The following is a 139097-nucleotide window of genomic DNA, read 5'->3' on the forward strand; positions in this document are numbered from 1 at the left end:
AACATTATTCTTTTCTTAAGCTTTTGCCTATGACATCACTAGGTTATTTTGTCTCCCGGTCTGCAATGGTACGGGTTACAAATTTATATTAAGAAGTAATGTATACTAACATTAATGGCTAAATTGCCATCTTTGAGTAGTTCATATATATAGTGCAACTTGTAGCTAAAATTGGGGTGCAATTTGTAATTTTAGGATTGAGAGTGTGCTAATAGGGAAAAATGGAAAATAAGTTTGAGGCAATTTATTGCATGCCCGTAAATTCATGACGAGGGTGAAGCATTATATTTTCCTTTATTTATTATTTTGTATTTCCACGTCAGCTCGGTTTCACAATAATTATCTTTCCAAATTCACAGTGCATTGCATGAAAAAAGAGAGAGTGCAATTGGCCTTCCATATTTTTGGGGCATAACTGGCAAGCTTCCATATGAGGAATCGAAAATAAAATTGAACAGTAATTATCGTATTTGGTAAGGAAAAAAAACTTTAAAAAAAAACAATTTCCAAGGAAAAAACTCGATATTTCAAAATAAAAAATACTCGTCTTAATGAAAACCAGCTTGCATCATTAATTCTCGAGGAAGTATTAAAATGTTAATTTATCATAATAATTTGATGAGAACAAACCAAGTAAATTCTTTCACTATATACCATTAAAAAAAAGGAACAAAAATCTTCAGCAAATTATAAAATTGGTCTTGGCAGGACAGTGAGCTGGGCTCCTCAGGCCTGGGCAAGACCTCTCAGGCCCAGTGGAGTTAATCTGCGCCCGTAGCCTCACAGCAGCCGAACCTTGACATATATAGATTGGATGCGAGGCCGGGCAAGGCCAGCCCGCAGATAGTCTCTTCGTGTTCGTCTTCAATCTATAACGCAATCCTCAATCTATAACGCGATCGGCTTTGAGAAAGAATTTGTTGATTCAAATGCTATTATCTTTCATTACATATGCGAAATCCCCTGGTGTTAATCAAGAAAAGAACCATGCATTGTTAGTTTTTCAACTCAAGCCGAGATTATCATATAGAAGGCTTTCTTTTTGGGCCAATTCTGGTTACTACTACTACTACGTAAGATCCTCCTACCAAGAACCAGAACAATCTCAAATTTGAATATCGAACTTCATTCAACACGACTGGCTTACCTAGAAATTCCGTCCATTTCCTTCATAAAATTCTCAAGTAGAACAATCACAAGTTTGAGCATAGATCATAGAATAGTTCAAAGAAACTTACAACATTGAAATCTAAATGGAAACATCAGCCCATTGCTATCCACTGTGAACCATTCTCAAGCAAAAACATAGGTCAAGACTCTCAAACACACTGCCCCTTTTCTTGGCTAGTAACAGAAGTGCTAAACAAAGGCCAGAGAAATGGATGGAGATGTCTCATTGTGCTCTGGTGATCGGCAATCCTCCAACCTCAGACTGCCATTAGATCTCCGTATTCTCGCATCAGGAGTATCGACCCTGCAAACAACCCAGCAGCCCGAAGCAGCTTCTGCAAGAAAGGATCAAAAAAGAAATTAACATTAGTTTTCCCAGTGGACTCTGAAAAAATCCCGGGGCATGAGCTTATACACTGTCTCTTCAGAAACTTGATTACACCACATTGAACAATCTGATGGTAAGAGTAGAACCTCCCTTCCCTCTCGAAGATTGGAATAGCAAAAGACTAACTAGTGAAACGTGCAAACAAAAGCAACTCATTTGCCGCATTTTAAGAACAGATTGTTGATTCCATAAGATTGACAACAATGCAGAGCACCTGACCAAATGGATATCAACAAATCGTGATTACAAATCGAGGTAAAGCAATAAACTCATCAGAAACCGATGCTCTCATTAATCTAAAAAAGGATCCCGAATCATTTTTTCCAACAGGTCACAAAGCTACACCTCACATACGCCTGATGTGCAACCCGAGGATATAAACATAGTTCCAACTTTACGACTGGGAATGGATCACAGACCAAAAGAGAAAGCTCTCAACCAACATATCATAAGCAACTGGCCATCAGGCATCAGCTACGGCTCGAAGTTGAACTCAGATTTCCACTAACCACTGTTAGCCTCCAAAGCAGCTATGCCCTTTTGTTCCAACATAAATTGCTCTACCAATGCGATCATAACGGAAAAATTTGAATTATGAGCGAATACCTATCGTGAATTTCAATTGACCACCATTTCTTCTTCAGGCTATAAAATAACTTCACTACAACGGAGACAATGGTGAATATATAAATAAAAAGGAAAAAGAAACGAAGCTATCGACGAGTTGGTAACATCTCAGGCGCTAGCTCAATCTGCAGCAATACAACTGATCAATCCATCGTCAAATACCTAATCTCCGTTTCCTGGAAGAATCTAAAATGTTTTCAGCAGAAAAATCAAATTCGTTCTCTTTCATGGAATTCCATCGCACAAAGAACATAGATTTTCATTTCCACAAGCATACACAGGACAGTGTGAAGCTTCAGAGAGAGAGAGAGAGAGAGAGACCATGTTGAATGCCCAGTTGTTCTCATCGTGGACCTGGGAGTGCCAGATTGCCTTGACCTTGTCGAGAGAAATCACGGGATCCGCCATTGATGAGCTCGGAGGAAGACAGGCACAGAGCTGGAAGGATCGAGCTAGGGTTTTAGGTACAGAGACGATTGAGAAGCCCTGTCGAGATTTTGGTCTTTTGGGGTTTAATGCGCTTCCGCTACGGTCGACGGCTTGTGCCACGGCTTGTGCCCAATGGACAATTATGCCCTCAGGTCTCCCCAGACAACCTGCTTTTAGGGGAGGGTAAAGATGTGAAGCCGCAATAAAATTTAGGAGGCGTTTGGATCGGGGATAAATTTCGCAGATAAGAGTTTTGCTAAATCCTTCTAAGTCGTAAATGTTCTTGATGCTATCAACTTTATTAATACCATTGATATTTAATGCGTTTAGACGATCACGACTAATAATATGCTATAGTTAATCCATTGAATAATTAGCGATCGACCGATCAGATAGTTACTTTTAAATTAAACACATGGTCCTTTTCTGCTTTTTCATTACATGACTATATAACATCCATCCAAGGACTCGTTTTTAACTGTTGACTAGAATCTAAAATCGATATGAGGTATCGCAATGTATAATTTTCAGAAAGATCTATGGTGCAATAAGTTTGAAATGATAGCATCATAAAATCAACATAAATTACTTTGATTTGTAAATGAAAAAAAAGCTTATGTTTCTACTAAATTACAAACAAATAGAACGTATATTTCGAAGTAAATTATACAACTGTTGATAACTAAGTAAATTTCAAAATAATTTTCACAATTTTGATAAATGAGATTTCTCGACGTAAATTTTCTCTAATCACAAGAATTGAGTCCACCTCGTTTAGGAGAACAATTTCTCAATTAAGAGAACAAGTGTCTATTGTTGAATCAATTGGACCTATCAAAGTTGATGATTTTCACTTAAATTTTAATAAATTACGTTGTTATGGAACGATAATATCTCTTCTAATTTACTTTAGGGTTTGAGTTTAGTTTCTCATATGGGTCCATCTAACATGACAATGATACCTTATCACGCTAAAACGTTTGATACTTTTAGTTGGATTAACCTTGTCACTTTTAGATTAAACGCAGGCTTAACATGTTCAATCCAGCCTTTTCATTTCATGACTATAACATCCACTTAGAGACCTGTTTTTTAAACTGTTGACTAGAACTTAAAATGAGGCATCGGCATTTATAATTTTGAAATAAGTTCAAGTTTCAAATGATTTCATCATAAAATGATGAGGTATCGGAATGTATAATTTTTGGAAATATCTATAGTACAATAAGTTTAAAATGATTTCATCATAAAATCAACGTAAATTACTTTAATTTGTGAAAAGGAAAAAAAAAACCTTAAGTTTCATTTAAATTACAAACAAATAAGGTAAATTACATATTTTTTGAAGTAAATTACACAAGTGCTTATAACTATGCAAATTTCATATGTCCCTCTGATAAAGAGTTCTGTTGGAATTTCCTATGCATGAAAAAAAAATGCATATCATTTTCCTACCCGGAAAAAAAGAACATATCATTTATCCCATCAGCAAATCATGAGGTGCCACGTGGATGCGCAATCACTGGGGAACACTTCTTCTTCCATGGCTATCGTTCATCTTCATCCCCTCCGCTCAGGTGAGGTGAGTGTGATGCTTCCTGCTTGAGACCCACATTTCTTCACAGGCCCAAAAGATCTATGGACGGCGCAGCGATTTCCAGCGGCAGGGCAGCTCCATTGATCAGCTCCAGCTCCAGCTCCGGTGGCAGGGGCCGAGGAGGAGGAAGGAGAACAGAGTGCTCTGCCTCCTCCTCACCTCTTCTGCTTCAGGTCCGGTCCATGGCGACCCAGAGGCCTCTGCCCTCTGCTACCAAAATTGTCAGCTCCCGAAAGGTGAGTTCTCGTTCGAAAGATGGGAACTTTTCTTTTACCTTCACTGGAACTTAGATTTTCTTGCTGTTGAGAATTCTATTTGGGTCCAAGAACTGGCCTACAGTGACATGTGGTCGGGTTGGGTGGGGGGGAGGGTTGGGGTGAGTCCGCCGGGTTTGTTTCCGTATTGTGCTTTGTGTTCTAATTCGTGTCGAAGCTTTGATTTGAAAGGGCTGTCCATGGCAATGTTGGCTTATTCATGTTCTAGCCTGTTGGAGACTTCGAGTTTCTTATAATGTTTCCCCATCGTATCAAAAACTATGATGCCTGTTAGAGAAATCCTCCGGTGAAATATGATCATAGGAACCGGAGACTGTCGGTTGATTCTCATGTTGTGCTTCGTGTTCTAATTCCTGCTTGTGTTTCGATATCGGATGGCTTTCTTTGTTAAGACAAAGAAGTGTTAATGACAATGTTGGCGTATTAGATTCATGTCCTTACCCCTTTGAGTTACGTTTGATGTTTCCGTACCTTGCCTGAGAGAAATCCTCGATTGAAATGCGAGTCTTGATCCCATTACCGGTTTTTTCATTGCCTTGCATTTGTGACATAGGGCTCGACCGTGTTCCCGCTGGGGGAACCAGGCCCCAGGCCGGGTACAACGTCGGGTGGGGTGCCAGTCAAGCTGCTCACGAGGGTGGAGCAGCTCAAGCTCCTGACCAAGGCGGAGAAAGCCGGCCTCCTCTCAGCGGCTGAGAAGTTCGGGCTCTCACTCTCATCCATCGAGAAGCTCGGCCTCCTCTCCAAGGCCGAGGAGCTTGGAGTCCTATCGGCAGCCACCGACCCAGGGACCCCAAGCGCTCTCTTCACGCTCAGCCTCGGGCTGCTCCTCCTAGGCCCTGCCTGTGTCTACATCGTGCCTGAGGACTATCCATGGGAAGTGGCTGTTCAGGCAGCCGTGGCCCTGGTCTGCATCGTCGGTGGATCCGCCGCCTTTGCAGCTTCGAATTTGGTCTCAAATTTGCAGAAGTTGAGATGATTCTGTCCTTGAGTAGATATATTAACGTTCCTCTAATAGCTGCATTTTCATTCCATGAGAAAGATCAGTTGTCATGATGTCGATCCGATTGTTGGCCACACTCAAAACTCTGAAAAGTCTGTCATCACTTTGTTACGAGGTGTTTGGTTTGCTCATCCGGGACAATACGATGATCAAATTATGATTTACTTAGTCGATGTACCTGTCTCACGTACCAATAATGCAGTGATCTTCATTTTGCGCGTAAATCCATCATGCATATGTGAGGCCCATGAAAATCTGTGAGCAGCTAACATCATATGGGCAGGAAGATGCAATCAATTGTTTCAGCCCAATAGACATAACAACCTCTACTGATTTCTAAGGGCTCATTATTGACAAATCAATATATATAGGTCGAACAGAAGGGCCAGGCTGGCTACCCAAAGCCTAAATCTAAAATTGCAGCGAGGCGACCGAGATGGATTGGGTTCAACATCTCTATATTTTACGTAAGGTGTTCGGTTCAAGTATTGTGAATGGATAAAATTTATAATTTAAAAAGTCATACTCATCAAAAACTCATCAAAAAGAAAGAGTTTACTCTTTAGTAAGCCGATCTAACTCAAATTTAGTCAATCCGAGCTCATTGAATTTTCGAATATTAAGTGGTGCACACTAAAAAAAAAAAAGCAGCAAGACCCTTATTGCCCCATCAGACATCATTCAATATGTAGTCTGTAGATAAGCCAAATTTTTGCTATATATTCTATTAAAAAAATTAAAAAAGAAGGAAGAGAAAATCTACAGTACCGTCCGGTTTTTCCGACTTCTACCATCACAGGCTGATTTTTCTATATGAATATACATATGGCCATGAGAATGATGCAATGATATCGATATGGGTGCCGGTTTCCAATCATCTCTTAGATCATGAAATGAGGTTCTTGTTTTCAACTAGGAATCGATCGAGCTGATCAGGAGTTAAATAATAGAACAAAATCTGTTCATCATGATTATGGGTGGCCGTGAGGAAAAGGGGAAAGAAATTGTCCCTGTCCCCTGACCTGAGCATCGTATGCAGCAAGGCAGGACAGGCACTTTAATGCCTCTTCAGTAAGCACAGAGAGAGAGAGAGAGAGAGAGAGAGAGAGAGAGAGGAGAGAGATATTGGCAGAGAAGAACTTCAGTTTTTCCTGTTAATTTCTTCAATGCAGTACTGACTGATAATCTGATAAGTCTTTTTTTTTTCTACACTTGTCTATATATATATTTTTTCTTCTGAAGCTAAAAGCTGGAAGGAAAGGACTCATGCCAAATGGAATATAGAGAGTAAGAATGCAGGTGCAGTCCATATATATATATACATATATACATAGGGCTCTATGTATGTTCTTCTGGGAATTATAACCAATATATGAAAAAATTATGGATACAATGATAAATCAGTGTAGCAAATACAATATATCATTCACCAATCATTTTATGCACTGACATGTATGAATATATGTGTGCAGTTCATAGAAACGGTATAGCCTGAGATCTGATAGAGATATCAGTCAAAAACTTAAAGCAGAAAGAAAGAAGGAAGAAGATAATATTCTTGGATTCTCTTTGAAAATAACGAGCGGTATAGATTTTATATGCTCAATTCCCATCTTTTTTCTACTTTTGTATTCAACTATCTATGCTTACTCATATGCTACAAATAAAAAATGAAGGAATTGTTAGATAGTCCAAAGAATTGGGAAAAATGATATTATTCCATCTATCTGTAATTGTAAATACAGCTGCCAAGACACACACACACACACCACACACACACATATGCATAGATTCCGAGGATGTTTGATCGCTCATCCTTGTTGTTCTCGAGTAAGAATTTTTGTTGCACTTGCACGGAATATTTTCGACAGGTTGAGATCTCAGTGCACTTATTCGTATGATGATCTGCATCTCAAGTCATGAAGAACTGATAAAAGAAAAACCAATAGAACCTATCTGTTTATGTATCTATGTGGATCGATAAGCTTATATTTATGCCTTCCACAACCAACTTAATTATTAGGATATGTGTGTGCGCGTCGTCTTCTTCTTCCTCTTCTCTCTGTCTTCCAACTGAGCTGATCTGATGTAATATATGATTAATGCTGAGATCAGAGTTGTCGATGATGATGGTGATAGTAAATAATTGGCATGCAGGGATGCACCTTTTTGACCGAATGGTCCACTTTGTGATATATATTGCACTCTATTAGTTAGGAGATCCTATCCATGATCGATGTCGGTACCAAATTAACTATCATTTCTAATTTTTGTAAGTGTTTCTTCTCATTCTTGAATTCTATGATCAAAGTTGATATCGATCTAATTACGTTACTTACTATGTTCTTAATGCCGTTCATGTTGTTTGCGACAATTGTGCAACAATTGAAACCATATTTAATTTTAAGAGCTAGAGATAATTAACCACGGCGAGAAAATCATATGATCCCGGCGAGATTAGGAAATACCAATATATATATATATATAATGTGCAGCTTATTGTTTGATACCTATTGATGCAGGGAAATTGTGGATGGACTGTTGATTAAAACTCCCCTGGCCCTAACGTTAGTCCTAATAAGAGAACCCTCATCTATATCTATATATTATATAATTCGGAGTATTCTAATGAGAATTTCCAGTTCGTGCAAGGAGAAACTGCTGCTAAAATTTTTTGTGCGATCAGAAACTTTCAAGCATGCTACTTATCATATTAAATTTATTCTCTGCCATTAAATTATTTTTGACTCTCCTCTTCCCTGAACTCTTCTCCCGTTAATTCTTTTCGATTCCTGAAAGTTCTTATTCACATTTTTTTCCCCATTTCTTCTCCCACTAATTCTTGAAGGTTCTTTTCGAGTAGACTATATTTCAATACAATTCCGCGGGCTATGCGACTAATTTCGTTTTAATTCTGAGTAGATATGCTACACTTATATAAGTACGTATTTACAGAACTTTCACCCTCCTATATAATAAAAAATATTAACTATGAATTTATATATACAATTAATTAAGTCAAGTTGGATAAATATATATGTGGATCAAAAGGTGTGCTGCAATGCGGAACCTTTTCTCTGTGGGGATTTCTCAAATCCACTGGTGCTGCTTGCAGCTTCTTCCAAAAAGCTGCAAGTGGGCAGGTCTTTAGGGTTTTTGTAGGGCTCAAACTGTAATGAGAATTAGGGTTTTCTTTTCTCTGTATAAGAACCGGCAAAATTATGCAGAGACAGAGATCAGACAGAGAGCTTCTCAACTTTTTTGACTGCAACTGCAACTGCCACAACTCTCTTATTTAGTTATTATTACCCCTTTTCAATAATTCCGGTACAATGCATGCAGCAGAGCAGATTCCTTTTTTTTTTTTTTAACTCTTTCAAGATTATTAAGGTAAGCCCTCAAAAACAAATTACCCAAAAGAGAAACACAATAAAGTTTAAACAGATTATGGGACAACTACATGTAATTGATTGAGCTCCACCCGCATCGTATTTTGAGAGATGGGATTAGTCTGATTTATTGGACGGATATACACCAATGCAATACATGTTGAGTAATAGGATATAGGTCCCTTCTTTTCTGATGTCTTGTATAATTTCTTTGTTGCACTGTGCCCCTATAATGTCGAAATTAAGATCTTGATGGCTCTCTAACATTTGTGGGATATCACTTTAATTTGCTGAAGAGTACTTCAATATATATATATATATATATATATAAAATTATAATACTGCCTTTTTTTTGGGGTAGGATAATACTGCCAGTTTTGGGATACCTAGCTCTATCTATCTATATATATATATATATATATATGTACATGAAAGATATAATTCAAGGTAAAAGAATTAGAATTTCCTACAGAAAAAAATTATTACCAAAATAAGAAAGGAAAATTACGCCATATATCATATGGTTTCACTATTTTTTAAAATATATCTTATACTTTTAAAATTATCAAAAATATCACATGGTTTATATTTTTTTTCTAAATCTATTCTGCCATTATATCTTCCTTCAATATTTAACGATCTTGCCACTACGGCCCTTTACTCGGGATAGATTTGAGAAAAAAATTAAAACTATAGGATAGATTTGAGAAAAAAATTAAAACCATGAGATAGATTTGGAGTCTACTTACGTTTCATTAACAGAAAATATAACACCGGGATAGATTTGAAAAAAAAAATATAAACTATGAGATATTTTTGATAATTTTAAAAGTATAGAAAAAATTTGAAAAAATGGTGAAATCATGAGATATATGAGGTAAAAATTCCAAAAAAGAAAAAGAATTGTTTTAGAACTTGTTGGAGAATATTAATTATTACTTTATTAAGGAAATACACGAGCTATTGAAGTTGTGTGGACCGAACGATAATTACCGAAAATCACAAAGGCGTCGTGGTGTGTGGTCCATGTATGTGGTTTTCACACTGTGAGTGGATGCTTTAAAGAACCTTCATCCTTTTGGTCCCTCAACTAGAATTACAAGTGCAGTAGCTGCGCTATACTCTCACTCAATAAACGTATATATATAGTTATACGTATGTTGCTATATGTTGAGAGAGAGAGATTGAGAGATAGAGAGAGATTGAGAGATAGAGAGAGAAAGAGAGATGTATGTGTATGCAAAAATGCCATCCCAATCTAAACTTGTTGATCAAACTCCCAGTTGCCTCTCCCTTTTACCACTACTTTGAGAAGCCACAATTCTATATAACTATGACACTTTGTGGTTTTATTTTTGTTTTTGTTTACTAATAATAACTGGTTTTATTTTCTCTTGTACTAAGCTTTGGATGCATAAATTTTACCAAGAGGATATATTTTGTTCCAATTGGTAGTACTAAATACCCATGTAATTATAGAGCCAAAGGTTTTTGTTAGAGATGACCTTAAAAAAATTATTGTCTCGACAAAGACTGAAAAACATAACTTTCACTTGTAAACGTAGATCTTGAATGGACCATTCACCATCCTTTTTGTAGAAATATCCTTCTTAATTTCATTGAGAAATCTTATTAATGTAATAGTCTTTGCATAATAAGATGAACTAATCGTACCATATGGTACTCATTCTAGTCTCCAAGTAGTTATCCTTAAATTCGCATCACAACTCAATGGAATAATATATTTTGTGCAAGCTGGCTACTAGCTAGGCATTTGATTTGAATTATTAGACTAATTAACCGATTATTTATATATATATTTATATATGCGTGTGTGTTATAGTTATATTACGTGAAAAAATCTTCGAGAATATGTAATTTGGCATCATCAGGGTTTTCGAGAAAAGGAGTTCTCGTTTCATTTTCAGTGGTAGATGATAAGCTAGCTAGCAAGCATGCGTTTCATCGATACCTCTTGTGCAAATGGTAAAGCTATTCTGGTTTTTGAATAAAGTGCGCAAGCCCTAACTTTTCTTTTTCTCTCAATAATATATGCTATAGCTTTCCATGGTCCCCCTTCTTGGCTTCAAAATTCATAACCTAACCCTAGCTCACAACTATTCTCGCCACATAAATACAGAAATTAAATAATAAACTTTATCTAGAATATATGAACTTAACGCTAAGTTGACGTGTCGACTTTTTGACAAACCAAACAGTAAGTTGACGTGTCGATTTTTTGACAAACCAAACAGACTCCAATATGCTGTTCCTTTCCTGTAGCATTCCCATGCGACATGGGCATCTAATTTTCCCCACTTAGCTACAAAAATAAGTATTTTTTCCTTTTATTATATCTTTTTGTGATTCGACAAAAATAAAATTTGAAATTAATATCTTAATCAGAAAAAAGTATAATATTTACATTCACATTCACCTTCATTTTCGACTCTTCGCTCTCTTTCTCTAGACCCCTTATTCCTCAGCTCCCTCCTCATCCTCATCCTCGTCCTCGTCGTCTTCATCTTCCTCCTCAGTAGTCCATGCGATTGGCAATCGGGAAAGCCGATCAAGAGCTGGTGTCGCTGATTTGCTAGAAGGTTCGCCTGAGCTTCTCTCTTCTCGAAGTAAGTTGATTAATTCAAATTAAAAAACACAGCTTCAGCAAGCAGTAAACCGAACACAGATGAAGTTCTCAGATGGTTTTACTGTTAAATGTTCTCTTTCTTTTTAGTCCGAACAGAATTCGTTTGGAATGCAAAACTATTGGTTTGGTAATTAAATGAAGTTTTCTCCAATATTTTTCCCTAATTTTATCGATTTTGGACGCGTAACTGGTTTAGTGATGATGATCAGATCAAAATTAAGAGGACATGAATGAAGCAAAGTTGTGGATCTTCTTGATCATCAAATGGTATAAGAAAATTTTCAAGAGAGAAAGACTCTTCGGTTAGCGATCTGCTTCATACAGTGGAATGTAGTCATTAGATGATGTCTTTTGAATTCCAGAAATTTTTAAGGAATCATAAGAATTATATATGATCCATGTCTTTAATTTGATGTTTATCTCATTTATTTCTTAGTAGGGTGTGCTTCATCTGAACAAACTACACAACTGCTTTCTTTGTATCCCAAATGATGAGAGGAGTAAGATGATCACAAATTCAACGGATGAGGCTGGCCTCCAAGCAAAACTAGAGGAGCAGAAGAATGACGGCAGGATCAATTCCCAGGCGGTGCCTTCTAGTTCGAGGCAGTGGTCGAGTTTCAGGAACCCTCGAATTGTGCGTGTGTCGCGTTCATTTGGAGGTAAGGATAGGCACAGCAAGGTGTGCACCATTAGGGGTTTGAGGGACAGGAGAATCAGACTCTCAGTGCCGACCGCAATTCAGCTTTACGATCTTCAAGACAAACTCGGGCTTAGCCAGCCCAGCAAGGTCATTGATTGGCTACTTGATGCAACAAAGCAAGACATCGACAACCTCCCACCCTTACAAATGCCTCAGGGGTGCGGACAGTTCCACCAGCAAATGTTCGGTGACAATTCCGGATCGAGAAATCTTGGCAATCTACTGCTTCCCCACGAGCCTAGCACCTCTCAGTTGTCGCTCTCTCCCTTCTTTCCTATGAGTAATTCGACGTTTCTAAGCAAGCATGGAATCAAGATCAATGACAATGTTGATGGAGATGGTGACACCACAGCTAGGGTTAAGTCATCAAAGTATTGGGATATCGATTTGGGATTGACATCGAAAGATAAGGAAGTACTCCAGACGGAGCCTCTTGGTGATGAGAAAGGGAAATCTATCGAGATGAATGAGTTGCAGAAGCATGTTGGATTCAGTGGTCATTATGCACAACCATCAGCTCAGAACTTCTTTCCGGTAGTTGGATATTCTTCTCTACCATCGGGTTTGACGAATAATGCTATGCCGTATTCGTACAACCAATGGGAGCCATCAAACTTATCTCTATCTCACGTCGGCGGATTTCAACATCAAATGGAGAATTTTCTCCACTCGAATTCGGTATCATCACTGCCTTCTTCTTCCTCTTTATTGGCTAATTTGTCGTCCAGATCTCAATTATATTTTTGTCCCCAAACGGTGGCGCCGTCTCTCTTTCCTACGTACCCTCCATACCTTGCAGCCTCATCAACCGAGAATGATTCGAGACAGATAAATCACTTCCAATTGCTGAGCTCGAGTTCTTACCAACCTGTTGTGCCATCGCACCATCTAAGCAACCCGCAGATGAAATCGTTTCAGACAAACACTAATACCAAGTTTCTTCATTCTCAAGACGATACTCAAAGCCAAGATGATGAGGAAGCAGACTAGCTTTCAAACCGTAGAGATTTGTCATGGTTATTGATATTCCTTGTGCTATATTTTATCTATATAGGACACAAATTGTATAATGCTCGCAATTTTTCAAATAACTCAGCAGCACTCTCAGTCTTTCCTTATTCATATATACATGTCGATGCCTTGTTCATTGAGTTTGACACGAGCTAGCCATCTCATCACCGGATATATAGGGTTGCGCTGCGATATTTACCGTATCAAACTGGTAAGTTGTACAATATTATAATGAGTTGATCCGCAATTCATATGATGATCTTTTAACCCCTTTTTGTATGGCTTCTCAATTTCTTCAATTATTTAATACAAGTACTTAGATTAAGAAAAAAAAAAAGGAAAAATATTTTCTTTCCATATAAATTAATGCTTCTCTATCCTTCTCTAATTCGTTAACGTTTTTCACCTCTTTGCGGGATATTATATATGCGCGCATGTATATATATATATATATATACCTTGCCCCTATTTTAAAACATATGTACTTTGAGTGTGTTTTTATGTTCGTATTTATATCATGTGGAAGGATTCCTTTTTTTATTTTTATTTTTGTGGTGGGGTGTGGCGGGAGAGTTGTTAGTTCAAATGAAGGATTTTTATTTTGTATAAGCATTAGCATTATATTCTGTTTTAAAAGCTTTTTTTTTGTTATAAGGGAGATCCAATACCTAATACAATGTAATAGAAATAATAAAATAACTAATAACAAGGCACGAGTAGTGTTGATAAAGCTGTAGTGTTGCAACTTTAATTTATAAGTACGTGTTGTATCACTAAAATATATCGACTTAAAAATGTACCATGGAGTAAAACTATAGTATTTTTTCACTTCGTGTGGTTGTACAAATATGGAGTCCATATATATATATATAAAAGTAACATCTGTGATTTGTATTTAGGCCTCAACGAGCTATTTCTCACGGGATTAGAATTCGCTACCTATTTGACGACCCACTCATTTCCTGCTTATTTGGATCACGGATTAGCAAGGCTATAAAAATGAGTTAAGAAGGACTATTATACAACTTTGTATAATTACTCTCCATATCTCTCAAGGCTCGACGAACTATTTAGTATAGTGACAGACCATTTAGATAAGAATCGTAGTACTACTTAAAATAAAATTGCCCAACCAATGTAGGTTCAAACGGTTCGGCGCTTATTCCGCTTAAGTAATGTCTCGAGTTTGAGTCCTTGCGAATACAAAAAAATTCATGCAGTGCCCATAGTAGGTCAACTCGGCTTGAGTGAATTAATTGGGGCCCAATTGAGTTTCATGATACCAGAGTTCACACCAGGAAAAAAAGATTGCCACAGTTCCCTACGTATTAAGAGACCATACACGGCTTGTACTTGTAGCAACCCTAGATGGGATTAAAGAGGTCCGAATTGTCAATTGTGACATGTACATAACTATGTGCCCATCAGTCGTACATAGATAAATATAATTTCCTAGTCTTATTCAGGTTATATACTTATGTTCATGATACATATTATGCATGTACCATCTTTGTGTGTGTGGTGTTATTTGATCATAAGGAGCATATCGATGTACATTTTATGAGAGATCATTATATATATATATATATATATATATTCATGAAAATGTAGATTGGAGAATTAGCTTGTGGTCATGTGTACGTAGTTTTGAGAACTTGATATATATCTCAAAGTACCTAAATAAGAATCTTGTGTTACACATAGAGTGTGTATATATGTATTCAATAAATATATTGATTTATTATACACCATATAGCTGATACCAACCCCTATAGAAGAATCGTGGGTAATAATCAAACATATATGCTTATTGTAGTTGTGGATCTTCATAATAGCAATAATAATATGATAATAATGATGATATCATCAGCATCATAATCATTATTATTATTACTAGCCTTAAAAGTTAAAACAGTCTCTATTTTATTATACTAGATGCATGAAATCTCCTAACTTGAATTTTAGGGTGCTACTATTTCTAGATCAGCTTGTCTAATGAAATTATATATAGTCATAATTTAGATGTGATACAGTGCATAAGTAGGGAGAGGGATTATTTTATGGGCCATATGACTTTTAATGTATTTCTGCCCAAATTAAATAATTAGTTGGATCTCAACCTATAATTTGGTGTAGGCCATGGTGTATAGTTAATGCAAAAAAACTAGTTAAAAGTACCCAATTTCAGTAATTTATAGTTCATGGACAGGACCACATCCTTTAATTGGCAGAAGAACCACTCTACCAAACGCTAGATTAATCATATATTGCAAACTTTATAATGCATATGTACTTAACTACATGACGATCGCATTATTAAAAACGCAAAAAAATCAACCCCGGTTGGTAAATTTTCTCGTTATAATTAGGACTGTGATTAATTCTACCACTTTGGTCGTACGTCGTCGATCTTAGAGGGTATTGTTCACCTCTTCTGATGAAAGTAAAGTTCGAGAGTGGATGAAAGTGAAAAGAGAAGAAAGTAAAAGTTCGACCGGAATTGATGAAAGTGAAGGAAGAGAATTAGAGACGAGTCCGAGTTAGATAGCAGAGACGATCGAGGGAGTGGTACTGACTACTGCGTCGGGTCAGGTCAGGGCTTCACTTGATCCAAGACGTACCATTTCAATCAATTAAAGCCAAAGTCTTTAAATTTTGGAATCAAATCAAACTAAAGGTGGGCTCGCTCTCTTATGAGTGTATGTGGTCCTAACCTAAAAAGAGCTTAAAAAGAGTACCACAAACATTATCCATATCATACATCAGTACAAACATATACATGTGCACGCGTGCTCGATCGTATACTCACACGCTAGCTACTATATGCGCGCCGCCCGTGACATATGTCATACGATATTCATGAGTATATAGCATTTTGTAAATGTCAAATTAATTCCATCTCTACATGTAACATCCACGAAAGAGAAGTATCATATATCATTATGTGTTGAGAATATAAAGTCAACTGGGAAAAATTAATCCCACATAAAAAAACTAAAAAGAAAATATAATGGTTTATATGTGATTGGACCTCATAACTTATCAACTCGAGCTTTAAAGTTGAAAGTTGAGTCAAAGCCCATGTAAACCCGATAAAATTTAAGATGGTATCAAAGCCCATGGTAATGATCTTGGGGACGCGTATGTGCAGGAGCCCACATCACGCCGGTGAAGTCTGAGACCGGAAGTAGAAGCCCGGCTCGTAGTAGTTGATCCCCCCTCGCCCGAGTGTGGAAGAAGTAGCCCACCTCGAGGCAGTTAAGGCCCGAGTCCGGAAGAGATGAGAGACCGGCTCAAGGTAAGTTGTTGAGGGCGGGACGGTTGAGGTTCACGTGGCTCATGTAGGCAAATCATGAGAAAAACCACACGGTACCACGTGAGGGCGAGTGTTAAGAATATAAAGTCAATTGGGAAAAATTAATCCCACATCAAAAAACTAAAAAGAAAATAGAATGGTTTATATGTGATTGGATCTCACAACTTATCAGCTCGAACTTTTAAGTTGAAAGTTAAGTCCAAACCCATGTAAGCCCGGTAAAATTTAAGATTATGCATTCAATTATCTATTTATTTGCGTTTAGATTGGCACTGATATTACAGGATCTTATTAAGGTAGAGCGTTTGCGCCAGGGCAAGGTCCGCGTGATTGGGCGGTTGGCCTATGCCGCGATCTATCTATCAAGATATATACTCAATTCACCATGTGTGCATCGCAGCAAAGGAATCGCTCGGGTCACTGTCGATCTCCAATGCGGTTTTAGTACTTGTTCTTCGATGAGAGGAGGTCCTTTATTCAGTGTCGAATCAGTTCCGGAAATTCTCAATGCAGAGTTTCATCATGGGCCGCAAAAAAGGGGGGAAAAGAATAACTGAAGAAGGAAACGTAAATTTTCGTCCATTGCATGCTTAGGTTTTGGGCTCGAGGCCCAGGCCCATATCATGCAGTAGCGGAGTTAAAAAGGGAAAAAAGCCCCCGGCGAGGATCGAACTCGCGACCTTTCGCTTACGAAGCGAACGCACTACCACTATGCTACGGAGGCGTTTAGCGCTTGCTTTTTGACAGACTATTTACTTAAAGATAACTGTATCAAATCTTTAGCACCTCTTTTTCATCAATCTAAAGTCCATGCACGACCACGTTTGTGATCCATTCACCCTTGACACCAATCCAGTTCGAGGTCTGGACTCATAGCCGAGACCCGGATTTTTGGGAACTTGGTTGATGGCTCTGTTGTCTATGCTTACTGATTTAGCATTAGCATTCATCCCACTAAATTATTTCCTGCGCTTAGTGCAATCTATATTTGTCATTTGTGAAATTTAAGAGCTCTGTATTTGCTCCATGCGATGCGACCGGAAAGATCGTTACTTCGAGAGTATATAGTTTTCTTTTCTCACCCATCCGAGATAGCATCTGTCCATCCGAGAGGATATAGAGGTGTAGTGTTTTTTTTTTTTTGATGAATTTTTTTCCTGAATATTTGTAGAGGTGTAGTGTTGGTCTCTCCTTTGGATGAACGTGAAATATCGTTAGGACAAGAGAAGCAAAAGGAAAATTGTATTCTAAGTATCACATTCATTACCAATTAATCTGAGATGAGATGATCATAAACTTCACGGTCCAATGGCAGGGAAAAAAAAAAAAGGTCCTCTATGATCAAAGGTTATTTCGATTCAGCGAAAAAAAATTATATATATGCAAAATAAGAAATACCGGAAGGTCGTAGATCTAAGTGAAAACAACTGAATTACGACAAGCTCTGAGTATCCGACTTGAAACCGAGAGTACCGAAACATAGTTTCACTACTTGGAAAACAACTGCCTGCGCCTGCCTGGCCTCGCTCTCATTCCCCTGCTCTCCCCGATCAGGACCTCGTTCACCAGGTCTTTGAATATCGACCTCTCAATGTCCAAGACTATTCCCGAAGTCTCGGCGTGAAAGTCGTTCCAACCATCTGATCGGTCCATCACATCTTCCCACAGTATCCCCTTCAAAGGGTCATCCTTGTCCGGTACTAGTGCACATTCGGGTTGTTTATTCTCGAGCTCTTCAATCTCATGACAGAGTTCCTTCAGGAGCTTCTGTGCTGTCAGTGTCTTCCTCGCAAGCTTCTTGGGTCCTGGCCTGGGCTCAGAGATGACTCCCGAAATGCTCAGTTTTTGAACCAAAATCTCATTCACAGAATCAAATATGAGCCTTCTCCGAGCTTTCTCGGGGTCAGGTTCTGGACAGGGGACCATTACTGCTCCTGTCTTGGTCTGTTCAAGCACGAAGAACAGCTCTGGATTTATCGGGTGGCCTGAAGGGTGGAGTTGGAACTGGGCCGAGTTCGGGCTGAGGTCTCGGAGGAGGAGTCCCGAGGCTACAAGTATCTCCGAGATGTATCGATGGTCGGGATTTGTGTTCTCACAGAGTGACGCAATATAATCTGTTCTTTCTTCATCGTAGGTAGAGTTTAGTCTCCTCAGCTTCTGCACTAACTGGTCGATGTTCTGTAGCTTCTTGCGGTTGATCTCCGAGACGGGGCCGGGGCTCGAGCTATCTTCGGGAATAGAATTTCCTACACCTTCATCTGTTTAATGGATAAGCATCCTCAGTGAGACCTACTGAATAAAAGAAGCTGAAAGACTAGCAACGATATGGAACAACGTGTACCTTTAAAAGAGTTTGACTCCTCTTTTAAAGGAGAAGCAGCACCGTCCGTATATCCCGACACATCAAGAACCGATACAGGACTTTGGTGCTCGGCAGCTCCAGAAGCGAGCTCAGCTAATGGTTCATCTTCTTCACCCAACCTCAAAATTGACTTATTTGGCGACAATAAGAAAAAGAGAGAGAAAATCACACAATCAGAATTGCCGGTCAATGGGAAAATTTCAAGAAGAAAGCTTCCAAAACTTTTGGAACAGACCAGCAAAAAGAAGATATAGTTTCTACCTTCTGCATTGGATCACAGTCCGATGCATTGTTTCCATCAGAATGAACAGATAAGTCGTCTCCTTGACAGCTCAATGTTCTGGACTCATTGCTGACTTCGCTTAACTGGTCATCACTTGGACGCTGGTTCAGGTATTTGGGCCTGCGCCTGCCACCTGGAGAAGTGAATTCGGACATGGCCTGAGAGGGCTGCTTTCTCGACCTGTTTCGATCTGGAGGAGTGGGAGGCCGGGAACATCTCTCTAACTCGAGCTTCTTCTGCTGTAGCCTTGGGCTGACGGAACCAGACCCCTTTATTGAACTTGATGAGCTCTCTTTCGGGGTCTTATGAGGCTTCGACGAAGGTTGAGAAGATCTCATGATCCTGCCGCTGGTTTTCTTATCACTGCATTCAGTTTTTGGAGTCTGATCTTTAGTTTTTCGGGTCTTCGGTGCAACCTTTTTAGCATCTGTGGGAAATGAATTCTCTGAAACCACGGAATTATTAAGGCCATATTTCTCAACAAGCTTTGCGGGTTTCATAATCACGATGGGAGACTCAAAAGCCCTCGAACTACTGCCTCTCCGGGGATTTTTCTGGTTTTCCAACCTTAGGTTCTTGCTAGGAGTCGTGCCTCTCTGCTCATAATCTTTGTGCATCCCGAAGTTTGAGGGCTGCTCTTCTTTTCGGGTCTCGAGCAGTCCCTTTGCCTGTATTGCTTCTAGTATCTGCTTCAGAGCTCTGAGATCCTTTCCTGATTGCTTAAACTCAATATCTTTCAGTCTCCTCTCGATCTCGCCATAAACCGAATGAGAGGAACTGGCTGACTTTTCTGGAACTTTGATAGGCTTAGGAACCGCCTTTTGAAGGTTTCGGTTCCCATCCATCTGCTTCCACGGAGCCGGTTCATTTGGAGACCTTGAGATGGGTTTCATGACTTTTTCATGACTCTTCCATCGCGGAGATGTAGGCTCTTTCATCGCACCTCTAGGGGACTTGTTAAAACCTCTAATGGGTAGCATTAGTTCCTTTGTCTTCAGCGGTCGAATGAAAGGATCGGACTCTCCGATGGAACCACTTTTCATGGAAGCAAGTTGAGAACTGGTCGATGTGGCGGAATCAGGCAAAGCCTCCAAGCCCATCAGCTTTGCCACAACACTCGTGGGGCGTGACTGAGTTCCTGATGATTGTGGAAGATTCTCAACCTTCTCGCCCATGTCCCTGTTGTTTCTCAGTATTGAACCTTCCCTACTGTCCAGTGAAAGTCTCCGGAACTCTTTGAGCTTCAGGCTTGATTTGATGGTCTCCCGAGATTCAAATGATAACCTGTTCACCTCCCTTCCATCACAGGAAAACCGAGGACCGGGAACTTCCCTTGCATCGTGAAAATGCCAAGGAGCTTCCTGGAGCTTAGCAAGAACCCTCAAAGACTCCTTTAAATCAGTCTGCACGGTTTGATTCTTATCAAGAGGCAGAGGCCTCGGAGAGTCTTTGCGCTTCGAAGCCGATGCTATTGCTTCCTCTTTCGAAGAAGTTTTAACAGAGAGCCCCCGAGCTTCTCTGTTCATGGAGTCCTTGACCACGTCCTTAAGGTCTGTGGAATGTCGGAACAGGTGTGTGGAGGTGGTGCTGGATTGGTTAATCATGGGATCCCTCGAGGGGGTTTCTGGGAATATGATCCGGTCAAATGAAGATGGCTCGGGCTGAGCTGCTTTGCTGCATTCCAAAGAGGACATGGAAGACGAGCACGAGGACGAAAAGGAAGCTCTCGAAGATTCCGTGGAAACTCGCTGCTTCTCGTTCACAGACTTGTGGAAGTTTATGTCCTGCATTATAAGAAGTACGTGACATCATTTATCGATAGGGCTGCTTATCGGGAATGAATATGGGCACACACTACATACACGTAGAAGTTAATAGAGCGAGATCATGAATTTAGATCACTCACATCAGCTGCTTGCCGAATATAGACATTGGGAAGATTCCTTTCTACATTGATTTTGTTGAACTGGGATGTACCTGCCGAGAAGAAGATTTGACGAATATGTACATCAGTGCTCGACGCATAAGGTTCCAATTCAAGGCTTTCTCAACTAGGCGAAGACATGGAATCAAGATTTTCACGATACATCTGTGATGGACTATGTTGTGGTTTTATATACAACCACCGATCTCCCGAGAGTTTACATACAAAGCAGCAGATTCATCTGCGAGTAACTGACTGCGGAAAATGTGGTATTATCGACAAAGGAACAGCACGGCATTAGGCATATACACAAAAGTAGCTAACAGAATTGCACCAGTGAAGGGACAGACTAATAATTAGCATGAAGTTAAGCAAGTCGAGGTGCCGGGAGTTACCCGGAGGAGGAAGCATCTTCTGGTTCATTCTCCGGCTGGCAATCATATGAGGCCGATCGAAGAGCTGAAGGATACCCGTCATGCAGCCAATCTGTTTCTGCAAATCGGAATTCTCATCTGCCAGAGAATGCAGAAGTTTTGCAGCCATTTCCACTCCCTTGTTCAACTCCACAGCAATTCAGAGACACAATCGACTGACACTAACTGTCTCAAAACCCTAAAATCTGAGAAATTTTCAGAGCAAATCCACAGAACTAAAATCCCAAAGACAAGGACAAAATCTCCAGTTCAGCCTTAAGGAACAGAGGACTTTCCATGCTAATGCAGCTCCAAACAATGGGTTTCCAGAAATGGAAACTGTTGCAAAAAGTCACTGTTTTTCCAGCTAATTTACAGCTCAAATGCAGGCGCCCATGAAGCTGTCTGTTTGTCTCTTCTAACCCAACTTGCGAAAGAAAAAATTTGCCCAACAGACTATAGCAAAGGTTCAAACTCTAGCAGCAACCAAGAAACACCCCCAACCCATATGAATCTACCCAAGTGGAAGTCCAACGGAGTGTTCTTTCTTAGGGAACTCCTCTGCAGATCCAAGAACGGAGGATTTGAGTGTGTGGCAGAGGAGAAGAAAACAGATGGGGATGATGGTGAATGGATGAATGGGAATGGTGGAAAGGGAAGTGAGAGTCAATGATGAGGGGAGGGGAGTTAGCAGAGGAAATGTTTGTTTAAGGTGGGACGAGAGAGGGAGAGGCTGTGTTTGCAGCTAAGAACATCCATGTGGGATGAGTATTTGGGTGGGTCTGGTTGTGTCTCCATGGACATGTGACCTTGCCAGTATAATACAACAGAGAGAGAGAGAGAGAGAGAGAGAGAGGATTTATGTAGTGGAGAAGGTGAGCAGGCAGAGGAGCATATGGCCATTAAGCTGCAAGGTCAAGCTCATCTCTTGACCCAAATAAAAGATTTCATTTAATTCATTTTTTCTTCGTTTTCATTTTTCAGTTTCCTTTCACACATAAATAATTGACCCTTTGGAATCACAAGTCCATGAAATGAAATCATGAGAGGAAAGGATTATCGAACAAGAAATCTGAGCACCGTATTGTGTCAAAAATTATAGCTGATCATATGAGATGTGAGATGGGGAAATCAATAGTGGAGAGGAGCTTGCCCGCTTTAGGTTAAACTAATTGTGTTTTTATGATGCAAATGCAATTCATTGAGCGATTAATAATGTTGAATAATGTTTATTTTAAACTTTAAAACAAATTATTTATTTATTTGCATGAGTCCAATATCTTTAGCCATAAAAGCTTAGAGTTACATGAGAGAGGTGAACATTGAGAGGAAGAAAAAAAGGGAAGATCTCTTGATTTGGTGGTTGATACCATTTGCCCTCTTTAAAAAGCCAACTTGCAAAAGAGGAGACCTTAAATCGAAAGGATTAAAAATTAAAGATAGAAACCAAGGAATCTATTTATATATGTATGTCCTTTATTCTTATTATTTTTATTTGGCAAATGCAAATCGATCCAAACTCAAGGAAGGAGTCCTAGTATAATAACACAAATTCGAAATCGAGATGTTCTACGTTTAAGTCTCATCAATGGACTATTTCGCTTTATTTTTTTATCCTTATACTGGCATGTGAAAACCGAAAAAATATATCCATTGAAACTTGACTAATCTGTAAGCCAGCATGTCACCCATTTATCACTTATACCGATCAAAGGAGGTCAATGATATATTTCTCCTTCATTGAAAGTCTCGTGCACGCACATTTCTCGGCACGTATCATAATTTCCGATTTATTCGATCGTACCTTGATAGTCAGTTTGGGATTTGAAACTTACTTAAATAGGTAAAGTGAAAAGGGCAGAATAATGGCCGACGTGAACAAGTTGTATTAGTCGTTTTCTTTAATGTATTTTCCTACTTGGTCAAAATTCGACACTTCATAGGTATTATTATTATAATAATTATAATAGTTATTTATTTACCATGATTATTTGTTAATTGCAATTAGTGATGCCTAATTAAATGCAGCCCTACATGAAGGCCATTATCCCCTAAGACCTATGACTTCCAAAGAAGATATTGACAATCGAATTCATTATTTTTACAATAATATTTATATTTTCCCAATTTATTTTAAAATGAGGATATGGTCAGGTTTACTTTATAGGTCGTATATTTTCAGAAAAATAAAGATATAATAATAGAAAGAATATCGAAAAAAATATAATAACAAAAAAGAAAAATTGAAGTTTTTGTATTATCTGAAACTTGAGAATTTGCTTTTCCAGATTCCTTAGGCACATGGCTTCTCTTGTCTTAACACTTCCATCTTGCGATTCTCTCCAACCCCCCACATAAAGATCAGGCACAACAATTAATCAATTAAAATTTCAAATAATTTTGGATATCATAATTCTAAAAAATTTCCTGCCTGCGATAATAGCACTGTCGACGATAATCGGAATACAATGTTCCATTTTATACGGCAAATGCTTTCATCTGGGTTAATTAGATATGAAATGACGATGAAGGTTCTCCTGGAGACCTGATGTTTCCAAAAGAACACGAGCCTCAACCGGTTTTTCTCGGAATTTTGTGGAATGATAATTAGTTTAGTAATTTAAAAATTAATGTAGATCTACTTCTAATTCTTACAATCTTCAATTTAGTTAAAAAAATAAAACAAGATTATTAAAATATTAATTTGTTTCCTCTCTTTCTGATTAGACCTTTCTTGATTGGCATATCATTGCCCTAAACTTTCCTTGAACCCCACAAGAAATCATTGCTTTGCATGGGACACATCAAAATCTGCTTTTAATATAACTGTTCAACAGCTAATGTGATTCTGGGTATCAAGCCATATGCTGCAATCCATAGCGTTATCCAATCAATTATTATTCGGTTATTACGGTATGAGAGAGATCAAGTCACATCGAGAAAAACATGTTATTTCGAGAAATATCAGTGACAGCAATCAGTTCCGTGAAACATCGATGGTGTTCAGCTACAGTTCACCTGCAGATCCGAAAGCTTTTGGTGAAAGCGGCTCCGATTTTGACCATCGAATCCTCAGCTTGGACTCCAAGAAAAGTTACCAGCCAACTAAAATTTCAGATCCCTTGGAGCAGAATTTTCATCGCGGATAAAAGAAATATCAAGTCACCCTATGAGCTAATCGAACAATAACAGAAGAGACCTGTGTCCACGAGCACTTGCACCAAGAAATGTCGGGAACAAAGAACGAAGTTTCAAGTGCAATAGCACAACTTTTATGGCCTATAAAGAGACGCGTCAAACTGATCCAGTACAGGTCTCACAACTGACTCATTAATCGTTGCATTAAGACCTTAAACTGGAGTCTCAGCTTCTCGAAGGCAAGTTCATATCAATGCAACTATTCAACCATGGCATTTCAATTAATCACCTTGTACATCTTGTTCCTCTAAGACTTAAGAGGGCCCGCTTATTGCCTGGCTATAGCCAAGGAGGAGGACGGTGGAGCCCGCCGAGGGGTCTACAGGCCAGCTTTGTACCCTTTTGTGGATCTGCTCTGCATAATGGGCCACAGAAAATTTAAGAGGGTAGCTGAGAACAATTAGTGGTGACAACTCCTTTCAAAGCAATTATCAACAATATTAATATACATATAAAATATTCAATTATTTTTATAACACAGTTGACTGAAACCTTTGTATCATTTCATAAAGCATTTTCCTGTAACTGACCCGATCCATCACCCATTTGAAGTGAATCCGAGATTTTCCAGCCTCATTCTATCGATTATTGTGACAGACAAGAGCTTTAAGAAGGAATGAGCATTTGCCCATCCGTACTTTCAGTATATGAAATCGTGAAAACGTGTTACTACCTACACAAATCAGCCAATTCCCAAACAAGGGATCATGGAGAATGATGTGAATATACCCTTGGAGAGGGGTTGTATGCTAAGAAGGGCTCATGGCCTTTTTAAGTCTCAGATGCTGCTCAATAGATATAAATTGACAGGTCATCTCAGGAATCTTAGCACATCTATCGCACGTGCCAAGCTGATAATACAACCTAGCCAACTAATTCGATTTCATGGAAGTTTATGCATTACGGAGATCAATGGACCGGAAATTTAATTAAGGAGAATTTCTGCAGCTCCTTACCTGTCTTTTCGGCCCAAACACTTGCGGGGACGGGGATGGCCCCATGGATAAGTTATGCCAGTGGGGCTGAGGTTGCAGGTCCACAAGCCTGCACATTTCAAGGCAATGATCAAAGACACGAATTAACTGTTCTTGACGAAAAGGGCTAAAGCACATGAAAGCTGATAAGGTTGGTGCCTAAATCTGTGCTTTTTGGCATAGAGAGACAAGAAGAGCATATGAGATCTTTACCTAAAGTGGCTTTATAGCAACGGTGGTTGGGAAGAGAGGAGAAATTGCGGAACAGTCAAGAAGACCAACTAACTTCATTAAATAGAAGATGGCGACAGTGACGAGGGTCTGCTTACAACTGCAGGTTTCAGAATCGGAGCCCCGGAGCTTTTCTTCAGCTTGCAGCGAGTTCTTAGCGGGAAAAGAAGACATTATTGCAGCGAGTCTAACTGGCGCAGATCAGTTAATGAAAATAGATACAATTATGTTCTTGCAGGCCTTTATGATGGAGAAAGGCAGCAAAGCTCCATCAAGCTATGAGTTCCTACCATCTTTCATGTGTCAAAGTGAGAGTGAAAATAAGCACCAGTGTTGCCCTTTTGAAAACGACGCCAATAAAATCTCGAAAGGCTGTTTTTGGTTCCGGAAAGCGATTCCAAACAGGCCCCCGCAAGAATTTTAAGCCATCAGTCCAAGAATTTTTTTAAGAACTTTCATCATCTATATCACTACAATCTCATTCTTTTCCTTCTATAGAGAGTAGGCAAAAGATATAAATGAGAGTCACTGATGGGAACTCATTTCTATTTTACCAGCAGCATATAATTGAGATGATATGGCAGCTTCCAGTGTAACAACCAGATCTCCTCACCATACATACTGCTGGATCAGTAAGTACGTTGTTAAAACAGAGAAAGGTGGAAAAGCAAGGAACTTACTGAACCAAAAACTTCCTCAAACCTGAATCAACTTCAATCAGTTCTTCCTTCTTTCGATGGTGAGAGATTGTTGAATGGGCCCATACCACATTCTTACACTTCCTCAATTCATCAGCTCCAAACCTGTTTATCTCCCAACAAATCGCAGTATATTCGTCTTCTTAACTTAATCAGAATTAGCAAAGTACTAGCCTAAAATGCAAATTCATTGATCTCCAGACAGGTGACATTTGATTGGCAACACAATTTTTGGATTTTTTTCAACTATTCCTCTTCAGCAAAGGCTTTAAATCCCTCATTACTAGATATTACACTGCATATCACATGAGACAAGACTAGGTTCTCCAAGAAAACATAACAGGCGATTTAGATCTGATGCGGAGCATATACAAACTGCTGTCATCGACTCATTCTAACCTGCAAAGTCAAATGGTTCCATTGACCCCATTATCATACTTCTGCCCATAGTCAAACCCTACCTCCTCTCCATTCTAGGCCTATACACAAGTTTAGTATTGAAGGATTTGTCTTTTACGTCATAAATCGTGTAGAAACTTATGACAGAAGCGATAGCTTATTGTCATCCACAATTATTCCAACATCTATAGTAGTACTCCCAAAGAAAAGAATAGTTCAAGGAAAATGGAGATACCATTACTATAAACATATCAGCATTTACAAAAAACCCAAATACCCCAAAATACTACAAGGAGCAAAGCAGAATACGTACATATATTCAATAACCCCCCTCAAAAACCTCTTCTAAGGTTACAAAGCAAAGTGCTCTGCAGTTTGTTCACATTAGAATCAATGACATCTCTGTTTGACGAGATACCCACCTCTGATGCACAAGAAAATTTCTATTATTCAGGCCCATAATCCAATTTCTCCAGACGTAACTTTTCAGGGATTATGTCAAATTTGGGAACAGCAAGCATGCTGAATGTTGATTCTACACTTTGACAAACTTATCGACATACCCCTGCAGTAAAAGAAACGTGGCTTCATTAGGTAAATACAAATCTCATAATAACAGGTAAAATAAATGAATTATGGGAAAATTAATTTCAGAATCACGATTAAATCAACCCTTCAACCAAACTCTATTAAATCAAGCCATGCAGTCTCGACAACAATAATTAGTTCTAATAGGCCTTTACCATCACGAGTTTTGTCAGTTTCTGCTGAGAAGAGTTGATGTAGTGATTTATCTTCGATTGAGACTTGGGTATATGGTGGCTCTTCATAACGCCAGTCACTTTGTCAACTGTTTTCTTGACAATAGTCTTAAATGCCTCCTTGCTCATATTACCCTGTCGCCATGATGGACTTAGAACTTCCTTTACAAAATCAGCAAGAGCCACTTTGAAGAGCTTCATTGACCTAGACTCCTTATGCCTCTTGCTCTTTCCTGGGGACTTAACCTGATCAATTTCAACCTCACCAACCATATCATTTGCCTCATCAATAGGAATACTTAGGCTTAGATTCTCAACATCGCCCACTTCTGCATCTGCTGTCTCACCAAATCCATCATCATCTGGCGAAGTGGACGTGATAAAAGCTTCAATCTCTTTCTTTTTGTTGTTTTCTTCCACGTCCATTGGCTTGTTTGAACCGCTCATGCTCAACATGATATCACTGTCATAGATGGATCCCTGATTCTGGATATGATCAACTTTCTTAACTGAATTCGAAGAAGTTTCAAAACTGTCAAAAAGTGGATCATATTGATCTCCCTTAGACTGAGCAACTGTCTGCTGAACCCCTGCCGCAGATTTCACAGGGGAACTCGTTTTTACTGATCCACAATTCGGGACGCATTGTAGAGTATTATATCGGCTATTATAGTCTTGTGGAAGAGTATCAGCACCGAACCTGGATACCAGAGGCTGCTCAAAAGTTGATCCATAAGGATTATAATGAGATGTAACCCTTGATCCTCCAAAATCAGGTGCAGCTGAACTTTGATTTGTGTCCTGAAGTTCTAGTGGATACACAGGCGTAGTTATCTTTCTTGGCACATCAAGACCACTGGTATTTCCTGTGTTTTGCAGAGAAGAATGACCCTGAGCAGACTTTGAAAGTTCAGTAGGTGGGATGTTACCAGTGGGAAAGGGATTCATGTTGTTAGAATTTAAGGCTTCCTTGGTAAGACTGTGACCGACCAAATGTTCATTAGGTGGGGTGCCTGCAGCCGAAGTCCCAAGTCTCTGATCTTCTGGTTGCATGAGAGATGGATAAGGCTTCAAAAATGCCTGTGAACCAAGGTTGGTACTGTGAGGCATATGACTATGTGGATAATGTGTATATCCACCATGAGTGGCATTCCCGCCATCATCATGCGTTACAGCAGTTCCTCTCACATCAGCAGCTGGCATGGATTTCAGAGTGCAGTTTGGTGGTCCAGAGAAAAGATGTGGTTGAGTGTTGGATAGCAATGCAGAAGGAAGACCTTCCTGAGAAGCAGATTGAAAAGGATAGGATGCCCCTGAAGCTACATTCTGATCTTTGGCAAAATTCCAAGTATTCATACCACCATAGGAAGTAACTGCGGAACAATTTAATAAAAGAGTTCCTTAGTAATCAGAGATTAAGATAGAGCTTAGTGTAATAATATGGTTTGCTAGCAAAATCCACAAGAAGGTTCAAATTGATTCTGCTTAAAGACAATTAAATCATCAGTTCGCATAAACTAACCTGAGGAGGATGTGAAGTTTTCATCTGATGAAAGCTTCAAGACTGAAGAGCTATTAACTGGATGAGACAGGAGCTTAGCACTCACTGCTGCATCAGCATTCACTCGAGATGGCTCTACAGAATTCTTCATTGGAGAATGCATATCCAAAGTTTTGCTGTGGGTCTTCATAGCATCAGCACCACTAATAGGTTGGTGATGAAAATCAACTGAAAGTGACCTGTGAATATCCTCTTCTTGCTTGAAACTTGCAGTGCAAGGAATTCCCGTGGAAAAATCTTTTATCTCATCGTTAAGTGTGCTTTTTTGCCATCGATCAGCTTCCCTGTTTCCAACATTATCTAAATCAGTTCTTTCGTCCCTTTTTTGACCTCGCATCCCGTCAAAGCTTCCATCTGGCATACTTGAAAAATATTGCAATCCTTGTTTCATGACTTCATCATCCACTCGCTTTAATGCTCCTACTGACTTATCATCTGTTTCCTGGATAATATCAGTACGGCCAACACCTGATGGTTTTTCAGCATTCTGTGGTTTCCTTCTCTTGTGTGATCCATCTATTTCAACATCATGATGCAAATAGCGACATGAGGCTCCTCGGTAGCACCTTCCTCGAAGGAAGTCAAAGCACTCTTGCTTACGGCCTCTGTCCCGTCTAATGCTGCCATCCCTGAACTCATTTACACGCCTGAAAGGTGATCTGCTCCTGCTTCTGCGTCTCCTTGGTGATCTGCTTCTGCTTCTCCATCTCCTAGGAGACCTGCTCCTGCTTCTCCATCTCCTAGGAGACCGGCTCCTGCTTCTTCGTCTCCTGGGAGACCAGCTGAAAAAGAAAATATGGCATTAGCCAAATCAGGCATCTATGGTCTTGAGAAACTAACATTAGAAATATATGTTCAATACTTTAAATAGCGCTCTATAAATGATTTACAAACAACAATTTTGTGAGACAATCAAGAAAGCATATACCTCCTAGAGCAGCTTCGCTTTTCCCTCTTATGTCCACTGCTTCCTATCTTCCTTCTAGACCCAGGAGACAGACTCCTGCTACGATTTCTCCCTCCTCTGTTATGCTGGCCAGCATGGTGGGAATCATCAGAATCACTGTCACTAACACCTTTGCGGACCAATCTGCCAAATTCATCCACTTTCACTGAAGTTGGAGCTGCCTCAAAGTTACGATCTTTATTTTCCTTTGAAATCTCTGGACTGTCATTCTTATACTCAGCAGCATTTCTGAAACTACCTTTTTGATTAAAAGGTTCTAAAGAGGGAACAGCCTGAACGGATCCTTTATCAAGGCTCTCATCAGAAATTTCATTGGTTGCCCCTCCAATGGAAGATGTTGCAGTTTCCTTCAGCTTGCTCTCAGAATGCAAGGAATTAATTGAAGCACTGTCTGTCCTAGTAGATTCAAACAGTTGCCCAGCGGCCTTTTCAACCTTGCTTGGTATTTCAGGTCTTATATATACCTCAATATTTTCAGATACTTTCGCAGAATCACCCTCGGCAGCCGACTGTGTGACCATCTCAACGTGTTTTCCATGATGGCTGGCCTTGTCATTATTTTCCAAGCTGGCATTAGAAGGATAGTCTTCTTGCAGAAGTCTGAATGAGCTTTTCACATCCTTAGCTGAAGTATTGTCTAAACTGACATGTTCAACAACTGATGATGACGTTAAATCAGCATCAGGGAACACTGTAGATTTGCCTAAACTGCCACCTAGAGGCAATTCAGAAGAATAAGGTAAATCAATGTCTCGGTGAACTTCAGCCAGTGTATTTCTTGGGATCAACTGATTCTGATGAGTCGGAATAATCAAACCTGAGTTTTATGAGATAGAAAGTCCTGTCAATTGCACATTTGCAAAGAGATCCAACCATTTCTTTATGCATTTCAGCAAACAATATCTTAATTAACATCTGAAACCAAATATAATTCCAGATGCATCATGAACGCAACCAAACCAATTTTTACACCGCATAATCACCATCAAGTCTAACCAGCAAGTACCTTGAAAAATAACTCGAGAAAACTTAAGAAACTAACTCAATTGTTCTAAGACATCAACAAAGGCTAAGGCAATGATTTCCCCATTATCAACAACGGTTATCCAGGCATTACAACCTTAGTTCTGAAGGTTGTGGTCGATTTTTCTTTTTGGTTGTATGAGCAAATAGTAACTGATTTACGAGGACATCAAAATGCTCACAAATCACTAGAATGTCAGTGATCATCATATGCTGCTTGAATCAGATTCTGCTAAAAATTATATTAAAATAAGGCAAAATCCAGAGTTTGAGACTCTAAAGGAAATGTTAGGGGTACCTTTTCCTTGATCATTTAGAATTGCATCTCCAGGACAAGGAAACTTGTCAGATTGAACGTTCTCAGGAGCAGCATCATTTACAGTATCCTGTACCACATGCGATTGCTCTTTTGTGTCCATCTTCACTTGAACCAAACCAGCACCACAGCTTAAGTCCTGAACCGACCAACTTGTCTCTTCATCCTCATGTGGCTGTGTCATATCATCTTGCAAAGACAGGGAAAGATAAAACGTTAGTAATGAAATAATATGACTAATTCAACCATAAATGCTCATACAAATCCTGTGTATAATGACACGCTGCACAATCGTCTTTAGGTCAAAACATTATGGTCTGGAGATTAACCAGATGAAATGTACAATAAATCATAGCGAATTGGCAAGCAACGACAAGTACTTTTGCTTAATTTTTAGTTTGCAAATCCTTTAGGTGTATAGGGAGAGTTATTAATATTGTTGCAAAAATTGGTCATCTATCACAAGAAACTACATCTAGTTCTCCCCCATCAACAATGACAGCATTCTAATGTGACAACAGATGAAATGGGATGTGTATATAAAGATAGCACAGAACTTCCTAAGTCCATAATACACTACATGCGAACAAGGAAACACCTCGAATATATTAGCCTCATCGCTCGCAAGGCCAATTCTTTTCTGGTTGAAAAAGTTGCAAAACAGGATTAGAAAAACACTCGTAGACCAACTCAGCTATACTAACCTTCCATCTCCATGTCGGAATCAACACGTGTATCAGAGGTAGCAGCAACCGTCAAGCTATCAGGATGCCTTGGGGAATGAATTTCTAAATGCCTGGATGGTGAGTGATTCCGCTTCTCAGGCAATCTGCCCATTGAACAATATTTCTTCTTCAGCCACTGAAAATAATTATGTGCAATGGCAGCTTCACTCCCCGGCTGACCGCCAAACAGAAATTCAAATTCTGGATTACTAGACTCCCTTTTTCGTGCCATATCTTCAAAACTAGGGCCGTTTCTTGCAATAAACTGGCATAAAATTTCAATCTTCTGAATAACTTTTTCTTCTGTTGGCTTTGGTGGAGCCTGAGGACAATCGAGTGCTAGACTACCATCCGCCGTGGAACCAGATCCCACTACAGAGCTGACCTGACAGCCACTTCCCTCATCCATTGTGTTACTCTCATCTACTACCAGCGCATCACTTCTCACTCCCGTTGGACCCAACATGTCATTGGATGACTCCAAACCTGTCACTCCAAAACCATGAGATTTGTTGGTCCTCTCTTCAGATTTGCACTGTTGCTGCAACTTTGAAAAAGCATGGGGCATGGAAGATGATGGCTGTGAAATAGAAGGCAGAGATGGAAGTGGCAGCGACGATACAGAAGAGGATGGTGGTGGTAGCACCGGGGAAGCAACGGAAGAAACATGGTTTTCTCGTGGGATTGAATGAACAAGAGAACCAGATGAACTAGGGAGAGAGTGCACGACACCTTGAGCAGCACCACGCAGCATGGTCTGGGGGTTGACTGGTGGCCAGTATGTAGTTTGCCCTCGAATGGGAGGAGGTGGTAATCTCTGGGGAGGTAGATTTCGGGATAAATCTGGCCAAGGTGGACCAGCAGGAGGAGCTAAACTTGGGTGAGCTATCTGGTTCCCCATATGTGAAGGATGTTGTGAACTCTGTTGAGCATTCAAATGGGTGCTTGACATTGGCATGCTTCCAGGCATTAGTGGCCGTTGGAGTGGATTTACAAAAGATTGACTTGTAGGGATTGCACTTGACAATGTACGTAATGGAGCTTGAAGAGGTGGCAAATGATGTGCAGTAGGAGGTGGGTGCATGCGGTGCTCATACATTGGAGGAGCTGACTGACCAGCATGAGAGGAAGTAGCGGGAGCTTGACTTACAGCAGAGGGTGGGGCTGCTGGAGGCTGAGCGGGAGTTCGAGGTGGAAATGAACCAGGCACATGCCACTGATATGGAGGCTGTAACGATGCCTGAACCCGATCAGACTGCGAGGCGAAGTTCCCTTGACCATGCATCCTAACTTATTCCGAATTAATTACACAGATCGGACAGCCAGTCTCCAGTCCAAATAACTGATACCACCTGCTCGATGCAATTACCCACTTGTCAAGTTACCATCCACTACTTGAAATCTCGAACTTTACCCGAAAGAACGCAACTTTGCACATTTGAATCCTGTGTAGAAAACAAAGGCAGCTCAAAAGATAGCAATGGGAGGGAAGAATCACTAACATCTGCTCAACAACAGTGAACCCGAAAGCTTTCAAAGTTCAGCTCGCACAAACACCCGAGCTAAAAAGGCACAAGAGTCCATAATCTGAGCATAAACATGCATACAAGACAACGACGTTGAAGCAACCCAGCAAGAAAATCCCAAAAAATACTCGAAATAATTGACCTTTGTCGCTTTTACCTCCTTTAATTCAGTTTGTCAAATGAATCAACAGTGTACTGAAGGACAAACAAACAGATTCAATATCAGCAAACACATCGATGATCTCGGGCATCTATTGGCCGCTTACCGGGGCAGCTAGTGAGACAATCTGACAAAGAGAAGCATCAACGTGGAAGAACCTGCATGCAAGGGCGACAATGGAACCCTAGCTAGCGATTGGGAGCTGGAATTTCACCGTCGATGAAGGAGGAGTTCTTCCTCTTCAGTGATAGTTGAACTTGAAGCAGAACTTAAAACCTAACCAGCCTTTCTTCAATCTCTTCGCAAGCTGGAGATTCCTCTGTTGTATTGTATTCGTGTCTGTATTTTGTTCAAGTTTTTGCGTGGATTTTCCAGCAATGAACAAGAAAAAAAAATTAAATAAAATTTCAAGAAGAATATTTTTTTTCTTTTTGGCCAAGAAAATTCAGTCTGAAAGGGCATAAGTTCTCTCTTTTTCCTTTCCTAGTCTTTGTGAATTTGAAACGAATAAACACAAATTCTCCTGATCTTTTATCTGCTGTAAACCACTTTTTGTACTAGTAAAAATTTAATATTATCAGATTGGATCCGACCTATGGTGAAATTTACTCATCTTGTTCGATTAAAAAAAAAAAAAGAACGGGACATGGTGAGGTAAAATGTGATAAGAAAATGGAAAATAGAAATTTCATGAAGTATATCATCCGAAAATGGAGTGGCTATAGCTATTTTATCACCAGCGGTACTTGGTTTGGTTTTGATTTCGAAATAAAGTTATTACATAGCGTTTGATGACGAAATTAAATTTGATTTAGTTTGATTTGAGGAGACCACGATAAAAGTAATTGAGAAAAGTACGAATAAGAATTTGAAGATGCAGGTAAAAAAAATAATTATTGTTTTATTAAATTGAAGAAAAAGTATTGAAATTGAGAAAAAAAATTGAAGAGTTAAGTGAATGTAGTATTAAAAAATTAATTTATATAATATATGAGAAAAAAATATGAGAGAGAATTTGAAAAAAATGATAAAAAAAAGTAATGATTGTGTTGTTAAATTGTTTAAAAATTTAAGTTAAGTATTACTTGAACATGATTTGTTACCAAATCAAACTTCGTTTCTTTAATATTTATTGCTTTTTTGCATGTTTAGAAGTTGTAATCCACCTTTGGCTTCTTAAATAGCACATATGTTTGAAGATGATAAAGATTTTATCATGAACAAATATAATTTCAAATTTTGAGGACACATAAATCATATCAAATCTATAATAAATTTGACTGTAAAATTAATAATTGTGTTTTTAAATCGGGGAAAAAATGTTAAAATTGAGAAAAAAAGAGTTGAATAATTGAGTGCATATAGTATAAAAAAAATTAATTTAGATAATATATAAGAAAAAGTATGAGAGATAATTTGAATAAAATGATAAAAAAGTAATGATTGTATTTGTTGATTTTAATGAATAGTTAAGTGTTGCTTGAACATGATCTATGACCAAATCAAACTTCGTTTCATTAATATTATGGCATGTTTGCGTGTTTGGAAGTTGTAATCCACCTTTGGCTTCCTAAATAGCTCATATGTTTGAAGATGATAAAGATCTTATCATGAACAAATATAATTTCAAATTTTGAGAACACATAAATCACATCAAATCTATAATAAATTTGACCGTGAAATTATATATATATATATATATATATATCTATTAGCAACTACAAGAAGTAAATTATATAGCATCATAAATCAATATGTTAATATTTCATTGATTTCAAAACCGGTAATTTTATATCATCTTTCTAACAAGGGGTAAAACTTTTCAAATTCGGGCTTTCTTTGATTTTCAAATTGCAATTCTACCACAATCCATTCCACTCTATTATTCGTTTAATTCAACAACACAATCATTACTTTTTTATTTTTTTCTCCAATTTAATAATAAATTCCATCACATATATTTTTTTAATCATTATTATAATTAATTTTTAATACTAAATTCCATCAATTATTCATTACTCTTTTTTGTCTTTTTCTCCAATTTTATAATAAATTCTCTCACATATTTTTTTCTTAATAATTATTGCAAGTAATTTTTTAATAATAAGTGACGTTTAGTAATAAAGTGAGGTTGTAATAATGGTTAAAAAAAGTACATGTGAGTGTACTCGAAAAAAATACGTGTGATAATTTATTATTAAATTGAGGAATAAGATAAAATAATAATGATTGTATTGTTGAATTATAGGGAAAATGATGAATAGTTGAGAGAATTTAGTATTAAAAATTAATTGTAATGACGGTTAAAAAAAGGTACGTGAGAGAATTTGTTACTATATTGAAAAAATAAAAAAAGTAATGACTTTTTTATTAAATCGAAGAAAAAGTAAAATAGAGTAAATGGAGTTAATTGTTGTAAATTATACTCCATAAACGAACAATATGAATCATATAAGTTGATCGCATTCAATTCAAAATTTTGGCGGAAAATTTTGAAAAGTATGCCCAAAAATTTTTGGCAAATGAAGGGAAAAAAAAATGATATAAGGAAATGGGCCCCCGCAGCCATCAACTTCACTTCACTGCCGGGCGACGTGAGGTTCCGCGAGCAGATTTAAAGCGAGAGGGTCCCCTCTCCTCTTCTGTCTTCACTTCACTTCTTCTCCGTCATCAGATCTGAGAAGATCACCCACCCCAGCCGAAGGGCAACAGGGAGAAGAAGGAGGAGGAGGTGAGGTCCATCCACCGTTTCCCTTCTCTCTTCCTCGATATATTTTGCAGACATTCTCCGCTCGCATTGGCTGGTCCATGTCTTTGTTGTGTGCCCGTTCCGCATCTTCTTTTTATTTACTTATTTATTTATTTATTTTTTGTTTGCGTGTCGGTGTTTGTTCGTGTTCGTCTCGGATGGGAAGGACCATTGGGGTGAATTTGGGTTGTCATTGTCGTTTCATTGTCCACGCGCAGCCACTCTTGTAGCCGATAATGGGTGGTTTTACGGGGAAGCTGCCTCCTTTTTTTTTTTTCCGATATACTAATCTGCAGCTTCAGGTTGATGTTTCGGGGCTGAGATTGGCTGATAATGACGTCCATTGGTCTCCTTTTTTAGATTTTATAAATCAAGTTCGGGTAAAAGAAATTTGCTATAATTCACTTTTAGAGGTGATTTTAGAGCTTTCGGGAATCCTGAATAATCAAGCAATCGGGTTCATAGTTCTGTTACTTTGGTCCATATAGCTCACAATTGCTCGTGTCACCGTTGATTCCCCGTCTCCTGTGCCGTGTGTTCTGTTTGATTCAGGTCAAGATCCTCTACTCACTGAATGTGGTGATAGAACACTCAGTATCGGTTGGCTGTGCCTTTTTTATGTTTTTGTTTGAGGAAAATCTCGTGGGAAACTGGTATGTTTTGATGATAATAAAGGCAAGGGAATTTTGGGCCTGCTGAGTGTAGGGAAAGTATGAAAGTGTAGTAGAATAACTGCCGGAATATCGTGATTTGATCCCAGAGAAGCTGCACTTGTAAATGTTTGGCATGAATTGCTGCTCATCTGCCTTGTGCGCTTTTTTGAACCAATATGGCTGTAGTTGGATAGAAAGCGAGAGCTCGATTCTTTTCTATTGGCTGAAGAACGACTAGCTTGATTAAATGATATAGCATATTTGTATGTTGTGGAGTCTGGACAGGCTTTTACCTCTCCAATTCAGCATAAGAAATCATGGGCCGTGGAGTCAGTGCTGGTGGAGGTCAGAGTTCTCTGGGATACCTCTTCGGCAGTGGTGAAGCTCCGAAACCTCCTGCAGTTAATGCAGAGGCCCCTGCAAAGCAAGTGCCAGACACCAGCAGTGGACCTTCCCAGAGGTCTACAGCCACTGCCTCCCCGCCATCGGCAGATGTTACTAAGCAGATTCCAGCAGGAATTCAGGGGAGCCAGGCAAACAACTACTTCCGTGCCGATGGCCAGAACTGTGGAAACTTCATTACAGTATGAGTTCACCCCGTGCTTGCTACATGTTGTGGATAGGATTTCAGTATTTCCATTAATTATGTCTGGTTAAAAAGGTTCTTGTTTCGGTTGGAGAAAAACATAATTTTAATGATGACTATTCGAGACACGAAAACCTTGTAAATGGAACAGATGTTCTCAAGAAGGCCATTTGCATGAATAGTTGTTAATATTCTTGAGAGACTGATCTACAGCGGGGAAAAAAAAGAAAATCGGATACTGGTGAACACTTGAGTTATGGGATATTTGAATCTTGGATCCTGATGTCACGAGCTGCAGCTTAGACGATAAATTCATGTCCTTGCCAGTTATTGATATCTTCTCTTCTCATGTTCAAATATTTATGGTGACAGGATCGGCCTTCGACTAAGGTTCATGCGGCCCCAGGTGGTGGCTCTTCCCTTGGATACCTGTTCGGTGGCGGCAGCAATTGATCGGAATGTTTTAGTTGCTATCTGTTCTAGGAGCGTATCGTTATGAAGTTGGGATTGGGACTAAGCATGTCCGAAAATCTTCCTAAGTCTGCAGGCACTGTGGCCTGGCCAGTGCTATGTACTATAAACCCTTTCCTTTCTTCAGTTCGTGAGATCAAATTCTTGCTTTGGACTATGGATCGATTGAACAATGTTTCATGGCTTTTCCAATGAAAAAACGGAAAGGTAAGTGTAAATTTTTTTTTGTTATGTATTTTGGTATTCAGAGTCCAATAGGATTTGAATAATCAAGTCGAAAGATCGAATATTAAAGGTTAATTTCCCTCTCAACAAGTGCGCTTTCTGGATTTGAACTTGTGTTCTCCTCTTTATATGGTGAACTGTTTATCACTCAATTAATATTTTTTTAGACCCTTAAAAGTCAAGGAATCATTATTATTCCAATTTATGATGTCGAAAGACTTATGAGGCCCATGGCAGCGTGATCAGTTGATGCACTTCCCACAAAAAAGAAAAGAAAGAAAGTTAACAGAAGCTACTATACGTTAGTCCCGCAATTCTTTTCTCTCCCAAGTAGTTTTTAGACATTCTCACTCACATTTTATCTTCAAATCCACAAGGGCAGCTTCGCTTTGTATGAGAAAACTTACAATATATATTAGAGTTTTGCAATCTATTGAAAGGACCTCGTCATCAGAGTTATGGGGAAAAAACTCGCCCTTGAATGCAAGAGCAAAATGAGAGTTATGGCAAGTATAATGGGTCAAATTGATGACTAGTTTTAGTTTAACTAGTCATATAACATGTGCGCTTGCGTGGATGTTTGTTTACATGGTTGATATTATTAATTTTATAAGACCAAATATTAGAAATAAAAAATTTTTGGGAGTAGTAACATTAATTTGTATCTCTAAATAATTTGTAAAAGTTTTCTTGGGAATATATAATGAAGCTGTAAAAATATTATAGAAAATTAGAGAAAAATTCAAAAAATGTTTAAGTTTATGTTAATAGGGAGACTCGAAGAGACAACTCACCGTGAGCTGAGGGGCACGAATGAAAAAATTTCGTGAATTCGATACACTTATATGGAAAACTCTTATTGCACGAAGGGAAAAATTTCGTGAAAGTATACTATATATATTCCCTCATGCATTGCCCGGTACAATTTCAGACAGCTCATTGCCAAATTGTACGAGAGGGCATTTTGAGGAATAACTCTTGTTCAGAATTGGTATCAAATTACTTGCTTTGGGACTTCAGTTGTCTATTGATCAAGGCAGAATTGGTGGATGTTGGCCCTTGCTAGTTAAGTAAGACGAGATTCAAGCCTAATTTCCTTTTATCCTTCCCATTGGAGGAGTAATTTCAGGAGTAATTTCAAAGCCCGGGTCAAAGGAGGTGGCGCCTATTTAAGTACTCAAGCGTTGGAATGTTCGCCCTGCTATCATGCAACCGCCAGTATCTAACGAAAGTATCACACAATTCAACAACGATTTATCATTTTGATTTTTAGTACGTAAATAAAAATATAAAAAATCATTATTGATAAAAATAATTCATTATTACTAATATTTTCTATGTGTCGTGTGATATAATCATACGTGATATCTTCATTACATACAAGATTTTTTTCTCACTCGAAGACTTCCAAACCATTTAAGGGGCGAAATTGACATTGATCTCGACTTTGAATTGACTCTCATACTCATTCTAAGCCACTTGTAAGTATATATGAACATCTGAATTGAGACATATTCATCAGCTTAATTCACCTCTTCATAAACTTTCTTGGTTTCCATTTCACCAAAAAAAAAAAAAGAACTCGATCCTGGGTTTCGTTTCCAAGCCTTTTTCTTCTATATCGAATAATAAGCCATGGAGGTACGATGTATTACTGAGCTTTAGGGGAGAAGACGCGCCACGCCGTCACCAACCAACTCTTCCGTTGCCTGAAGGAGAACGGAGTCAATGTCTTCATGGATCACAATCTCCCAAGAGGAGAAGACATATCATCTCAGCACATGGACTCGATCAGGAGCTCCCGAATCTCCGTGGTTGTCCTCTCGAGAAACTATGCTGGCTCGACATGTTGTCTCGAGGAACTCTCGAGTGCAGGAACAAGTACCCTGGGCAGATGGTCCTTCCCGTATTTTATGATGTTGATCCTTCGACTGTTCGGAAGCAGACGTGCTGCATTGGGGTAGCACTCGCTAAGCATGAAGAGGACAAGAATAAGGAAGTCGTTGCTTGCTCGAGGGCCGCTCTAACTGAGGCTGCAGGTTTATCCGGCTGGGATATGACAAACTCCGCAAAGGGGAGCGTTTGTTTTATTTGTCAGGATTAATTAGTCGGCATTTACCTGCTTCGTAGATCATCCAAAAAATTTTGCTGATCTCTGGTTAATGACCATGATCATTTCTTTTGTTTTCTCACCTATATTACTTATTTATTATCGTGCATGAAAAAATATTGCTTGAAAATTTTCATTATTTTCAGCCCCGAAGAGAAGATTGTGAGGAAGATTGTTGGCAGAATATGCCATGAACTTAAACACGTATCTGGATGTACGTTGCAAAATACCCCGTTGGGCTTGAACCTCGTATGATGAGTGTGATCGAACACCTTAGCAACAGCTCTGATGTTCGCTTTATCGTAATCTGGGGGATGGGGTGCATTGGTAAAACAACTCTTGCCAAAGCGGTTTACAACCAGTTTTTCCACGCTTACAAAGCGAAAAGTTTCTTGGCCAATATTGTGGAAAAGTCGAAGCAGCCTGATGCTTTGGTTCGTCTACAAGAACAGCTTTCTTTGTGATATTCTCAAGTTTCAGAAGGTAAAAATAGAAAATATCGACAGGGGAATCAATCTCATCAAGGAAAGACTAAGTAGTAGAAGGGTGTTGGTCGTTCTCGATGATATAAGCCATCGAGACCAGCTTAAGGAGCCCGCAAGAGAGCGTGAATAGTTTGGTTCTGGCGGTAGGATCATCATAACAACTAGAGATCTCGAGTCTGTGAAGGGGGTTAAGGCGGACCATGTCTATCTGCTTGAGCCATTAAACGATTATGAATCTCTACAATTTTTTAAACGATATGCCTTTCGACATTGTGACGATCCTGGTAAAGAATTCAATAAGCTATCAGAAGCTGCGGTTCGTTACTGTAAAGGCCTACCTCCGCTCTCAAAGTACTGGGTTCGTTCTTGCTCGATCTAACTGTGGGAGAATGGAAGAGCACGCTCGACCACCTAAGAGGGACTCCCCATGGTGACGTACAAAAAATACGTGGAAATAAGCTATGATGCACTCAAGAGTGACAATGAGAAGGAATTATTCCTCGACATTGCATGCTTCTTCGTTGGCTGGGATAAGGATCACGTAGTTAAGATAGTAGAGGCATGTGATTTATGTGTCGAGTTTGGCTTGCGGAACCTCTTCAAAAGAAGCGTTATCAAAATTGCAGCGGAGAACCGGTTGGAGATGCACGATACGATCCGAGACATGGGGAGGGAAATCATTCGCAATGAGTGTCCCCGTAACCCCGGAAAGCGGAGCAGCTTATTCTCCTAGAATGACATTTTGAGCATGCTTCAAAACCACCTTGTGAGTATATATACATAAACTCAATTCCTACAATAAAGCATTAACTGCTATAGAAATTATAATTTGGAGGAACACTACTCGTTGTAGGTTTTGCATAATATTTTCAAATTTTGCATCAAAATTGTTGTGGGTGCATCCAATCTTTTCACTGATATATATATATATATATCTGTATATATATGCTATCTTTTTGAAAAATATGGGCCAACGGGTATCTAACATTTCTTTTTTTTCAATTGCAAAGAGCCTCATGAGTTAGGATAAGGGCATAAGTAATTTTGTTCATGGGAGTCAAATATAAAATCTCTTATAATTATTATACGAAGATGTGTGCACTGCACTAAATTCTCTCTATTTCTCGTATGGGCATTTGAATTAGACCTTGACAAATATCGTTGCTAAGATTGCCATTCTTGCTCATCAAAACTCGTAAATTAAGACAGCTAAATGAACCATTATAGGGGGCAATCCAAAGTCAGTCAAGCAACATAGTCAACACCTACATATGAACTGCGGAGTCCGTAGTGGGTATTTGAATTAGATTGTCAAAATAAAGAGAGTAACAATAATATTACATTATTATCTTCCAATTTGTGTAATGAAAATAAAACGATAGTTAAGATAAACTTCTACTAAACTTAGAAAATAGCATAATATACTATATATTTTCATTTTTTTTCTAAAAATATGACGTCACATCTATTACAAAATATCTACATACAAACAATATATGAAGCCTGAGATAATGCTTCAAAAAATGCCATTTTTAGAGACCTCCTTCCGGTTATATGACCAATTAATTAGTTGCTATACGTAAACCACCAATCAAAAGAGGTCTCGCCTACACTCTCTTAGTCTCTTTTGATAGTTATACGATGCACCCTATTTTAATTAAATTTCCAAATAGCAAGTTATAGATAGTGGTCATTATTTGTATTGAGTAATAAATACGTAAACCACACTATATCTAACAAAGCTAACTCTTTAAATTATACGGTTGTGATATGTAAAAATCTCATATGGTATCAGAGCGCATGCTTAATATGCCGTGCATGCATTTGTCCTCCATTTAATTAATTTCTCACGATGGGCCTTTAAAACTAATTCAGCTCACGCGTGGAGGGAAGCATGGAGTAATAATAGAGAATTTAAATTTTAAAATTTCAGTAATACCATTGTTCATTCAATTTTTCATTGTAAAAAAGAAAATAAGAAAAAATTTTAGTCTTTCCTTTTGTTGTAAAATTAGTATTAAATAGAGTGTAGCACAATGATACTATTTTTTTTGTTGAATACTGCAATGATACTCGATGGAATTATCCGTGTCATTTTATTAACTATTAGTATTTTTATTTGATTGTACTAAACACATGAATCTCATTGTAATTGAATAAATAATAAAATTAGTATTTTCCAAAACATTCAAAACGTGATGGATTCTTTAATTCAAGTGCATTTGTTTTTGGAGTTGAAGTCCAATTTCACTCCATTTCACTCTTTCCTCAATTCAACAACATAATCATTATTTTTTGACTTTTTTTCTCATTTAACAATAAATTCTCACAAATTCTTTTTCTAAACCATTATTACAATCAATTTTTTAATAATAAATTCACCAATCTACTTCTATGTCCATATATATATATATATACATATTTTTTTGTCTTTTTCTCTTATTTAGTAATAAGTTATCGCATTTACTTTTTCTTAATTATTATTACAATTATTTTTTAATAATAAATTTCTCATATACTATATATAATATCTATTTTCTGTCCCATTAGATTGGAGTGAAGTAAAATTCCAACTCCAAAACCAAACCAAAATCATTATCTAAAAATGATTAGGCTAATTAACAGGAATTGATGAAATGTCATTAAGCTAATGATCTTATTTACTTTCGTAAAATATCGTGCTACGCATGGCTTTTCAGCTAGCTTGTTGATTCATTTGGTTTCTTGTAAAATCCCGTCGATGTTCCATAAGATTTTTTGTGTTATTGAGGGCCGGGGCGTCACGATGTCAACGTGTTTGTCAAATAATAGTAATGCAAGATGTCTTTGTTCTTATTAGGGAACCGAAAGAGTTGAAGGACTTGTGGTTTGTTCATCGGAGTTGGCTCAGAAGGAGTTGATCACTGTGAAAGTCGATGCAAAAGCATTTGAAGGGATGAAGCGGCTGAGACTGCTGAAGCTCAACAACTTACATGTCGAAGGAGACTATGGAGTCATCTTGAAAGAGCTAAGATGGCTCTGTTGGCACGGATTTCCATTAAACTTCTTGCCGGATGAATTCCACATGGAAAACATGGTCGTCATCGATATTCGATATGGCAAGCTCCGAGCAGCCTGGAGGACTTTTAAGGTTAACAGAAGCGTTTTGCTATTCATTCGTAATTATCGTTTTCGATTTTAAAATGATGCGCGTATGTCGAACTTTCTGGTCATTCTTTGTCACAGTGCTTGGGAAACTTGAAGGTGCTTAATCTCAATCACTCTCATTTCTTGACGAAGACTCCCGACTTCTCAAAGCTCCTGAGCCTGGAAGAACTGATTATGGAAGATTGCAGAGAACTGAAAGGAATTGATCCATCTATCGGCTGTCTGGAGAGACTCGTCTCTATGAACTTGAAACACTGCAAGAAGCTCGAAAATATTCCAAACAGCATCTGCTCAGTGAAATCCCTGCAAATTCTGAACAATGTGGCTGCTCAAAGATAACAAGGTTACTGGATGACTTTGGAGAGTTAGAAGCACCGACAGAATTCCAGGCGGATGGGGCTCCTATTACTCGACTTCCCCTAAGCATTGCAAAGTTGAAGAACCGTCGAAGCCATCTGTGTGCGGCTATAATAGATCAAGATCCAGCTATATTTTCGCGCTCTTTTGGTTGTGCGTATTGAATTGGGAAGCTCCCAAGGAGAAAAACCAGCTCCTTGTTGCTCCATTCTCCTGGTTAAGGTCATTAACAGTTCTCCGTCTAATAGACTGCAATCTATCAGATGATGCCATCCTAGAGGGTACTGGGAGCCTCCGGTCTCTAAAATGGTTAAACCTGAGGGGAAGTCATTTTCGCCATCTCCCGAACTCAATCAACTCTCTTTCTAATCTCGAGTGGGTTGAAGTGGAAAATTGCCGATAGCTCGAGTCACTTCCGGATATGCCCCTAAGTGTAAAATACAGAAACTGCTTCAACTCTAACAAGCTGACAGAGGCTTCTTACTCGAGAAAGTAGAATCCCGACATGCGGCTGAGCTAGGAAGGGTGCAACAATCTCTCAAACAAGTGCAGGGAGTCCATCCTAATGGTTCGGCCTCTCCTTCTCGATGCACATTGTATCATGAGGAGATATCGATTCGGCATGAATTCATTATGATGCTCATTTTCTTGTGCAAGACTGGAGGGGAGGATAACTTTATGTACCAGGGAGCAACAAACCGGCGGTCTTCAAGCATCACAGCAGGGGCCTTTCATTGTCTTTCTTGTTGCCTTCCTGTCACGGCTGTGAGCTGGGTCGAATTATTGTATCATGTTCTCGGGAAGTTTTTGGCAAGACCTCTCCTGCTGCCCGTACTGACTCTAATTAATGAAACGAGGGAACGCCAGAAGAACTTGTTCTGGCTTCCGGGCGACTACTCCCTAAACGAAGATCATATCGGTGTATTTTCTGTTGCACCGGAGGAGATCATGGGAGACGTATGAAGATCAAATTACTAACTTGAATTGGTTGATTCGAATAGTTCGACACTTGTTCAAGATCTCGGGTTCGAGTTTTGAACGAAGAGAATTTACACAGAGTTTTACTCCTTAATGAATCAACCCGTTCTAAACTGAATTAATTGAGATTCATGGGACTTTCGGTATCGATCCACAATCAAAAACTTTTTGAGTAAACAAACAATTTGCTCATCCAGATATTAATGTTACATCAAATCAGACCTTCAAAAATTTTTTACATCAAATTGGACCTTGATAAATTAAGTGCATATCAGATGACTCCTTTCGTTTGCTTGACGTCCAATAGTGGATGGAAACATCTGATGTAACATTACTACTTACTTTTTTACATCAATTTTGACATTGACTTATTAAATGTACATTATATTGTCCCTTTTCATCATAGGATTTCGTTGAGTTTTTAACGGTGGATAAATAAAATGGGCAATATAATATACATTTAATAGCTGAAGGTCAAAATTAATATAAAAATTGTATTTAAGTAAGATTTTATGTAATATTGATTTTTCAATGGGTAAATTGTTAGGATATTCAAAAATTTTCAAATTTCAAAATTATAAAAGGTATGGGGGAGGTGGGTCCTACGACAAGCCTGCCAACCATACACGCATTGCTGTCGCCTGTCGGTTCACTGCGATCAGAGCTGTTCCCCAAACGCGGCCTCCTCCTCCTCCTCCTCCTCCTCCTCCTCCTCTTCTTCGTCAGATCTGACAGCTGAAGAAAAACCACCGCCGGAGAAGGTGAGGCCAGCTCATTTTCCGTCCTTTTGTCGATAAAATCCGGAGAGATTTCCCGTCTCCGTCCGCACATTGATGTCTCTGTTCCCTGTCTGCTACATTTCTGTTTTTGGTTCTTTTTGGTGTTCATCTCGAGTCGGACGGGCCGTTGGGATGAATTTGATATGCGATTGCCGTGTCTGGTGAGAGCAGCCATTGCTGTTGCCGATCTTGCGGATTATAGGAAGCTTTCTGATCTGCTGCTTCTTAATGTTGATGTTTTAGGGATGAGATTGGCTGATAATGACGTCCATTGCCATTAATCTCCATTTCCATTGTCTGCAGAGGTGCTTTTGAGCTCATAGATCTTCGGACTCGTCGAGTAAATGGCTTCGTCGTTCTATTGCTTTGGCTGTGTCCAAATTCTTGATGTCGCTGTTTCGCATACTTCTCCGTTGATTTTGCTCACCCACTCATTGCTGTTTGTCCGTGTTCAATCGAGTCGGGATCCTCCTCTAACAATGGTTTCTGATTATATCGTACACATTGATGGTGCCCCCTTTTCTGGTTTTGTTCGAGGAAGACATTGTATGTTCTTACTATGAGTTTGTTCCACGTTGAGGAAATTTCGGGTCTGCTGAGTGCAGGGAGGCTATTGACTGTATTAGAACATTTGCAGGAATACTATGATGATTTGATCTAGGAAAAGATGCGCTAGGGGATTGTGCTGTTGAGATCATTGTAGCTTTCTTTTTCGAGGCATCTCCTGCATAAGCTTTCAACATAAGAGCTCTGCATAAGATGTATGCTCGAGAATTATCGAGAAAAGCTATTAATTTGTATGGGCATGTGTGTGTTGGCCAACTTAAATCTGTTCTCTTTCTGCATTACTTCCATATTATAAACATCCACGATCAGGCTGTGGCAATGAGATCGTGACAACAGCACGACATTGACGAAGCTCTTCAGTTAGCAAAGAATAGAAGTATAGAAAAAGAATGGTTGACATTTTGGAATAGTGCTTCTTTATCTGTCTTTCTTGTTTTGAGTGGACGTGGCTGTATCGAGAATAGATAATTTGAGCTGAATACCTGTTTGTCGGCTGAAGAACAATAAGCTTGATATGACTGTAATATTTGTATGCTGATGACAGGGTTTTGATTTAATTCAGCTTAAGAAATCATGGGCCGTGGAGTCAGTTCTGGTGGAGGTCAGAGTTCTCTGGGCTACCTCTTCAGCAGTGGAGAAGCTCCGAAACCCGCTGGGAACAATGCTGAGGCTCCTTCGAAGCAAGTCCCAGACACCAGCAGCGGACCTTCTCAGAAGTCTACTACCACTGCTACTACCACTGCTTCCCCACCACCTGCAGATGTCAATAAGGGGATTCCGGCAGGCATTCCGGGGAGCCAGGCAAACAACTACCACCGTGCCGATGGCCAGAACTGTGGAAACTTTATCACGGTATGGGATTGGTTTACAATGTATCTGCTGATTGCTGCACTATTGTTTTTGACTGCTATTTCTGTTAGCATTGTTGGGTTAAAAGGGTTTGCATGTCATTTGATGTAAGGGAACATGGTTTTAATGATGAAAGTATTGATAATGGTATTAAGCAGTAGATGGACACATATCGCCTGGAGAAGGCCTGACATGATTGGTTCTGGACATTGTCGAGATACTGATCTAGGATGAAGAAAATCTGGTATGGATTAACGGTTGGAAACAAATAAGTTGCAGAACCTGTTCACAGAACAATCGGATGTTGCATCACTGTGGTTGTTGATATCTCATTTAGTCCACAGATTTCTACAGGAGAAGCATGTTTATATTAACCGAAATCTCTGTTGTGTCAGGACCGACCTTCAACTAAGGTTCATGCGGCCCCAGGTGGTGGGTCTTCCCTCGGATACCTGTTCGGTGATGGCGGCAATTGAAGCCATCAGTACGTGCCGGAAGGTTTTAATTGCTGTGCTTTCAAGGAAAATACCATCATGAGGTCAGGACTGGGACGGGCATGTGAAAGATCTCCCTAAAGCTGCAGACTTTGAGCCGTGGATTATTATATCGCCTTACCTTTATTCAGTTTTTGATATCAAATTCTCTGTCCAACTGATCGAAACACTCAAAACTCGAATGAATGATGAACTTCCTCACGCGCTATGAGCTCTGCTTAATTTGTCATCGCAACTTTTATGAATCGAATATAAGTTTGTGCCTTCTTAGAACTGAACAGTCTTGCAATAAATTACAAACGGAACCACCCACGAGAGACTTTATAATACTGAGAGTAAAACATCAGTAGTTTGTTAATCCGATCCTGGGAATCAAATGTTTGTTCCTACTCGAAATAGTTGGAAGATATTCAGTGAAAGATGCAATCAGACAATTGAAATTTTGCAAGCCAATAAACTTATGCTGTTACAATTAAATAGTTGGAGTCCTCATTGTCTCTCCCAATTTCCTTGTTAAAAAGAGAATCAAAAAGCTCAATACAGAACCCCTTTCCCTCCTGTGCATCCGGACCTTCCCCCACAGGACGCGGAGGAAACTCAAAATCTTCTCATCACCTATTGTCTTAACCCATGTCAGAATCTGCTCTTGCGAAAACTAGTGTTCGTCATGATTGCTGATATATAACCTAAAGAACCTAACTTGATAGATACCCAGAAAGCAAACTACTCCAGTTAGAAAAAGCAGACTCCTATCAGATCACTTATCGCATCAAAGAATCCTGAATGTACAAGTCACTGTTGGTCTGTGTCTATCTTCAGATCACACTCCGAAGTCCGGTCAACCTAGTATTGCTGGGTCTTCACGTTCGTCTTCAGTTTGTCTTCACGTTTGTCTTCATGTTTGTCTTCACGTTTGTCTTCAATCACTGTGCCATCACCTGCCGATCCAGAAACTATAGAGCCAAGAAGCATAAGATCGAGAAAACCGACTACTCCAAAAAAGTAATTAGATCATAAAAATTAACACCTCAAAAGATCCGAAATATATTATTGCAGACCTAGTTTCGGTGATGAATTTGTAGGGCTCCTAGTTGAAGCTGGTAGCCTCTCTTCAGGGACTTCCAGGTTGGAAGTTGGAGCATCATTGTCTCGATTGTCCTTTGAATCTAATGGAGTGGCTGATGGTTCTTCGGTTGCAGGGAACTGCATTCATATTTCCGCATTTACACAAATAACTGATAAACGATAAACCAATAAAATCCCATGATGATGATGTAAGACTTATGGCTCATAATCTATTGCTTTACTTTTCCCATCATACTATTGCTATAGAATTGAAAACTCATTATCCGTCCCCTCCGTGAAATAAATCCACCATACAATAAGCCTTATAACAACCAAGCTACATGGATGGAGTTTAAACAAGCTCCAAGGATTGATCATAAGGTTAACTCACCTTGTCTGCAGCAGAAGCACCAGAAGTTTCTGCAATCTTCGGAGCAGGAGAAGGTGCAGCAACAACTTCTGGCGCGGGCTCCTGGGAAGTAGAAGTCTTTTCTTGTGTATGATCTGCTCGGCTCTGTTCAACCGAGTCTTGGGGGGGGACTGTTCTAGGAGTACTCATCTTGTTGCTGTGATCTCCATGTGATGTGACAGGGTTGATTTCTGAAAAAGTCCGTTTCCTACATGCAAAGCAAGTGCTTTAACCAACAGTAATATGAAACAGATTGAACGACTCCAAATGACAATCTTCATACCTGCTGGAACTTTGATGAGATAGGTGGAAAGCACTTGGCTTATTCGAGAACACCACTCCGCGAAGAGGCTTCCCATCTATGACAGTTTCAATTGAGTACCCCTCAGACAACAATTCGGTAACTTTGGCATGAAACATCTTCTTCGCTTGCACAGGTTCGGAGAAGTTGGGGGAGAAGCTGCTAGCACCTGCACTTTGAAGTGAAAATGTTGAGCATAAAATTTTCATAATATACCTGCAATTTAACATCATATATAAGTTAAACAATAAAAGTTATTAGAGATTTAATAAACGAAAAGACGATGACTGCTCTCGAGCTGACCAAGAGCTTGACCAAGAGATCACATATAGTCCACTCAATTGTAATCAGATCTGGGCTCTCCTACCAAGAAACTGAAAAAGGACATCTGGGAACGGAACAAAAGATCACTCAGAACTTCACAATAAAGTATGCATGAACGAGGACTAACCTGGTTGACCATAAATCGATAGGGGCATGGGTTGACATATGCCAGCATTCACACCAACGTTAATGATAGCTTTATCGTGTCCTAGAGTCGGGTTTTGCTCCTGGCACTTCAGCTTCAACTGCTTCCGCAGGGATAGTTTCTCAAGCCTCCTTTCATGTTCCCTCACAAGCCCTAATATTATTTACAATGTTAGAGGTTCGTATTTTAAAGCAGACAAAGTTATTTTCAAGCGCTAGGAAACAAGATGGAGAGAGAGAGAGAGAGAGAGAGAGATTCTCTAAACCTGTGTGTAAGAAATGAATATCATCGAGAGCCTCAAGACTCTTATTGCAACCTCCTATAAAGACAAGAACACCGGCTTTCACTGGGTCCAACGAGTCCCCCGCCACTGAAAATCTAGCAGAAGGTCCATCACCTGTGGTACTGACCTTAGTCCATAACCCTGTCTCTGCATCAATCAATGTGAAAATTATGAGAAATTTTTGCCTTTTTCTCTGTTCTTGGATGAACAAGAAAATGCCAATATTCATTGGATTTTTCTTGGTATAAAGGTTGCCCACCCACAGAGCTGAATACTAATGTTTCAAGGTCAATTCTAATGGTTTCATTGTCCAGTATAAGATATACAAAGTGGAAAAGGAGAGTGAAAATGCAACTCGGGCTTTCTTCCTTCAGATCTTCAAATACAATTACTTAAAAAAGAACCACGATATTAATATGAACTTAAATGGCATCTTTTTTTACAACAGAAAAGAGAGGACAGGGTACAGGTATATCAGTTTGAAAGCATACCAACATCGAGCATGTGAAGATCATCATAAATACTTTGGGCCTCTGTAAATCCACCGAAAACAAATAATATCTTTCCAAAAGACACAGTAGCATGACCAGCTCGGGGAGGCAGCATGTGCCCAGAAGTATTAAGCTGCTTCCACATAAGAGTATCTAAAAAAAGAACAAAAATTGCCCATTGAGATAGAGGAGATGCAGAGCATTAACCGAAAAGGTTCAATTACTAAAAGAGAACAAGGATGAAAACGATAAAAGGTCAACTGTTTAAACTTCAAGAAGAATTTGTCAAACCTGTATCAAGAATATGAACATCTGACAAATAGTAATCGCGGCCATCTTCACCACCGATCACAAATATCTTGTTCTTCCAAGTTGAGCAAGTGTGGCTATCTCGTGCAGAAGGTGGAGTACCAGTTGTCACTGCCTTCTTCCATACAAAGGTTTCTACAATTGAGAAAAGATGATCATGAAAACAAAAATGCCACTCAAGCCAATACTTTTCCGTTATTTTCTCTTCTTGGAAATTAAAAAATTCGTTTGGGATAGGGATGAATTTTCCAGGCTCCCAATTGTCACTATAAAGAGCCTGAGGAAATAGGGTAAAATCATGTTCTGTGAGCCTTGTGAGAATTGCATGACACCCCATAAGTGCAGTCTTCTGCATTTCTTTCCTGTTCATTTTTAAAGAACGCATATATGGAAAATCTGTCCAGCTAAGAAAAATTTTCATGATGAAGCAGACCTTAAGGCAGTCATAGAGTTAGAAGTCAGGATACCTGTGGCTTAAAAAGTAAAGAATTTATGGACGTGGTTTTAGCTTCTGCAGGCAACGCACCTGTGTTTAATATGTAGAGGTCATTGTAATACACTTCCTCGTCATCTGAAGATTTTCCACAGCCTCCAAATATAAACAACCTTTTTCCAACTAGAGTTGCACTGTGGCCCTCTCTAGCTTCCGGGCCCTCACCTCTTATACTTGGAGATATCCAAGTATGAGAAGCTACAGATAAGGTAATGGAATATAAGCATCTTCTTTTAGATATTGCACAAAAGCTTAAACGAAGAGACTTGAATAGGAGCTCACAGGTGTCTAATATATGCAGATCCTTGAGCGGGCTCCTCCCATCTGTTCCACCAAACACAAACAGATTGTCCCCAACCGTAGTGCAACTGTGACTATCCCTAGGTGTAGGAGGGGAGCCTTTTACTGTCGGCTGGCTCCATGTTTGCTTAACTGTGGATTGGACAAAACGTTAGCAGTAACTAAAACCCTGCAACTCGCGAGAACGTGAAAGGAAGAAACTTGATAGTGAAAAGAGCCGTTCCACCGTAATTCTTACCGCACTTTTAGAACCTTGGCTAAAGAGGATATTGGTTAATGAAATCCCATTGACGGCGACCAGAAAAGCTTTTAATTAAACTGGTGACAAGCATCAAAGTATACCAATCCGGTCTTGATATTCTTTCATGGGCGGAGAGATCACGGAAAAGGAGACCCTTCCGGGCAACTCAATCAAGAGACACGATGAGAGATCTGAAAGCTCATAGCCTATCCTATCTACACAACCTCCATTACCGTTAGAAAATCTTTGACGGGGTGCATTGGCTACAGAAGCACTCATGGGAACATACAAGCATAGGCATAGTTTTAGCATACACACTCAGTGCTTTTAGCTTCTTTTCAGCAGGGAATCAAAGTGAAGCTCATGCTCGCAGAAATAACTTCACCAACAGAACCATAAAACTACTCCTCCAACACAGACAACGAACACTGAACGGATCGAACTTTCTTCGGGTAAGAGACCAGCAAAAAAAGGATCGAACTTTCTTCGGGTAAGAGACCAAAGGTGAGTGCTCCCAAACCCCAAGTACAACCATATCATCAAACGACCATACGATCTCGAGAAGCCCAGAGAAAAAGAGAGACGCAGAGAAGGATTCCAGTGAAGGAGAAGACACCCACCTGAGTCAAAGACGTGAACGAGGTTTGTCTGACAGTTATCCTGGCCATAGCCGCCGAACACATAGAGGAACCTCCCTCCCTTGATGGCGTTGCACGTGTGGCCCCACCTCTTCCCGGGCCCACCGCCGCCGCTAACGGCTTCTTTGCCCTGCTCGGCCCTCTCCCACCTCATTGTCCTCGGAGAAATCCACGGCCCCACTGCCGAGAAACCGCACGAAAGGAGCGAAATTCCTTCGAGGAGAAGATGGGTTTTGTTGTTTTTCTCCGATTCAGGGTTCATGCAATGAAAAAATCACAGAGAAAAAACACCAATTAATCCGATAAACCAAACCTAAGATGACCGTTTTTATATTATCTTAATAATAATAAAATTAAATTAGGGATTTTGTGTTCCTTAATAATCTTTTTTTTTTCTTAAATAAATTTTTTGGGAGCGATGATGAGAAAAATTACTCAGAGAGAGTGAAGTAATGCAAAGCCATGTGGTTTGTTTACATGTGGCATGCAACGTGTGGCGTATTTATCGCTAATACGATGATAAAATCGCGATTTCATTAGTTAATTATAGGCTCACTCAGTTACTCGAAACTCGGAAATCTATTCGAGGACTATGGATACGACGGATCGATGATAGAAATCGATCCGGCCACTTCATTTATTAAGATAATGATTTTACAGGCAATGCCATAAAAGGAAGGAATCATATGGGATTCATATCGAGATCCCTACCAATTTTGCAGAAATATGGAAAATATTTATGTTTTCGCTTACTAACTATAAGCTCGTGCCAAATATGGAAAATATTTATTTCGGTTTATCAAGAATATACTAGTGTCGAAGAGACCGTTTACGACCGGGGTCAACTTCACGACGTGCAAGATCGGAACGAGCCTGAAAAATCGAGTCATGGACTGCATCGAGACATCTAAATAAAAGCTGGGTCGATGCGCCCGTATCATCTCGGAATCGATTTTGATGGGGCAGAAGCTTTTCGACGGGATGTTACCTAGAGAGAACAACCACCTCATGTCCTGTCCTGTCTGCGTCGTATCATATCCTGTTAAGAGGATTCAAAACGCACTTTTCCTCCAAAACATAAATAAATAAATAACGTTGTATTTGGTTTCATAGTAGAATTTTAAAATTATATTTTGATTTTAAAAAAAAGTGGTATAAATGAAATCCATCCTTTGACTTTATATGAGTTATGTTGTTTTATTGTGGAAAAAAGTGGTATAAATGGAGCATACTCTTTGACTTTATATGAGTTATTTTGTTTTGTAATAAGTAGAGTTAAAGTTAAAATTATAATTCTAAAATACCACTCACAAACCAAACCAAACGAGGCTTAAAAGACTCTGCCTCAGAAGCAACACTGCTGTAAATGAGGCTTTTAAGGAACTGATACAAAACTGTCGCAGCTCATTTGATCTTTAATGGTGACAAACAAAAAAATGAGCGGCTTAGCTTAATATACGTATATATATATATATGGGTATACATTTTAAATATATACATATATACATAGGTACTGGAGCAGAAACTATGAGCACAGCTTCAGTCAAGAAATCAGATCAGAATCAGAAACCTCGGGACTGATGGATGAGCTCCGGGCGGGCGTCTCTTCAGATGTTCGGTGGCCCCAGTGTGAGCCTCAAACATACATACATTCCGATCGATACATGTAACTTCACGTGTGGGCCGAATAGCCGTAGAGAGGTCACGTACCTCGTCCATAGGAGAACTCGAAACTGGTCCGAGATTGTCTACTGGTTTGTTAATAGGGAATGATGAACAAAGCAAAGTCAAAAAGATGAATCAAAAGCATCAAATATGCAATCAAATGTGGAAATGAATCGTAATTCGTTCTGGGAGCATTTGCATTCGCACAACAGATTCCTTAAGTTGAGGCAGCTTACGAATTGGAGCCCTTCGACTTAAATTTTCAAAACAAACCTCTCTCCATAAGTTGCAAAATCTATGTACTTTCACTGGAATTAGACGATTCAATGGCGACACAAGTCTTCATAGATACTCTGGGACATCCTACCCGAAGGTGGCGGCAACTGCAGCACCTCCCGAGCAAGTCCGTCGATTTCATCAATGGTCACTTCAACTTGCTTGCTGTTATCACGCATCATCTAGTCATAGTGAAGCCCGACACGACGAGAGAGAACTCCGAGCTCTCATCGTTCCTATTTTAGGGTCCTATTCAGTTCAGCAGGCTCCGTATGGACTGCTTTGAATCCCAAATGCAGAGAGAAATGTACAGAGCATGAGGAAGCCGATCAATGATACCATAAGGAGGAATGGTGTGGTTTTTTAAGAACAATGCAACTAATTCTCAATCTAAACCGGAATCCCTTTTTCCGGATTAGCCACCTCTTGTCCCGGTTGCAAATGCTTTATCTAGAACATAAAGCACATGATTTTGAAATTGATACATTGAAGAAGGATGATTGGTTGAGATTAAGAGATTATTTTCCCGGAAAGCGATTAATTTCACCCATCAAATTGTAAATAGGAGATATCAAGTACGTGGCGCCAAGAAGATCCAGAAAACTCGATCCTTTGGTCTGAACAGTATGTACTGATTGATATTCACCGTCTTTTTAAACCCGATTCACAGCAAGCAAGATCCATGCCGACAAATACATTGTCAATTAAACAAGACGGATCTCTCATGACATGTCCAAATAGTAAAAAATGAATCAAAGCATTGACATTGCCACTAAAGGTACTATATGAATCATAGTTTTTGCTTCTGGAGCATTTAGGTATACGCAATAATACCTAATATAAGGCAGTTTATCCTAAATTTGAAGGAATATACGAGTTTGCGTTGCAGAGCCCTTAGCAAACCTCCCTCCAATTAAAAACAGGGGACTTCACCTACCAAGATGCAATATCTATCTCTTCATCGGAATTAGAAGATTAGCGGGGAAAGGGGTCAAACTAGAAACGGCCTCTCCTGACTCGGGCCCATGCTATAGCAGCAGCTGCAGCTCCTCCCAAGTGAGCTGATCCTGATACTTCAGTATCACCCTGCAGTATGGGTGAAAAAAAATCAGGTAAATCATCATCTAGTATATTCGTAAAGGTGCTTCAGAGGGTGAGAATAAGAACAGAAACAATATGACATTTCTTGCTGATTAAACAAACATTCAACTTGCTCATATCATGTGATTTTGCTCGTATTGGGGCAGTCTTGATTGAAAACGTTATCATACCTCTATTACCCGCAGCATGTCCTTGCCGATAATATAGATTCCCTAGAAAATCAGAGGAAAATGATTTCGTGAAAATCAAGAATTAATTGCAGCGTCCTTTATTGTTAAATTTCTCTCCTGTAGCTAATCAAATATAACACATCCTTTCTTCTTTTCCGCAGACAAACAGGCTTACCAATAAGATAGCAGGGACTGGTATTATGAAGTCAAATAACAGAATAGATTTTGGGAAGAGGAAGATGTCAAGTAGCATAATAGCGTTCACAGCCCCACTAGCACCCTGACAAAGGGAACCCCCACTAGTTAGAATTAACCAAAAAAAGCACAGCTCTTTGGCAACCTTTACATTGATAAGAGGAAAACCAAAGCAAAGGAGCACGAGGAAATAGAAGAGTATGTTGTTTTCATCAGCCTCCCGTTCCAAAGAAAGAAACAAGAGGTTGAGTACAAAATGATGATGGATGATTATTAGAGAGCATTGTAGGGGTCTGACAATATAAAGAAGATGGAATGAGCAGAGAAGGGATAGGGGCAAAAAAAAACAGTCCCCAATTTGTCAGTTTATGTCCATCTACTCCTTATTTTTACTGTAAATTTACAGACCCTACCAGTCCTGGTATTCTTGAAGGGTCCACTGCAACCGTTCCTCGATTCTGCATATCACATGGGGGTAAGGTCACAATGGGAAACAGATTAAGATAAGCAACCAAAGGCAAGCTACAAGGTAACGAATGGGACTGAATAATCAAACAAAAGGTGGATAAACATCATACATGAGTTTGTTCTATAGGAATCTGGCAAGAGAAAAATATATGAAAAGAAAAGGGGCATGCATTTGAAAACTCGTATTATTACCATGAATTTGGGATATAAGAGGTGACTCCTCTAAAAAATGCCTACATGCACCCTTTACTTTTCCTCCAATTATCTTCATAACCAGGATTTTAACCATTTCGTCTTCAAAATTTTATTGAACAGAGCCTTAGTTTCCAAAGGAATGCAACAATCTCTCGAAAAAAGGAAAAGCCCACACTGTTACCTTCGATTGCAAAGCCAAGAAGGCATGGTATGCCAAATAGAAAATTGAGCCACTAATGGCACCGGCAAAATACAACTTCAGCAAAACATCTGGTCCAAAAACTCTTCCAAGCTACTATCATGGAGGATGAAAAGCAGAGTAAGCGAAGAAGGAAAATAAAATTGTCGTAATCATGACCAAAAATAAGAGAAAGGAGAACCTTACATGCTGCCCAAAGAAGTAAAGTCCGAGCATGTTTGATACTAAATGGCCAGCACTCATATGACTGAAGGCAGAGGTTACCATGGTATGCAGATACCCGTTTCTGATATGGTCCAGTGAGATCTACAAACAGTAACAACAGCATATAAAGATCATCTATTATAATCCCATATGCTTCCAAAAGATCAACTCAGCTACTAATACAATGAAATCATATATCCACAAGTTGTGAAGAATCAGGAGGAGCCCCCCCTCGGGGTCCTAATCCCAATAGTACTCAAACTTGAGAACATCAATTCGGACAACTCACCATGAAGTTTCTAAACATGAACCTATGGTCGGCGACCTGCCACAACAGGAAAACGGAAACATTTGCAATTATCAAGCCCAGAACTACACTGTCAACGCTTAATCTTCTGAGCCAAGACCTCCTGCACGCAATAATAAAAGCAATATAAGTAACAATGTCCAGATAGCCAATCCTAATGTCCTATAAACATGTTATGCGAGATAAGAGGAGCAGCATCTTAACATGTATCGTCGTAGTTTGAGGCAGAGGTATGACCAGCTATTTCATTAATTGGTCAACAATAATGATCAGTGACCTCAAATTGGAATAACTCTCACTTGGTATTTCTTGAACTAGAAATATGCAAATTTTCCCAGATCTTAAAAAATAATAATAATAATAATAAAAGTATTACACGAAACGCACTAAAGAAAACGAAGATATTCAAATAATTTGCCATAAATGCTCCCTCAACTGACATGACGATTCATTGCAGGGGTTGCTAATTATGGTTAAAAATGCAGGTGCTTTCGGTGTTGAACAGGACAATAATGCGCATCATCAACAAAAATGGAAACTGTCGGGGACATCGAAAGGACCGATGGCCCGTGCCTGGGCCCTTTCGATGCCCTCATTTATTCTGAGGAAGATGGGGAACTGGACCCCGAACCCAGCAATCAGCAAAACCAAGAAAAGTAATTAAAGAAAAGAGTAAACTTGATCGCCCAGACGCAAACTCAATCGTGAAATTCTGAGCAAAAATGAGCTTAAGGAGAAGAATTTATGGCATTCCCAGGAATTTCACGGAAGAACACGAAAATGTACGTAGCGTGAGAATGGGAAGAGTGTTCATACCAGCTGTAGGCATAGTAGCGGAAGCTCGAGCCGAACCCGGAATTCCGGTCAAAGAAACGGAACCTGCGGAGCCCACCTTCGACCGGCGGGAGCCAAGCCGAAAATTTGAGGTTCCTCCGAGCGAGGGCCAAAGGGTTAGAGAGGAACCCATGTGCTTGATTGCTGTTTGCGAGCTTACCCAGCTGAGATTCAGTCGGCCCGGCGAGAGAAGAAGAGAAGGCCGAGCCGGAAGGGCGGCGAGCCGGACGGAGAAGAAGAGAAGAAGAGGAGGAAGAACACGAAGAGGAAGAAGACGAGGATCTGATCAATCTGTTGGGGTTAGAGAGGAGCTTGACGGAGAAAAGCCGCTGCATTTTTTTCTCCTCCGCGCCGAGACTAAGACAAGACTGCGTACTGTGCAGAGGGTTTTAGGAAAATTCGTTCCGGGGCTGCGTTTTTCCAGGAAACTATTTTCCAACGTTTCGTTTTCCGGAGCAGCTCCTTTAGGCTTTTAGGCCAAATACCATAATGGTCCCTGAACTATAGAAGCTTCGTGTTTTCATCCTTGTACTTTAATCTGGTTAATTTTAAAACCCTCGATTCTGGAAAGAAATTGGATTTCGTTTCACCCCCGTATGAGAACGTACTACGGAGGCAGGACAGAAAAGATGGTGAGAATCATCAGCGAACGATGAAGCCGTCGTATGAAAGGACACCGAATCGATAATTCTTCGTCACGGGAAGGAAAAAGTTGGGCATCTAACATCCGCGAAAAACACCAAGAAAATCGGACCAAGGGATATCTCACCATCTTCCTGCACGTACGGTGGAGAGGAATTACTTCAGTAGCTGATTAGTCATCGACGCTACTTGGAATTTCATCGTATAAGGAAGAAAGAAAACATTAGGAAGGAAGGTTCTATATATATTCGGGAAGCAATGCGTTCCTCGACTATAGGTTCAGAGCCTACACAAACAAGATAGACTCCCTTGAAATGCAAAACATAGCAAATTCCGTGAAGATCAATTGGGAACCAATGAACATAAACATAACACATACATCCATCTATTTATCCAAGGACAAACATGATACCAGTCAAATGAAAGGGATCGCCTTGCCGGACTTGGGTTTCGGGAGGATGAATACTATATTTAAAATCGTCGATGTCAGCACAAGGAGGTAAGGACTATAAAGAAGGGGAAATCCGTAGGTCAGAGACAAATAATCGCATACAAATTTATAGTTCGTTGCCGAGGGAAAAGGCAAATTTATAGATCATGTCTTTATTTATCGTCCTCGATCGATCTAATTAACAAACAAGGGGATGCATGCTGACTGTAAAATACCCACTTGGGTTTATAAGCGATTGATCACATCTTCAATCTAAAAACTCGAGCTAATAGATTACTGAACCAAAGTATCATATAAGCTTGTAATTTCTTTATTATTTTTCCTTGTGAGACGACATATCTCAACACCAGTCCTCATGTGGCAACGTGTGGTCCAACACGTGTCACTTGCTCTTAAACACCCACCCTTAATAACATACCACAAAGCTAGGCATCCTCATTCATGCTCGGGCAAGGAGGGACAAATACCAAATAGCCTCGAGCTCCACAGTCGGACCTAACTAGAGATACACCTTTTTAGCTACCTCGAAACTAGATCGAGCCACTCTCGGACCTGATTAACAAGAGGCGTACTCTTGGAAACAGAATTTGACAAGGCGTGAGTCCACATGAGTGCGCGGAAGCATAACCCGCTCTGATACTATGTAAAAAAATCAACTCGGACTTACACAGACTTGAATCCATTTGCAACCAGCAACCTATTAGTTCGAGATTTTTGATTGAAGATAGGCCCAATCGCTTATAGGCCCAAGTGAGTATTTTACATGGTATCATAGCGTAAGTTGTTAGATCCAAGTCTGATCCAAGTCTCATATAAATTTGTGGTTTCTTTCTCAATTTTTCCATGTGGGACAACATATCTCAACACTGACCATTACAAGGATCATATGAAAATGAACCAAATTGTTTATGCCCAACTGAGAGTGAGCCCCTCCGCTGAGAGAAGTCAAACAGGAGGAGCTTGGGGATGAAGAGAAGTCTACTCTGCATCCTGTGAGACCCAAAGGAGGACGAATGTGCAGTGACAGGGGAGAACAGTGAGCTGAGCACTGTGAGTGCAGGGGATGGTTATGTCGAAATATTGAATGGGGCTTTTTCAGCATGGACAAAGTCCTCAACGAAAGAGGAACCTGCCTGTCGTACGAATAACGAGTTGGTGGGTGACACGTCTAGTGTACTGCGGCTCTGTTATTTCTGGAACGGGGAAGCAAGCTGAGACCGAGAGAGGGGAGAAGTTGGTCGGAAAACGGTTCCCTGACCTATTAGGATAGAATTCCAATCCAAATTTTAGGAATCTGTATTCTACAGGGTAGAGTCTGGATCTCGTATAAAAAATAGGATACCTAAACCGGATCTCGTATAGGATTTCAGTAGTGGAAGGATTCTTGTAATTGTATTGTGTTTTATTCGATGTGTTTATCACATTTCGTTTTCCTTCTGCAGTAGTCCCAAAAAAAAAAGAGAGAGAGAGCATTAGTTACACATGTTGTATTCGTTTCCATAGCTGAAATTTTAACGTCTTCTAATACCTATTCGAGTATATCAAAATAAAATATTCCGCAGGGCTCAGTGTATTAGCATTAGTTGTCGATCCGAAATCAAGAATGTTTGGATAAAATCTTCGGTGGGAGGAGGAGGAGGAGGATCGATATTAAAGGAATTCATCCACATTGCAGGGAAAAAGTGTACTCTCGGGACTGACTCCCTTGGTGGCACCTACTGTGGCCATAGCATGGGTTCGGATCCGAGGAGGCCTTCCGTTTCTGTAATGACCCTTCCAGATCGGGTCGAAGGGCTCTACACTACTGCAAATCAGTGAACTGCCTAGACGTCAAGAATTCTAGTGACTTGTTTGATTTCATAGTAGGATTTTAAAATCCTATTTTAACTTAATTATACTCACAACAAAACAAAATAACTTATACAAAGTCAAAAGATGAAATCTTATTTATACCACTCTTTTTCAAAATCAAAATCTGATTTTAAAATCCTACTTTGAAACCAACGCAGCATTAATACTCTACTAGTGCAAATGCATCTAACATGTTTAGTGGTATATGTCGATGTTTCGACAAGTTTTTGACTTTTTTTGGGATAAGTGTCGGCACTTTACTCATATAATCAAAGATTTACAAACACTCATCCAGAGTCAAAACTACAATGAAACAACAAAATTTCCAGGGCACGCAGGCCCTATTTTGGACCCTATACATTAGTATACAAAATGCTGACATGCAGGCCGCAAAACCATTTATAGAACATAACTTAATCCCATCCTATCAGCAAACACTGAGCGCAGCCACTCAAACGGAACACTTGGCAGTGAAACAACTTTCTCCTTGGCACCATTTACTATCTTCCCCACTAACTCCAGATTTCTTTAAAATTCTCATGTTTCTCTCATGCCACACAATAAATACATAATATCCCCAAAAGAGACGCAAAATTATACTATTGAGTTTCCTACCTTTAAATGCAATTATCCACTCGGATTCAGAATACCAGGACACGCTGCTTCGATGAACTCCTATTCTGCTCATGACGCTTAGCCATATATTGCCGGTGACTGGGCAAGAGAAGAAAAGATGGTCTCGTGATTCCGCTGTAAGACCACAAAATTCACATTCAACACATTGGTCAGGCCTCCATGGTTGCATTTTTACATTTGTTGTCAATCTATCTAACCATGTGAGCCAACATATGAAAGCGACTCTCGATACATGCCCTGGAAACCATAAAACATGTCTCCATCTCACCTTTTCTCCTTGAGGCCTCAAGCCACTCCATGTGCTCGAGGAAGAAAACTTACCTGCTTTATCAACCCTCCATAAAATCTCATCAGCCGCAGTAATAAGAACCTCTGCAACTAGGTCGATAATCTGACGAGCTTGAGGGTCTCTTGTTCTAGGCCAGCGCCATACTCCATCCTTGAAGACAGATGCAACAATATCTGTCCTCGAGATAGTAGGAAAGCGCTGGACACCATTAGCACAATACGTAATTAAAGGCCCCACAGGGAGCCACGAGTCAAACCAAAACGAAGTGTGACAGCCATCTCTAGGCTTGTTCAGGATCATTAGCTGAGAAATTGGTCTGAGCTTCCAAGAGCAATCCCTTGGAATTTTGAGCGCCCAAAAACTATTATTTAATCAAGAAGATATGCATCCAAGCCACCCATAATGAGCCCGATTTGACCAACAACAACCAGATGTGCTTTAAGATGCCCACCTTATTCCAGCTTTCCAAATCCCTTATTCCCAGACCCCCTTCATGTTTGGGTAAACACGTTGTCTTCCAACGCCCTTTAGCCTTCCCTTTTAGCTTCTCAACTCCAGTCCACAAGAAAGCTCTACATCGTTGATTAACCGAACGGATAACCTTCTTGGGAAGTATGAACATGGAACACCAGTAATTGGCCATAGTGAACAAGACAGAATTGATTAATTGCACCCTTCCTACATGGGAAAGGTGCTTGGCGGTCCAGCTCTTAATCCTCTGGGTTATCTTCTCAGTGAGCTCAGTGCAGTATTGAGTGAATAGTTTACCTGGAGGGAACGGAACACCGAGATATCTCACTGGGAGGACCCTTTCTTAAACCCAGTGCTGTCAATAATTGATGTAACCTGCTTTGCACCAAGTCCTCCCCCGTAAAACTCAGTTTTCTAGGGATTTATCTTGAGCTTGGAAAATTGATGAAATCCCTTAAGTATCCTCAAAATATCCTGTACAGAAGAGCACATACCATTGGTGAAGATGAAGAGGTCATCCGCAAAACATAGATGCCTAATCTGCAGCTTTTTACACCAAGAAGACAAGAGAGGCATTCCATAGGTGAGAGGGGATCGCCTTGTCTTAGACCTCTGCCTCTAGGAAAATAACCATTTAAAGAACCATTAACGGATACCGACAAGTATGGATGAGTAATACAACCTTCAATCCAAATAACAAACTTCTCAGGGAACCCCATAGCTCTCAAGAGATTTAAAATGAAGTCCCCACCTAAAGAATCAAAAGCTTTCATAGGATCCACCTTGATAGCACATCGTGGGGAAACGGATGCTCTATTGTAGCCCTTGACCAGCTCATGTGCTAGGAGTATATTGTCAGCAATTCTTCGGCCTCTGATGAAAGCAGACTGGCTTTTACTTATGGTACTTGGAAGCTTCCCCTTAATCCTGTTAGCCAACACCTTGGTGATGCATTTGTAAAAGGTATTGCAACAAGAGATTGGCAGAAAATCCTTCATCCTATCAGCTTCAACCTTTTTAGGGACCAAGGTGTTAATAGTAGAATTAGCCTCCCTGTTCATTTTCCCCATTTGGAAGAAATACCTCGCCGCCTTGAAAAAGTCGTCCCTGATGATACTCCAAGCTGTTTTAAAGAAATGCGTTGTAAATCCATCGGGGCCTTGGCTCTTATCACCATTCATCGAAAATAAAGCTTCTTGAATCTCATCTTCAGTCACATCAGCCTCCAACTGCAAACAAGCATCCTGATTCAACCAAAGTCCCACAATCTCCTGTAGAGATCCAACACTAGGATGTCCAACAGGATTAGCCTGACCCAGTAATTGCGTGTAGAACTGAACAGCCTCTTGCTTGATATCATCCACTTGCTGAAGCTTCACCCCTTGATCATTAAACAGCATAGTGATGGAGTCCCTTGCATATTTAGCCTTCACAGATCCGAAGAAAAAGGAGGAATTTTGGTCCCTAGCTTCAGCCACTGTACTCATGCTTGTTGCCTCAGGAGTGCTTCCTCTGCTTATAAGGTTTCAATATATCTCGCTTGTAATATAGCCTCAAGAGCAGGATTAGCTTCAACATTTTCCTGCAAAACATCTGCTTGAAAGTTCTCTAGATCTGCTTTACTTCGAGCAACTTGTGCTTGAATATCACCAAAGAATCTCTTATTGAAGTCCTTAAGTTCAGCCTTTACTGCCCTCAATTATTTATAAAAGACAGAGATAGGATTTCCTGTTTCCTCCCTTTGCCAAGCACTGGACACCAAGTCGAGAAATTGAGGATGGTCAGTCAAATAATTGAAAAATTTAGAAGGCTTCTTACCCCAGTCACTAGGTTCACCAATGGTGAGGAAAGCAGGACAATGATCAGAAATTCCTGGTGGCAAGAACTCCACCAAAGAAGAAGTCGATCCATTAATGAGAACTCGATCCAGCTTCCGTGCTTGATATTCCTTATTCCTATTGTTTGACCAAGTGAAATGGCAGCCAGAGTAAGTATGATCAAACAAGTTCAGGGACTGCAACCACTCCTCAAAATCAGCCATATTCCCGTCCGTAACAATTCTTCTTCCTCCAGTCTTTACTTCTGTGGAGTCCTTAACTATATTAAAATTCCCCATGAGAGCCCAAGGACCCGCGACATCCTCAAAAATCTTGTGAAGATCACTCCAAAGCACCTTCCTTTCCTGGGCATTATTAGAGCCATATATGAAGGTGAAGTAACGTCACCTCCCTCGCCTATCGTCAATCAGACAGTGGATGAACAGGTCCGATTTCCCAATAACTCTCACATCAACTACACTTACTGCAAACGCCCATATTCTTCCATTCAAAGCATGATCATAATTGTCCAAATGCTTCCAACCATTCCATTTCCTCAAGATTTCTCCTGCATTAGCCTCCTTCACCCTTGTTTCCAAAACACAACAAACATCCACATTATTCTGCCTTATCAAACGCAATACCTCCTTTTCTTATGTTTCCTCCTTTTTTCCCCTGCAACATCTGGACCGCTCGAGCTACCCCAGCGGCGGCGGCCCTAGCAGGTTTTGGATTAACGGGAGTAACCTCATGAACTTGCTCGCTAAGTTCAGTTGCAAAATCATCAATATCCTCTTCATCTTCGAATTCGTGCACGCTACGTCCATCCATCTGCACATTTAGCTCCTCCTCAACCATAGCAACTAGTACCTCATTTTCTAACAATCTCTTCTACTGCTATTGGAGGGACATGTTCAGCAACAGAACTTGATGCAGATTCATGAATCTTTTCCTTCCGCCATTTTAACCTCAACTGGAATCTCTTGGACATTTCGCTTCACCTTCTGAGACTCCGAACATTTGTGCCCGAATAAACCACATTTAGTACATTCCAACCAACCATAGAGAGAGGCCCGTGTCTGCCCTCGTCGAGGCCAGATCTCAGTCGGAAACTGAAACGGGCCTGACGAAGCCCAATTCAATGAGCATAAACGGGCCTTGAAAAAGCCCAATAGGAGCCACCGTTCAAGGAAAACTGGGGAGCTGCCCTGCTGCAGGGCAGCGGAGCAGAACTTCCGGCCCCGCCTGACATGGCCGCGGGAACCCTCTCAAGATCCTCCCGCCATTTCCCTACGCTGAAGCTGATCCCGCCTCCGCGGCCCCCCGCTGTCTCAGGATTCTCCTCGCGGTCCGGCCAGTCCCAACTCAGGGAGCAGCTTTCCCTCTCGAACCTCCTCCAAAGGTATGGTTTTTCCCCGACTCAGGTCCCCGATTTCCTCTCCAAAAACCGGCCATTTCTTCTCAGTCTCAGCCTGCATGAGGCGGAAAAGTCGCTTGGGATCTTATCATCGTCCCTGAAGGTCCCCCAGGAATCTCTGGTCCCTATGGTGTGCGAGTGCCCCGGGGTTCTGGAACTTGATTTCGTCGAGAAATGGGAAAGGGTCTCCTGCGAATTAGTGTTTTCCGGTGTCTCCGGTGTCGGGATTGCTAATCTAATTAAGCTTTCGAGAAGGTTGGGGGTAAACCCAGATGGGTTCGTTAGCAATTTCGGGGCTTTGAAGGGTTTAGAGGTCAGTGATGCTACTGTTTCCAGGATCGTGGAGGAGTTTCCTAGAGTTGTTATTACTGTCAAGGAGAGTGAAATCTGTGAGAAAGTTGATTTCTTGGAGGGGATCGGGATTCCGAGAAATGGGATCGATCGGGTTCTTTATACCTTTCCCGGAGTAGTAGGATTGGCCGTGGGGGGAAGATTAAAACCGCTGCTCAGTGAGTTCAAAAATTTGGGTTTTGGTGAAGATTTGGTCAGCAAGGAGATCATCAGGGAGCCGAGAATTCTTTCCATGGAATTAGGGGAACTCTCACGTTGCTTGGACCTGTTGTGGTCATTGAGGTGTCGTGAAGCAGTTAGGCGGAAGATCTTCGATGAGGGAGCATTTAGAGCTGGGTTTGAAGTGAAACTCAGGGTAGACTGCTTATGTGGGCATGGTTTGATCCGCAGGGATGCTTTCAGAGTCCTGTGGAAAGAACCGAGGCTGATTCTGTACGAAATAGAAGATATTGAAGGGAAGATCGAGTTTTTGCTTAATACGATGAAATATGGCATCGAGAGCCTTGTTGATGTCCCAGAGTATTTGGGGATGAATTTCAAAAAACAGATTATTCCCCGGTACAGCGTGATCGAGTACTTGAGATCTAGAGGTGGGCTCGGTGACCCGATCCAGCTTAGAGACTTGGTAAAGCTCAGCAGGCTTAGGTTCTACAATCTATATGTAAAGCCGTATCCTGAGTGTGAAAAACTGTACGGGAGATTTTCAGCAGACAAAGTCAAGAGTAGACATCCTGTTGGACTGTGGAAGCTCCTCAAACCACAGAAGTTTCCCGAGTCGAAGGGTGATGTGAGAAACATGCGGTCCTTTATGGAGTCACTGGGTTAGCATCTCTAGTAATTGAGTTGCATCACTCCAGTTGAATGTCCCCGCACTGTTGTCATGGGCTTCCCCTTCGTGTGAACCCGGGAGTTCAACTGCTTGCTCTTTGCCGAAAGAGCAAATCTGAATGCTCATGAGAAGTTGTTGCTTCCAAGTTCCACATGGGTTAGAAAATTTTGGCAGAACATTCTTCAGCCTTGTTGGAGCAAATGTTCTCTACGGATCAGCATATTCATGAACCATGGGCTTGGCCTCCCCAAAGTCTTGCAGAGAAGAATGCATTGGCATCAAACAGTTTCCTGAGTTGGAAGAGTGTTCTCTACAGATCAGCATATCCATGAACCATGGGCATGAGCTCTCCAAAGTATTGCACAGAAGATGAATTCTATGGCATCAAACAGTTTGGAGATACACTTGAGATATGCTACTCAAAGTTTGGTGCTGTGTTACTGTCTACTGTTGTATCGTGTAAGAACGTGAATTCGTTCTTCTTTTTTATTTGGTGGTGTAATCTGTTGCTAAGTAGTCCACTATGTGGAAGTGAATATTTCCGATCACTAATGTATAAATAATGTGTCATTTATACGGAGCAAGCATCATTCGTGAGCCAAATTTTGAATATAAGTATGCAGTTATGGCAATATCAGCAGTTTGGTTTTATGGGAATAGAAGGGAGTGGCAGTACCAGAACGTCAGGGACTCAAGTTGGGAGTTGAGATTAGGACCCCAAGAACTGACCATCAGAGGAGAATTCAGATACACAATGCCAATGCCCTCAGTAGCTGAAGTGGGAACAAAAACAGAAACAGGACACCTTGTCGTGGACCTATTGCAGTCTGTACCAATTATATCGCATCTTGAATCTCGAGTTCCTGGTTACCCGACTGATCAAACTTATGGAACTCGGATGACTTAATGTTCCCTGATATGGGTCCCTGCCCGTTTGATTGTCGCACTGCTCTGCTCCCATTCACGGGGACTGAATGCTTGAGAAGCAAGTCAGTCTCTCCAATAGTCCAATCCATTTGACCACATGATCAAACGTTAAGATCCTGTCCGCGGCAGCAGTATATATTTCCTAGGATTTTCGTCTCGTTCCCATAGGAACTGTCCAATTCGGGCAAGTGAAAGGGTAGTGTTTTGGATTTCCAAGGTGAGTCAAAGGCACATGTCAAATGTTGTCCGTGCCCAACCCCGCAAGATTGTAACAGAGGATGCCTCACATTCTTGTGCTCTGCAATTGTTTAAACAGACAAGAACAAGACAAGGTCAGTCTCCTCCTAGGAAGCCACGGGATTTCTCAAAATCTATGATCAGATCATAAAAGATGATTATTGACAAGCAATATTTAAGTGATTAAACAATGGATTGTATAACGGTTACTAGTGTACCATAGCCTTTCCTATACGTAAATGTTTGGTTTAGTCGGGTTCCAGTTTCCAGATTGTGCACACTACTAAACAATGTTAACCACGCCAAGCATTTATCGTGTTCTTGAATACTCAAATATAGAAGGATGGCATATAAAACATGTCTATCAAGCATGCACGTTCTTGGCACTCCCGTCACGTCTGAGCGAATTTGATACGTACAACAGATAGAAAGCCGAACGAACGGACAGAATAAATCCAAAAAGGGAAGGATCCGTTATCTCATCGTCGAGCAACTATATATGGATCAATACCAGGAAAAGGGAATATATCCAGTCTTGTTATATTCACCAATGTGGCAAATTCGGGGGGGGGGGGGGGGGGGGGGGGGGGGGGGGAGGGAAGAGAATAAGAAAAAAAGGTGAAGATAAAACATTAAAGCAGCCGATTGAAAGATCCAGCTATTGCATCAGTTCTCAACAAGGAGGAGCTGATCCCAAAAGTAGTGAATCATAACTATACATCTCCTTTTCAGTAATATAAACAACGCATCCATATATATATATATATATATGGATGCACACAGTGTATATAATGCAAAAGATCGAATTAATTTTGTTAATGTGGATTTTTATTCATATAGGAAAAATATATCGCGTAAAGCGACCTATATATCATAATAATTGGTATAAAGTGATACTTTTTGCTGTATTGAATATGTCCACTGTGAAATTTTCATAGGATCCTACGAATAATTGGGCGTATATCCATTTTAAAAAATTTCAATGATAGTTATGATAGCAGATTCAATCATCTTATATTCCTAATTTTTCTTTCTATTTTTTTAATGTAGGACAATAACTCTTAAAAAAAAATCACTTCCTCGTATATTTTAGTTTATAGGGCATTTTAACCACCTTCTTTTTTTTTTTTGTTAACATGCTCCCGGAGCATAATGCAATTCCATGTAGATTATCTAAGGGAGCTCTCACTAATCACTTATATATAAGGGAGCTCTCTCCTGCTGTTTTTCCCATCCACATCACCAGCTCTCAGGTTCTCCCTTGATATTCCTTCTAGGGCCTGAGAACTTCCCTGTCCTAACCTCCATGGTGATGTCTTCGACCGACCTTCATGGCAGAACTCTCCTCGACTTTATTCCATACGGAGCTGAATCCTCACATAACCTCAGCCTCGATCTCTTTCTCATCACACTAATCTTCGCTGCGGCCTTTGCCCTCTTTCTACATCCAGGCGGTCTTGCCTGGTCCCTCTCTAGGCCTAGAGGCCGGGCCCATCACCATCATCAGCCTGCCATTCCCGGCCCCTCAGGTTTGCCACTCATCGGCCTGGTCCCGGCCTTCACTGGCCCCCTAACCCACCGGGTACTTGACAGGCTCTCCCGGGCCCTCCGGGCCAGGAAGCTGATGGCATTCTCAGTGGGGTTCAACCGGTTTATCATCTCTAGTGACCCCGAGACTGCCAGGGAGATGCTCAACAGCTCAGCCTTTGCCAACCGGCCCGTGAAGGAGTCAGCATACGAGCTCCTCTTCCACAGGGCCATGGGGTTCGCCCCGTTCGGCGAGTACTGGAGGAACCTGAGGAGGATCTCGGCCACCCACCTCTTCTCCCCAAAGATGATAGCCTCATTCGGGGGGTTCCGGCGCGAGATAGGGCTCAAAATGGTGGAATACATTAGGGCACAAAATGGGAAGACCGGTGAGGTTGAGGTAAGGAAGATTTTGCACTTCAGCTCGCTAAACAACGTGACGATGAGCGTTTTTGGTAAGTCCTACGACTTCACCGATGGAAATCAAGAGGGGAAGGAGCTTGAGGGTTTGGTGAGTGAAGGCTATGAGTTGCTTGGGATGTTCAACTGGAGTGACCATTTCCCTCTCTTGGCTTGGTTTGATATTCAAGGAGTGAGGAAGAGGTGCAGAAAGCTGGTGGACAAGGTGGATGCGTTTGTCCACAACATCATTGAAGAGCATAGGACTCGAAGGAATAATAGTAAGAATGTTAAAAATGGTGATAAATTAGAGGGTGATTTTGTGGATGTTTTGCTCGATTTGGAAGGGGAGAACAAGCTTAGTGACTCTGACATGGTTGCAGTGTTATGGGTAAGTTTATGTGCGTTCTCCTCTTAATTCAACTTTTCATACACGAAAATTCACTCATCAATACACGCAACATGAGCATATATACAGTAAGCGTCACTTATATATGTGCAAATCTTTCCTAATTATATGAAATCTGCGATATATGTCATGCTTTTCTTCATTATATACTTTCTGTTTTATTTGTCTGATCAACCTTTTATAAATGTGTATGACATGTTTTTTTGATGAATATGCGTATGACACGTCTTTGAGAAGTCATGTTGCTGTATATGATGCATGGTCCATCAAGTAGGTAGAAATAGAATTTAATTTCTTTTTTTGGATGTCCAGAGATTATCTAGAATCTGAATATATAATGTCCCCCAAACTCTTGCGAACAAAATTTTGTCCATTATTTATATATCTTTTGTTGACCAGATACTAGGAATTTGTTCCCGCAAGCCTCTTCGTTCTTCCCTTTTTCTTTTTTGGATTAAATTTCATTTTTGCGTTAAGAATCATTAGACTTCATGCAAATTAGTATAACAAAAAATATAGTGTTATTATTAATTTATTTTGAGACCACCAAATGATTCAATTAGAGACAAATGCTTAGAATATATATACATCTATATGGTATAATTACCACATTAATTCGTCCAAGTAATGCATTTACAGAATTTGTGAATCCATCATACGATACTTGTTACGGCTTGAAATAACCTGTCTAGCAATATAATCTCAGGAAATGATCTTTCGAGGAACTGATACCGTGGCCATCCTCTTGGAATGGATCATCGCTAGGATGATTCTACACCCTGATATTCAGGCAAGGGTACAGGCTGAAATCGACTCGATCGTTGGACACGTGGGACGGTCCATGTCAGACTCTGACCTCCCGAACCTGCCCTATCTTCGGGCTATCGTGAAGGAGACTCTGAGAATCCACCCACCAGGCCCCCTCCTGTCATGGGCGAGGCTCGCAGTTCACGATACCCATGTGGGCAGCCACTTTATCCCCGCTGGGACCACGGCCATGGTTAACATGTGGGCCATAACTCACGATGAGGGGATTTGGTCTGACCCTGGGCAGTTCAGGCCTGAGAGGTTCATCAAGGAGGATCTGCCCATAATGGGCTCTGATCTGCGATTGGCTCCATTCGGGTCCGGACGGAGGGTGTGCCCAGGGAAGGCCATGGGCATGGCCACTGTAGAGCTTTGGCTGGCTCAGCTTCTTCAGAGCTTCAATTGGGTCGGAACTGAGGCTGGGATCAATCTCTCCGAGCAGTTGAAGCTTTCCATGGAGATGAAGCAGTCCTTGGTTTGCCAAGCCATGCCAAGGGTTGCTAGCAAATAGCAAGTTCTCTATCGTCACCCCTTTAGGTCCTGAAAACTCGATAGTCGAGATTCACCCAGTCTAAAGAGGTCGAACCTGGGGGAGTTATATGTTTGCATTATCCATAAGTTTGTGGCCTTTCTATTTTTCTTGCTTATCTTCGGAATGGTCCCTTCCATATGATTTTGGTAAAAGTTTCCTTATGGTGATGTGATCTTGATATAGGTGCATATATATATATATATATATATAGGAGTGAACTTTGCTAGAACTGTCTTTCCCTAAATGAGAAATATTATGAAGAAAGTGAAATGTAGTCCAGTGTGTGAAAATTCTATAGTCATATATGATATATTTATGCTTATGATCAGATAGCATACAAAGATATATACATATGTATACGCCCTAAGCATAAGCTAAAATTTTCCCATCATTGAATGAAAAATATGGAAAACTGAATAAAGAATTACAATAGTGACACTAACAAGAAATTAGACGTAAAATCTCTTAGTTTTTATACGAGAGCGCATGCCACAACACTAAGTTGATCTACCATACATAAGGTTGAAGAAGTATATATAGTATATGAAAGTAAATTATGGATATTTTTCAAATAAATTACTTGAATTTAAATAATTCACTTGTTTAGATATTTATATAATTTACTAGAATTATAATTAAGTAAATTATTCGAAAATTTTCAAGTAAATAAATATATGTACCACACATCTATTTTAAGCATATGTACCATAGAATTTATATATATATAGATATATGTATATATGGTCCTAGACATGTATGGAACTCTCTCATGCAAGGCTTCGTACACTATATATACATATATATGATCAAAGACAACTATATTAGCGAATTAATAGAACTATATTTAATTTGCTTTCCTTAGTTTTTGTCCTTACTAACATAATTTCATCAGTTAATAATCTTTTTCATTAGTTATTAATTCGAACATATGTTTTGCTGTCCCTCTTGTAATGACGATATCACATTAAGGTGTATATGTGTGTACATATAAATATATAGATAGTTATGCATTATACGGGAAGATAAAATTAATGGGTGAGACTCGTTTGCAACTGAAACATCAAATAGCTTTCTTAGCTAGTGATATGAAGTCTGAAGCAAAAACAATTGTCATGTAGCTACTTTTTCTTTAAAATTAAACCAAAACGGATTTACTTAGGAAAAAAAAAGGGAAAAAAACGAATTTAATTTGTACTTTGCATTTTGTACCAGCAAGAGAATTTTTGCAGGCGCAGCTACTTGGTTATCCATTAATTCTACAAAGAAGAGAAATGACCAAGAGATTTATGAAAAGTTGATATTGATGGATGATATAGCTGATCGTAAATACAAATGCAAATTCGTAATTTACCAAGAAACACTTAGCATACGTTTATTTCAACTTAATTAAATACGTATTTAAAAGTTAATTATAAATTAGTTATAAAGGAAAATAAAGGGGAGAAATTGGGGGAAAAAAGAGCGACGATTATCTAAACTACTTACTCATTAAATCAAAAATTACTTATGAGTAAGTGAAAAAAATTTTGACTTAATGAAATAAGTCATTTTTACTTATTGGTGTTTTTAACCCCTAACAAAATATCTTCTCATCCTTATCATTCTTCCCCTTTTCTTATACATTTCTTTTCATAACTAATTAAATGTTAATTTTTAAACAATTAATTTATCAAGCACCATTATTTTTGGAGTCTATAGAGACTCGAACTCGAGACAGTCGCATTAACAAATACTCGAACTATGGTTTGGTATTTTATAGCATGATAATATTTGGAGGACTGGATTAGATAGGATTCCTAAAATCCTAATTCGATGCTTGGTAGCAGCAATAGGATGAGGATTGGGACAAGGATTAATTTAGATATAATTAATAAGGAGTTAATCCTAATTAGGGGTCAGGGCAAATAAATCCTAATTAGGGATAGGTTTAGGGCCGGATTAGGGTGAAGAAGGGTGCCATTATATTCAGATTGACCAAAATATCTGCACCCCCGCAATAATTTATAAAAGTGCCATCAAAGTTGGTGAAGAAGAGAAGGGGTAGGTGGGGGCTCCCGGGCTCCACTACCTCGGCGAGGTTGCTGGTTGGATTGTCAACAACTATGCTTGGAACGTGGGTGTGAAACTTTCATTGGACCTATAAGCGACCGAACCATCTCCAATTCAAAAACGCAAACTTATAAGATGTGGCCTAATTTTCTATATATCCAAGGATTTTTTTCTAATTTTCAGATGAGATATTAACGACATGCCACATGGACTTGATCACTCGCCATCGAGAACTAATTATGAGTCGGGCCCGTTCTATGCTCAGGACTTCTAACCACGAGGTGGATATTCTTCTTCCACATTGGGCCGATTGGAAGAGAGGGAATAATTGATGACGAGGCGGGTTTTTTCTTTGCATTTGGATAATTAATGACCACGAGTTTCAACATTCGAGCCTAACTTATCAGGCATAATTTGACTATGTCGAAACTATGGACTTAGAGTGGTGTGAGTCCACGTGAACATATGGCCCCATCCTGACACTATATAAAATTTTCACTAAACTTATAAACGAATGGACTTATCTCCAACTCAAAAGCTCAAGCATATAAGTTGTGATATCAAATTTCTTATACATATACTCATCTTTCTAATTTAACTTTTTAAATTAGACATTTATGGCATCTTAAAAACTCACATGGCATCAGGAACACAGTTTCAATACACTACATGCGTTTGCCCCTCATTTTAGTAATTCCATGAAAATGGGCCTTGTAAATTAATTTAGCCAACATGTGAGGGGAGTGCTGAGTAATAAGTGCATAACACATCGTATTTAATAAGGTTAACATTTTAAGTGAAACAATTATGGCATCTCAAAATCTTACAAGAGTAGCTTGATAATCTCCAATCTTGTTCAACCTCTCTGTTTAAAAAAAATATTTATTTTATTTTTGAAACTTGCTTCTATATTTAAAAAAAAATTATTAAAAACTAATTACTTTAAGAGGATTAAGATCATGTCAGTTTCATATCCAATCCCGATTTAAAATGCTCCAAATAATAAATTAAGGTTCATGGGACATTAGGCCTTGTTTGGATTCCGAATTAAAAAAAATTTCACTTTAACTTTAAATTTAACTCAACACACTATACAATAAAAACACACATTTTCCAAGTTAAAAATTATAACTTTAACTTTAACTCAACACACTACACAACAAAAACACACGTTTCCCAAGTCAAATTTATAATCTCATCTCATTTGTCATTTTCTACAATCAAAATCAAAGTTACTTTTAACTCTGAAACCAAGCGCACCGTAAATTTCATTCCATCTTGATCTTGTGTCATGTCCAGTCGTGTCTACTAAACACAGCCTTTTATCTTATTGAAGGACATATATGATCATAATCCCGATTTAATTTTAGCTAACTTGGGATATCTACATATGTTTATTGCAACGGAGTTAACTTTATATATTTGTTGTTGTTATTATAATTGCATACATATGTGGAAAATATTTTTCTGCCGACATTCACACCCTCCGATTGTTCACTCTCGGACTTTGTGCAATTTACAAAATTTGCCACTGTCTCTACTAACGCATGAATTTGGGGGATTGATTCGTATGATATAGCATTTCTCACACACACACACACACACACATATATATATATATAAATGCCTTTTCCTTTCAACTTGTTGTCAGCTCGTCAAGATTATTATTCTTTGTTCTCTATTGAATAAAAATCAACAAACTTTTTGCTTCATATAAATTTTGTTATTAATCATTGACGGGGAATAAGAACCTTTCTTTTTTGTCATAAACTTTAGAGATGCAGATTTAGTACCCTTCTCAAGAATATATTTTGTGTCTTTCCGAGGTTGTGCTTCTTGAGAAAGCTATTCTCGATCGCCTTATATGGGATTGATTGAATATCCAAAACGTTCGAAAGATTTTTGATTAAGTATATAGATGGCCACTGTCTCTATAAATTATAATTAATGTATATAAACACTATAACCTATCTCGTTTTTGAGGACAAAATATATATATATATATACATATATGTCCAAAATTTTGTTACAGATGAATTATCGATGGCTTCCGTCAAAAGTGACATTTATACCCCGATCCAGCTGAAAATTCGGCCGGAAATAGTACCTAGATAATTTCTTACAGTAAAATTAACTAGCAATAAAAGAAAAACTATTATAAAACTTTGCACGGGAGTTCTTCTATACCGCATCGTCCTATGAATATCTATCAAAATAGTCATGCCCCCGCGAACTTGCAAAAGATTATTCTCGTTGGATTTCTAACCTCATAATCGATATGAATAAACTACAGTCTCATTGATGAAATTATTTACCCTTTTGATTAGAATAGATTAGATTCGCTACCTTGCTAGCTAAATGGTAAATAACCTAGTGTTCATATTCAATATTATATGCAGCAATTATATGCAAGTTGGTTTTCTGATGTGGCTTTCTCTTTCTTGATTCCCCGTCACAATATATTGATCTTTCTATCATCTCATGATATGAAAGCATATTTGGATACAAATGATTGATGAGAAGCACCGGAGAATCTATATATATATATATATATATATACATATGCGTGTGCGCCTCTCTATGTTGGCTGTCTTGTTCTGAGCTATATAGCTATAGGCTCATGAGTAATTAATACATAATCATCAAAAAGGACTAAGAAATTTACATTTACTCTTTTGCTGTCATATTCTTTCCTATTATATTTTCCTCTGTAAAACCCTAAAATGTCAAAAATCCATTATTAAAAACTAAAAAGGAACTAACGTGAGTTGATTCAAGCGATTCGATACTTGTTCCGCTTAAGTACGGTCTCGGGTTCGACTCCTTACGAATGTAGAAAATTCACGTTGGGAGAGATTTATTCTTTAATAGGCCAACCCGGCTCGACTGAATTAATCGGACCCAATTGGATTTCTGATTATTATGGCTCATACCAAAAAAAAAAAAAACTGTTTGGTTTATAAAACATATAAGCAAATTGAAGAAGCTTAATTCGTTTATTTCCCAGGAAAGGGGCAATAATAGATCAATCGGGTTAACCCGCATCCAAAAATCACATAGAAATCGACAGTAATTTAACTGCCTTTGCGCTTGATCCGATGAATAAATTGTTGTTAACATACTTTATTTTCCATACATTTGTATATTGTAGATTATTTAATAAAGAACCTAATATACATACATATATATATATATATGTTCCAAAAAAATTATGTATATCAAAGGGCCTTTTAACATTCATGCTATGTTTCTCGAAGAAACCATCATTTGCTTCTAACCCAAAGTTAATAAAATAAGATAAGATGAAGATCGAAAGAAGGTCAGTAATAAATAGAAATTGCAAGGACCCTACGTGTTCTATATATATTCATTGAATCCCTAGAAGAACCCTGATCAATTAATTAGCATGACAGGAAGTTGAAGAAGCATACGAAAAGGTGTGAATATATATGTAAATCGATCATCATCCTTCATAGTCGCACCATGCCCCATTTAAAGTGAACACCCTGAGAAAAAGCATGCAGTTCTCAAAATCGAAAGTGATCGACATATATTTTGCACATTTATGGGGCTCATGTATGTACAAAGGAAATGTAAAATTTGCTCTTGAGTTTACATGAACCGAAGCCCATCTAAAATTTAAAAATTTAAGCTGATAAATTGTTGGATTCAAATAGCATATGAACTTATTATAAAATTTCACTGGGTGTATAAGTAATTGGGTTCATCTCTAACAAAAAAACTTGAGCTAATAGATGGTAGTACCTAATCATTTATAAACATGTGAATTTCTCTTTAGTTTTTTGGTGTGGAATAATATGTCTCAACACCCGCTCTCAGGTAATAACGTGTGGCTTTGATGCTTCACCTACACGTGCCACGTGGACTTGAACACCCACCCTCAAGAAATGAATATGAGCTGGGACTGAACTTCCGTGCTCAGAACTTAATCACGAGGTAGACTTCTTCTTACATCTCGAGCGAGAAGAGGGAGGATAATATTATAATGAAGCCACACTTGGGCCAGACTAAGATAAGATGCAATTTGGCTACCTTGAAACTAGACTAGGCGTGGTGTAAGTCCACACGTGGACGCGAAAGCGTAATTTACTCTGATACCATATAAAATTTCACTAAGCTTACAAGCGATTGGGCTCATATCCAACCAAAAAATTCGAGTTAATAGGTAGTAGTACCTAATCACTTATAAACCTGTGGATTTCTCTTTAGTTTTTCTGTGAGGGATAATATGTCTCAACACTTATTGTTTATTTCTCAATTTTTTCATTTAGAACAATATATCTCAACAGTAAATGCTTTAATTTTTGTTATTTCATCGTCAACAGATCAAATATAAGATTATAAAGATGAGAATTGAGATGGAGGTTTTCAATGGACAGTGACATCCACTGTAAAATTCCAAAAGACGTTATACCCCTGGCCACTGTATGAGGGTATCTTCAGTGTCTGTCTTCGAAACTCACAAAGGAGTCGATATCACCCTAAACATGAGGTGTCATTATCTTATTTCAAAAATAGGGAGTGTCATTGTCCTATAAAGAAGATTATACGAGGCTGTGTCTATGAATTTTACCTAATCAATGACGAAATGATCGAAACTAGATAATAATTAATTAAGTTATTTTTGCTTTATTATATAAGTGCATGATGAAGTTTTGGGATGATGTTGGTGGATCGTTACCCATACATATGATCATATCTTCGTCATCATATTCTCTTTGTTGCATGCTCCTCCAACTGTCCAACGTCACTTTTTTAACATGTTTAAGGCTTTAAGCTAAGAATATGAAATAAAGGGGGAATAAAAGTTGCCTCTTCCAATAAAAAGAAAAAGGGGGAAAAAAAGAAAAAGAAAAAGAGCAGCTAGCTTACCTCTCTCTACATATATATAATTATTCGCAAATATATAAATGCACGTTTCTCTGTATTGCTAAATGAGCTATATATTTGTATGTAAGTATAAAGAATTCTCGTTCTCTTTCCTTTAATATGATTATTATTAATAAATGCATTATAAATATTTGGTCTTATTCTTTTGCCGCCATAATTGAAGCATACTCTACACCTTCACCCTTAAAAGAAACAGACAGCACAGTGATTTTTTTTTTTGGCGGCAGCTAGAATGGATTTCATTTCATAGACATTCATAATCTAGAAAACAAGATGGCATGTGTCACTTTATTAATTATACCCACTTAATTAAAAATTTAGTGTTTTATTTCGATCATTGAAAGAGCTATAAATGTGTATATATACATTTGATACCATGCTTCAATAATTTTCTTCAGACCTCCATGAAAGAAACAGACAGCACAGTGATTTTTTTTTGGCGGCAGCTAGAATGGATTTCATTTCATATACATTCATAATCTAGAAAACAAGATGGCATGTGTCACTTTATTAATTATACCCACTTAATTAAAAATTTAGTGTTTTTATGTTGATCATTGAAAGAGCTATAAATGTGTATATATACATTTGATACCATGCTTCAATAATTTTCTTCAGACCTCCATGAAAAGCGAAAATTTGGGCACGCTGAGACCCACAACAGGGTCCGCCCAATACCTAACTATATATAATTCTAATTCTGTGCATCATGATACATCCCGTCAATATTTTTATTCTTATGAGTATGATGATAGAGATAACAACTAAACTTATCAACATTTTCTTTTAAATTTAAGTGAGAGCATATGATTTCTTATTACTTTTTCCTTTTACTTAAGTATCATTCTATGACATAAAGACCATGTTCTTTTAATTAATTTGCAAACCACCACCACCACCAACATCATCATCATCATCTGTATATTTTTAATCGCATGTCAATATGAAACTAATAATTAAAATTAACTAAATCATGATATAAATTAATTGTTAAGTGATGGTGCTTGAGGCGGCAGGTTTTGAAACCGGAGGAAAGCAATATTACTTGCTCCCGGTGTCTCGCTCCTTTCAATTTTATTAACAGAATGATAATTTAATTAATTAATTATACGGAATAATTTATATTTTCGATCCAAACGAGGATATAATGGACATAACGATTATAATAATTAATAAAGATTAAGCCAGTTCTTAAATTTGAATGATGGTGCATTAGGCGGCAGGTTTCCTGAGTGGAAGGCAATACATTGTTTTCCTTAGTGTTCCCTTTGTTTTTTTTTAATGATTAATTCTTTTTACTTGATTATTATTCTTTACCAAAAGATACTTTGATTCGTTTTCTTATTTTAGGATGAGCTGAAGTGTGGATATACCTGAAATTTATCCAATCATATTATATACGTTACATTAATATATAATAAATAAATAATTTTATATCTATAAAAAGCAAAGAGACTTCCACATATTCCAATTGATATTATAATTAATAAAGAAAGAATTTGAATCATTAGTTTGATGAGGAGAAAGTGTAATGTAACCTTTGCAAAGTTCAAGCCTCACTACAACAAATATAAGGTATACTGCCATTTCAAAAGTGACATTATAAGTGCTAAAAGTGTCACAATTTCATTTAGTGATACGACATCTTTTCGGTCATCGTTATTGATAACTAGTGACACATCGCTGGCTTAAGGTGATACTTTTGTAACTACCACCAATTTTATTATACAGAGTCACCTTGTCGTACCAAAGTTGACAATTAAAGATCATCACTATACTGATATGTGATGGTTTAGAAAAACATCATCATATTAACACAGTGATAGTTTAAAAAGTGACACTAGAGATACTTCTAAAATAAAGTAAAAATTGCCACAATATGTATTAGTTCTAAATCATGGTAAAAGTAACATGTATATTCTATATTACTCTCGAGAAATGATAACTAAGTTTATCCAAATGCTTGTAACATATACATTAATTAAGTTTATCCAATATGTAAAAAAAATGAAATAAAAAACCCACATAACGAAAATCCTACCAAAATTTTAATAAAATGACTATTCTCCTCACACATATAACAGGCTTGTTTTCTTCTTCTTCTTCCTTATAATGTCTTCATTCTCTATCTTCATCTCCGACTTTGTTCTCTACTTCCATCTTCAACATAATTGTTCTCCGTCATCATATCATTCTCTATGTCATCCTCGTTAGAACTTACAATACAAGCCACCTATTTTAAGGCAACACCAAAGGAATACAACTTGTGTTAAAGTGTCAATGAACTATCACACACTTGAGAAAGATCGTTCTAGTATTAACTTTCAAAGTCAAAAGATGGCAAGAGAATTTCACCCTAAAAATAGATAACAAGATAAAATGTAATTGTAGAATAAAAACATGTGAGTTCTACTTGGAATGAAAAAGGCAAAAACGATTGAAAAGAAACACAAACCAAGATGTAAGGGAAAGATATAACTCATGACAACAGAAAGTGGAAGTGCAAGCCAAGAAAGAATCCACAAGAAAACAAGTATGATATAAAACAAATTATGTAGAGATTATGATCTATAATTAGAGAGGGCCTTAGCGACAAATTAAATTGCATTTGAAGCATAATGTGCCTTTTTATAAGGTAATGTGCAAATGAGTATAAAAACTTTTTTTGTTTTTTTAGAAACCTGAAGAAGATCTTACTTGCATACCAGCCTATAATCTTCAAATTCAAATACAGAGCTACAGATATCAAGAGGTGCAGAATCTGCATATCATAATGCACGAAGATATTGTTACCTAAGCAAGCTTTCTAGAGAGCAAAACAAGGATCTATATGCATTCAAGAGTCTAAGGGCTCCAAGAGAATACCATATAAATTTATACCTCATGGCTACAACTCTAAAGGATGCTTGGGGATGTCAAAAATAACTACAAACTACAAATTTGGGGCTACAAATTTTCAAAAACTCAACCCACAGATAGGCTAGAGTCAAGTACTCAAACTAATGACAAAGAGCTACACAACTAATCAGTTTATAGAGCAAATAAAATAGATTTGAAGTAGCAGTATATTAGTAAAATGCACGACAGTAGTTAACAGATTCATCTCAGGAAAAACTTACCACATTGATGGCAAGCACTTGCTTGTTAGTGTTCTTCATCTATTTTAGCTTCGCATAAAGTACCTGAACCAACAGAGCAACCCCATTATGAAGATTCACTCCATAGCTTATGCACTCAATTGACTAGCAAAACCGAAAATGTACGGAAAAAAACTTTGATTTGGCTCGAACCCTTTTGGTGGCCCACAACCATTGTTGAACAAAAAATGAAAGGAAAAAAAAAACCATTTTACAATCTTTCTTTACATTTGATGGAATGTAAACAGCAATTGGAGCAAAATCAATCTAGCCATTATATACTGCCAACAATCAATGAAACTATGAGAACATGTTTTGGAACCACTGCCAAACATTTCATCGAACAGTATAAGGGCATAAAGCTCAAACCCAATAAATCAATAAATTTTCTCTTCTTACCCATCATATAAACTGGCCATATAAACTACTCTCGGGATAACTATTCTAGGTAAAGTTAAGCAATGTGCAATTGGTTCATAGTCCAAATGTACCAAAAATCAGCGAAACCCTAAAATAAACGTAAAAATCAACCTCAATTCGAACCTCCATCAGTGAGAGCAACATCAATAACACTTTAATAGCTCTTCTCCTTTAACTTAGACATGGAGAATAACACGTAAGGTTTAAGAGCGATACCCTTAATGATCAACTTTCGGAACCCTAGTTAGAGGTTGCAAAAAACAAGAGGAAGAAGGAATCTTACCTTGATGGCCAGCAGGAAGAGATGAAGCAGAGGAAGAAGGTCGGTAGGCTCGAAGGCTTCCCGTTTAATTAGGATTGAAGATTCCAAATTGGTATCTCCTCGGGCTTGGGCCTGAATATTGTTTGTTGGGTTTGGGCCTTGTTCTCATTCGTTGGGCCTGGGTTGAACAAATGGCTTCTTCAGCCCATTTGTGAAATGCTTCGAGGGGAGTTGGGATGCAAATTGCAAAAGAAGGAACAATTTGATTTGATTTACACATAAGATTTGGTCCATTACATCCAGCCCATGGAAAAACTTGATATTGATCCTTTTATGCCCCTTTGTTTTTGAAAAGATTGGACTTTCTTTTCTTTTTCGATTTGTACCACGTGATATTTGGAAGTCTGACTAATCCAATATTAACCGGGACAGCCCACTACAGGATGAAACCTTTAACCGTAGATTTTCTCTATTCACAAAACTCGATAAGATCAAAAACCTTATTTAAGAGGACCAAACATTGAATCATTTGAATAACCTCATATTGGTAGATTTGATTTTTTTTTCAATGTTAATTAGCAAATAAACCGGCTTGAACAAGATAAATACCTTTTAATGTATATAATTCTTTGCTATCTAGTCGAAAATATATATAGGTCGGAATGTCATTTTGGCCATAGACATTCCTAATTTTATTCTACTTCAAAATGGTCACGCATATTATATTAGGTAGTTCACGGTAAACTCGGCTTCAAAGTTGTGGCATACCAGAATTTCTTTTCTTACAAAAAGATCATTTAAGTTTCATGATCAAAGTTGTTATTATTAAAGGTATTGCTTTCGTCTTTCCTGATGTTGCTAAGCAAACATAATTAAAGGTAGGTACCGTTAATGAAGAAAGCTTCATCCCCAAGAATTAGCTTTACTAATCGAAACTTCCCAGTTCCCTTTAACAATTCTTTTCCAAATCATGTTTCAAAAATAATTAAGCAGCGAAGTCTCTTCCCGACGATAGTCATATTCCATTCATTCATTTGAAACCGAAACCGATCTCAGGTTATGTTTATAAAGATCGCTGGGGTAAAATACACCCCTTTGACATTCTGGAAACGTGATAACCAAGGGGATGTATCGAGCTAAGCACCGACTTCACATACACATCACTGGCTTTTATTCCCGAAATGTTATCTGATATGGGATCCGAACCAAGATGGCCTGGCTTGCATTAGTATGATCTTTGGAGCGTTGTAATGGGAAAATGATAAGGGGTGGTCCAAGAAAGATCAAATTATCAAAATTATCAACAAATAAGAAAAAAAAACATATATAAATATTTATATGCAATAACTGCCTTTAATTAAAAGGGCACCTGTGAAATTCCTTCCAAAACAAGCAAAATCATTCATTTTCATTGGAAAAAAATCCACCCCTCTATAAGCAAACATCCACTAACTCAAACATGTGTCGGAGCTTCCCAAATCCTATTATTCTCATGTAAACGTAATGCGAATTTGTACATAATAATAATGGTTGATAAAAATTATTTGTAATCAATGTATTGAGTATAATTACGTTGAGAGACAGATTAAGAAAATAAACTTACATGAGAAAGTTAACAAAACACCATGAGCTTATAATTGGATTAGACTTATCATTCTATATTAGCACAAACTTTCAGGATGAATATGAAATCTTACATGGTATTAAGGCAGGTTATGTGTCCATGTGAATTCATGCCACGAGATCCATTATAGGAGAGCCATCAAGGTAGACTTTATGTAGTTTAGCCCGAACATGAAAGAGTAAAATATCCATCCTGCGGCCATCAATATTCAATAGAGTGTCACTTTTTGCCGATATTATTGGGTCTACCATACTCCGTCTTTGTTGAGCGTAGATTGGTTTTCTTTTTCCTTTGGGTTTAGGCCCCATTTCAACTACAAATATATATATATATATATATATATTCAATAGAAGTTCGAGAGCCAGTACAACACAAGTAACAATTAGAAGCACAAATTTTTCCCTTATAGACCTTTTATATGTCTCTTTTTTCCCTGGCTTTAGAAGCGATTATACTCCTGTCGGTGGTCTTCAGGCAAATTTTAGCCTATAAACGTCTTTCTTTTTTCCCTCTAAAAATAGTTTCAGCGACAGAATTTTTGTTTGCCTCTACTATATTCCTCTAAATGTCATTTATTTTGTAGGGAGTAGAAGTAAGAGCTCGTCTCGTAGTCAATTATCCCCTCATCTCTCACCCAGAGTCTAGAAGATGAACCCCACCTCGTGATTATAAATTTATCATGGGAACAAGTGTTGAGAGTTAAGGATTAAGAGAATAATCTCATATCAATAAGAATAAGGATTTAAAAAATAATTGAGCTTACCATCCCATCGGTTCGAGCTCTTGAATATAAGGGCCAACCACTCCTTAGTCCAACCACTTATAGGCATAGGGAAATAAATTTTACAAATTTCATTTTATTACAGTCATATTTTTTATGTGAATGTCGGCTTACAAAGAACATCGAAAAAATAAACGAGATAATCTCGGATTTAAGCAAGTTTTGAAACTTACTCAAAGTCGATAAATCTTTTTCAGGCTATAGGAGAGCGCCCCTTTTTGTAATCATTCACACATACACACAGATCTCTCCCTCCAAAAGTGACTTTGGAAGTGGCTTAGAGTGATACTTACATAAAGCCCACCAGAGCAGAGGAATATACTTAACATATGAAAACTGCAAAGAATCAGAACAGGAAAAGAAAACCTCTGTCTTTGTATTATCTTCGTCCTCCATTGATTTTCTCGGCATTTCTTCGGCCAAGCTTGCAGATTTTCCTTTCCATTCCCTTGTCAATGGCCTCCGGGTCGGTTAACAAGCTCAGCAGGTTTGCCATCGTTTTGCTGTTTTCACTGTCCTGCTTCAGTCTTACTTCCACAGGTCAGTCCCTATCGAGAATTTGAATTCTTTTCCATGTCATGAATGCTTTAGCCTTTAGATATTGATCGACTTTCGGGTTTTCCATGTGATTGATCATGCTCAGAAGCTTATGATGTGTTCGATCCTAATGGGAATATCACCATCAAATGGGACATCATGAGTTGGACTTCTGATGGTTACGTGGTAAGGATTCGTCATGTTCCTAACTACTTCGTACGGTTGAAGTTTCATCGCTAACTTTCTTAACAGTTTCTGTTCTGCATTGAGTTTGAAGAGTTTCTGATGTGTACTGAGTTCAAACTTCGCAGGCTACGGTTTCAATGATTAACTACTACCAATACCGGCATATTCAAGCGCCGGGTTGGACTCTGGGCTGGACATGGGCCAAGAAGGAGGTGATATGGAGCATGTTGGGCGGGCAGACCACCGAGCAAGGAGACTGCTCAAAGTACAAAGCGAACATCCCCCACTGCTGCAAGAAAGACCCGACGGTAGTGGATTTGTTGCCCGGCACTATGTATAATTTGCAGGCTGCAAATTGCTGCAAGGGAGGAGTCCTTAGCTCATGGGCCCAGGACCCGGTGAATGCCATCAGCTCGTTTCAGCTAACTGTGGGGGCTTCCGGGACGACCAATAAGACTGTGAGATTGCCCAAGAACTTCATTCTCAAGGCACCTGGCCCTGGCTACACGTGCGGACCTGCAAGGATTGTCAAGCCCACGAAGTTCGTCCTGCCTGATAGAAGGAGAGCTACTCAAGCAATGAGTAAGTCACAAAATCTGATCTAGTCATTCGAAGATTTCACGTGATATGTGTATTATACGGTTTGGACTTGTCAATTTTGAGAATATCGATCAGTTTGAAGTGGTTTATTCACAATGTTGTAGTCAAAATTTATTGACCCTTGACTGCATTTGTGCAGTGACATGGAACGTTACCTGCACATATTCTCAATTTCTAGCACAGAAGACACCGACCTGCTGTGTCTCCCTTTCCTCATTCTACAACGATACAATCGTAAATTGTCCGACCTGCACTTGTGGGTGTCGGAACAAGGGAGACCCTCAAAGCTGCATAAAGTGCGATTGATTTTCCCCATTTGCTCATGACATTTCCTGCTCCGTGTTTCCATAATATTTGTCAAAGTACTTATACGTCGTGTTTATCTTACAGAGCGGACTCTCCACACTTGGCTTCAGTGGTCTCAGGACAGGTAAAATCAGGCAACAGCGGGCCTCTTGTCCGGTGCACGAGCCACATGTGCCCAATCCGGATCCACTGGCACGTTAAGCTCAATTACAAGGAGTACTGGCGGGTCAAGATCACGATCACAAATTTTAACTACAGGATGAACTACACGCAGTGGAATCTTGTCGTGCAGCACCCGAATTTCGATAACCTCACTCAGGTCTTCAGCTTCAACTACAAGCCCCTCACTCCGTATGCCAGGTTCAGTAAGTATTGATTTGACATTTCTACACTAATCCTCTGTCTTTTAAAAGAAAACAAAGTCATGAACCCATCCTTCCATGAGAAAGCCTGTAGAATACTTAGCTAAAAATGCAGCAAATTTTCGTTTGCAGACGATACTGCGATGTTATGGGGACTAAAGTACTATAATGATTTGCTCATGGAAGCCGGCCCCTCTGGGAACGTGCAGTCAGAGTTATTGTTCCGGAAGGACGAGTCGACGTTTACCTTGGATAAGGGATGGGCGTTCCCTCGTAGGATCTATTTCAATGGGGACAACTGTGTGATGCCACCCCCGGATTCCTACCCGTGGTTGCCAAGTTCCAGTCCCCGAGCTGGCTTCTCCTTGCCAACTTCAGCCACAGTAATCATGTTATCAATTCTCTTATTGTGGGCTTCAGAGTGACAAGCACGCGCAACATTTTGATCGGTTCGGACATTCGGGTGAGGGGTTAAGGATCCTTTTATCATTTTCTTCCAAGCCACCAAATATGTCGTATGCTTACTTATACGACACTCGATCGATTCATTTGTAGAATATCAACAAGAAATAGCTTTCTAATGATAACTTCTGCAAAAGGAAGCTGCTCATTTCAACAATTTTTACAAAGAAAGACCCGTGTGACTGCAAGTTTTCGTATCGTGGGCCCTGCTTCTGTGATGAGGTCGTTATAAAACTAGATCCCGTAAAACAGCCTTGTCGACTGCAACATCTGAGAAAGTATTAAGTTTCTAATTGCTGGAAGTGCCGGCAGCATTAAGATTTTTCTTAAGGGATTTGAGGAGTTCTGGATTCCTATAGAACAAGGAGCTTCGGTGAGATTATAAACCCACTAGGCCAGGCCTCAGCTTGACATGGGCGAGCTTGGAACTTTAATTCGTAGTATATCAGGCATCAACTCACCTAAAAAGTCCAGGCGTGAATCTGGCCCGTTACAGCCCCTGATCTGGTCCGGCTAGAACTTGTGTGATAATACATCAAACTTATTAGTCTCTTTTTGGAGAAATCCTATAAAATTGGAACGGTAAATCAAACTCATTACGCAAGGCTTCAGCCTCTCAGTGCCCGTCTGAGGAAGGGAAGCCTGACATTGGGAGTTGGCGACTGTCTCCGAAGAGCACTTAAAACATGTTGGGAAGGGATGTACTCAACCAAACAATAACGCAGCGATTAATCTTCCTCCCCTTCTAGTGTAATCGAGATAGGAACTAATCAAATCAACCAACAAGCAGTAAAGTAAAAGAACACCAATAATTTTACGTGGAAAACCCCGATGTGGGGAAAAACCACGGGACCAACTCCGAATCAACGATCCACTATGAATGAAGGTTATACAATGTCTTTCATCAAGGGTAAACCCTTGGATCACCAAACTCAAGAAAAACACTCTCTTGGATCACCCAAATACTAAATTCGTCACCCACACCGGGTGGTTCACAAAATCAGCTGAAACAGCACCTACAGAGCTCGAATAGAAATTTGCTCTGTTCTTTTGTTGCTACTTCTGCTGATCTGCTGCTTCTGTCTGCTGCTACCGCACGTCCACTGATCTGCAGCTGTTCTGCTGCTATTTATTCCTCAGCTAGTTTGCTGAAATATTAACCCTAACAAAAATGGGTTCTTGGGCCTATTAAAGCCCGATAAAAACCCAATACAATTTGAGCCCAACTTACTCCAAATTGGAGGGATACCCAACAAACTCCCCCTCCCGACTATTTGGAAAAATCCACAGGTCTACTTTGGACTTGGGCCCATCCGCAACCCAAAAGCTTAAGCCAATGGGTTACTAGACCATTATCTCTTATAAACCTATGGATTTCCTCTCAACTTTTCCATGTGGGATTACTTCCAACACCCGCACTCACCATTGTCCATATAGGAGAGAAACCGGCCCAACAATTCCCCCCCTTCTCGACTATATGGAGGACTTCGAGCCGGGCTTCCACTTCCGGACTCGAATACCAATTGTTAGGCCCATCACTAGACACGAGTTCCACACTCGGGCCTTGGCGTGGTGTGGGTTTCCACGCATAGCGTGTGCACTTCCCCAGGATCATTACCTTGGGCTCTGATACCACTTGTTAGGAAAAATCCACAGGTCTACTTTGGACTTGGGCCCATCCGCAACCCAAAAGCTTAAGCCAATGGGTTACTAGACCATTATCTCTTATAAACCTATGGATTTCCTCTCAACTTTTCCATGTGGGATTACTTCCAACACCCGCACTCACCATTCTCCATATAGGAGAGAAACCGGCCCAACAAAACATAACCTTAGTGAGTCCATCACATTACATCCCACTTACTATGTTCCCGGTAGGATTCAGAATGAATGAATGATAAATGACAAAGTGTGATGAAATGAATGATTAGCCGAAAAAAGGAAATTTCCGGTTAGCTTGTTACTTGCATATCGGACTAGCAGAACAAACTGAACCGAAGAGATGAAACTTGTGGGTCTGCAGCCGGCAAGAGCCCATAGTTCGGGCCTCAGGTAGAATTTGATTCTGAAGCAGAGGTGAAAGGGGCATAATGCAGGAATAACAACATTAATGCAAAAGTTGAAGGTGAAACCACATTCATATGACATCTTTACATCAAAGCTGTCGAATTCCTCGTCATATCCTCCTAATTTGTGCGATGAGCGTTCCATTAAAAAAGATAATAATAAATTGTGGGATGAGAGCAATCGGAATCATGGATGGTTAGAATCTGCTATTAAAAATTCATGACTTCACCCATTCGACTGCAACTGCCCGTAGAATATTATATGGAACAGAGGGAAACTATCAACTTCCTCCACGTCGAAGACTCCCCGATCGTTCCATTCATATATTGTTGCATATAATTGCATTTCGAGGAACATGCGAGACACAGTTAAACACCGGAAGGTGATCACAAAGCACTACTCGAGCACAGCTAACTTAACTCCACTCTCCCAAGTACAACATCAATTGTGCCTATCAAAGAGGCGTGTAATGGCACAAGCTAGATAAAAGGTTCCAGGTTTGATACTAAGCCAGACTACCTATATTTTTATTATTAATAATTAGGATTTCTATTTTATTATACTATACTTTTGAGCCTCCTTAGAACAGAAAAAAAAAATACAACTTCTCGTGCTGATTGGCCAGCTTGCCCTTCTCTCTACCTTCTTTTTAAGCATTCATATTCTAGACGTTTTCTTACCTTCTTTTTAATTTGATTGGGGATCGGTTAACTTGATTTTCACTTTGGCAACCCATTCTTAAAGAGAAAAAAAGGCAAATGGGTACCTCCGATTCAAGAACCCTCCACAGAAGCCCAATAAGCCTAATTAAGGCCCAATAAGCTCAGAACGCCCTCTCCCTCTTCTTCTTTTTTTTTAAGAGAGAGAAAAAAAAAAGTCTTCTTTTCGCTGGTGAGCTGTCGGGTGTCGGCTCTGGTGATTCTTTCAGTTACGGAAGAGATTTACACTTTATTATAATTATAATTTTTTTTTTTAATATTTTAAATTTAATTATTCATTATTTTTTTTATAATTTAACAATACAGTCATTATTTTTTTTATTTTTTCTCTTTACGTTGTTATTACAATCTAATTAAATATATATATATATATATATATTTACATAGTTGTAATGGAGTTGAGTTTAACAATCCCTTATCAGCTTAATAATACAATAAAATATAAGTTTTATAAGTTATTATGTGAGCATGAATAGTTACATAATGAGATCGAACCTACAACTTAACTGACATGAAAATATACCTCACCGCACTGCATCCTTCTTTTTATACCGTTTTAGTGTCGGTGATCTTCGCCATTAACCTTTTCGACAAGGAGCATCGATGATTGGATCCTGTGGGTCCATTACTGACATCTGGGCCCGGAAGTTCTGAGACTAAAAACGTTGTACTTTTGCCACTGGGAGATAATCTTCTGCTTTGCCCTTTCTTTGTGCGCTTTCCCCTCTACTATTTTTTTTGCTGATTCAGCAAAAAGAAGAGGGAAAAGCTAATTTTGCTGAAGGGCTTTCCGCTCTATTAGTACTATACCGATAGCTAACGAAATGTACTTAATATTTATTTATTCTCAAATAGAAAGATAAGTAAGGTAATGCTGAGAAATGACACGTAGGATATAAAATGGAGATATTTTAAATTCAATTCTCATCAATAAAATTACTTAAATTAAATTACGTAACCCTTTATTTAGATTTTTATTTACATTTTTTATAATTAAATAAAAAACAATGCAATTAATAATTAATAATAAAATACCACAAGTGTAGAAAGTAATTTTTCTCGTATTTATTCGTAAATTGTGGAATCATTGCTTATTGAAAAAGTACCGATGAACTCAAGATCGAGCATATACATATCTATTATACACTCCTTGAACACATTCGAATTAATCGGAGCCACTAGGCGTCCTGCTGATATGAAAATTGTCATTCTTCATTATATGTTATTATATAATGTATCATCAACATTTTTTTTTAAAAAGGACTTTGAATTATTTTATTGTAATTCCAATTTTTTCGATAGATTCTGGTGCCTCTTGGTGTGTTCTTTTCTTATTATAAAGACAAGTGAATGTAATATAAGAATATAAAAAAGTAAAATAAAAGAGTATAAATGTTATACCGATAAGAATTGGGCTCAAGACGGCGAGATCTGACCTATACAATTGCATTAAGTTCATTTCTCAATGTTTGTATAATATTTCAACAAGTTGAACGATTTGTACACGCACATCACATTTTCCTTTTGAATAATCGAAAACATCTTTACTGAGAGTTTTATTAGTTTACTTTCGCCCGTCCCGAACATTTGCATTTTGTTTTAAACTATTTGAGGCCTTTCAACTTTCAAGTTAATATATAATATACGAATATATATTTATTTTATCTTGGGTCATTATATTGTTCTCGCCTTTTTATAAGGAGAGCATGAGTAAGGATATAAGATTGGCCTTTAGACTTTAATTATATATAATAATGAAAGCTTAAAGCTGCAATTTGATCAGTTCTCTTCAACGTGGACATAATTACACGTGGAGACATGTGAAATGTTGAAGTCCACCTGCTTTTTGACAGCAAGTATTTGCCACTAATCAAACCTCTATTTGCCCATATGTACATACGTGGGGAATTTATTTATTTATTTATTGAATAAGAGGGCTGAAGTCCGAAAGAAAATTTTAACATGACAAAGAGTTAATTTAAGCGTTTAATATTTCAGTATAAGTATTTAATTTTTTTTAATTTGTGATGGGCTGTATACAATATTAAATACTTGAATTGAAAATGAAAGAACTAAACTTTTGTACTAATTACATATGGTGTGTTTGGTTTCAGAGTTAAAGTAACTTTGATTTTGATTGTGGAAAATGACAAATGATTCTATAGCGTATTGAGTTATTGTTAAAGTTAAAAATTTTGACTTGGGAAATGTGTATTTTTGTTGTGTAGTGTGTTGAGTTAAAGTTAAAGTTAAAATTTTTTTAATTTTAACTGCGAAACCAAACGGGGCATAATAGTCTCGTACTAATTACTTGAAGTAAAGTACGAAACATTTAAAGTGAAATTATCAAAATGCAGTATCATTATTCCTTGTCATGTTAGACAAACCTATAGAGATATGTATATATATATATATGCGTGTGTGTCTAACCTTAATAGATATCGTCCCCTAACATGAATCATGATTATAAATTCGTAATTCAAAATATTACCTAGTAAAATTGTGTATTTGTCTAAATATACCTCAACGATTAATATCCATATTATTTTATTAAAGAGGATATAGCGCAGTGACATATGCATTCGCCTAGTAATCAAGCGATTTTAGATCTGATACCCATTATGAGATTACTCGCACACATTTATTAATTATTAAAATTTATATTTTATTATACTAAGTCCATGAGCTTCATTTGTAATCGAAAAATATCCATAAGATTTCAACATATTCAGAAGGTTAGAGGTAATGCAGAATTAGGGAATGGTTATTTCTGGATAATTTTCCAATTTTCTAGGAAAATCTTCTAAAAAGTAAAGAACTACAAAAAAAATATGTTTACTTACATAAAACTGAAGTGGTTTTTTCTAAGAAATCTTTTTTTCACTGTTAATATAGAGAGTAGAAATACTCTCTTTTTTTTGTTACAAGGTAAGCCCGTGAATCTAGCACAATAAAATATAAATTTTAATAACTAATGAAGGGACACGAATAATCCAACTAAAGTATCGAACTTGAAACATCTTGGTTATTAGGCGATGACGTGCTCCACTGCTCTATATTATCTTTTTAGAAAAGCTATTTTTTTAGTTCTCTCATCTTTCATTAGCCAATTCTTTCCCTTTTTTATTTTTAATTTATGACTTCCCTTTCTTATTTATTAATCGTCATTTATTTTCAAAAGATATCATCCCCAATATTAAATTAGTTATTGATTTACTATAAAGTATAAACTATGATTTTCTAACTTTAACATTAGCAAACATATTTTTATATTCTTCAATAAAGAAATAAAGTTTAGAAAGGAAGAAAAAAAAGTAGAGAAGAAAAGTAAGAAATAGTTCTTTAAAAGTAAACAGATTCTTAAGGTCTTGTTTGGATTGTAAGTTAAAAATTTTTAAGTTTAACTCAATACACTACACAATAAAAATACACATTTTTCAAGTCAAAAATTTTAACTTTAACTCAAACACACTATACAACGAAAACACACGTTTCTCAAGTCAAATTTATATTTACATTTCATTTATCATTTTCCACAATTAAAATCAAAATTAAAATTAAATTTACTTTAACTCTAAAACCAAACGTACTGTAATTTTTCGATTATAGAAGTCAAATCTGAAACTCTTTCTCAAGGTCTACAACCCATACTATTCTACTTGTTTCTTGAAGTGGCCTTTCCAAAGTGTGACATTTTTATAGATAAAATGCACATGGTATTGGACGTACACATGACATGGAGCAACGGAGCAATACACGTGCTTTATCTTCCAACATGGACATACTGAGATATAATGTCGCTCCTAATTTCATTCATCGGCCCATAGTTATCTATTAATTAAATGAAATGATATCTCTTGCAGAAAATGGGAAGAAAAAAAGTTATTTGTGTTTGACTTAATGACTCGAGCAAAATAATAATTTTTTCGACATGAACCCTGGTATCCGACAGCTCAATTGAATTTTCACTAATCCAATCGAGTCGAATCAGCCCATTAAAGGGTAAAGCTCTCATAGAGTGGATTTTTTACATTCATAAGGACTCGAATTCGAGATCTTACTTAAACGGAACGAGCGTCGAACCGCTTAAATTAATTCACGTTGGTAGAGAAAATAATAATTTTAATTTCCATTATTTATACAAATCATCAATAATCACAAGTATTTGAGGGGAAAAAGAAAAAAAGAGATGAAAGGTCACAAGTAAGGTTGGTAGTATAGCATCTATTAAATGGTTTGGCATGCATGAAAGAGTAGGCTACCCGAAAGCACCGAAGGTCAATTAATTATATACTGAGACATGGCCCATTTCATGATCAGCATACACAACGGTGATATATATTGTCTGACAATTTCCCACGAAATATTTATCGAGCCTCGGCGTACCGCTATATTAATCTCGTCCGTGAATCAGAAGGAGAGCTAATCGGAGCATGCAGTGTTTGTGAAAATTTTATATGGAATGAGTATATCACCTTATATTGTATTATAAGCCAATAGTTATTGCCACATTAGCAGATTTAGTTATAAGTTTGTGACCGAATGCTTAGGGGGAAAAAACTTTTTAAAGAGTGGTGGATATAATACTACGTGATATATCTGTTACACACATGATTTTCTCATGAATTAGTGCCTTGACAAATCCTGTGAGCAATAATGTTAAGAGTCAAAAAACAAAATCCCACTTAGAGAAAATAACCGAGTTTATGTGGAACTTAGGTTCCACCAACTCAAACTTTTATATTGAAACGAGCCCAAATCTACATAGGCCTACACGTCCGTGTGAGTTCACGCTACATCAAGCTTAGTATCACGTGCTAAGAGCAAAATTATAAAGTTTAGGTTTCACTATCTAATAGTTTCAATTGGTCTCAATGCAAATTTTTATAAGTCTAGTGAAAGTTCACAAATGAGATGACCGATATTGGAGGATTCGCTCGCTTTCAACATCACGTAGCTAGTCACATCCTGATATATATAGGAAGAGAATGAGCGACGGGCGCAGGATTTAGATCGGGGGATTTGAAGGGGTAATAGAAAGAACCAAAAACTTCCATATAGGAAGAGAATACAATTCCACAGAGTTGTAAAGTCCGCATGTAGAATCACTTTACCTTTGACCCCTTCATACAAGGAGTTGTACGTGTCAAATTGATTTCAATTCAATGAGTTAAACTTTGACCCCTTCATGCCAAACTTTCGGGCCCTGCCGTTCTTCTACGCATTAGGCCTCGGAGCCACCTTTGATTGGGTTGGGCAAAAATGGCCTAACTCGGTCATTGACTTTTGACCAGTCCCGTGATTTCCCAACTACGGCAGGCGGAGGTTACGGTGCGGAGAAAATTCAATCAAGGACAAGGTTTCTGTTTATATTAATATAACGAGTACTATTGAAGTACACATCGATGTAATGAGTTTGATTATTAACTAAACGCGGAAAATGACACCGAATAGTTTGTGGCAGTAATTGGACCCGCTCAGTTGGAGGTAGGGGAACGGAAACGGAATGAAATAGAATGGGATGAAATTGAAAATTAAAGGATAAATTTTCGTTTTTGTTTAGTTTAATAAGGAATCCTAATCCATCAAAAGAAGGTATAGCACAGTCGCGTACACTATCGTCTGGTAATTAAGAGGTTTCGAATTTAATGCTCAGTAAATTATCCGTGTCTCTTTATTAGTTATTGAAATTTATACTTATTATATTAAGGTTACGGGCCTCAATTGTAATCGAAATAAAAAAAAATGAATCCTAATTCAATTCTATTTATTTATGCTTGGTTCATTGCCTGTGGAATCAAAATCAAAATTCAATATTTGATAATTATTAGTAATATTTCAAGTGAAAAATTGACAAGTATTATGTGGCTCAATGATAAGTATATACATAATATATATTGAATTGTTGATCAATGAGATACTCATAATAGTTAATTTGTGTTGACTATGTCGGTTGATTTTCTATGTCGATATTGGGAACAACAGCAACTAATCTTTTCATCGATCATTTACGAGATTTTCTTTTAAATTTTAATCGAATTTTCGGTTCAAAATTAATTTAGAAAAGAAAATAAATTTACATTAATATTTGATTCCCTCTTTCCTATTATATCTCTCACGAGATCGAAGGAATGGATGGTTTCCCACGCGAATCGATCTCTATGTAGAAAAAAATCGATTTTCCGTTTCAGTGAATCAAACATTTACGATTAAAATCTCTATATCAATTCCGAATCCTCCTTATTTTACATGAATCAATCGAGGGTTGTATTTACAACTGTGATTGATTGGCAATATATATTCGGAAGTCGCGTACCCGTTAAGATTTTTGTCCCGCAAATGAAGTGTACTTTCAATTCCAATTGCCCGCAAAAAGCTCCAAAAGTATGCGGGAAGAAGAAAGAAGCGACCGTCCGGTTGACTTTGAAGACTTGGTCGCTCCCTCCGCCTGCCCCATTCAGACCTTCCCCGGGGAACACGTTCCCACGCGCAACGATCTGGCCGTCCCCCGCACGTGCCAAGCCTATCGCTATTTCTATTTTCCCCTTACCCAAAAATTTCACTTCGATTCATTTGCTTTATATATTTTCCTTCTATTTATTTTCCCCTTCACTTAGTAATTAGTTTGAACCGATCAGGTATCTTGACTAATTTGATTATCTTGATTGATAACAGCTAATTTGAACTGATCAAAGAAGTGTGATTACTTGATTTGACTAGCTAGGAATGAGTTTGTTTAGAGCTCTTGGGGAAGATCAGCCTGTTATCCCTAGAGTAACTTTTATCCGTTGAGCGACGGCCCTTCCACTCGGCACCGTCGGATCACTAAGGCCGACTTTTGTCCCTGCTCGACGGGTGGGTCTTACAGTCAAGCTCCCTTCTGCCTTTGCACTCGAGGGCCAATCTCCGTCCGGCCCGAGGAAACCTTTGCACGCCTCCGTTACCCTTTGGGAGGCCTACGCCCCATAGAAACTGTCTGGCGATTTTAGTAAATAACCAAATATAACACTTGGGCTAAGGGTCAAGTTGGTAATTTTTCGTACATCTCCCCCTCCTGGAGCCCAAGTATCATATACGCCTCCAAAATAAAGAGCCTTGAATACTAGAAGAAAAGCACCTATCCCTAACAAGATTAAGTGAATACCCAAAATTGTGGTCATTTTATTTCTATCTTTCCATACATAACTGGTTCCATTGATTGGATTTAGAGTTTTGACCTGTGCGCCAAGTACCAGTTCAAGATCTCTCTTAGCTTTGCTCATTTGTTTCAACACAATAGCAGCTTTATATGTTTGCAATTGGTTCCGCTGCCTGACATTCTCTAGGGTCATGTACAGTTTAGCTCTAAGAGGTCGGAAATTGATATACAATAACTTGAATGATTTCTATATCTGTATGTGTGCTTTATCATATTATTTTTCTCTTGTAATGATCTCGGTGATTTGTTGTATTTCTCTGTTCTTGTAATTTTCTCTTGAACATTTTACTCTGTTTCGTTTTTGTTAACAATAGACAATCATTGATTGCTGAGCTAAAAAAATGTATATAAATAATTAGAGATTATACTCGTGCTACATATGGATCACACTTGCTTCTAAAATGCTTATCAGTTTTTTATAGGTGTTTACATTGGTATATGAAAACCCGCCTCCGACTAATTCAGTCAAGCTGAATTGGTCCACTAAGTGATAAAGTTCTCACGGTGTAAATTTTTTCAATTCACAAGACTTCAACTCGAGATATTTATTAAGAGGAACAACTATCGAACCGCTTGAACTAACTCACGTTGATAATACTCGTTAGTTTTTATAATGAAAATAACAATGACGAAAAGCATAATTTAATTACAAAAGTTATCATTAATAATAACATTGCAAAAAGTACTCTCTATTGCTAAGTCGGTACCTTTGCTTCATCCAAAATTATAAGATATATTTCATATATAAGAATTTTATTATATTTATGCATGGAGATCCATGGACATGCTTTTAGGCGTCATGCACTGCCTTGATTATTTTAATTATCATTTTATGTTGCATGATATATTTGCAGCTAATTAATTGCATATCAAAGAGTTTCAGTGCGTTAAACTGTTAAACTAAATAAGTATATCTAAACAATATATACAAGTCTACTAAATTCTGATGACTCTTTTGGGTATTATGATTTATTTGTGCGTATTTTACATGAACGAATATTACAGCATTTGACTGATGCTGAGATCGACCGGAACAATGACAGATGATTAACGATTTCTAACATTATACAACGAATATACACATGACATGGGAATAATGGGCTAAAAGTTGGTAGCGTGATTAAGAGCGTGCAATAAGTACAACAATTAAAATTAATTATATGCGTATAACCGAAAAAAATAATTATATGCAAGAATATAATGTCATATACATATTCAAAAAATCTATAAATAAAGTGGGTCGAAACAAAAAGTTATAGATTTGATCTATGAAGTTGATTCGGGGATTTGTTTGAATCTAAAGTAATTTGATATCGAATAAGATCATCAAAATTTGATCGATTGCAATTTGAAGGATTACGTATGCCGAGATTAGTGCGCCTTAATTTTCAAAATTTCCTTAGCCTGTTTGAATTTTCAAATATAACATAAAAAGTTGCTCTCAAAGGCAAAAAGACAACCTTGCTACATGATGACTCTCAGGTGGACCGCATTAATATTTTTGGTCACCAAATACAATGTACTATTTTCACATGCACATCGACTCGATCCAAATAATAGTCGGTCCAATAGTATTTCTTCTACACATATGGTAGATTGCATGTGCATATGTTGATACCGCACCGTTTAACCATTTTCAATTCAAAATAGAGGATTCTACAACTGTGTTTTCATATCTATATTTTTCATGATTTTCCTATATAATGACATTATATTTTAATCGTCCGTATGTTCATAAGTTGTTACATGGATGAACTCCTTGATCACATTGTTAGTGATACACAACTCATGTTAAGCTCCTTCAATGAGGGTATGATCACATTGTTAGCGATGCACAGCTCATGTTAAGCTCCTTCAGTGAGGGTAGGTCAATTAGAGATATGTATGATAATATTGACATAATATTGGAGAATCTCTTATTTACATATAACTGATAAATTTCCCAAGAATATCTATCTTAAGATCCACTAATAACCACTTAATTAGACGTCTAAGTAATTAAGCATAATTATTGTATATGTCATCTTATTTTAGTTGAGTAATGATTATTACTATAAAAAGCATTATATTTTTCCCCTTTGATAAGATTTTTCGACATATATCATCGTATTCAGAAGCTCAATAGATTCTGATTAATGTAGTTTGAGTCGAATCGGTTCATTAAGGAATAAATATTTAACAATCATGGATTTTCTCTTTTTACAAGAATCTAATTCGTGATTTTGTTTCAAGGGATATAATCAAGATTTTGGAAAAACATAAATAAATTAATAAATAACTAAACAAAAATTTATCACCGGAAAAAAATGTTTTATCCCCTTTAAAAACAAAGGGGAAGACACGTCTTCGCACGTGCCGACCACGTTGGACCTCAGCCCTTTCTTTTTAAATTCTCCCCTCCTTCTTCTCCTACTGTCACCCCCATAATTCTCTCCGCCATCCCTCTGCCTTCTCTGCTCTGCTCTGCTCTCTCTCCCTCTTTGTCTCTCTGTGTTTCTCTGTGGAGGTCGTAGATCGTCGACAATGGCAGCCGAATCGAGACCCGCGCCGACCCCTCTGCTGAAGGACGAGCTCGACATCGTCATCCCGACCATCAGGAACCTCGACTTCCTCGAGATGTGGCGGCCCTTCTTCCAACCCTACCACCTCATCATCGTCCAGGACGGTGACCCCAACAAGACCATCAAGGTCCCAGAGGGCTTCGACTACGAGCTCTACAACCGCAACGACATCAACCGCATTCTCGGCCCCAAGGCCTCCTGTATCTCCTTCAAGGACTCCGCCTGCCGCTGCTTCGGCTACATGGTCTCCAAGAAGAAGTACATCTACACCATCGACGACGATTGCTTCGTGAGTCCTCCCCATTCTCTCATCCCTCTCCTCGGTTCCCTTCCCGATTCCGCCTTTCCAATCGTATACTGATGTTGTTGGGGTCAACGCGATCTTGATTCCTTAAGAGATTCTGACGATCGTGATTCGTGTCAATGGAGAATTGAAGTTCGATTGGTTTGTTTTTGATCATGGAGTGGCGGGAAAGTTCAGATCTTGATGTTACTGAAAAGAGTCAACTTTATTCGTTGTCCAGCATTGGGTCCGACAACATGTGCTGATTCGGAGCATTAGGGTTCGATCTGATGATTACATGGTGTCTGTGGCTCTATTGTCTGATTTAATACTGCCTATGCTTGTTGATGTGTTATGTTTGCTCGAGAAGATGCTTGATTTTCACCGTAGGCTATAGGATCTAACTGGTTAGCTTTCCCCTAATGGAATTTCCCTGGCGATCTCAATCATATGGATATGATCTGAGTGACCGGATGTCCAATTCGTTGTTTGAGTGTTTCATTTCCTAGACTTGATTTTGATTTCCCCGAAGGGCAGTTGGGAATTTCTTTGCTCTGTAGATTACGATCTGTTGTCCAGGTTGTAGATCTGAGCAAATTAAGATGTGCAATACTCTTCCGCGCATTCTCTGTATCAATAACGATGCTTGCAGTATTTCCATTCACCGACTATAATCCAGTTGGTTTCTAGTGGAGCACATTGTATGCCATTGCGTCAAATCTTCTTGTACTAACAACGATGATTATCTGAATTGAATAGATTTGGATTGCAGATTGATCAGCCTCTGCCTAGTAGAATCGAGAATTCATACTTATTAAGCATGGAATGACATTCCTTTCTAATTCGCAGGTCGCCAAAGACCCAAGTGGGAAGGACATCAATGCCCTTGAGCAGCACATCAAGAACCTCCTCTGCCCGTCAACCCCATTCTTCTTCAACACCCTTTATGACCCATACAGAGATGGTGCTGACTTCGTCCGAGGATACCCTTTCAGCCTCCGTGATGGTGCCCCCACTGCTGTTTCCCATGGTCTGTGGCTCAACATTCCTGACTATGATGCCCCTACCCAGCTAGTCAAGCCTCTCGAGAGGAACACTAGGTGAAGACAACTGTGTCCTCCCCCCCCTTCAACGTCTGATATCATTTTTCCTTTTCCTCTTTTATTATTTGCTAATCTGTGTGGTCTGTCAATGCCAGGTACGTTGATGCTGTCATGACAATTCCCAAGGGAACTCTATTTCCCATGTGCGGGATGAACCTTGGATTCAACCGGGAGTTGATCGGCCCTGCAATGTACTTTGGGCTAATGGGCGATGGTCAGCCCATTGGACGATATGATGACATGTGGGCTGGCTGGTGCACAAAGGTAACATTCACACGACTGTTTTCGTCTTGTCTGTTTTGTGCTTAACCATATTTTGGTTAATCACTCTTGTCACTTGCTGTTCGGACTTGTCTGATCCCCTTAGTATGCCACACCAATGTTGGATCTAGATTCAGAAAATCCAGATCTGTGAATGAATCCATTAAATTTGCCATGTCTTTATCACAGCACTAAATAAACCTTTCTTCTTTTCCTCGTTTTTCCTAAGTTTGTATTTTGAAATCTCTCTTTTTCCTACTCTCGTAAATCTAGTTGGACCAATTTAGCCTCTTATTGAAACATGAACCGATCTGGCCTGCACCTAGACTTGATCCCTGCTCCTGTTTCCTAGACAATGCAAGAAATCTTTCCCAGTGGGAAGATAGGGCTATATAGCATTATCATAACAAACCGGTTCCATTGACAATGTGACAGGTCATCTGCGACCACTTGGGGCTGGGTGTTAAGACCGGCCTGCCCTACATCTGGCACAGCAAGGCAAGCAACCCGTTCGTGAACTTGAGGAAGGAGTACAAGGGCATCTTCTGGCAAGAGGAGCTGATCCCATTCTTCCAGCAGGTCACCCTCCCTAAAGACTGCACCACAGTGCAGAAATGCTACATCGAGATCTCCAAGCAGGTCAAGGCCAAGCTTGGTAAGGTGGACGACTACTTCAACAAGCTTGCCGATGCCATGGTGACCTGGATCGAGGCCTGGGATGAGCTCAACCCTGCCGGGGCCGAGTCTGCTTTGCCCAACGGACCCTCGAAGTAGGGAAGTTTGATTCGGCATTTTTCCTAGTCGGTAGACTAGTTATTATGTAACTTAAGGAGCGGGCCATCATATCCTAGTTCTAGCTTAGTTTACATTGGAGTTCGGATTAATTTATGTTTTGAGGCTGGATGCATTTTGAAGTTTTTATTTTCTTTTCCTTTGAGTTTAGGGCAATAAGCAGCGGGTTCTTATGGGTTTATATATTGATTTAGACATGGTTATCTTATTTGTTCACCTCTAATACAGTCTATGGCGTTGGCTTCTTTAGATTATATTGGGTACAGAGTCTGTCACTCTCGAATTTTTCGGTTGTAATGGTTATCAATCTTATGATGATGTTTACTTAATTCTGAACCTCCCATTGGATGGCTCGACTTCTAGGTTCTGAAACCGGAACTATATAATCACTTGACTCCACAATCGGGGTGGGCTCTAATGCAGCTGAATCGACACCGTTTGTGAACCGACGTACACTAGCTTGCTTGATTACCACAACTAGATCTTCAATGACTTCCACAACTTTAGCGTGAGTACCACAACTAAGCAACAATAAGTCCGGTCTTTGTTACACTGTTGATAGGGCAAGCTATTGAAAGTGGGCTCAAAATGTTCAATCGGTATGGCAAACCCAATTATTAATGAAACAAGGACTTATCCCAAAATGAAAATAATGAATCAAGTCAGAAAATACAAGATGCAAAAATAAAACACCGTTGCCGGGGATCAACCTCAGGTCGCCCGCGTGACAGGCGGGAATACTCACCACTATACTACAATGACCTCGTTGTTCATGTTTCATCATTCCTCAGTTCCTCTGGATTCCTTCCCTTATCAACACCAAATGAACAATTCAATTGACGCAGAATATGATTTCTGTGCTAACTCTCACAAAGGTAATAAAATGGTGCAACCAACGAAGACAGAAGATTTGTTTTCTTTCAATAGCACAAAAGCAACAGAGTCTACAGTAGGAGTTATAGCTGCGGTATCGTTAACAAAAGCCCTCTGATCATAACCGGGAAGAAGAGCCGCATGTGTAACTAAACTGCCACGAGCTTCATAAAATTGGGCCTTCTTCCCTAATGCCAAAGATAAGCATAGTAGAACCTAACTGAAACTAAAAGATGACCAGATGCTTCTTCTCCTTGCTTATGCCCAAAAGTCACTTCTTGTGATATGCCTCTGATGTTCCGAGTGCAAAAGTTTCCCTGTCCCACCTGAAGATCATGGAGATACCAGTCCTGCAAAGTTAAGGGAGCCAGCTTCTATAAATATTGATATCACAATGCCAGAAAGCAATTAATAGAGCATTTTTCTTGCATGCATACATGTTTTGTATTCGGTTTCCTTTTCACAATAATTGCAGACTACAATCCGGATATGACAGTGTAGCTTATTAAGCAGTCCTGAGGCACACCAAAGGATCACTTTCCAACTTCATGTACTGCCTCTCGTGCTCCACTCGCTGGAGCTGCGATGACAGCTGAAGCAAGTCGATTGTGGGCGCCTCTTCACCCAAGAAATGATCCTTTGCCTTAGAGAATCCTGATCCATTTAGAATCTCATCAGACATCTCAAAACCGGCTGAATCACCGTCGGAAACTGCACCGGGACCTGCCTGAGGCTCCCTCACAGAACCAGGCAACTTACTCGACCCTCCATTTACTGCAAGGTTGTCTGAGACTTGAATAATGCTGTATTGAGATAGGGATTGATCCATGGGAATTCCAGAAGTATGGCTAGAAGAATTCTGAGACTGAGATGACAGAAGAGAGAGAGCACAACCCGGTTCTGAAATTCCCGACAATCCCTGAATAGGAGGTTCTGTATTGAAGATACTGCCAAATTCTTCACTTCCAATAGACGGGTCTTCATTTAAGAATGGTCTCGGACCAGAACACCGAGTGATATTGCCGAACATGTTGACTGCTGTCAAACTGTCTCTGTCGCTCTCTTGGAAAGGAGACAACCCCTTCTCAAAGCTGGGAGAAGAGAAGGGCAGTCTCTGGTGAAGATCTTGGTATTGGAAGGAACTTAATGGGATAGGACTGTAGTTAGTCCTACCTTCCAGTTTGATATGGCCGAAGCAATCATTCATCCCATGGAACTTGCCAACTGCGAAGCACGTCAAATGTCAGATGACATGGAACCTTCAAATATTACATTAACTACTGAACTTAGTGTTGGTCAAATGCTAAGAAATTGTTTTCTTTCTGTTCCTCTGCTACGTGAGGTTGTTTTGCTAGGTCTTCCTGATTCAGTAGCTTCTACTACAATATTGTTGCCTCTATAGCCAAGAATCACTCGCTTTCTATCTTGGCTGTGCGGTTATAAATGAGGAATCATTAAGGAATGGTATAATATACGGAATCATATATCTGAGGCCTATCCAACTTCTGCAGCTTTTTATATAAAGAGAAACGCGTCTGAACAACTAAAATGAGAAAAAAGATCGAATCTGGAGCACGAGTGGATTTTTTTATCAATCTTTAGTCGCATTGACCAGAAAAGAAAAACTCAGCAGTTATGATCATCCCATTCATCGAGGAAGAGAAGGAGTAAAATCATACCGTCGTATGGGAGCAAGAACCTTCCAGCCCTCCCAGAAGAATGAAACCCGACCTGAGGCTTCCTGCGACGCTCGTTATGCCCTGCAAGACGTTTACGGCAGCTCCTCTTACCATCATCAAATTCACAGAGCAAATGAAACCTGGAATCACACAATATACCAATTCAACTCAGCTGTCTAAAACTTCCGATATCAAATCAAATCGCGGATGAATGAACCCGACTAACAATAACTTCAGGCAAAGCAGGCAAAAAGGAATAGATGATTGATTAGTTAGAAGAAGGAAGACAAACCTACTGCATTGTTGGCAGAACCTCTGTTCGATGCCGCTGACAATAACTTTAGGTGTCTTTGAATGGACCTCGCAAACTTTATGCCTCTTGTGATAATCCTTCGAGGAGCTAAGATCCTTATTACACCCATAAACTTGGCAGTAAGCAGCCTGATTACTAACCCCAGCGGCCCGACATCTCTTCGAAGGAGTAGACGACTCTGATGAAGACAACATCGGGGCACCGCGGGAAAGCCCGGAACCGTAGCTATCTCTCTGATCCGCTAGTCTCCCGAGTTTCAGATCGATCAGCGGGCTCTGATCCACCACACAGCCTGAGAGCTTCGAGGACGACTCCTCTTCCCCGAAGAGAAAACCATCTGCAGTAGCCACACTCGGTCCAACACTCCCATTTGCATCCCTTCCTCCATCCATCCTACCGTGCAAGGCATCCGGGATCGAATCCCCGAGGATTTGCTTCCTCGGCGCATCCACGAACCCGGAACCACCGAGAGCTTGACCAGGGTTGACTTGTTGACTAGAGGTGAAAATGCTATTGCTAGTAACAAAGGAGGGAGGACCCCTTGACTCCCAATTCATGAAAGGGTTCTTACTGCTTCTGGTAAACGAATCAGAAGGCAGAGCATAGCTGGCCCAAGATTCCATTGAAGCAAGAGACACTCTTCCAATCAAGACTCTAACTAATGCATCAGAGACACCCTCAAGCCCACAAGCAATGATAATCAGGCTAAAGATTCAGCCTTTGAAGCTCCAATAGAGCTCCAAGCTGAGGCTGAGCTCAAGATTGAAACACCCACTTGAGATTTTTGCACTGTGAATCAATTGTGAGCTCATTTCTGGAGGAAAGAACTACATGAACTTTGATATGCTTGTCCAGCTCGAGAGTGGCAAAAGGGAAGTCAAAGAAAGCAAGTTGAGGGAGGAAATGGAGCTCAGACGAGTGAAAGAGAGGGGGGGTTTTGCTGGTGATAAAAGGGGAAACTGTGAGTTTGTGAAAAAGGACAACGCAGAGAGGGAGAGAGAGAGAGAGAGACAGAGACAGACGTAGGGGGAAAGGTCAAGTGTTCATTTTGGCAGTGAAACGAGGGACTGGGATTGAAGCAGATCACAAATTTGGATTGAAGAATCGGTTCTGTGTTAAGAAGAGGCACAAAGACTGAGAAGAAAGAAGGCAGGCAGGCAGGCTGGAGAGAGAGAGAGAGAGAAGAAGACAGAAATCATTATGCCCGTCTTGTTTTATAATCTCCATGCGTCCTCAGTCAATTTCTATTCTAATCTCGTTAAATTCTTTCTTATTTTTCCAAATTATATTACAGTAAAATCCGATATGAGAAGGAGCATAATTTATCAACTGCTAATCTCACTTTTTATTTTTACTTTTATGTAAGCAGAGAAAATTTGTCGTTCCCAAATTTATTAGTATTTTTTCCCATGCATTAAACTTATTAGTAATTTTTCAAATAGATAATCAAAATCCAAAAAGGAAAATAAAAATCTGTCATTGGATTTTATTTACTAATTTTGTTGGTAGGGTCGGTAAATTTTTTGTTGGTAAATTGGTAAGAAATCTAATAACAAGCGATTTTGTTTAACAAAGACTAGCATGAGTTTTTCTTTATTACAGATGTAAGATTGATAATTAATCTTTCCAAATAAATATTCAAGTTCGTTTTTAAAATTTTAAATTCTCTTATTAGATTATATTTATCGACTTCTTTTTTAGGGTGAAATAACGGACAATTTTATATTTTAACTAGTTTTTTGCCCGTGCGTTACACGGATTATTTTCTTATATTTTTTGTGCATGAGTTTTGTTTATTTTGTAAAGTTCTGGAACAATTACTAAAATTGCTAGCTGAAATATTTTTTTGTGAAATAATAATATTTATGAAATGCTTCATTTAATTTTCTTTTTCTCACAAATGTATTGGTTGATTCTATAATGCTCAAATGGAAGAATGAAAAACTGTCTAACATTCTCTTTCAAAATATTATTATAAAGGTATGATATTAAATTAATATTATGAATACATGATATAATTTATCTATATGTATAATATAAAAAATTGACACTCAATGTAATAAATAGGGACAAAAATCTAAATGTATTACTAATTATGGCAGTATATACTATAATGAAATTAAATGATAATTGTTTATTATTAAGAGTAGTAATAATATAAGAGAAAAGAGAAATTAAACGTTCATTAGATAAATTATTAAAATTAATTAAATTTATATAAAATATAAACTTGACTCCACCTTAATGAATAGGAACAACTCTACCATAATAAATAGGGACAAAATAGTAAATGTCTTACTAATTCACGCGTTAAGATATTATAATGAAATTGAATAATAATAATTTGTTATTACACTATTCTCTCACCGAAATGAATTGAGAATTTTGACTTGATAGAATTTTTTAAAATTTTTTATTAGGAATTTCATTGATAATTAAAACGACAAATATGCAAACGAATCTTCGCTAATAATTACCGAACTAATTATTTATTATTATAATATAAAATTTATTATATTCAATTTTCTACTGTAAAATAGAATTGTGATGTAATACAAACTCTCTATTCCATATAAATTATTATTTTTCATATTTAGTTTGTTATTATAAATATTTTTGAACAAAATCTGTGCATCGTCCAACAAGCTAGTAAGGTAATATCTTTTCACCAAAATTTTAAATTTAAATAAATAATTTAATTCATGTAACAAATAAGCGTCTTAAAATTGTAATTAAATTTATTAATAATAGAAAAAAGCCCACGTTATACCACGCATATCGTGCATGACGGTTCTAGTTTGTCTCACATACTTGTCTCTTTGATGTTAAAAAAATTTAAGAATTTTATGAAATATACTAAAATATAAATACATTGAGAGAACTAAAGTAGAATGAACCAAATCTAAATTTGGGTACTTCCAGCCGTCTTATTTGTTAGAATAAAAGAAAAAAAATTTGAAAATAAATTACACGTCATTATAAATGCTTGCTCACACGTGTATCTTCAACTTCAAGAAGACCAATTAAATATGGTAAAACCTACATTAATTCTAGCCATAAAATAATCCAATTTATAGCAAATCAACAATGCTCTAAACTATTACTAACATTCGTTTTCAATGACCGTAAATGCTCAAAAAAATTTGCAGTTTTAAGTTCTTCCCTTCTATCTATTCTTTACTGATATAACCTCTCATTTATATACTTTTGGCAAATAAATCGAATTTCAAGAGTAAATTTCTTCTTCAATTTATATAATTGTAATTTATAAATTGATCAGTTGAATATATAACTCTTCTACATCTAAGGTTGAGTTAAAATTTGTCCAAAAATAATCACAAAATGAAAATAGAATTTTCTTAGGGAGTGTTTGTGTGCCCTGATATATTTTTGTATACGCACAACGTTGAGGCTAAAACTTTTATGAGGTAAAAGTTCTTAATGTATTTTTCTTAGTTTCTTGCCAATTTTTATGCAATCTTAATTTTGAATAAAATTAGAGCAAAAGAATTCCCTACCCAATATAGATTTTTCTTGTAAAGTAATAAATTTTCATAGATTGATTCTCTCTCTCTCTTTTTTTTGCCAAAATCCATTGATGTTTAGAGTAAATTTCATGAGATTAGTTTCTTACTCTACTTTTTTTATTTTTAAATTAGATATTTAATATTGTTAATTTATGAGATTATTTTTTTTTCGAAAAATATAAATCTCCCTACCCAAATAGATTTTTCTTGTAAAGTAATAATTTCTCATAGATTGATTTTCTCTCTCTCTTTTTTCCCAAAATGCATTGATTTTTATAGTAAATTTCGTGAGATTAGTTTCTAGCTCTATTTTTCTTATTTTTAAATTAGATATTTAATATTATTAACTTATGAGATTATTTTTTTCAAAAAATATATTGGTTTTGTATTACCATGTTGACCTTTATTTAGTTTATACTTATTAGCTAATTTGAAACCCTAAAACCTTTTTAATTGAAAGGGATATCTTTAAGGTTGATTATCTTGTTTTCTTTGTCTATAATGCATGAAATCTTTTAAATGGTTTTTCTATAAAGAATATTCATTTCTTATAATGTCAAAATTTTGTGCTTTTGTCCTTATCTATTTTATTTTATCGTATAAGACTTTATATTTTAATTTTGTTATTCTATTTATTCATTAGTTTCGATTACGTTTAAGTTTGCTATCATTGTTACTTCATATTCGCTACAATGAGAAATTTTTACTATACTTTTAAAGAAATAAACACTCGCAAGTAATTCTATATATTCACTCTCATTGAACCAATTACAAGGCTGAAGTTTATACAAGAGAGCAACAAAGAGAAAAGAAAAATATATCAGAAAGAAAATCAAGGAAGATATTGTACATATTGATACATAGATGCCTAATTTGGAAGATATGCAATACTCTAGAATAGTCCACCCTTAATAATACTATTTAACTTTCGAAGCTTTTCATTTGTAAAACTCAATGTATATACACGTACATCTCTATATATATATACACCATGGAAGTATGTGTCTATATCTATATTGATATGGATTATGCGTGCTCCATTAAACTATATATTTGTAAGTGGGATAAAATACAATTCTCTTTTGGCTATAGAAAAGAAACACACATAATAGTCATTTTTAACTAAAAAGCTAGAATATATAGTATAGAATAAGAGTATGGCTATAGAAATTTCGAAAACTATATTAATTGCACTGGAAATTTGAAAATTGGGAACGATTTAGAAAATATAAAATTACCATTCTTTTAAATAAACATTGTATGATTGAAAATACATGAAATTTTTACTACAAAGTAAAAGTACTTGAACTGATATGTCATGAACTAAAAGTACATGAAATGGCTAGCGCAAAATACAAATATTATGAGATAACATACATGCGCTATTCATATAACGACTACCAAAATATGAGATAAAAGCAACTTTTTTTACCAAAGAATAACAAATGCCAAATGGCGTGCACTCATCATAAAATAAAATAACTAAAATGATAGGTCATATAGAGAATAAAAATTAAAGAATTTGTCATGTATGTCACACAGTAATATATATACTAATTTTTTTTTCTCGATAGCTTTATGAATAAAACAAAGAAAATGAATCACTTACCGGTAAAATGCTGAAAATGATAAGATTGTCAATACTTGAAAAAGGGAATGACAAAACGGAATCCTTGAACATACTATTGAATGCATGAGAGTGTGGCTCCTCAAATACATCTTGCCATTTGATAGGAAAAGGTACAGACATATATTGTTCTCAATGAAAGAGAATTAAATAGTTATAAATATCATTAAAGAGATTATTGATAATAAAATAGTAATTGTGATATTATGTATATATATTAATGCATTAACGACAAATGTAACTGCCTCTATAGTAACCTCCCATGAGATATTCTCATAATAATTCAAAAATTAATATTTTGAAATATTGGAATTTAACATTTTGCTCGAATTTGACCTATTATATATCGATATAGAATATAATTTTATACATATATATATATATGGCAACTTGTCTTATCATATATATTAGAGTGTCTCGATTTATCATATAAATAGATCAACGAATACTATCGAAAGGAAAGCGTCCACACTATTTATTAAACTATTTTTTTTCCAAAACTCTATTAGATGTTAACATTTAACATAATATTGTATATAAATTAACCTGAAAATTATTCTGACATTTTATTTTATATATAATGGGAATCGATTGATAATTGCAAATTAATAAAAATTATTTAGATATAGATTTACTGTTCTAACCCGACGATATTACAATATTTACCTTTATGACCCGATTTATTAGTCGGGTTACAACTTTATTTATATATTGCATATGTTGATATGTATTCAACAAAGAGTAGCATGAGTTCTCTTGATTACAAATGTTAGATTGACAATTTGAAACTTCTGTATCGTTATTGATAATTCAATTGCAGAATGCTACTTATATATCCCCAAAAAAAAATTGAATGCTAATATTTGTTGAAACAAATAATTTTTCCCTGACAATAATTCAACAACATTAAAAAATATTTTCAAACTCTGTAAATAATTGACAAACAGTCAATTGTGCCTGCGCACCATCAACTCGGATAAATTTTGGAAAAGAAAATAGTAATTTATATTTATAATTTTAAGCAGTGGAACTTTTACAATAACCTATACTTATATTAGTAAGAGCATAAGATTAGATTTGTTTTTTTGAAATAGAAAATCCAATTTTAGCAAGTAACTTAAGGAGACAAATTAATAATCATAAGCTGCAGGATTGTCCAAAAAGATTATGTAGGCGGCTTTTGTTGAACGAATCAAGCAATCTTATCATGGGAGCTAATATTTATAAAATATAAATATATATTATGGCGTTTGCATTCCATTTTCACCCAATAAAATAAAATAAAATAAAAAGTGGCCTTTGCAAAAAGGTCTTATTTTAATGTCAGTAACTAAGGCCATAGTGACTAGTGAGTCAATCGTCAGCTAAAAAAATCCATAAAAAGTTTTCCAGATAAAGTTAATTCTTTGTTAGCTCAACATTAGAGTTTAAAGGCTTTCTTCTTCACTTAACTGGCAGGATTTTAAGGACTCATTACTAATTAATACACTTCTTTGCTTGTCATTGTAGATCTTTTTTCTTTTCTTTCTTCTTTAACCATGAAAGAGAGTCATTTCAAGTCGATGATCGTGAGAGAATTTTTGTCAAATTTGTTCCAAGAACTTGTTTCACGGAGATTCACTTCAAAGAGGTTATTTTTCTAATAAAGCTCTTAAAGGACCACTTAATTAGCATTATGGTCATTTTCAGCCGAGCAAACAAAATATATATTGGGTAACATTCAGTTAAAGCATTCAACCAACCAAGTAACGTGGATGCACCGTTGGAGTCGCCTACACCAGTCGTTGTCTGAGCATGTTTGTACGAGGTTTTATTTTTAACGAAACGACCGCGTGCTCATCGGGCCATGCATAACGCGGGTTTTAAAGATTTGCAACAACCCAGTACGAAGATTTTTGATGCTTGATTGGTCCGAAGAGCTCCATCAAAAGCACAAAAGAAATAATCTGAAGACGGTTTTGAAGGATCGTGTTTTTTAGAGTTAAAGAAGTGGAGGAAGTTGTGAGATTCTTGAACCAAGCAAACGGGAAAAGCCAAATCCTTCCTATAATTAGGTCTAGATTTTCTCTTTATGCTAAAAAGGGGGGACAAAACGATTAAATTAAATCACAAGATTAGTGGAAATCTCCATGCCATTAATGGTAAAAGAAACCTTGAAAAACATAAACAAAGAATATTCTCTCTCTTGGAAACAAGAAAAACATGAGCTTAAAATGTTTTTAAATCACAATTTAGTTTTTCTTTTGCCATTCATAAAAAAAAAAGTTTTTAAAACATAAAACCCTAAAACATAAGGCATGACTTTAGAGTGTGTTTGATTTCAGAGTTAAAGTAACTTTGATTTTGATTTTAATTTTGATTGTGAAAAATGACAAATGAGATGGTATTATAAATTTGACTTGTGAAACGTATGTTTTTATTGTGTAGTGAGTAGAGTTAAAATCAAAATCATGATTTTAAAATCAAACTCTGAAATCAAACGGGTCTAATCTATGGCCATGCAAATGAGAGTGAGATTATTCAGCGAAAAAAAAATGAGAGTGAGATTGAAAGAGAGGGAGAATGATAGAGTGAGAACGAGTGCATGGACTTGTCATGGTGGGGACAATCCCATGGCTAGCAATTATGTTGGGATCTTAAAGACAGGCCCCATATAGTAACTATTGATTGCTCTCTCTCCACCTAACGTCGATAATGCTGCATTTGATTTGTAAGTAATATTTTAAAATTAAATTTTAATTTTGAAAAAGAGTTGTATAAATAGTTATATACATGGCTCATCTTTTGACTTTATATAAGTTATTTTATTTTGTTGTGGAAAAAAAGTTGTATAAATTAGATCCACTCTTTGATTTTGTACGAATTATTTTATTTTATTATAGGTAATATTAAGTTAAAGTGTGATTTTAAAATCACACTAATAAACCAAACAAAATTGTTCCACATCTCAAGTAATCTGGGCATATCGAATCTCGCCCGGTTCGATGGAATGGAGACGTAGTTATCAATTATTTTTGAAGAGACAAATAATGACTTGTAACATCATTCGATGAATCTAATCAAGAAGCAGAGAATACAAGTTTAAATCAACAATGATGCAAACATTTATGTTATTCACGTGTCTAATCTATGTATGAGCCAATATGAAGAAAACGAGAGGTTATTGGGTAATCCTACCTCGTCACGTGACATGAGGAAGCACCAATCAAATTGCATGAAACTAGGAATTTGATGTTAATCACTCGAATAATTGTCATAATTATTCTTTATTAAAGAATTTTTGTTAATTCTTCCTCACCACATCATTTGAGGTAGAATCATCTAATTTTTTTTTTTGAAGAAAACTGTTGTTTTGAAATTATTATAGAAAAATTCTATAATTTTAAGTATGATTGAGCAATTAAAATTAGTCAGTTTGGTAAGAAATTTGAGGTTTGAAGTTTTGAATCACGAGGGATTGTATAAGGAAATGACTGATGCATAGAAAATTTAAAAAATTATAGCATTCTATTGTGTACATAATAAAATTAAAAGTTAATAACCACAAAATTTACTAATCAATCCTAATCTATAATTAAATAGAATTAATTACCAAAACTTACTAATTAATCCTAATCTTAACCTATCTCACCAAATTAAACCCCCAAACCTAAAGACATACAGCTACTCTTACCTATCTTTGGAAGGTCAATCCTGTCCACAAATATTGGACAATTTCCACACGCAAATCATTTTTTTTCCCCTTTCCCCTCTTTCCAGTGAGGACAAATCAAATGTCTTTGTTTTGGTAGAAACGAAAGAGTTTCTCTTCAAGAGAGAATGATTATTAGAGCATCGTCGAATGTCTAGCTATCAATGTTCAGTTTCTTCATCAAATTCGATAAATTATTAGAGCATCGTCGATTACAAGCACGCGAATGTCAATAAATTTATTGATAATGTTAAGTTATGAGAATGCATGTGAATTATTTGAATACTAGTCACTCATCCACGCATTGCACACGTTTATCATAAGAGATAAAAATCAAGTGTTAATTTTGTTATCATAAGGTCTGGGCAGGCCAGGTCCGGCTCTACGCTCGGGTTCGAGTCTTTGTCCGGGTAGGGGTATGGGCCCATCGGGCCCAGGTCCAGGTCGGGGTGTGGGTCTGGGTCGAAAGTCAAGGCTCGGGTTCACATAAAAGAAGACACATGCAGAATTGACAAAATTAATTTTTTCATCAATTCACCTATCAAAAAAAATTATTTCAACAATTTGAGAAATTATTCGAGAAATATATTTTACTACTTACTCAACCATATACTATTGGTAAAATAAAAGTAATAAAGCATATAATATAAATAAAATATATTGAAATGTCAATATCAATCATAAGTCTATTACATAATTACAAAATAGAATAATTGTTTTACTCAATGTGTGCCGAGAAAGTAAGGATTAATGAGTCAAAAATTAGCTCATGCTAAAAAAAATTATAAAAAAACATTTTATTTGTATATTTTAGAATTTCCTTTGTAAGATTTTTTATATTGAACTTATTTTTGTGCAAATTATGTTCAACAATTTCATATTGTCAGCGTTTTCGTTGTTCTCGTTTTTTTTCAGGAATAGAAACATTCATGCGGGTTTTGCGGGGCCAAATTGATTCGTTTTCTTTTACATGATTAAATTCATCAGTTGTTATTTATGTATTTATATGTAGGTTATTACATTAAAAAAGGATGGTGAAGTGATACTCAACCAAAAGCCAAGAAAATAGTCTTAAGTCCTATGTGGCAAGTTCGAATCAAATGAATGGTGGCCTCCCATTGTACAAGCTCGAAGAGTCAAAATTAAATACCTATAACTAGTCTTCTTTTAAGCTCGTTGTGCGAGCCTTTATTTTTATATATTTTAGTTAATATTTTGTGAATATATTTTAGAAATACAATCAAATGATGGTTTGTATTTTTTAATCGATACTTGATAAATTATATTTATGAACTTACTACTAATGATGGAGAGTAAGTAATATATGTGAGAACATTGAGATTATGTCTTAAATTAGTACGAAAGATTATATGACGGGCCTTACATTTTTTTCTTTTTATGTTATATTTTATGTATAATTAATTATCATTATATAATAGTACCATCACACTTACTGATAATGTAATAATATTATATGTTATAGAAAAGGTACTTAGAGATTTTTAAATAGTTGTATTGCATATCCAAATTCATGAATATCGATCTAAGAGATAAAGACTTACATGCATGCATCACATTTATTTCAAATATTATATATATATATATATTAATTATTGGAATCTTTGCATATCTCTATATGTAATCTTACTAATGACAAAAAAGCGAATAGAGTGTACATCACCTGTTGAGGATTTATAAAGGCATAAATTTTGTATATATTCTTATTAGTTTGCTTCAAAGTATTTTATATTCTTCAAGAGTTCCATAATTTATACATTGTATAGCAAAACTAAGAATAAGAGTCTCAAGGAAACCTTGTATACATATAATTTATATATTTATAGTTTATTAAATTTCACTTGTTATACTTATGCATATATTTTAATTAAAGACACTGTCACCAAAAAAAATTATATTTTTGTTACCAAAAAAATTATTACTTAAAGGGCAAATTACAAAAAAAACCCAAGTTTTGTAAAATGTCTCAGTTTTGTCCTAAATTTTGTTTTGTAATAAAAAAAACCATAAGTTTTCTAAAATGTCTAAAAAATGACCTCCGTTATAACTTCCGTCAATTTTTGCCTATGTGTAATCTACGTGGACTGTTAAAGGGACCCGCCATCAGCAACAAAAATTGACGGAAGTTATAACGGAGGTCATTTTTGAGACATTTTAGAAAACTTATGGTTTTTTTGTTACAAAACAAAATTTAGGACAAAATTGAGACATTTTACAAAACTTGGGTTTTTTTTTGTAATTTACCCTTACTTAAATGATGACATGCCTTCTGGATGTAAGAGGCCGAACTAATATATAAACATATAGAGAGAAATGGGTTGTGGAAATTTTAATTAGATTGTTTGGATTTCAATAAATATGATAAAATTTTATGTAGGGCATTCAATAAGGAGACTTGAAGAGACAATTAATCATGGAGCAAGAACTCACCCAAGACACTTATGTGGCATGCTGTCGTTAAACGAATGGAAGTCTCTTGTCTCAGGATGCCTATGAGTCTAAATTAAGTACTTATATATATGTATGATAGTTAGATAGATAGAAATATAGATGCGGGGTTTGTGGGACCAAATTGATTCGTTTCTTTTTAGATGATTAAATTCATCATTTATTATTTATGCATTTATATGCAAGTTATTACATTCAAGAAGGTGAGTGAAGTGATACTCAATCAAGAACCAAGGAAATAGTCTTAAATTCTTTGTGGTAAGCTCTCATAAAATGAATAGTGGCCTCTCATCACAAGTCAAAATTCATTACCTATAATAGATACTGATACAAAGAAAATTTGTAGAGGCATACAACAAAAAGGCATTAATAAACTAATTAAACACGGGGAAAATGATAATCTTGACGGTTAATTCGGTGGTAATTTGATGACTAACAGAGGATTAGGAAGGAATAATTATATGGTCAGATTAAGTCAATGCCATGGGCTTAGAGCTAATAAACTGTACTTCTGCATTGGCCAGTGACAATAATTCCAAACATAAGCACTTAACTAGATTCCGTATACAAGTGAACAACCTTTGACACTGTCAAGTTGGGACCACTCTTAGATTCATTGATGACCCCAAATCTCTGATTAGTATTGTTAATGTGTTTTAAAAATTATATAATCACGGTTTCATTTTCCTCATTGAAGGGTCCTTCTCTCCGTCTTTTCTATGATTTAATAATATTTTGCTTGCTATGATTGAACACATAAATTAAAATATCAGGAATAATGGTAGTACAATTATAAGGATCATGCGAAATTATCAGAACATTCACGTTCTTTTTGTGGTCATTATCGATCTGACCAGTAGATACGTAGAACTTCACTGTCGGTCTCTGTGATCCACAATTGATTTACGACAGTGAGTAAATAAACATGTCACAATAGAGGATGTATCATAATTAAGTGACACGTGACGAAACTGAATAGATTGATGTCGAGCAATGAGAGCACCGTTGCAATAAAAACAATTCTACATCGGTGATAGAGAGGCCCCAACCACTAATAGAGAAAATCTCTTTAACGTGTCTTATTTCAAGACAACCATGAATTAGCCTTGATTAAAAGTCCGATGTTTTGTTGATTCATTTCAGCACTTCTTACTTCTTTTTTCTCTTAATCAACAAATATTGCCCTGCCTATTCTTTGAACTTCCATGGAAGTTAGGACTCTTGAGAGAGGAGGGAAAAAAACCTAGTTTCTATCGTCTAGCTAGGATACGATATGATAAAGTCCGGTTCCTTTTCGATTATCAATTTACCCGGTATCCATATCAACGCAAATGCATATCATGAAAAAAAAAAAAACGATAAGCTATGGAGGGCTGTGACCAGACTAATTTTCAGCTGCTTTAAACATTTTAGCCCCAAAAGTTATTGTCACATTTATTTGCTCTTAAATTTTCTGCCTTTTTTGGACATGACGAATTATCACATAGTCCAATAATTGAGGGGGCCTTTCATTCCACTGGTTAGTCCACTGGTGGGTCTGAAAATGGCAGAGCAGATGCGCCGGAAAGAGCCAATCTTATGAAAATCTATATTTAAATCCTTCCTTCTTTCTTTTTCTTTTTTTCCAATGTGTTTTTCATAGGAGGATATGATAATTTTGTGGTCTCGAGTTAGCGCCAGTCGTACGTATATCCAACGAAAAATACTTAAATACGAACCGACAGATGTCAGGAGGCGAATAATCAACCACGAGATCGAAGGTCGTATGATTATAGCACTGCGTGTTACATGAGATCCTAACTATATAAATTAAATTATCACTATTTATTAGCTTTGGGAAAAAAAATGATAAAAGAAAAGGACGAAAGGAAATAGAAGAGACATGTAAATGCGGACATTTGATAAGAAACAAAAAGGAGGACCCCATGTTATGGCTTTTGCTGCAAAAACATAATGGAATGTTTGTCATTATCATCAGCACGACTGGTTCCTCTCACTTGTTATCTTCTTCTTGCCAAGCTCAGGGAAATAATGTTTCAATTGGGCCTTCCATATTCCATTTAACACACAAAACTGTGGTGATTATATATATATATTGAAACATCAAATGGGATCATGACGAGTTTACTGTACCCGAGTCTCGACTTGGGACAAGTCCTCAGTCACAATAACCCGACATCGTCGGAGATACCGGGTTCAAGATTGCCCGAGTTCTGTCGGAGAATTCTTGGGCTTTTATTTGGTCAAATGGATCTCTTTTGTCAGTGATTGGGCCTAATAGCAGCCCAATTGGTTTACTCAAACATTGGCCCAAAACAAAAGGGTTTCTGAATTTTCCTCCTAATTTCTATATTAATCTTCTCCGTCACCTCAATTTTTCCTCCTAATTTCTGAAAACGGAAGGAAAGGAGTGTGAAGGTGAGTATGAAATTTTTTGAAAATTCCGTGCAAATTTTGCTTCCCTCTCCCCTGTTTCCCTCCTATTCAAACAAAGTAGTAAGGTTTAAGGACATGATAATAGTAAATGAAACTATTCACCGAAAAATAAAATTCACCGAAATAATAATAGTAAATGAAATTAATGAAAATAAATTAAATTCATGAAGTCATGGTTACTGATGAATCCTTACTACTTACTTTCACGTCACATTTAGATACCATCCTAGTCGCGCCGCAATTTGTTTTTATGGAAATTCGGTATTCAATTCATGCGATGATTGTAAAAATCATAACTAATGTCGAGGAATACCACGATACAAAGGAATAAATGGGAAGTTGTTGTTTGAGAAGTCCAGTTTAGGCAAGTTAAGCGTCAATCTAAGGAGGGCCTAAACAAATGTTAATCTTCTTTGTAGCTTTATAAACTCGTAATTAGATGCTAAATTCTTATGGGCATCGTAAAATCAAACTCAAGCTAAGATTTATCTTCTCAGGACAATTTCTCATCACATCCCAACTCGGTATTCCAATGGAGCAACCTCGGACTCGGCCAAGACTCGCCAGTCTATCCGATTTCCCTCCGGAGGTGTTGTCCGCTATCTTCTGCAAGCTTCCAATCGAATCGATCCTCACCTGCAAATGTGTGTGCAAGCCATGGAATGGACTGATCGAAGATCGGCAATTCGCAAGACAGCATCTTCTTGGAGAGTCCGAGCGGGCGACCCAACTCTTGGTCCAGCCGTACTGGCCTGACCAGGACGATGATGATGAAGTGGACCACCATTTATGCCTGGTCGATGTCGACGGCCGACTGTCTCGAAGAATTCCGGTGGATGACTTCAATGTCAAGAGGGTGGATCTAATGGGGACGTGCCATGGGTTGGTCGCCGTGGCCAGCACTATGTTTCTTGACCTTGTACTCGTGTGCAATCCGGTGAATAGAGAGACCGTGAGACTGCCTATTCTCTGGAGCAAGGTCGTGCCGTACAACCACCGTGTCGGGCTCGGGTACGACTCATCCATACAGAAGTACAAGGTGCTACGGACGTACGCGGAAGGAAGTGTCAGATCATTCGAGTCCGCAACTGTAGGAACTAATGAACTCTGGAGAAAGATAGAGACGCCGTACGAGGACTTGGGGACGTCCCGGGTCTCCAGGCCAGTGTTCTGGAACGGGGCAATCCATTGGAAGGTCAAGCCGCGCAATCGGCCCCTCGAAGCGCCATGGATTCTGGCATATGATATCATCAACGAGACATTTCAAAGAATTCATTTGCCACAAATCATGAAATTTGAGTTGGTCGTTGTGAGAGGATCCTTAATTGTAATCGAGCACCAGAAGGAGAAAATGAGAGTATATGAGGTGAAAGGAGAACGTGTCGGGGAATTCGAGGTGATCTTCGTAGAGGAGCACGACACGCATGTCACGTGGAACATGTATCACTACTACAACGTTATCGACCGATCGGAAGACAAGGAAAGCTATCTGCTCGAAATAACAGCCTGCTACGGAGAGAGCGCCGACATGAGAGAACATTTCACCCAATTTCTCCCAAAATTGGCGAATTATTCTTACCGAGATATTACTGGGCTACCTCGGAATTTCACTACTACAGCCAACTATAGGCCCAGCTTAATTTCTCCTACCGGGATAAATTAAATTTTTTAAAAAAAGTTCTCTATTTTGAGTAGAATATATATATATATATATATATATATATTTTAGGCCAGTATTTTTTTGTAGAATGAAAGCAATAAGGTATCAAAAGGGAGTGTACCGTAGTGGTACACGTTCTCATCTATTGACCTAAAGGTTGCAAGTTCGATACCTATTGGGACTACTCGTCTCCCATTTATTATAAATTTTATTTATAAAATTCATGTAATGCGTGGGATCAATAGCTCAGCATACATATATAATTGGCTCATGAAGTTCACAAGCCTAAACCAGCTTTTTATTCACAAATATACATATATATATATATATATATATATATTATGAGTTATTACGATAGTTCAATTCAAGTCCATGCGAGCTCGAGCTCACGAGCCTATGCAAGCTCAGGCTCACAAGTCTATGCGAATCGAGTTCTACTGGTGTGGCGAGTCTAAATGAGCCAAGCCAAGCCTTCGCTAAATATGACGAGCCGAGTCCAAGCTCGAAGAGTTAGACTGGTGTGAGCTGGAGCCCGGACCCAAGCTCACGGACTAATAAAAGAGCCGAGCTGGAGTATGGTATATTCGGACTCGGCTAAACTAATTGACACCCCTACTCAATGATAAAATAGTTTGGGCTTTTATATTGGACCTAAAGGGATATCAAAATTGGGCCGTTCAAGCTCAAATCTTCTAGCCCAAGAGCAAAAAGTGGCCCAACCATTGATATATATAATATATATTTACCGATTATGATAATCTAGAAGTGTTGCCCGACGTCTTCTGTAGGCTCCCGATAGAATCAATCCTTACGTATTGAGATTGTGTGCAACTCAGGGTTACATCGATACGGTACCCGATTTCGATCACTAGCCAATATCTTTCAGACAATCACTGGCTAGCTACTGGAGGTGATGTCGTTGTACATTGATAACCAGGACAGCTATATATATTGCTTGGAAGAAGATAAATGCGCATACCGTATCACAAATTAGGATGTTGTGATTTCTCGAGGCTCGTATTCTGGAGCAGGGCGAGGCGATCAGCTAGAAGCTGGTCAGGCAGTGCTGGGAGCTCGGGGATATATCGAAGATTGATCGATCCTGGCACCCAACATCGGTGAGGAGAAATTCCGGATTATATATATATCCGTCATCGAAAGACCTAACGACTTTGGGATGGCCGTCGTCCCACAAGAAGGATCTCTAAGAACAGTCGAGCATGACAGCGAGATGATGGTATCGAGATGAAAGCAGAGGGAGTATGGCAGTTCGAGCTAAATTTCCTCAGGAAAGATCCCACTCACACGCACGTCCTTGATCGAAAAAACTGCTTTCACACCCACTGATCGGACCTTATGCTACTCTGACTAACAAAGAGTTTCACCTCGAACTAGCTTGTCGTGACAACTGGCTTGCAGAATTCGATTCGTGAGAGTAACCGATCCGATGTCGTGATAGCGAAATATATCCCCGGAAAGGAACAAAATATACAAAAGTGTGGAGGAGTGATATGAGGAATACGCATCATTGTGCTTTGTCATGAATTAGTTATTAATGGAAATGGTTTCACATCGCGTCCATGAAAATGACATTGTTAATATTCAAAATAGGAGGCTGTGCACTTCAATTTCTTCATGATCAAGGCCCCCACCCCAGCCAGAATCTACTCAATTAGGGCATTCTCTCTCTAATTTTCAATGTTGATCTCTCTATATGCAGTTAATCTTCATTAAGGAACTTCAATTTTTTTTTAATAAGAGAGGCCTATAACTTAATACAAAAATAGAAATAGTCACTACAAGAGAAGGGATTTTTGGCGACCATTTTTGGCTGACTCATCAAAATGGGTTGCCAAAAGTCCCATTGGGTGACCCAAAAAACTTGGTTGCCTAAAACGGGGCTTTGGTCTACCCTTTTTGGTGAGTCGGCAAAAAATGGTGGTCGTATGCCAACCTATGCCAACCCACAAAAAAGGGTCGTCCTAGATATGGTTTTTCGCGATCCAATATTTAAAGTCGGCACAAGTTAGTCATCCCAGATCGGGTCTATTTTGACTCTTACAAATGGATCACCTTTAATTTGGTTTTTCACTACCCAAATTTTTGGATCGGCCAAGCAAGGTCTATGATGACCCATAATGAGTCAGCCTAGACATCTCAAAGCCGATCCTTACATATGGGTAGCCTACGTTTGTTTTTCGCGACCCAAAAGGAAGAGTTGCCTCAAATTGGACTTTAGGCGCCAAAACGAAAATTTATGGCTTGTTTGGTTTTAAAGTGTGATTTTAAAATTACACTTTAACGTAATTCTACCCACAATAAAATAAAATAACTCATACAAAGTCAAATGGTGTGCCCCATTTATACCACTCTTTTTTTCACAACAAAACAAAATAACTCATACAAAGTCAAATGGTGGGCTCTATAAATAACCATTCATACCAATATTTTTCAAAATCAAAATCCGATTTTAAAAATCATATTTTGAAACCAAATGCAGCATTATAAATTTGAAAATTTAGAATTTGAGAATTTAAATTTGGAATTGATTCATTTCCCACGTGTTCTATGACATAAACAAAACATATTCTATTGACCGACTCAGTTCCCCCCACGCCCCGCCTTGTAAAATAGATCTCTGATTGATTCCCCATCTATGCGTGTAGGTATGATACCCATCCATCAGCACTAGAGCTTCCAAATACCGCTTCTTTGACTGACTCATGTGATTGATTTGCTTCCATTGAATTGAATTCTAGTTATGGACGTCGAGAGATCATCCTTTTGGAATTGCCTGGTGAACTTCTTGCTAGAAGATAACCACTTACTCACCGCATTCAAGCACCTCCACGAGCTCCTCGACGATGGCCACGGCGCTTACGCCATTCGCCTCAAGGAGTTCTTCTACAATCCGTCTCATTTCCCTCCCGATCAGATCTCTCACTTTAACTACCTCCGAGGTATATGTTGTACGTGACTGGTTGGAGACTGAAACACCTAATCTCAGCCAATGTCTCTGCACCGTTGACGCATCGGAACTTAAATTGCGATCTGTTGATTCGCGCACGAATACCAGACAACAATCTTCTATCATTTGTTGATTCTACGAATACCAGGAATGTTTTCCACTCGTCGCCGTGCCTTATGCGAATCCGATGGTATCCACTCTTCAAATCCAGCTTCGTAAACACTGTTGCACCGTTGACTTGATCAAGCAAATCATCCAATCGAGAAATTGGAAATCTGTATCGCACCGTAATTCTATTAATGGCTCGACTATCCACACACATGCGCCACGAGCCATCCTTCTTGGGTGTAAGTAAGGCTGGAACTGCACAAGGACTCAAGCTTTCACGGATATGTCCCCTGGCCAGCAACTCCTCAACCTGCCTCCGCAACTCCTCATGTTCCCCAGGTCTCATCTTGTAGTGGGGTCTATTTGGCAGTGTCGCTCCTGGCTCCAAGTCAATTCGGTGCTGAATATCCCGCAAGGGTGGCAAACTATCGGGAAGCTCATCAGGAAAGACATCCACATACTCAGCCACTACAGGTGCGACTGCAGTTGGAATTGACGCCTCACCGACCACTTCTTTTCCGATTAGCACATAAATTAACTGCGATTCGTCCACATCTTCTTCGAACCTCGCCAATGACAAAAGCTTCGTTTCTCCACCCATAGAGGTTGGTCTCTCCGACTCTCTGCTAGGCACTAACACAATCTTCACATTTTCAAACATAAAACTGTATGAGTTAGTTCTCCCCTCATGAATCACTCGACGGTCATATTGCCACGGCCTACCCAACAGTAAATGACATGCATCCATTGCCACCACATCACACCACATGGCATCTTTGTATTTCAGGCCAATGGAAAAAGAAACCAATGCACGTTCTGACACATGAACCTCGCCTCTCTTTTTCAACCAAGCCAGTTTATAAGGCTTAGGATGTTTTTCTGCCTTGAGGCCCAATTTCTTCACTACCTCTGCAGAGACAATATTCTCGCAGCTGCCAGCGTCGATAATAAAACGACACACCTTACCGAGAATAGTGCACATGGACTGAAAAATATTATGCCTCAACCAATTGTCGTCTACAACCTTAGGCGTCAAGCATGAACGCTTAATAACCAATGCCGTTCCTGTGTCTCCAATCATGACTTCTTCTTCGACGACCTCCTCACTATCAAACTCAGGATATTCGGCTTCCTCCACATCTTCATCTTCGCCCCCCTCCATGTCAACGAAGAATGTCTTTTTGCCAGTGGTCTTTCTGCACTCAGACTGCCCGTGACCAACCCCGCCACATTCGAAACACTTCATCCCAGTACCTGTTGGTCTATTTGGCTGGTTTGTGTTGGTAGTATTTCTGTTAGCTCCTCCTCTAGGGCGATTCACCCCACTACTGTCACCACCACTACCACCAGGACAACTCGCACCACTACTGCTTCCTATACTGGGGGAATTCCAGAAATTACTGTTGCGTCGGGATTGTTTTTCAACTTGTAGAGCCCTTTGATGTGCTACCGAGACACTGGGTGGATCAAACATATTGACAGTGTCTTGAATCTGCACCCGCAATCCTCCGATATACGTCGCCACTAATTGATCTTCAGTTTCGTGTACCTCATTCCGGACTATAAGTTGGAAAAACTCGTTGGTATATTCATCCACCGTTCGAGTTCCTTGCTGTAAATTCTGCAATTGCTGATACATCTATCTCTGAAAATTATATGGCAAAAAACTGGCTCGCAAGTGTTTCTTCATCTTCTCCCACGTCACAACTTTTGACTTGCCCAATCTGCTTCTGGTCAATTTGAGCTATTGCCACCAAGCCATGGCTCTGTCTCGCAACCTAATTGCCACCAAAGGTACACGTTTGTCTTCGGGCACTCCTTTAAATTCCAAAATCTCCTCAACTGTAGCTAGCCAATCAAGAAACTCTTCAAGTTTGAGGCTGCCATGAAATTCTGGAATTTCAGTCCGCATCCTCGACTCCCAACGCCTCCTATCTTCCTCGAATGGTCGCCTCCTGTCATGCTCGACAGCGTCCCTTTGCCGTCTTCGTGGAATATCAGCAAAATAGTTCTCTCCTTCCGACTCCTGTTCGATTTCCTCTCGATCAGGGTCAGAGTTCGGATTAGGGTTTCTCCGATTCTGGTTCTCCATAAGTGCAGCCATCTGCTATGTGAACTGCTCTATCATACGATCCATCCTCTGATTTACGACTCGTTCCATCTGTTCCATCCTCTGTTCTAGTTGTCGCAGGTTGTCACGCTCAAGAACATTGTCCACACGATCCCTTCTCCTGGGCGGCATGGTTGTTCCAGATCAAACCGTAGGCTCGGATACCAACTGACGAAGCGGAACCTAAATTGCGATCTGTTGATTCGTGCACGAATACAAGAGAACAACCTTCTATCACCTGTTGATTCTACGAATACCAAGAATAAGCATCAAACTCGAAAACAAATCCGAGATTGGAAGAAAGAGCTCGGTAGCTCCACAACTTTATTGATAAATCAGAAATTCAACTCCCTCAACCCTAGGGTTGTACAAAACTTAAATAGGTCTTAAAAACGCTTAAATTGCACAAAAAACATAAACTTTCCTAAAATTGTAAAAACGTCATAAATAACATAAATTGCATGTTTGAGGCCATAAACGATGGAATTTGCTTTAAATATCGAAAAATCATGGCGAAGTGGTGAGTTTTGCTCCGGAGGCCGTTTCCTTCGAAATAGGGTCGTCAGAACCTATTTTTCTCCAGGTACCGACTTGCCGCCACTTCTACCGCATCAACCGTCTTCTTTCTTTGTTCTAGCAATCGAAATCCCTAGTTCCTCAATCAATACATCCACCCTACCTCTCCGCACCTGCATCACCTCAGGCAGAACCTGAAGGAAAACCTCGTGACTAAGCTCATGAAAGATGTCGTCAGCACTTGCAGGTTGTCAAGCTACTCATCTCTTTCCTTGTTTTAGGTTTTTAATTTGATATGTTATTTGTTTGAATTCACCAATGTTCCTGAGGTTTAGATTTGCAAACTGATATTGTGCATTTTCATATAGAATTCTTTGCTGAAGTCAGTCCCATGCAGATCTTTGTTTCGAACCATGTGAGTTCCTTTAATATACACAAGTTGTTTCTTTTGATAGCCCAATGGGTTTGGAGATGAGTGAAGTTTGCAAGATCCATTGATTGTAGTATATGCTTAACCATGCTCTTGTTGTCCTTCAGCTGATTCCCTATAATATGGAGTTCCAATATGATGAAATGCCAGATTACACAACATTGGATGGTTCGGTAAGTTATTCCTCCTTTGAAGAAACAACAAAATATGATTGATAGTTACTTCCATCACTTGTCATTTGTTATGCACTTGCTCGAAGTGATGTGGCTTTTTGCCCTAGTTTCAAGTGAAGATTCAAAAGGATAGCGAAGTGAGATTGAAGATCATCGGGCTCATGTTAAAGAGGAGGAACAACTATTAAAGGAGAACTTGTCCTGGTCTCAAAGTTTCGAGCTGAAGTTGCTATAGAATAAGTGTAAATTTATTTCATAAGTTTTTGGCTTTGTCAGGTCTTGTAACCGTAGAAATCTTAAATTATTATGTAATGACTATAGGCATAATTATTTGGATTGTAAATTTGATTCGTGTATATTTTATATTTGTCTATATTGCAATTGGCAAACAACTTATCAACATGCAAGGAACAAATTGATAACACGCTAGTAACGTGCTAGCAGTGGAACCCGTTTGCTGTCCTCGTGGACTGACAGTTGGCTATTAGCCTGCTACTAGAGGATGGACCTGAGAAAAGGTGTCGACCAAGAAAAGGTTTTCACGACCCAAAACATTGGGTCGACCAAAGTAAGGCTTTCCCGACTTGAATTGGGTTGGATTGGGTTTACTTTAGGCAACCCAAAATTTTGGGTCGGCCCTGGCCATAGCTTTGGGTCAGCCTAGATTCACCTTGGGTGACCCAAAATTTTGGGCCGACCCTAACCGAGGCTTTTCCGACCAACACTTTAGTCAACCCATTATTTTGGGTCGCTTTGGTCGAGTTTATAGCGATCCATTTGTGAATGGGTCGCCGAGTCTAAAACAATTGTACCTTAGACGACCTTTTTAAATGGGTCGCCACAGGTCTTTTTTTTGGGTTGCCCCAGGTCCCTTCTCTTGTAGCGACCAAAGCTATATAAAGGAGTTCGAAAGTTCCACTGATGACTATCGCCAAGATCTCATAATTTTGAGCGGCGACTTGTACCACTGCACCAAATCTCATTTCTCAACTTCATGTTCGCCTTAATTAGGTACATTTAGGGTTTGTTATGAGAGGGGCATGGAGGATTATTATCCATTCGTATATAGTACGTGTGAAGTATATCCAAAATTTCGAACTATAACGCAATAGGGGAAGTCATGAGGATCATATTACTAGATAACCAAAATCAATTGGTTCACTTGGTTTGGCATCATCTCTTCTCTTTAAATAAGGTTTCAAATTTGAACCTTGTGAATAGAGAAAATCTACTAAGAGAGCTTTATCATTTAGTAGGTCGACTCAACTCGAAGCTGAATGAGTCGAGTCCTGTGGATTTTTGTATAACAAGTGGTGCAACCGAAAAAAAAATACCAACGGAATATGACTAATATGGATGGACCACCAGTTCCAACATTACCCTAATCTGATCACAATCACGATATATGTTGATAGGATTTTGTAAATAATCAATCGAGGTACGGGAACTATAAGAAATTAAGTGCATGATGTAGAATCAACTGCTTTTACGTATTGGATTCTCTCGAGCATATAATATTGTGGATTGAGCATGTGCCAAAATTGGCACATGATTCACGGTGCACTATAATATCGGTAGAGCAGCCGTCGTGTCAGTCCCCATATGCATGAATAGTACATCGATTGATCATATGAGGAGTTGCTTTTGCGAAAGAGATGGAGAAGAAGAAAAGGGTGATGCATGACCTAATGATATCTCAAACGGAATTCAAATTGACATTGGACAAAAAGGACAGCTTACGAGTCTTTCCGTTCGTGTTTATGCACGTACATTGACTCCTGCAGTGTCGGCCGTGCGACTCCCTCAATTTTGGATCGGGTCATGATTCGTGATAACATCTCGACTTGAAAATTTTAAGAGTATTTAATTAAGTAGATGAAAGTCCAACCAGAAGTTGTTGAGATATATTGTCCCACATCGAAAAATTGATAAAGAAACCACAAGTTTATATGAGACTTGGGTCCAGTAACCTATCAGCTTAAGCTTTTGGGTTGCAGATGGGCTCGAGTCCGTGTAGGCCCAAGTGAGTATTTTTACATGGTATCAGAGTGGGTTATGCTTCCGCGCGCTCATGTGGGCTCACACCACGCCAGATTCGATTTCGAGGTAGCCAAGAGTGCGCCTCATGTTAATCAAGCCCAAGAGTGGTCCAGTTCAGTTCCGAGGTAGCTAAAGATGCACCTCTAGTTAGGCCCGAGTGTGGAGCTCGAGGCTAGTTTGGTATTTGTCCCCCCTTACCCGAGCACGGAAGAGGATGCCCGACTTGGATCAGTTGTTAAGGGCGGGTGTTTAAGGCACGTGGTACGTGTTGGACCACACGTTGCCACGTGAGGGCGGGTGTTGAGATATGTTGTCCCACATTGAAAAATTGATAAAGAAACCACAAGTTTATATGAGACTTGGGTCCAGTAACCTATCAGCTTAAACTTTTGGGTTGCAGATGGGCTCGAATCCGTGTAGGCCCAAGTGGGTATTTTTACAGAAGTGATCCCAGCTAAGAGGCGGTTTATCACGGTTGCGATACAAATGGGCATTGCAAGGAGGGAAACCAATGACTCCCTCTAGGACTACGGTGAGCGACTCAGTGACACAGGATCGCCATCAATGGCGTAATTGGTGCCATCTGATGTGTCGAAAATTAGGGTTTGCGAGCAACCAAGAATAAAGAGTATGAATTCATCTAAGGTCTGCTGCACCATGATGATCCTTAGCAGGATTCCAATAATGCCTAGCTAATTATGTTGCATATGCATTGCCCATATCATGCTTTCATTCTAAGAATCAGGATTTCTTTCTGTATAAAACGAAACACAACAATCCATTTTGGTCAGGAGAGAATTACATCACCTCAAACAAATTAATTAGCAAGCTGTCATAACGATGTGAATCGGTTTATATGATTTGACACATACTTCTTTAATAAGGTTTTAATTCGAGTATTGTGAATGTAAAAAAAATCCTCACGATTAAGAGAGTTATACCCCTAATGAACTGATCCAATTCGAATCTTAATTAATTGGAGTTGATTGATCTTCCATAAATCAAGTAGTGCAAATAAATAAATAAATAAATAAAAAGCTTGCAAGCTGTCATATTATCATCAACCTTATACTTTTGCATGATCCACAGCCATTTGACCCCAAGTCAAATTGCATTCATTTACGGTGTCCACTCATGAAAATGAAATGCTAGTATATACGGTTTACAACTTACGTCGGCCTGCATGTATGCTTTTTCGAGTAACGCCATAAAATCAGCATTACATAATATATATATATATATATATATATATATATATATATCACAACATGTATGTCAACATGCATGCGGCATGGTCGTTGCATTATGATATACATAATTGAAAGATTTTATGCTGCAACCAACCTGAATTGTTTTAAACAGTTCGGCTCTTATCTTGCTTAATTAAAATCTCGAGTTCGAGTATCTGTGAATACAAAAAATTTACGCTGTGAGAACTTCACTCCTTAATGGGTCGACTCGGCTCGACTGGATTAGTCGGGGCTCAATTAAGCTTACGGATAGCGGGATTCACACCTAAAAAAAAGAGAGATTTTATACTGCTAGCTGTTAGCTAATTCCACAGAACAATATAACATATGCATAGAATAAACGTACGCATCCAAGTTTAATATTGTTCCAATGGATTTTAGCAGAAGGTTGTAAGGTTGCAATTAGGTCGATTGTACGGGTTCGCGGCTAATTAACATGATTTAGTTTTGACAAAATTTGGATAGGCATATCAGAGCTAGATATGATCATGGGCCTCGTTGATGGGCTAATCTACATGTTATATGCATGATTTAGTTTTGAAAATTGCAGTACAGCCATTTTCACTTGAGAAGAAAAATTACAAATATATTTTCCAAATCTTGATCGAATCGAACAACACGACCCAACGCATTAAGGGTTCCGTGGAAATGCCTATTATATGAGTTGACGAAAGAAGTCGAGAATGTACAAAATTCGTGCATCAATCATTTCGATGGGGGCATTATCACGTTCGATTGAGGTAAGCAGCATATATATATATATATATGATCTTTTTGGGTTGGCCAATCTGCGTTGATGCCAAAGCAAAAGATAAGAAAGGAGGACGTTCATTCGAGATTTTTTTTCCCCACTGTTCTGTTCTGTTTCATTTTTATACATTAAGATATAAAGAACTTTGCTAATTTTATTAATTAGAATGACTGACCAAAAATGCAAAGTAATTGACTAGCTTAAGCTTTAATAGAGCAAGAAACGCTTTGGAATATTTCCCTTGTTATAATGCAATTTAAATCTAAAGTCGGTTCACGCATACAGTACAAGGGGAATTATAAAAACTTATTAGTTTAGCAAATTTAATTCCCCATATGGATTTTAATATCTGGAAATCCAATAAGTCTCGACTAATTTAATTCACTAAAAAGTAAAACTCTCATGATAATGAATTTTCTCCTTTCATGACTTAAACCCGAAACTTTGCTTGTATTTTCACGGATTATTGAATTTAATTTAGTTAATTAAATATATTTCTCAGATGTAAATATTAGGGAAAAAGGGGGGGATTAAATAAATGTCTGCTGGATCCCCTGTGAGGATCCGACACGTGTACACCCTAATGTAAGTCCCACTTTTTTAAGGTTAGCCTTGTTGTCCAGACACTCCGATGTACATCGGACATTAGAAAGCATGGGACGTCAGTAGAAAGAATCATCATGACAGACGAAAATTTGATTAATCTTTTTCGCTTGGAAAGTTAATTCATTCATATGTAAACTGAAAGGGTAGAACAAGCTGGCCAAATCACATCTCCATCTCCCGCCACAGAAGTCGAGAGGGTAAGCTGGAGATGCTAATTGGACCATTATGCATACAAAAGCTTGCCCATTTGGCTACATTATGAGCAAGAAAGTTTTGAGTCTCTTGGAGTGTACACAACGTTCCGAGAGTCGAAAGAGGAGAGAATGCTCAGAAGTGGATACAACGACTCAGCAAGTTGGGGTTGATCATCGAAGGTCTTCGATTGGATGATACCGATCAAGTCCTTGGCATCGCTCGAGAGATGAAACTGCTGGATAATCATGTCCCGTGCGATTTCTGCTGCTCTGATGAAACCGTCCAGCTCCCCTTGCATTGGAGATGCCGTGATATAGAATTATCGGATACTTGAGATTTTGGAAAAGAAAAGATACGTCGTGATCAATCTGTTTATCATGCTACTTTTAGACCGTGGAACTCTAGAAATTACAGAGTATGATTCGTACCTCAAGCAGGTGCATTATTAATTTCTTGTTGTAGAGAAATATGTTTCAGAATCTCTTCAACTTGTATTGTGAAACATCCTAGAAAAAGAAATCATGTAGTGTTAAATATCATGAATAAGTTCTTCCCGAATCCTGTTTTCGGAGATCATTTTTGGTTGGACCATGTTCTAGCGAGAAAGTTCTACGGACCGAACCATCACAATCATGAATTGCAACGGGACCAAACATAATAGCTCGTGTCGCTTCAAACAATAATTATTTTGTGTCCACAATATTAATGTTGTTCAAGGAATTTTACCTATTTCTGATGGAATGGAACCATGTAATATTTCGACGAGGACTTTTAGTTTCTAACATAGAAGAGGTTGTCAGATCAGCTGGTGCAGGGAACAGTTGGAGGGACCTGGGTTTTTCAAAGAGTGAAAGAGTAGAGAGAGAGCAAACAATATTAAATCTTTAAGGAGTTATTCTCAAAAAAAAAGAAAGAAAGAAAAAAAAAGAGAGAATCTTCGAGCTCTCATCATCAGGGCCATCATCCACTACCATCAACACACATATACATACATACATAAATAATCATGATGAGATGATATTGATGATGAATCATACATACATAGGTAAAAAAGTTTAATGGTTTCACAAGTGTGTTGTGGGATCAGAAATCACTAAAATCACATTGTGATAAAAGTCAAACTGATGTTTCTGGATAATTAAGAATACCTCGTATTATTATTATTATTTTATGAATATTAAGAATATCTCGTAAATTTCTCTTTAAAACAAACTAACATGATTTTACGGTGAAAGGACAAACAATACAAGACCACAACAAATTGAATCATAGTATCGGGTATAGTATTGGTATTGGTAAGACTCTCTTTCTCCATCTCTTTTCTGCTTTCTTTATCTTTTTCTTTTCTGCAGGGTTTCCATTTCTCTTATTGCATTCACTCCCCACCAAAGAAACACAGCCTTCCTTTCCTTTCCTCCTTCATGTTTTATCCTCTTTCCTTGTTACTCTAAGCCACACAAAGCAAAGCCCTTTTCTCATCTCAAAAGTTTGCTCATCCCTTAACTGAGAATAGAAACAATAACAATAATCGGCATAGAGAGAGGGAGAGAGAGTGAGAGGTTGGAAGTCGTAAAAAAAAGTTTTTTTTTTTTTTTGGTGCTAGTTTAATTGGTATATTTAGGGCGCAGAGGCAGAGAGATGGGGAGAGGGAGAGTGGAGCTGAAGAGGATAGAGAACAAGATCAACAGGCAGGTGACATTTGCAAAGAGGAGGAATGGCCTGCTCAAGAAGGCTTATGAGCTCTCTGTCCTCTGTGATGCTGAGATTGCCCTCATCATCTTCTCCACCCGCGGCAAGCTCTACCAGTTCTCCAGCTCCTCTAGGTAATTATTAAAACGAAAACCTCAAAATACTCAAACAAACAAACAGACAGATTTTTGTGAAAACCCCAGACAAGAAAGGAAGACAGAAAAATCAGTATTTCAAGTTATAGAAATATGGAGACTTGATATTTGTTTCATTGCTGGTTCTTGGTTCTTAGACAAACCCTTTTCTTCATTACGTTTTCCCTAATATTTATAAAGCCCAAAAAACTAAACAAAAAGGGAGATTTGTGAAAACCCCAGAAAGAAAATAAGTGAGAAAATTAGCATTTCAAGAAGAAAAATGAAGACTTGATCTCTGTTCCATTGTCTTTTTTTCTTTTTTTTTTGCACAAACCCTTTTTTCTTCCTTAAGTTATTTTTCCATATAAATCAGCAGAAAAATGAAGGCTTGATCTCTGTTCCATTGCTTCCTCTTTCTTCTACTTCATGCAGAAACCCTTTTCTTCATCATACTTCCCCTTTGAGTCACTTTGCTTGTAAATTAGCATTTACAGAAGAAAAAGGAAAACTTGATCTACGTCTCATTCTTAGTTCACTGTCCTTGCAAAAACCCTTTTCTCGATTTTCGATTCTCCTCGAGTTTCCTTTCTACTATACAGTCTACAGCACCACAAAAAATTGATTATAGTGATCTTATTTTGGACAAAGTGGACAGATTGACAGATGGATCTGGCGATTGCTACATTTTTTTCCCCCAATCTAATCACTTGAAAAACTTTGACAAACCTTTTCAAGCTTTTCTTGTTGCCAAATTTCCATCTTGGATCTGTTATTGCGCTTGCAATGGCATCTGCCTTCCTTAGGCGGAGGGCTTCTTGTTGCCTTTGGCTTTCTGAGAGAGATCTAAGAGGTGAGAGATACATAGCTTAATTTTTTTGGTTAATGTGGCAGTTTTTGGTTCCTTCCCCTTATAATTGTTCAGAAATCTTATGTCTTGAGCCATGAAAAATAAAAAAAAAGGATTATTTTTGGAGGGAAAAGAAACCAAAATATGTTAACTATAAGCCTCTTGAAGAGTTTTCATTCTCTGATTAGTTTGATTAATTTAATTAATTGAAGTTTCAGAATTTTTTACCAATTTGAAAGCTCAAGAGCCTTTAATGGCGAGTCACAGTGATTAATCACTGTTGAGATTTGATGCCAGGGATGAGACGTGATGTTTTGCAGAGAGAGGGAAGGTTGTTTTGTGTCGTAAAGCTGCCAATCCATGAAAACCCTAAAAATGAGTAAAATTGAAAATTTTCATCATTTTTAAAATTTTCTTTTTGTTTATTGGATTAATATATAGAACTATACAAGTTTTGCCTGATGTTGATCTAACCTTTGATTCTTTTCTAAAAACATATATTAGTTTGTTTAATTAAAAACATATTCAATTTTTAAGCGAAAGAACTCATTTAGGTCTTTCAATTTATTGTCCTTTTCTTTCTTTTCTTTTCTTTTTTTCACTTATTTCTTCCAAATACCTTTCAAATGTTATGTTTACATTCTTTTTTATTTAGGTAGATTATGTTTACATTCTTTTTACTAATTAAATTTTATTTTATGTACACTTAATAACAACATTTAGAATTTAAAATAAAATCCATCGATTAGAAATCACTTCTTTTTTTAGGTTTATGCTCTTACTCAAAGGTCAATAGCTTGTTTCGTTTTGTCCTTTGATGTTCAAAGCATTCAGTTCCCTTTTATTATATTTTACTAAGCTTTCAGCATCATTATATTTAATAAAAAAACACAGGAAATATGCTTTAGGTTTTATATTGTAGCTTTTCTTCTGTGTTATTGCCACATAACAAACTGAATTTTGAATGAAAACTATCTTACTTATTTTGCAACAAGGAAAATGAAAAAAAAAATTGAAATTTTACGAAGGTTTAATTATATTTTCTTGAAAGATCAAAGGAGAGAACTACTGATTAGGCGTTCGATTTGCATGTGTATGTATAATTTCTTTTGCTAGATATATGTGTATGTATAATTTAATGTACATGTGCAGAAAACTAATATGGTTTTTTTTGCAGTGAAAGATGAATTTTGTATGTATTTATGCACTCTGTATAATGAATACACAATTTGTTCGATAAATTACTCACGATGTTTGTGCTCTCTTGACGTTAGCATGTCGAAGACCCTTGAGCGATACCAAAGGTGTAGTTACAATGCTCAGCTGGAGAGCAGCCGACAGATCACTGAGACACAGGCAACTATTTTCCTTCGTGCTCTTGAACAATTTGCAGGATAAATTTCTTGTTGGCCTAATGTAGAGCATCCTACACGATACATATACGAACCTAAAGTTAATGCAAGTGATTGTTTTCGGACAAAATCACACATTATGAATGTCTTGGGCTCGTCCAACTGTATACTGGAGACTACTTTGTAAACTTATTTTAAAGATTACACCGATACAGGAAATCAGATTTCTATCAAATGATTTTGCATGTGAATACAATAGAGCTAACGAAAGATTAAGCTTGACGGACTCTACATTAAAGGAATATATACGAGTTCTTTTCGTTTCCCTATCCAGTTGATCATACTTGATGTGTTTCCAAAGCAGAGCAGCTATCAGGAGTACTTGAAGCTCAAAGCAAGAGTTGAGGATCTTCAGCAAACTCAGAGGTACTAACGCTATCGTACATTTGACCGCACATTTAAGTTACTCTCAAGCTTCTTTCAGTAGTCTGTCTTGTGGATGTTTCTTCCATGACCAATCCTCCGAGAACTGCGCAACTTAACAGAAATCTTCTTGGAGAGGATTTGGGTTCACTGAGCATGAAGGAGCTGGAGCAGCTCGAGCGTCAGCTCGAGAGCTCTCTGAAGCACATTAGGTCAACCAAGGTAACAAGAAAAAGGAAGTATTTTCCACAAAACTAAGGAAATTGCCCAAGTAGTTGTTTCCGAATTCCGATATCTTAAGAGAGTACAGAGAGATATTGCTTCACTAAATTTGTTATGTAATTATGGGTATATTATAAGTCTGCTGTCAGTTTACGTCACAACAATGTCGCATTGGCCTAAACAGAAGGCCCAAAAGCCCTTTTTAGAAACTTTTCGATACATGATGTTCTAAACTGATTACCCTCTTTACTATGAGGAGTGTCTGATGTATTAATTCTTGCATATGTATATCGCAGGATCAGTCCATGAATGATCAATTCACCGATCTTCAGAAAAGGGTATGCACGCACAGCTGCACTGCCATTATTATCTGGCTATGTAACTTAAATTTCTATCAAGACATATCTTCTTCTAGACTTCGCTGCTACTAAGATCAGGCAATTAGTATGTTACGATGATGTTGGATGCATGTCATTAGACTTAGCTGCACGTGTGAATACCAGAAGTTCAGTTTGCTCTTCGTACAAGATTGAATTGATGAATTGGAACTTGGTTTATGCTGTAGGAACAAATGCTATTAGAAGCTAACGAATCCCTGCGAAGGAAGGTAAAATTCCAACTATATTGAAATTTCGGAACTGTGTATCTTTGCATTAAAATCTGCTGCTATACCGTCATATCGTCCATATAAACTAACCCTAGCTTGAGACCAGAACCTAAATGTATCTCACTTTCACCCAGTTGGAGGAGAGCTGTGCCCATTTTCCTTTCCAGCTTTCTTGGGAAGCAGCCGGAGCTCAGCTCAATCTTCCGTATGGCCGAATTCCTGCTCCACAAGCAGAAGCCAATTTCTTCCATCCTCTTGACTGCAACTCGACTTTGCAAATCGGGTAACTTATCCATCATTTTCTTCTCGGTATTCTGAACGTTTGTCCAAGCACATGCTCATTAATTACAGCGCCCAGCCACGCAATCAAAACTATATATGAGCAGAAATGTTCACTAAGGAAAATACTTAAATCAATAGTAGTTTAGTTCTACGTGTCTTGGCTGACTATGTGAAAATATATAGCACGACAACGTGAAGCAGTCATACCCAATGCCAATGACATCAGGTGATGTCTTCAGTTAATTTGATTTGCATCATGTTCTTTTAGATACAACCAGATGGGATCAACTGATGATCAGGTGAATGCTGCATCCACCAGTCAAACCGTGACCGGATATATTCCTGGGTGGATGTTCAATTGAAGCATACATGAAGCTTTCTTCCAAGCTCCAAGGATTGATGACACTCGACACTTCGTTCTACCTGCAACTGTTTTTATATATGAATTTACGGGCTTGCCTTTTCTGCTTTAACCTGTAAGTAGTGCCGCAAAGAATAAGTAGAGATTGTCCGAAGCTGTTTCCGAACAGCATAGAGGATATATCTACTGCTTTTGCTTTTTTCCTTTTGCTTGAGATCCATAAGATCCCTTTGGAGATCATGAGGTTTGTGGCTTGTTGATGACTGATATCAATTATGTAATCTTTTGTGTAAGTATATTTCGAGCTAAGAATTTATTTTTATCGATGAGATCACGGGTGTGTTCAGCTTATTGGTCCGGTCAAATTTGTGCTCAAGCATTGGGTTATCCTGGTTATGAAGCGCTC

At 38.2% G+C, this 139097-nt stretch overlaps 17 protein-coding genes, 2 long non-coding RNA genes and 1 other non-coding gene across 37 annotated transcripts; 10 read left to right on the top strand and 10 right to left on the bottom strand.

Annotated features, from left to right (window-relative positions):
* Nucleotides 1-1143: 1143 nt before the first annotated feature.
* On the bottom strand, nt 1144-2707 carry LOC116214833 (mitochondrial import receptor subunit TOM5 homolog). Its single transcript, XM_031550312.1, has 2 exons — nt 2507-2707; nt 1144-1505 (listed from the first exon to the last, which is right to left on the bottom strand). The coding sequence occupies exons 1-2, from the start codon at nt 2591-2593 to the stop codon at nt 1428-1430; spliced, it is 165 nt and encodes a 54-aa protein (XP_031406172.1). The 5' UTR covers nt 2594-2707; the 3' UTR covers nt 1144-1427.
* A 1466-nt stretch (nt 2708-4173) lies between these two features.
* LOC116214832 lies at nt 4174-5713 on the top strand. The gene is made up of 2 exons (XM_031550311.1): nt 4174-4447; nt 5040-5713. The coding sequence occupies exons 1-2, from the start codon at nt 4253-4255 to the stop codon at nt 5463-5465; spliced, it is 621 nt and encodes a 206-aa protein (XP_031406171.1). The 5' UTR covers nt 4174-4252; the 3' UTR covers nt 5466-5713.
* Nucleotides 5714-11307: 5594 nt separating this feature from the next.
* LOC116213138 (transcription factor TCP5) lies at nt 11308-13338 on the top strand. 5 transcript variants are annotated; one of them, XM_031547977.1, is made up of 3 exons: nt 11308-11505; nt 11962-12906; nt 13028-13338. In XM_031547977.1, exons 2-3 carry the CDS (start codon nt 12031-12033, stop codon nt 13058-13060), a joined length of 909 nt encoding a protein of 302 aa, XP_031403837.1. In that variant the 5' UTR covers nt 11308-11505; nt 11962-12030; the 3' UTR covers nt 13061-13338. The 5 variants fall into 5 exon arrangements, with proteins under 5 accessions (XP_031403837.1, XP_031403835.1, XP_031403836.1 ...); XM_031547975.1 differs by having other exon boundaries at nt 11309-11478; nt 11962-13338; XM_031547976.1 differs by having other exon boundaries at nt 11309-11478; nt 11965-13338.
* Nucleotides 13339-17207: 3869 nt separating this feature from the next.
* On the bottom strand, nt 17208-17279 carry TRNAT-CGU. Its single transcript has one exon. It is a non-coding gene; the product is annotated as a tRNA-Thr (tRNA).
* A 595-nt stretch (nt 17280-17874) lies between these two features.
* Nucleotides 17875-22420, bottom strand: LOC116213920 (protein LONGIFOLIA 1). The gene is made up of 5 exons (XM_031549067.1): nt 21520-22420; nt 21107-21177; nt 19179-20984; nt 18897-19047; nt 17875-18813 (listed from the first exon to the last, which is right to left on the bottom strand). Exons 1-5 carry the CDS (start codon nt 21665-21667, stop codon nt 18044-18046), a joined length of 2946 nt encoding a protein of 981 aa, XP_031404927.1. The 5' UTR covers nt 21668-22420; the 3' UTR covers nt 17875-18043.
* A 2239-nt stretch (nt 22421-24659) lies between these two features.
* LOC116213169 lies at nt 24660-25916 on the bottom strand. Its single transcript, XR_004158011.1, has 2 exons — nt 25692-25916; nt 24660-25090 (listed from the first exon to the last, which is right to left on the bottom strand). It is a non-coding gene; the product is annotated as an uncharacterized LOC116213169 (long non-coding RNA).
* Nucleotides 25917-27197: 1281 nt separating this feature from the next.
* LOC116213168 lies at nt 27198-34481 on the bottom strand. 2 transcript variants are annotated; one of them, XM_031548015.1, is made up of 7 exons: nt 34183-34481; nt 32370-33742; nt 31648-31854; nt 30288-31143; nt 29321-30141; nt 27781-29171; nt 27198-27602 (listed from the first exon to the last, which is right to left on the bottom strand). In XM_031548015.1, exons 2-7 carry the CDS (start codon nt 33673-33675, stop codon nt 27573-27575), a joined length of 4611 nt encoding a protein of 1536 aa, XP_031403875.1. In that variant the 5' UTR covers nt 33676-33742; nt 34183-34481; the 3' UTR covers nt 27198-27572. The 2 variants fall into 2 exon arrangements, with proteins under 2 accessions (XP_031403875.1, XP_031403874.1); XM_031548014.1 differs by having other exon boundaries at nt 32370-33835.
* Nucleotides 34482-36652: 2171 nt separating this feature from the next.
* Nucleotides 36653-38847, top strand: LOC116215736 (protein SPIRAL1-like 2). 4 transcript variants are annotated; one of them, XM_031551572.1, is made up of 3 exons: nt 36653-36807; nt 37755-38062; nt 38437-38847. In XM_031551572.1, the coding sequence occupies exons 2-3, from the start codon at nt 37796-37798 to the stop codon at nt 38515-38517; spliced, it is 348 nt and encodes a 115-aa protein (XP_031407432.1). In that variant the 5' UTR covers nt 36653-36807; nt 37755-37795; the 3' UTR covers nt 38518-38847. The 4 variants fall into 4 exon arrangements, with proteins under 4 accessions (XP_031407432.1, XP_031407433.1, XP_031407435.1 ...); XM_031551573.1 differs by having other exon boundaries at nt 37764-38062; XM_031551575.1 differs by having other exon boundaries at nt 36668-36812; nt 37764-38062.
* A 7591-nt stretch (nt 38848-46438) lies between these two features.
* LOC116214019 (protein SPIRAL1-like 1) lies at nt 46439-48792 on the top strand. Of its 2 annotated transcripts, none has more exons than XM_031549230.1 (3): nt 46439-46598; nt 47746-48035; nt 48428-48792. In XM_031549230.1, the coding sequence occupies exons 2-3, from the start codon at nt 47757-47759 to the stop codon at nt 48506-48508; spliced, it is 360 nt and encodes a 119-aa protein (XP_031405090.1). In that variant the 5' UTR covers nt 46439-46598; nt 47746-47756; the 3' UTR covers nt 48509-48792. The 2 variants fall into 2 exon arrangements, with proteins under 2 accessions (XP_031405090.1, XP_031405091.1); XM_031549231.1 differs by having other exon boundaries at nt 46444-46598; nt 47728-48035.
* A 148-nt stretch (nt 48793-48940) lies between these two features.
* Nucleotides 48941-53872, bottom strand: LOC116214018 (tip elongation aberrant protein 1-like). Its single transcript, XM_031549229.1, has 11 exons — nt 53508-53872; nt 52629-52778; nt 52380-52544; nt 51836-51988; nt 51545-51697; nt 51036-51200; nt 50753-50923; nt 50284-50470; nt 49983-50208; nt 49585-49729; nt 48941-49479 (listed from the first exon to the last, which is right to left on the bottom strand). Exons 1-11 carry the CDS (start codon nt 53785-53787, stop codon nt 49370-49372), a joined length of 1905 nt encoding a protein of 634 aa, XP_031405089.1. The 5' UTR covers nt 53788-53872; the 3' UTR covers nt 48941-49369.
* Nucleotides 53873-56077: 2205 nt separating this feature from the next.
* On the bottom strand, nt 56078-59598 carry LOC116215688 (RHOMBOID-like protein 12, mitochondrial). Of its 3 annotated transcripts, XM_031551504.1 has the most exons (8): nt 59122-59588; nt 58288-58408; nt 57981-58100; nt 57777-57887; nt 57346-57390; nt 56913-57017; nt 56738-56779; nt 56078-56552 (listed from the first exon to the last, which is right to left on the bottom strand). In XM_031551504.1, exons 1-8 carry the CDS (start codon nt 59472-59474, stop codon nt 56463-56465), a joined length of 987 nt encoding a protein of 328 aa, XP_031407364.1. In that variant the 5' UTR covers nt 59475-59588; the 3' UTR covers nt 56078-56462. The 3 variants fall into 3 exon arrangements, with proteins under 3 accessions (XP_031407364.1, XP_031407365.1, XP_031407366.1); XM_031551505.1 differs by lacking the exon at nt 56913-57017 and having other exon boundaries at nt 59122-59598; XM_031551506.1 differs by lacking the exon at nt 57777-57887 and having other exon boundaries at nt 59122-59592.
* Nucleotides 59599-66492: 6894 nt separating this feature from the next.
* On the top strand, nt 66493-68525 carry LOC116215076 (transcription termination factor MTERF15, mitochondrial). The gene has a single exon (XM_031550646.1). The coding sequence runs from the start codon at nt 66547-66549 to the stop codon at nt 67888-67890; it is 1344 nt and encodes a 447-aa protein (XP_031406506.1). The 5' UTR covers nt 66493-66546; the 3' UTR covers nt 67891-68525.
* Nucleotides 68526-70313: 1788 nt separating this feature from the next.
* Nucleotides 70314-72996, top strand: LOC116213348 (cytochrome P450 78A5-like). Its single transcript, XM_031548236.1, has 2 exons — nt 70314-71374; nt 72099-72996. Exons 1-2 carry the CDS (start codon nt 70364-70366, stop codon nt 72708-72710), a joined length of 1623 nt encoding a protein of 540 aa, XP_031404096.1. The 5' UTR covers nt 70314-70363; the 3' UTR covers nt 72711-72996.
* An 8553-nt stretch (nt 72997-81549) lies between these two features.
* LOC116212985 lies at nt 81550-83623 on the bottom strand. The gene is made up of 3 exons (XR_004157976.1): nt 83532-83623; nt 82811-82873; nt 81550-81924 (listed from the first exon to the last, which is right to left on the bottom strand). It is a non-coding gene; the product is annotated as an uncharacterized LOC116212985 (long non-coding RNA).
* A 2607-nt stretch (nt 83624-86230) lies between these two features.
* Nucleotides 86231-88525, top strand: LOC116213078 (protein COBRA-like). 2 transcript variants are annotated; one of them, XM_031547888.1, is made up of 6 exons: nt 86231-86455; nt 86559-86638; nt 86764-87220; nt 87378-87534; nt 87629-87904; nt 88039-88226. In XM_031547888.1, exons 1-6 carry the CDS (start codon nt 86245-86247, stop codon nt 88073-88075), a joined length of 1218 nt encoding a protein of 405 aa, XP_031403748.1. In that variant the 5' UTR covers nt 86231-86244; the 3' UTR covers nt 88076-88226. The 2 variants fall into 2 exon arrangements, with proteins under 2 accessions (XP_031403748.1, XP_031403747.1); XM_031547887.1 differs by having other exon boundaries at nt 86233-86455; nt 87629-87909; nt 88039-88525.
* Nucleotides 88526-100751: 12226 nt separating this feature from the next.
* LOC116214347 (UDP-arabinopyranose mutase 3) lies at nt 100752-103606 on the top strand. The gene is made up of 4 exons (XM_031549768.1): nt 100752-101202; nt 102046-102296; nt 102395-102563; nt 102996-103606. The coding sequence occupies exons 1-4, from the start codon at nt 100876-100878 to the stop codon at nt 103332-103334; spliced, it is 1086 nt and encodes a 361-aa protein (XP_031405628.1). The 5' UTR covers nt 100752-100875; the 3' UTR covers nt 103335-103606.
* Nucleotides 103607-104250: 644 nt separating this feature from the next.
* LOC116214781 (squamosa promoter-binding-like protein 6) lies at nt 104251-107407 on the bottom strand. Of its 2 annotated transcripts, XR_004158336.1 has the most exons (4): nt 106197-107406; nt 105905-106044; nt 104663-105449; nt 104251-104575 (listed from the first exon to the last, which is right to left on the bottom strand). XR_004158336.1 is itself a non-coding variant. In XM_031550240.1 (3 exons), the coding sequence occupies exons 1-3, from the start codon at nt 106838-106840 to the stop codon at nt 104731-104733; spliced, it is 1503 nt and encodes a 500-aa protein (XP_031406100.1). In that variant the 5' UTR covers nt 106841-107407; the 3' UTR covers nt 104251-104730. The 2 variants fall into 2 exon arrangements, 1 of the variants encoding a protein (XP_031406100.1); XM_031550240.1 differs by having other exon boundaries at nt 104251-105449; nt 106197-107407.
* Nucleotides 107408-120496: 13089 nt separating this feature from the next.
* On the top strand, nt 120497-121627 carry LOC116213610 (F-box protein At5g49610-like). Its single transcript, XM_031548625.1, has one exon. It carries the CDS (start codon nt 120497-120499, stop codon nt 121625-121627), a length of 1131 nt encoding a protein of 376 aa, XP_031404485.1.
* A 2821-nt stretch (nt 121628-124448) lies between these two features.
* On the bottom strand, nt 124449-126339 carry LOC116213611. Its single transcript, XM_031548626.1, has 2 exons — nt 124738-126339; nt 124449-124640 (listed from the first exon to the last, which is right to left on the bottom strand). Exons 1-2 carry the CDS (start codon nt 126337-126339, stop codon nt 124449-124451), a joined length of 1794 nt encoding a protein of 597 aa, XP_031404486.1.
* Nucleotides 126340-133936: 7597 nt separating this feature from the next.
* LOC116214112 (agamous-like MADS-box protein MADS2) lies at nt 133937-139020 on the top strand. Of its 5 annotated transcripts, none has more exons than XM_031549408.1 (9): nt 133937-134066; nt 134393-134594; nt 136719-136800; nt 137161-137222; nt 137342-137441; nt 137738-137779; nt 138007-138048; nt 138183-138331; nt 138599-139020. In XM_031549408.1, the coding sequence occupies exons 2-9, from the start codon at nt 134410-134412 to the stop codon at nt 138690-138692; spliced, it is 756 nt and encodes a 251-aa protein (XP_031405268.1). In that variant the 5' UTR covers nt 133937-134066; nt 134393-134409; the 3' UTR covers nt 138693-139020. The 5 variants fall into 5 exon arrangements, with proteins under 5 accessions (XP_031405268.1, XP_031405271.1, XP_031405272.1 ...); XM_031549411.1 differs by having other exon boundaries at nt 137166-137222; XM_031549412.1 differs by having other exon boundaries at nt 133979-134066; nt 134400-134594; nt 137166-137222.
* The last annotated feature ends 77 nt before the right edge of the window (nt 139021-139097 follow it).

The sequence above is a fragment of the Punica granatum genome, chromosome 7 (genome assembly GCF_007655135.1).
Source record: "Punica granatum isolate Tunisia-2019 chromosome 7, ASM765513v2, whole genome shotgun sequence".
Classification (NCBI taxonomy): Eukaryota; Viridiplantae; Streptophyta; class Magnoliopsida; order Myrtales; family Lythraceae; genus Punica; species Punica granatum.

What these genes read in the sequence shown, in the direction of transcription:
- LOC116214833 (XM_031550312.1), bottom strand. Translation starts at nt 2,593, where the DNA reads ATGGCGGATCCCGTGATTTCTCTCGACAAGGTCAAGGCAATCTGGCAC. An exon ending in ACAACTGGGCATTCAACATG is followed by an intron (nt 1,506 to 2,506) that starts GTCTCTCTCTCT and finishes CCTTTCTTGCAG; the next exon opens with AAGCTGCTTCGGGCTGCTGG.
- LOC116214832 (XM_031550311.1), top strand. Translation starts at nt 4,253, where the DNA reads ATGGACGGCGCAGCGATTTCCAGCGGCAGGGCAGCTCCATTGATCAGC. An exon ending in AAATTGTCAGCTCCCGAAAG is followed by an intron (nt 4,448 to 5,039) that starts GTGAGTTCTCGT and finishes TTTGTGACATAG; the next exon opens with GGCTCGACCGTGTTCCCGCT.
- LOC116213138 (XM_031547975.1), top strand. Translation starts at nt 12,031, where the DNA reads ATGATCACAAATTCAACGGATGAGGCTGGCCTCCAAGCAAAACTAGAG.
- LOC116213920 (XM_031549067.1), bottom strand. Translation starts at nt 21,667, where the DNA reads ATGGCTGCAAAACTTCTGCATTCTCTGGCAGATGAGAATTCCGATTTG. An exon ending in GAAGATGCTTCCTCCTCCGG is followed by an intron (nt 21,178 to 21,519) that starts GTAACTCCCGGC and finishes TCTTCTCGGCAG; the next exon opens with GTACATCCCAGTTCAACAAA. An exon ending in ATATTCGGCAAGCAGCTGAT is followed by an intron (nt 20,985 to 21,106) that starts GTGAGTGATCTA and finishes CTTATAATGCAG; the next exon opens with GACATAAACTTCCACAAGTC.
- LOC116213168 (XM_031548015.1), bottom strand. Translation starts at nt 33,675, where the DNA reads ATGCATGGTCAAGGGAACTTCGCCTCGCAGTCTGATCGGGTTCAGGCA. An exon ending in TCTAAATGATCAAGGAAAAG is followed by an intron (nt 31,144 to 31,647) that starts GTACCCCTAACA and finishes CATAAAACTCAG; the next exon opens with GTTTGATTATTCCGACTCAT. An exon ending in AAGCGAAGCTGCTCTAGGAG is followed by an intron (nt 30,142 to 30,287) that starts GTATATGCTTTC and finishes TTTCTTTTTCAG; the next exon opens with CTGGTCTCCCAGGAGACGAA.
- LOC116215736 (XM_031551572.1), top strand. Translation starts at nt 37,796, where the DNA reads ATGGGCCGTGGAGTCAGTGCTGGTGGAGGTCAGAGTTCTCTGGGATAC. An exon ending in ACTGTGGAAACTTCATTACA is followed by an intron (nt 38,063 to 38,436) that starts GTATGAGTTCAC and finishes TTATGGTGACAG; the next exon opens with GATCGGCCTTCGACTAAGGT.
- LOC116214019 (XM_031549230.1), top strand. Translation starts at nt 47,757, where the DNA reads ATGGGCCGTGGAGTCAGTTCTGGTGGAGGTCAGAGTTCTCTGGGCTAC. An exon ending in ACTGTGGAAACTTTATCACG is followed by an intron (nt 48,036 to 48,427) that starts GTATGGGATTGG and finishes CTGTTGTGTCAG; the next exon opens with GACCGACCTTCAACTAAGGT.
- LOC116214018 (XM_031549229.1), bottom strand. Translation starts at nt 53,787, where the DNA reads ATGAACCCTGAATCGGAGAAAAACAACAAAACCCATCTTCTCCTCGAA. An exon ending in CCTCTACATATTAAACACAG is followed by an intron (nt 51,989 to 52,379) that starts GTGCGTTGCCTG and finishes TCTCAATTGTAG; the next exon opens with AAACCTTTGTATGGAAGAAG. An exon ending in TGTTCATATTCTTGATACAG is followed by an intron (nt 51,698 to 51,835) that starts GTTTGACAAATT and finishes TTCTTTTTTTAG; the next exon opens with ATACTCTTATGTGGAAGCAG.
- LOC116215688 (XM_031551504.1), bottom strand. Translation starts at nt 59,474, where the DNA reads ATGCAGCGGCTTTTCTCCGTCAAGCTCCTCTCTAACCCCAACAGATTG. An exon ending in TTTACTTCTTTGGGCAGCAT is followed by an intron (nt 57,888 to 57,980) that starts GTAAGGTTCTCC and finishes CCATGATAGTAG; the next exon opens with CTTGGAAGAGTTTTTGGACC. An exon ending in CAGTCCCTGCTATCTTATTG is followed by an intron (nt 56,780 to 56,912) that starts GTAAGCCTGTTT and finishes CTGATTTTCTAG; the next exon opens with GGAATCTATATTATCGGCAA.
- LOC116215076 (XM_031550646.1), top strand. Translation starts at nt 66,547, where the DNA reads ATGGCCGCGGGAACCCTCTCAAGATCCTCCCGCCATTTCCCTACGCTG.
- LOC116213348 (XM_031548236.1), top strand. Translation starts at nt 70,364, where the DNA reads ATGGTGATGTCTTCGACCGACCTTCATGGCAGAACTCTCCTCGACTTT. An exon ending in ACATGGTTGCAGTGTTATGG is followed by an intron (nt 71,375 to 72,098) that starts GTAAGTTTATGT and finishes ATATAATCTCAG; the next exon opens with GAAATGATCTTTCGAGGAAC.
- LOC116213078 (XM_031547887.1), top strand. Translation starts at nt 86,245, where the DNA reads ATGAAAACTGCAAAGAATCAGAACAGGAAAAGAAAACCTCTGTCTTTG. An exon ending in CTTCAGTCTTACTTCCACAG is followed by an intron (nt 86,456 to 86,558) that starts GTCAGTCCCTAT and finishes GATCATGCTCAG; the next exon opens with AAGCTTATGATGTGTTCGAT. An exon ending in GAGAGCTACTCAAGCAATGA is followed by an intron (nt 87,221 to 87,377) that starts GTAAGTCACAAA and finishes GCATTTGTGCAG; the next exon opens with TGACATGGAACGTTACCTGC.
- LOC116214347 (XM_031549768.1), top strand. Translation starts at nt 100,876, where the DNA reads ATGGCAGCCGAATCGAGACCCGCGCCGACCCCTCTGCTGAAGGACGAG. An exon ending in CCTCTCGAGAGGAACACTAG is followed by an intron (nt 102,297 to 102,394) that starts GTGAAGACAACT and finishes TGTCAATGCCAG; the next exon opens with GTACGTTGATGCTGTCATGA. An exon ending in GGGCTGGCTGGTGCACAAAG is followed by an intron (nt 102,564 to 102,995) that starts GTAACATTCACA and finishes ACAATGTGACAG; the next exon opens with GTCATCTGCGACCACTTGGG.
- LOC116214781 (XM_031550240.1), bottom strand. Translation starts at nt 106,840, where the DNA reads ATGGAATCTTGGGCCAGCTATGCTCTGCCTTCTGATTCGTTTACCAGA. An exon ending in TTCTGCCAACAATGCAGTAG is followed by an intron (nt 106,045 to 106,196) that starts GTTTGTCTTCCT and finishes GTGTGATTCCAG; the next exon opens with GTTTCATTTGCTCTGTGAAT. An exon ending in GTTCTTGCTCCCATACGACG is followed by an intron (nt 105,450 to 105,904) that starts GTATGATTTTAC and finishes CGTGCTTCGCAG; the next exon opens with TTGGCAAGTTCCATGGGATG.
- LOC116213610 (XM_031548625.1), top strand. Translation starts at nt 120,497, where the DNA reads ATGGAGCAACCTCGGACTCGGCCAAGACTCGCCAGTCTATCCGATTTC.
- LOC116213611 (XM_031548626.1), bottom strand. Translation starts at nt 126,339, where the DNA reads ATGTATCAGCAATTGCAGAATTTACAGCAAGGAACTCGAACGGTGGAT. An exon ending in ACGAGTGGAAAACATTCCTG is followed by an intron (nt 124,641 to 124,737) that starts GTATTCGTAGAA and finishes TCAACGGTGCAG; the next exon opens with AGACATTGGCTGAGATTAGG.
- LOC116214112 (XM_031549408.1), top strand. Translation starts at nt 134,410, where the DNA reads ATGGGGAGAGGGAGAGTGGAGCTGAAGAGGATAGAGAACAAGATCAAC. An exon ending in GATCTTCAGCAAACTCAGAG is followed by an intron (nt 137,223 to 137,341) that starts GTACTAACGCTA and finishes GCAACTTAACAG; the next exon opens with AAATCTTCTTGGAGAGGATT. An exon ending in AACTCGACTTTGCAAATCGG is followed by an intron (nt 138,332 to 138,598) that starts GTAACTTATCCA and finishes ATGTTCTTTTAG; the next exon opens with ATACAACCAGATGGGATCAA.